The sequence below is a fragment of the Nycticebus coucang genome, chromosome 4 (genome assembly GCF_027406575.1).
Source record: "Nycticebus coucang isolate mNycCou1 chromosome 4, mNycCou1.pri, whole genome shotgun sequence".
In the NCBI taxonomy this organism is placed as follows: Eukaryota; Metazoa; Chordata; class Mammalia; order Primates; family Lorisidae; genus Nycticebus; species Nycticebus coucang.
The window spans coordinates 96957742-97092965 of NC_069783.1; the positions used below are offsets into that span (position 1 = coordinate 96957742).

A 135224-nucleotide genomic window follows, 5' to 3' on the forward strand; every position below is an offset into this window, starting at 1 on the left:
GTTTTCAATTTCATTTAGTTCTGCTCTGATTTTGGTTATTTCTTTTCTTCTACTGGATTTGGGGTTGGAGTGTTCTTTCATTTCCAGTCTCTTGGGATGTCCCATTAAGTTGCTTACTTCCTCTCTTTCTGTTCTCTTGAGGAAGGCCTGCAGTGCTATAAATTTCCCTCTTAGAACTGCCTTTGCAGTGTCCCAGAGGTTCTGATAGTTCGTGTCTTCATTGTCGTTTTGTTCCAGAAATTTGGCAATTTCCTTCTCGATCTCATCTCTGACCCAGCTATCATTCAGCATAAGGTTATTTAACTTCCATGCCTTTGTATGAGTATGCAGATTCCTGTTGTTACTCATCTCAAGTTTTATTCCATGATGGTCCAAGAAGATGCATGGAATAATTTCTATTCCTTTAAATTTACTGAGGTTATACTTGTGACCTAAGATATGATTGATTTTGGAGTAAGTTCCGTGGGCTGATGAGAAGTATGTGTATTCAGTTTTGTTGGGATGAAATGTTCTGTAGATGTCTGCTAAATCTAAATGCTGGATTGTTAGATTTAAATCTAGAATTTCTTTACTCAGCTTTTTGTTGGAGGATCGGTCCATCACTGCCAAAGGAGTGTTAAAATCTCCGACTATTATAGAGTTGGAGGAAATCAAGTTGCTCATGTCTGTTAGAGTTTCTCTTATAAATTGAGGTGCATTCTGGTTGGGTGCATAGATCTTAATAATTGAAATATCATCATATTGAGTCTTACCCTTAACAAATATGAAGTGACCATTCTTGTCCTTCCTTACTTTTATTGGTTTAAAGCCTATTGCATCCGCAAATAAAATTGCAACACCTGCTTTTTTTCTGGTTACCATTTGCCTGAAATATGGATGACCATCCTTTCACTCTGAGTCTGTATTTGCCTTTTAAGTTAAGATGTGACTCTTGTATGCAACAAATGTCTGGCCTGAGTTTTTGTATCCAGTCAGCTAACCTATGTCTCTTTAGAGGACAGTTTAAGCCATTCACATTAATGGAGAGTATTGATAAGTTTGGTGAAATTTTGGGTATTGAGTTTTTCAAAAGTCCAGTGGGCATTTTTAATCCTTTTGCCATTGTGGAAGTTGGAGTTTGATCAGAACTTTCTGAGTGAGTTTACTTTTGTAGTAGAGGATTGGGTTGGTTATTATGGAGGATAGGTCTGAGAATATACTGAAGAGCTGGGTTGATTATGACAAATTTCTTTAGCATATGAATGTCATTAAAGTATATAATTTCTCCATCATAAATGAAACTCAGTTTAGCTGGGTACAAGATCCGGGGTTGAAAGTTATTTTGTTTGAGGAGATTAAATGTTGATGACCACCCTCTTCTGGCTTGAAAAGTTTCAGCAGAGAGATCTGCAGTCATCACCATGTAGACACAGCAAGGTAAATTTGGTTCTAATTAAACTGTGAGGGTCCAACTGTAATATTAGCTCCCTCTAATCAACTGTGTTGAACCAATTACTTGGTTCTAGTCAGAGAAACCTACACAACACAGAATATTGTGTCACACCCTCTTCCTGAGATACCTTTTCCTTTCTGCTATGCCCAAGATATATGACACCAATCTGCATGCTTTTGAATGAATGGAGGCTCTCCTCATCCCTATTCAATCCTTTCTCCATTTAAAAAAAAAAAAAAAATTAGAACTCAGTGCTCCCAGTTGCCAGATGCTGTTCTAAGCACTCAATGAATTGAAATGCATTCAGTTAATTTAATTAATTCAATTAATTTAATTTTCATTCATTTGACAGTGGACATCAGGTTTTCCAGCACCATTTGTTCAAAAGGTTATTTTTGATATATTAAATTATCTTGGCACACTTCTCAGACATCATTTGATCTTAAATGTAAAGGTGTATTTCTGGACTCTCAATTTTATTCTATTAATCTCTATTTTTATGCCAGTATTTCATTGTTTTTGATCTTTCTAGCTTTGTAGTGAGTTTTGAAATTGGTAAGTGTGAGTCTTCCGAATTTGTTTTCTCCTTTTATAAGATGTGTTGGTTCATCTGGGCATATTCCATAAGAATTTCAGGACCAGATAATCAATTTCTAAAAAAGAAAAAAAAAAAAGACTTCTAGGATTTTTGTAGATAAATTTTGATAGTATGGACATCATAACAATTTTAAATATTCTGATCCATGAACAGGCGCACTTTTCCCTTTATTTAGGTACCCTTTAACTGCTTTCAACAATGTTTTATTTTTCAGAATACAAGTTTGAAAGTTATTTTGTTAAATTTATTCCTAAGAATTTTACTTTTTGATGCTATTGCAAATGGCATTGTTTTCTTAATTTTATTTTGTTTTGTTCATTGCTACTATATGACACAATTTGTTTTTGATATTGATCTCAGATTCTGTTAGTTTACCGAACTCACTTTTTCAGATACAATAGATTTTAGTCAATTATTCAGAATTTTCTATATAAAATATCATGTTATCTGCAAATAAAAATAGTATTGCTCTTTCTTTTTCAAATCTGAATGCTTTATACTTATTTTTATTGCCTAATTGCCCTGACTAAAATCTCCAGTGGAATGTTGAATAGAACTGTGTACCTTCTTGCGTTATTCTTAAAGGATTAGGAATTTTTTCACCATTCAGTGTGATGTTAGCTGGGGATTATCATGTTAAGGAAGTTCCCTCCTGTGGATTATTTTTAAACTAAAAGGGTGTTAATTTTGTTATATGTCTTTTTCTTAGCTTATTGAAATGATCATGTGATTTTCACCTTTAGTCTGTTGGTATAATGTATTACATCGAATGGCTTTTAGATATTAAACCAACCTTGCCTTCCTGCGATAAATGTCACTTGATATATATACATCTATAATTGTTATATCTTCTTGATAGATTAATGCTTTTATTTTTCTGAAATGTCCCTCTTTATCTCTAGTAATATTTGTCATTTTGAATGTCATTTTATCTGTCATTCATAAAGTTATGCCAGCTCTCTTATCATACTGTTTGGATGGTATATCTTTTTCCATTCTTTTGCTGTCAAACTACTTTTATTTTTGAATCTAAAAGTGTGTATTTTATAGGAAGTATATAAATCTCAATTCTTTTTCGATGAAACTGATATTTTGGATTATATCTTCCAGTAATTCCTGATGCTGATTACTTCTCCTTCCTCCCCACCTCAAAATCCAGGGCTTATTGATTATCTGTTTAGTGACTTGGCTGCACTATTTCAGTAAGGTCTATTTCTCTGTGTAGCCTTTGATATTGTTCCTCAGCTTGTGTAGACTTGGATATACTCATAATCCTCCTAATGCCCTTTTTTCTCTCCCAGGATGATAGTGGTTTTATCAGGCTTCTCTTTGACTTTTGCCTTCATTGATCTCACTGTTAAGCTTCTCTCTGGGCTGCTGTCTCTATGGATATGACACTCAGCTGTTAACCTCTAGTAATTGCTAGCTGAATGGCCCATTGTTTTCAACAATGGTTTGGGCCATAAATTGTTCCACAGTCTGATCCAATTAGTCAGTCCGTTTGCAGGGTAATCTTTGAAGTCAATCTTTGAGACTTGCTTTGACCTCAGCAGAGTTCTTCTACTAACCTTCTAGTTGGTCTACTCTTTCATTTGTTGCTATGATAGAGCTGCTGCCTCTTTTTATTTTTTTCACAACCTAAATCTCCATTGATTTTAACAGTGCCCTTAGGCTTAAACTTCTCTTTACTTTGTTCAAATGTATTCTATTTACAGATAGCTATAGATTTCTCTCTTCTATGATATGTCTCCCCTGTCTGGCAGAAACTCTGCTCCACCACTCTGGAGATGGGAACAGGGACAGCAACCTGATTTTCTTAGGGCTATACTCCTACTTTATGAGGAGGTCACTGAACAGAAACAGTAGCCATCGGTCTTCCTGGCATATTCCTCCTGGTGTGAAAACTCAAGTCATATGAGCAAGCTGGGGTCAGAGTGACTGCAACCAGGTACACCTGGCCTTCTGTGCTTGTGGTAGAGCTTCAGTCCTATGAATGGAGCTGCATGGAAAAAAAAGATTTCTCAGTCACACTTTGCCTGCAGCACAGTTTGTGCAACACATTACTGGCGATGGGGTGGAGTGGGGAAAGATTTGGTAACATATACTGACAGCCTCACTTTTCTGGGTGGTTAGAAACTGCATCCCCAACCTGGGATCTAAGGTTAAAGGGAGGTCCATTAACTTTGGTTACCTTCAAGGGTCTTTGAGACCCTTGAGCTGTTCAGTAGACCTGGTTTGGTCACTGAGCTGAACTAGCAAGTTTAGCTGAGTTACAGAGATAGAGGCGAGCATGGAAATGAAGTATCCAGGACTCCAATACAGCATAAAAAGAAGTACAGTTTTTATTTACAGCAAAGCATAAGTAAGCATGAACTTTTCTAGGAGAGTGGAAATAAGTTCCCCTTGGGAGTGAGAGAAAATGCCACACAAAGTCAGTACACATGTATAAGCAACTTACCTTAGTTCCCCTTATAATTATCTATAAAGTTTTTCGTTGGTCCCCCTAGGTCTTTAGGTGTTCTTGTCTACTCATTGCCACATGTGCCCATTTTCTTTCCTTTTTCACTATAATGGTTACTGCAACTTTCCTGGTATTTGTAGGGTGATATCTACTAGTTGGATGATGTTTGTGAAATTTGTTGTGTGCACTGTTCTATCACTATGACCCTTACTCCCCTTTGTGTCACAAACTAGAAACTGCATTTTGTGGAGAACAGGACATAGTCAATTGAGTCACGAGGTTCCTGAAACTCATTGTTTGCTAAAGGGCCCTTTTTAACTTTTTTTTGATCTATGAGGCCAAACTTTTCTCCTACTTCCCTGTAGACCTTTTCTATCCCTAATCAGTTACACCCACCCCCACTAGAGTGTTTCTCACATTGAACTGAAGGGTGGGAAGGGGGAGCAGGTCATGCCACAGAGTCTTGAAGGTCTTACAGATATTTAGATTTGCCAATTGCTGTGTGACCTCAGGACAATTTCCAGAGACAGAATGGTTGCTTTTTATTTTTAACAACTCTCAGCAGCTATGGTTGTTCCACTAGGGCGTCTGTGAAGCTCCTTGTGCCACCACGGTGGAAGTGCTGCTTCCTTGATTTTACTTTTCCCCTTGCTTTTGCTGCCTTTGGTTTGCACCACTCCTGAATTTTTTTTTTTTTTTTACATTCCATTTACTGGGGAACTTAGATTAAGAAAGAATTTTAGGAAAAAAAGCATTTTAGAAAGAATGTTTAGATATCTGGGTGAAAGTATTGCATGTGTGGAATTAATGCAAAGGGTTGACTAGGTTGGGTATTAAATCTTTTTAATTTTAATTTAATTTTATTTTAACATGTTTTGAAGACAGGGTTGGATTGTAGCTGACTGAAGCCTTAAACTGAAGGGTGCACTCAGTCCTCTAGCCTCAGCCTCCTGAGTAGCTGGGACTACAGGTGCATACCACCATGCCTGGTTAAATCTTTATCTGGACCAGGAGTAGTAGGTTGCTGCCAAAATTAAGCTATTCTACCTCTTTTCCCTAGATTGGCATTCCTTCTCTAAGGGTGATTATACTCTCAGCCATCGGTTGATGACAAAGCTAAACAGATTGTCATATATCTACACATATTTGGAATTTTAGAGCAGAAAAGGAATAGTTGGTATGGACAGCATTTTCATTTTATAGATAAGAAAAATGAGGCTCAAACAGGTAAAGTGCACTTTTCAATGTCAATTAGATAATTAATGCCTAAGAAAAGACATATTCTGATTTTAAGTTTTGGTCTTTCCACAAAACATCATGGGAGACTCTCATCTTTTTAGAAGAAAAATACAATAAAAATCTAACTAAAAGTAAAATTTCTATTATAAAGCAGCTTTTTCATAAAAGCTATTCCTAAACCCTTTTCTGAGAGAAAAATAATTGACCCAATATGGTCCCCTTATTCTAGGCAGCCTGGTGTTCTCATGTTAATGACTGGATCTATTTTGTAATCAAACTGAAGGAAAGAGGAAAAAAAAATCCCTGTGTGAACTTTTAATCCTATGTGTGAACTTTTAATCCTATGGTCTTGCATTCAGGTGTTGGCCCTCCTCACTCATTTCTTCCTCAATTTTCTAATGATCTTTGCTGAATATGTGTGAAGGGGCAGAAATGACCTCCACTCACTAATATGAACCAAGAATAAAACACAAAGCACCTAGCAGTTTGATGTAGAAGAGGTCTTGAGGTAGTAAGTTCTCATTTTCTACTGAGTACTATTACTGCAGCACTATTGTATTTTATAAGAATAAGAAATGTAATTTAAAATAACAAAAACTCTTATTTATTTGACTTACTTAAATACTGACTGTATGTCATAGTCTTTACTTGCTTTATTTCATTTAATGCTCCTAACCCCTCAATGAAATAGATATTATCCTCCCCTTTGCAGATAAAGAATCTTTGAAAGGTAAGTAACTTGGCCAAGGTCACCTGGCCAGCTGTAAAAGATATAGAGGCAGATTCATAGAAATGTCTCAAAAGTCTTCCATAAACACTCTGTGATACTGCTTTTTTTGAACAAACTGACCACAGTGACAAAATTCTTTAAAGTGGAAAATTTGCCATGGAGTTTTTCAAAACTGGGCTTTTATGGCTAAATAGTAGTCCATGATATACATATACCACAGTTTATCAACAAAAGAAGATAGAGACTTTACATCTTTTGTATTTACCTGGATGGAGCTGAAGAACATTCTCCTTAGTAATGTATCTCAAGAATGGAAAAACCAGCATCCCTTGTACTCAATACTAATCTGAAATTAGATGAACAAGTACAAACCCATCTGAGTGGAAAAAAAAAAAACCAAACAGATTCAAGAATCAGGGAAGTAAGGGGCTCAGTAATCTCCTACCTAATGGGCACAATATATGGGTATATAGCCACCTCCTGGGTGAAGGACTCAAGTACAACTTGGACTTTTCCTAACAAATGCAGACAATGTCACCTAATCGTGTATATACTTTTAACAACCTTAAATTTTAAAAAACTAGGCTTTTAGATGTGTTTATGAATCTTGTTCTTTGGCTTCTTTAAATGAACACTGTGTAAAATTTACAGAGAGCTGAAACTTGATTATTGCTATGAATTATTGCTCATGGGGTCTAGTAATGTGCAAAAGTTTCAGTATTTGTTATTGACATTGTTGTTGCCACTGCCTCCTTTGGCTTCATTTATAGAAAACATATAATGCAGTTTTCCAGATAATTCTGGTTTATACATATAATCTGTTTTAATTATTCATAGCTCTTTTTTATTCTCAAAGATGCCGTGGCTTGGATGATGGTTTCTTGATCGCCTTACTAGCGCATGACCAAACATGCCAGAGGTGTTGTATGGCAGGTGACCACTAGGTGTCAGCAGTGCAACCTCTGGCGAGCACCCAGAGAAGGCATTTCTTTACAAAAGTCCAATCAGAGCAAATAATTAAGTGTAGTTCAAGAGTTACCTGCAGCCTTGGTTATTCAAAACAAGTGAGAGAGCTGGGGGAGGAGAGAAGGAACAGGTGCTGGGCAGGTCGCTCCTTGCTGGGATCTGACAGAGAGGGAAGGATTCCCTTCTTCAATAGCAGGACTCCAATGATACATAAAGTGACTAGAGTGACTGTAGTGTCCTTTTAAATTTTCACCCACAAGACAAAACCAGTATGCAATGAAGCGAGGAAATGGCTTTAAATGAAGAGATATCATTTTCCCTTCATAAATTTCTCTTCAATTCCTGATCGGATGCAAGTGCTACTTTCTGGAGTCCTGGACTTTTAACAAGTCTGTTGAATGACTGCAATTGAGCCAGAAGCCAGGTTGCCAGAACACAAAAGATTTAAAGAAGATTAGACAACATCTACATGCAAAACTCAATGACAGGCTCCGAGTCTTCTTGGAACAACCCAGGGACTATACATGCATTACCTTTGACCCAGGTGGCTGCAGCTGCTCATCACTTCAAATGTGTGGCAGACATCGGTACACAGCTAGGTAAGAGAAGCGGACAAGTATGGATTTGCAAATGTTTGTGACTTTCAGTCCTGGCAATTGGTTGTTATTGCTGGTGGCCCTTGAGTGCTCTGAAGCATCTTCTGACTCGAACAAGCCTGCAAATCCCACTGCCCAGCATGCACCTAATGCTCGCTTCGCTGCAGCCAGCTCAGAGCCAGATGAGAGGATATCTGTTTTTGAACTGGACTATGATTATGTGCAAATTCCTTATGAGGTCACCCTCTGGATACTTTTAGCATCTCTTGCAAAAATAGGTAAGTCCCCAGACACCTGGTTTGAAGAGTTGTTTTTCACAAGATAATCAATGTGAAAATGCCTTGCAGATGATGGGCTAAGAGGATTTTAATTGTTACTGCTATTAAATAAAAAATTATCCTCCCTGAAGTCAAGGGAAAGTCATAACTGCTTTCCTTTAACAAGCTATTTAATGCTTCAGGATTGTGCTTTGAAATTTAAGAGTATTCTTCTGGGTCCTGGGCTTTGGTTCCTTCTCATTTCAAGGTGACAACAGTGTGACATTATTAGGCATGTAAAAGTCTCAATGCATAAATGTATTCATGATCTATATGTAGACATAGGAGTGAGGCAGGTTGGAAATCTCAGAAACATCATAATGTTTCTTCTGTAAAAGATTCTTTCTTCTCTCTTGGCTGTGTAACTGTGGGCTTCATCAACAGCCCTCACTGTGAAGTCTTTAAAAGTGGCATATGCTCCTTGAAAATTTACAGAAAGCAAGGGGAAAGACAACCACAGGTAACTCTTATCACTCAGTGATGGTGTGGGGGGGCATATAGGATAATATCTGCCTGTAAAATATAAGTTTACACCTAAGCCAATCAGAGCCAGTGGGGCACCTCTTTTTTTCTTTGTGAAATAAAGTGAATTCAATTAATGGATTAAATTCCAATCAAGGGTTCTTTGTGCTCAAAACCAAAGTGATACTGTGTGACTATTTAATCCCTAACCACATCACCTTGTCCCTTTAAAACTAACTTATCTCAAAGTGGAAAATTGATACAATTATCTCCATTACTAAGCATAATGTCTCCTTTGCCTCATTTAAAAACTTCATGTTGTTTGGATACAAGGTTTCCTTACTGAGATAGAATCTGTGAAACATTTTGATGCACATATATACATTTTTTTCCTATGGGATAGGTGTAAAATATAGGTTGAGCCTTGAGGTCTAGCAGTTAACTTCTGCGGGCTCCATCTATTCGTCTTAACTCCATACCATGGGTGTTGGGGACAGTGATGTATTTATTAGATGGTCCTTTATAACTGCTATTTTTGAGCTAGTGAAGTGTGAAGATTGAATGGGAATTGTTCTTTGGAAAACTCTTGTGCCATTTGTTAAATTATTAAGTTATACAAAGTCTGACATCTTTAAATGTTCAAATAAAAATGAATTTCCAAATAAATAACACTCCCAGTTCAGAATGGGAGTGTTAAAAGGTCTAAAAACTTTCTCAAAACCACATGAACGCTGATTATGATTTGAGGTGATTTCACCTGGTACTGGAGTTTTCCTTTGTGAACAATTCTAGAAATTCTGTCCCCCCACCACTTCCCTGCACAACCCAATTCCTCTGCACAAGAGGATATTGATTTGGGAATCAGGAAACTAGATCGGTCACTGACTAGCTAGTTATTCTATCAGTAAACACCTAAATGTGGAAAGGGTACATTTTATCTTAGTTTTAGTTTTATATTAGTGTAAAACATGGCTTGTTCTTTAGAGGTGTTGCAAGTACCCAGACTCAGTACAGGGTGAAAAACACATAACAACACTATTGTTCATAGAAGTGTTGGTTTTTATGTTGATTTAATCCCCAGCATACTTCAGAAAAAGAAAATGACTTAGCTGGAATATGTTGATTCAAATATAATTTCATATTTACTAGTCTTCAAGAATTCAGATTATTTTTGTATTCCATGTGGAAATGAGGAGTGAGGGGGAGACAAAGCCATATTTAATTGAATATATACTACGTGTCAAGTGCTGGGCTGAGAGTTTGATCTATGATGGCTTATTTACCAGGGGTAAAATGATAATAATAATGATGATGATGGAGATAATTTATAAAACTTTGAAACTGTGGAATTCTTAGGGTTCTTTTTTAAAGATTTTATTATACAACCTGAATCAGAATATAATTACAATCATTGTCATTATTAGGATCCATTCTTTGATTTCTCATTCTGTCCAGACATATTTACTGAGCACCACGTAAGACATGGAAATGGCCCTGACCTCAAGGGAGTAGTCTAATGGGAAGACAGGTTAACTTGCTACTGTCTGTAGGCAGTCTGGCAGAAAAACATCCAAACTCCCCCCAGGCCTTTTTAAAATACCCAACTATGCATGTATATGATAAAAATATTATAGGACAAAAATAATGCAAAGTCATCTCCGACTTCGTGGTTTACATTTTATTTCAGTTTCATCTCTTGGAGCATCATCATAAAAGAATGCTCCCTGAATCATCAGGAGGAATGGAATTGTGGGGTCATGTTTGACTTTCAGGCCTTTCTTTTACTGTTTGTGTCTGTTCCAAGCACTGAAACTATAGAACCTCAAAGTGATTGACTCTATTGTCTATCATGCAAGAGAGAAGAGTTTTAAAATGTGAAATACACACAGCATTTCCTTTTGCAGTGCCCTACTTACGGGTATGTAGCCTCTTCCTGCTAAAGCCGGGCAGGGTGCAACTTGACTTAAGGCAGTTGAATGTCTGATCCATTTCAGGAAACTGGATTCCTGGAAGTGGGGCCAAACGAGGGGAGCCATACAATATGGGCTGTTCCACCTCCTTAACATATTAAGAAAAGTTACCTTTGGTTAAAATAAACACTAATGGGCCAGGTACGATGGCTCACCCCTATAATTCTAGCACTCTGGGATACCTAGAGTATCAGGAGTTGGAGATCAGCTTAAGCAAAAGCGAAACACTTTCTCAACTAAAAATAGAAAAACTGAGGCAAGAGGATTGCTTGAGCCCAAGATTTTGAGATTGCTGTGAGCTATGATGATGTTATGGCACTCTACCCAGGATGACAGATGACTCTGTCTTTAAAAAAAAATTAAAAATGAAAATAAAAGCTAATGGAAGGAGAAGAGGAAGGAGAGGGGAAGGAGGAAGATGAATAGGAGGAGGAGAAAATGAAGGAAAAGGAGGAAGAAAAGCGGAAAGGGAAGAAGGTGGGGTAGGAAAAGGAAGAACAGGGAAGAAGTCATTTTTAGAGAATGAAGAGCCAGCACTCTAGAAGGATCCTTTCCCTGGCCTTGAAGCCCATGAAATAGAAGTAGGGGTGGGGATCATACCCCATGATAATGAAACCTCATTATATTAACCTGCCTGCTTACAGTGAACGAGAAGTTCAAAGCTGTGGTCAGGGGAGCCTCATGACCTCTTTTGATGACCAAACCTAATAATTCCTAGGCAGACATTCACTGCTTCCTCATCGTGTATGGGAAGAAGGCCATCCACCACCTTCTTTAGTTTTAAATTCAAATTCCTCTGTTATTTGGCTCAAAATCATCTTCCAGCTCCTCTCCTGATACTTTTCCTGATTGAAAATTTGCTCCAGCCAAGTGGACCTGCTCAGTGCATGTCAGAAATCTCTGGCTGGGAGATTTCTGTCTCTCTTCTTTTGCTTTCAAAGTTTTGCTCTTCTAAAACATCCCCCATTCTGGTATCCAAATATGAGAGTGGCCAGCATTCTCCAATGACATGTTCAGCTTCTTCCCATGCAAAAGCTTCTCTGATGAATATACATATATATTTACTTTGTATTTTTATTTTTTTGAGATACTATGTCGCCCTCGGTAGAGTGCCATGGTGTCACAGCTCACAGCAACCTCAAACTCTTGGGCTCAAGCAATTCTCTTGCCTCAGCCTCCCAAGAATCTGGGACTACAGGTGCCCACTACAACACCCGGCTATTTTTTGCTGCAGTTGTCATTATTGTTTTAGCTGGCCTGGGCCGGGTTCAAACCCACCACCCGTGGTGTATGTGACTGGTACTGTATCCACTGTGGTACAGGTACCAAGCCTCTGATGAATATTTAACCTTTTTATTCATTCGTTTATACACATAAATCTGATTTCAGCAAATAAATCAGTGGTTTTGCACAAGATACTTTGCTAAGCCCTTGGGGAGATATGGGGATATAAACTCCTCTGAGTTTGGGGAGTTCACAGATTCGTAGGTCATACTTAAAAGTGGTAAGCAAGGATCATTGTTATTAGATAGGTACAGATAAAATGCTTTGATAATTCAGAGGGAAATATATTATGAAATCAGGAGGATGCTGGGAAAAGTTTATCCTCAAAGTTTGAGCAGGACCTAAAGGGACCAAAGAAAAGTACAAGCCAAGCCATGGTAACAGAGCAAGGAGACCAGACAGGGGACCTCCAGAGGGACAAGGCCCTTGGCTGGCTATAGTATAAGATGTGTATAAAGGTAGTGCAGGGTTTCCGGGAGCCAAATGGGGAGAGAACAGCATGGTGTGTGACCTGCTGAGCTCTAACCTCTTAACACATTTGTTGGGATGTTCAATGCGCACTTCATTATATACTTACATGCCATATTGTTTTCATCTTATTTGTTCAGTTCTTGTTTCTAAAACTCCATCCACAGTGGGAATCGCAGTACCTACTTCTCACAGTCCTTAACAGTGTGTGGGTCTTTGCACAGGGACACTCAACCAATGTCCTTGGTTCACAATCTATGAAGTGTTCTGTGTGCCTTCTGAGTCTTAGGAGAGGGGAAGAGAGAGTCAGAGACTTGAGTTGTAAAAATCCCCTGATAGTGGAGGATGGGATAGCCCTGGGGCTTAGGGTGACATTGGAGATCAGAAGGACAATGTGATAATTAGGACAGAAAATGGGAAGACCCTACACAAAGGTGATGGCTGAAGAAGTGGAGAGGTGGGGATGGCCTTTAGTCACTGCCAGTGCTGAGTGAGGAAACAGAGCTGATTGCCTGATGGTGTGAAGGTGGTGGAGGAAAGTTTCTGAGAATGGACCTGGTGTCCCTCATCAGTGGCTGACCCAGTTGGCAGTGCCATGGGTTAATTAAGGGAGACGAAATAAAGGACTATCATTTTTGTGTGTTTGCTTGGTGAAGTGAGGAAAGGGACGAGGGAGGTTTGGAACAAGCTGAGGTTTGGATGCCTGGGACAGACCCCCGGGGGCGTCACGGCAGCGTGTGCAGTGCCCACGTGCAGAATTGCAGCCTCTGCTCTCCTTTTCCCTCAGGTGTCCTCTCAGTCCCCAGTACGCTGGGAAGGCAGGAAGGAAGGGGGGGATGGGGACAGCTGGCTGAGGATGGTGCTGTCACCTGCGCCGAGCCTGGCATGTTAAGTACTCGATCGCATGGACGGCCCCAGAGTCCAGCTCCTGCTGCATGTGGCTGCTGAGGCTCAGGGAAGCCAGCCAGTGTGCCCAGGTCCCTCCCGCGTGGCTTTTCAAGACCTCGAATACAGTCTGTCACTTGCAAACCTCTAATTGCGGCTCTCTGCTCCTCCCCAGGCTTCCACCTCTACCACAGGCTGCCGCACCTCATGCCTGAAAGCTGCCTGCTCATCCTGGTGGGGGTGCTGGTGGGCGCCATCATCTTCGGCACCGACCACAAGTCGCCTCCGGTCATGGACTCCAGCATCTACTTCCTGTACCTCCTGCCCCCCATCGTGCTGGAGGGCGGGTACTTCATGCCCACACGGCCCTTCTTCGAGAACCTGGGCTCCATCCTGTGGTGGGCCGGCCTGGGCGCCCTGGTCAATGCCTTCGGCATCGGCCTGTCCCTCTACCTCATCTGCCAGGTCAAGGCCTTCGGGCTGGGCGACGTCAACCTGCTGCAGAACCTGCTGTTCGGCAGCCTCATCTCGGCCGTGGACCCCGCGGCCGTGCTGGCCGTGTTCGAGAAAGCGCGAGTGAATGAGCAGCTCTACATGATCATCTTCGGGGAGGCCTTGCTCAACGACGGCATCAGTGTGGTGAGAGGCCGAGGGCGGCGGGCGGGCACCGGAGGCTGACCCCGGGGCCACTGCGGGGCAGGGAGAGGCTTCCGTCCTGGCGGGGTGTCCGGGGATGCGGGTCTTCCTGAAGATCGGCTCACTAGCGCCTCCTGCCTATCCCAAGCCTGCTAAATTCTTTTTTTGGTTTTTATGATTTTGTTTTTGGGAGAGAGTCTCACTTTGTTGCCCAGGGGTCAGCCTAGCTCGTAGCAATCTCAAGCTCCTGGGCTCAAGCCATCCTTCTACCTCAGCCTCCCAAGCAGCTGAGTTTATGGTGCCCACCACGACACCCAGCTAATTTTTCTGTTGTTAGTAGAGACGGGACTGGGGGTAGGGGGGCTGCGCCGGGTGGGAGAGGTCTCACTTTTGCTCAGGCGGGTCTGGAACTCCTGAGCTAGGAGGATCCTTCTGCCTCCTGTCCCAGCCTCCCAGAATGCCAGGATTACAGGCCGGAGCCACCGCCCCTGGCCTCAGAGGGCACATATAACTCTTGAGTTAAATTTAGCTTTTTACTTAGGGAGCAGAAACCATAGTGAATGGCTATTCTGAGTTTTCACATTAGCAAAGGTAGTAACTTGTGTTTTTATTTTCTTATATTCTTCAGACCTTACTCCATTCCTTTCATAAGCTTTTAAAAAAGTTGCATTAAATGACGTTAAAAAAAGTTAGGGTTCAGGGGAGAGAGGAAGGAAGATTTGCAAAAACGTGTTAGCTTATGTGTCTCTCAACTGCAGGACTCCTATGAAAAAGGTGAATGAGGGGTTCTTGCTTAGGCCTCCTTCTGAGAGGAGGCTGAGAAGGACCTAGGTTTGACCTTCTTAGGTTTTAAATACTTTTCTTAATTTAAAATTTATATCAGAGCACATTAATATTAGAATGCATTTTCAGTGTGAGTCAAACAGCACAAAACCATACAGGACTAAACACAAAATCTTCTATTTTCTCTCTTCTCCCCTCTGTGCAAGAGACAACTTTTACCAGTTCATCACCTCCCATCTTCATGGTTTGTGCTTAAAAATATATACACATAGATGTAGTTTTTTTTTTTTTTTTTTCATAAAGTGGGTGTATTACATGTATGGCTTAGATGTAACAAGTCTTGGAATTCTTTCTCTACCTTTTCAGCTGTCCCATGGTGTTTCATAGGTTGATAATCATTTATTTAACTATCTCCTGATGGGTTGTTTGTGATTTTTCACTCTTATAAACAATGTTACTGTGAATATCGGATATTCTTCTGCATGCCTCTCTTTTTGCATTTGTGAATATTTTTATAGGATATTATCTTTGAAGTGAAACGTCCGGGTTAAATTTTAAATATGTGGAGAGACTCTGACTCCAGAGTTACGGAGATGGCCAAACACATAACATCAGACACCAATAGATGAGATCAACAGCAGTTTATTATTCACATGTACTCGCAGCCCCGGGGAGGCAGGTTTAGTAGTAACAAGAGGGTGAGGTGTTCCCTGGTTCTCCCAGGAGGGTGTGATTGGCTTGTTTGAATAATGTTGTGGGTTGGCAGGAAATTGAAGTCTGCTACTCAGTGATAAGCAGAACTGTGGCTGGTCCCCTTGACAAGGAGATTTGTTTGGCTGGGGACCTTACCCACCGGCCTTTTTAGGGAGGAGAACTTATGGCTAGGCCATTTGAAGTCTTCCTAATTTTCCCAATGTCGAGGCAGCACATAACACTGAGCCTTAATTTGGGGCATTACACCACAGTTTCCTAAGATTTTCTGCAATGTCTTTATTAGCTTACACTTCCATAGACAGTACATTAAATGTGTATTTTCTTTTATCTTTGACAAGAAAGGGCATTGTTTTCTTAATGTTTTCCACACTAATGAGCAAAAATATATTACTAATGTTTGTCTTAATTTGCCTGATAATATTCAGTAACTTTTCAACCATTGTGGATCATTCCTGTTTCTCATGCTGTAAATTGAAAGTCTATATCCTTTCAAGGTTGACAGGCTTAAAAAAATACAGGACAGGGACGGTGCCTGTGGCTGAAGGAGTAGGCTGCTGACCCCATATGCTGGGGGTGTGGGTTCAAACCCAGCCCCGGCCAAAAGCTGCAAATAAAATAATAAATAATAAATAAATACAGGACAGTGAATTAAATTCAGATTTCAGATAAACAATAAATACTTTATTTATTTATTTTTTTTGCAGTTTTGGCCGAGGCTGGGTTTGAACTAGCTAACTCCGGCATATGGGGCCAGTGCCCTACTCCTTTGAGTCACAGGTGCTGCCCAACAATAAATACTTTTTTAGAATATGTATGTTCTGATTATTGTACGTAAATATTGTATCTTGCCTATTTTTCTTTGGGGCTACTGGCTTTTAAAAACTGATTTGTAGGAACTCAATAAATTATCTTAATGTTAAACTTTTTAATGTTACATTAAAGCCAACTGTTTTTTTCTGTTTTATCACTTAATTTCTTTTAGATGATGGTATCTTTTATCCTATAGAAGTTTTGGACTTTCATGTTGTGAAATCTACTAATGTACTCTTTTATCGTTCTTGGGATTAATATTTTACTTCCAGAGATTTTGTCTAACCAAAGGATATGCAAATACTCTGGTTTTTTTTTTTTTTATATATTTTTCTCCCTTTACAATTAACTGTTTAATTCACATGGCATGCAGTATTTTTATTGTGAAAACTTTATGGAAAAATAGTCCAGAGAGGAAAAGTCTCTTTTGGAAAATAATCCAAGTTATCTAAGCAGATTTATCAAGTGAAGGAGACCTATACATGAAGCTAGAAGTCAATTTATGTATTCATAATTAGAATCTCGAACTGTTGAGTCAAGAGACTGGAGTCATCAGGCCTGTATAGGCTATGCTGGTCAAACCTCACAAACAGCCATGTAGTCAGAGAGCTGCCAGCGGAGCTTGGGCTGCAGACTGCCCGTAGGATTCAGACACTTCACTTCTTAAAGGGTAGACCTCAGGCCATATGCCCCATATTCACACTAAGGGTTTGGTGAGTCTTCGGGGTGTTTAAATCCACCCTATACCCACCGACTCAGACTGTCTTGGGGAAGAACCTGGAATTTTGTATTTTTAACACTTGAGGTGATTGTTGAAGTTTGAGGACTGCTTATCTGTTGTCTTGAGTTTGAGAGAAGCTGAGGTGTCTTGCTCTAAACTAATGCTGAGCCTAGAACATCTCTTCCCACACTGGGCTCCATTAGCCCCTGAGGGTCCCTTTTCCCCACGCATTCTTTCTTTTGACACTTTTATATTTCCTGCTTCATTACAATTGAGTAAGTTTTACAAAGGTATAAGTTTGTTACAATGGAGGCCTTGTCTGGGAATCCATTTGGAGCCACTACATGTTCACTTCCTTGTTTACCTCCCAGAGATAACCTTATTTCGTTCATATCCAAGTTTTTTTAGGCTTTTGTGCTTACTCTTACCCCTGCTACTGAGAATGCCCTTGACAGCCTTCATCTGTGATAACATCAGGGCCACCTCTTGACCATCCATTTTGAGGCAATTATTTGATTTCTGCTTCATAAATTATTAGAGAGGTTATGAAATACATTTCTAAATACCACCTGTTTAATTTTCCTAGTACACACTATTTCTTCATCAGGAACTCTATGATACGATCTACAAAAAAAAAAAAAAAAAAATCACGTCAAGAAAAAAACTCCATTAATTACCAATGAAAGCATTTGACTTTGCTGCCGCTGTGGCACTGCTGGGCAGCCTGACTTCACCCTGAGTTATCTAAATTTCACATCTTACCCACTCTTGGCTTCGTTTCTGGTTGGGGTTCATTTGCTAGCAACATATGTTTGACTTCCCAAAAAACTGATTGCTTCTAGGGTGACATTTTAAAGAATGAGCATTTCAGAATAAAATTATAATTTTCAAGTGACCAGAGTATCTGCTGAGGGCGCTGCCATGACCTCTGCTGGGCAGAACTACTGTGACGTTGGCTCCGGTGGTGTTGCCCACACGTCACTCCCGGGTCACCCTGTGGTTACCCACAGCACAGTGAGTATTAAGTGTGTGCTGGGTCCCTAAGTGAAACCAGAGCAGCTCCAGGGCTGGATTTAGAAGGTGGCTTGAAAGCAACGGGTAGTTCCTGCCCTCCAGTTGTATTTTGAGCTAAGGGCCTTGACTTTACCCTTTCATTGAGGAAGGAGCCATCTCAAGGGCAGCAGTCACAAGCATACCCTTTCTGCAGAAAGTCTGAGTCATCCAGAAGGTGGCCTGTGATTGCGGCTTATGTGTGACAACTCTACAGATCTTCATCTGCCAAAGAGCTGCCTTCTTATCAAAGAGAAGGAGCTGCCCCAGAACAGCTGAAATGAATCTTAGCCTCCAGGTCTCTTGTCTCACATAAGTGGAAAATCATGTTCCTTCCCATTAAATATTTTAGGTTAGGACTCTAGTCACTGAAATCTAACCTTAACAGGAAGCAAAGAGAGCAGAGACGAAATCCAAACAACTTCAAAATTATAACAAATACTGCATTGTGTCCTGGAATTTGCAAAACATGAGAGTAGATTTCTTAGCCCCTACACAGACACAAATGGAAAAATGGTCACAATGTGAGGAGATGGACATGTTAATTTGCTTGACCTCTGTATCACTTCACTCCATATCATATATGTATATAAAAATATCACCTTGTACAACTGAAATATATACAATTTTTTAACAATAAAGAATATTTGTAAGATTGAATAACCAGTATTTACACTCAGTTAGATCTCATGACCAAAATCACAGCAGAAAGACACGTGTGGCAGCTTTTCCAAGCCCATGTGGGTCACTTTTTATTTGGTAGTATTTTACTAAATCCTTTAATTTTACTAAGAGGCATGAATGAATACCCTTATTTCACAAATGAGTAAAATAAAGCAAAAGAGGACGCCCGACGTATGACAGAGGAGACAAGGAGGTTCACTTCAGCTTCCTTCCAACTGGTTTCTCTTTTTTTCTTACCTTTTGAATTTCCAACTCAAAGAGCTGGGAGGACAGGGCAGAGCCCAGGTGTTATAATGAGGAGCTGGGCTCAGGCCCAGGGAGGAAAGCCCGTGCTCTTTCTCCAAAATAGACCAGCGGGGGTGGCGCCTGTGGCTCAGTGAGTAGCGCGCTGGCCCCATATGCTGAGGGTGGCAGGTTCAAACCTGGCCCTGGCCAAACTGCAACAAAATAGAACAGCTGCTAGGTTGGTTGTAGCATGTGGCTCTGGGCAAGATTCATGCCTCCTTTGCTATAAAATGAGGATGCTGCCACCATCCTCAGCTTGCAGGGTGACTAGGACATTTATATCGAATGCTGGCTGAGATTTTTTTGTCAAAGCAGCTTGTGGACACTGTGCGGTGGGCAGCTCATTCTGCATAGGCAACTGATTTAGACTACGACCCTGCCTAACTGAAGGTAGGGAAGATTTTTCTGTATTCATGACCCTCCCTGGTTTTCCTGGATGGATCTACTTGCTGAACAAGCAACAAAGTGAGGCCACCAAGGTTTCTATCTCCCATTCTGTACCATCTCCCAGCTTCCTCTACCTCATCTGAGAGACTAAAGGGCTCAACGGACAGGAGCTGAGGAAAGGAACCCAGGCAGCCTGGTTCCAGGGCGCCTCTGCCCTCCACGGGCCATCCTCCACGCTGCCCCTTCCTACCTCTCCCTCTCTGCCCTGGAGTGGTTTTCCTCTTGCTTTCCTTCCCTCCCCCAGTGTTATCTTCAGATGGCATCTTGCTGCCTCGGAGTCCCATCCTGCAGGAGCACAGTGCTGGAGGTGGGGGCAGAAGTTCTGTAGCCAGTCGGCTCCAGCTAGTGGGCTCGATGGGTGGTGCTTATGCAGTTTTCCTCAGTCAAGCCTCATGACAGCTTCATGAGGTGGGGGCAGTGCATGGTAATTAAGGGCAGAGACCCCCGGATGCAGACCCTCTGGGTTCTCATCTCTGCACTGGCCCTTCTTGGTCCTTTGGGGCTCTCAGGTGAGTTGCCAGATCACCATGTGCCCAAGTTTCTTCATTATAAACACACAGACTCTCAGAGAAGCCATTTATCTACTTATCGAACAGGAGTTAGTCTATGACGGTCAGAGTGAAAGGTCACCTCCGTGTTGCTGGGCCCAGCCAGCAATTCCCTTCAGCTGAAGCGATCCCCAGCGCCAGTTCTGGCAGAGACCCTTCACTCAGCTGTCCTGCCCTTCTGCCCTCTTGTCATCCCTTCTCATCCGACCCTCCCTGCATCAGCCTGTCCTCACTGACTGGCCGCCTGCTGTGTGTCCTGACTTCCCTCCCAGCCGTTCCCTCCTGGCACCTGCATCCTAGGACCCTGCATCTGGCCCTGAGCATCTGGTCCCTGAGTAAATGACTAATGCAGGAAGGGTGAACGCACGCGTGAGGAAGGGAGCGGTGGAGACCGGAAGAGTGCACAGGCGGGGGCTGGCCTGGGGCTGGCCTGCCTCTCTGGACAGCTGGTCTCTAATGGCCACAGCTTCCTTCGCTGCCCCCAAGAGTGAGCTCAGTAGGTTGTTTTCCCTCAGAAAAACTGTCAACGCCGAGCCTCAGAATTGCATTCTGAGCCTAAGCCCAGGAGTGTGATGAAACCAGGGGCAGGCTTGGGTGCAGAGGAGCGTCCCAGAGCCCCTGTCCCACCTCATGCTGCACCTGTCCTGTGCCCACACTGTCCTGGACTGAGGGTATGTGAAGGTGAACTGTGCATCTGGCCTGTTCGTTCCAGGGCAAATGTTCTTTCATGCTTTTTTCTGGCTTATATTTCCCTGCCTCGAAGAGCCCCTCACTCAAGTATGTCCTGTTTAAGAGTATCAAGAGATTGCAATAAATAACAAAGGATACGATCCAGGGGTCACTTTGAAAAAATAAAAGATACATCTAGATTCTAAAAACAAATAAAGTATCCTAAAAAAAAAAAAAAAAGAGTATGGACAGGAGGTCATATACTTCACTTGGGTCCTGCCCCCACTCCCTGTAAGCTGTGTGACTTCATGTCAGGCACATAATCCTTTTGTGTCTCAGTTTCCTGTCTGTTGCACAAAGGCCGGTTGTGGAAGGGTTGAAATGAATACACACACAAGGCATTCCTCCGAACAGCACTGCACAGAGTGCGCCCATCAGTGTTTGGTGTCATTCATGGAAGCCCTCTGCACAAGCGCTTCTGAGCACAGGGCTCTCCCCACCCCCTGGGTGAGGCCACCCTGTCCTGTCTGTCAGTCTGGACTTCACAGTCTCGAGTCTTCTGAGAGAAGAACACAAACATGAAGAGAATCTGGCGGTAGCTTTACTGTGCCATCTTTTTCTTTCCTTTCATTCTATCCAGATTCCAAGGACAAGAAGCCAGAGGAAGAAAGTGTACAAGCAGACAGTGTCCTCTGGCCAAGGGTGTACGGAGCTCAGAGTAGAGAGCAGATGTGGGTTTACAGGCTGGGTGGTCTTGAGTAAGGGACAAGGTGGTCTTGAGTAAGGGGCAAGTCCTTCAGTTTCCACAAATGGGAATGATCAATCCAACCTCAGAGGATGGCTGGGTGGAGGACATGAAATAGGACTCCTACATGCCTGGTTTGTGGCAGGTGATGAGCAAATGTCCCCTTGCCCTTCCCATGTGCCAGAGGCAGAGCCACACGAGAAAGGCCATCTGCTTGTTGTCTGTGGGCATGGACATGGGGACTCACCTATACCTCAGACAAACAGGGCCATGTCTTCTAGTTTGGTTGGTGTCAGGCACCAAGAGAGAGGATGTCCCCATATGCAAAGTCTTTGTAAGTGCCCTAATTTGTGAGGCATCTCCCCTTCCCCTGATGATGCCCACCTAGCCTAGGACCCAGGCATTTGTCTTCAGTCATGTGCTCTCAGCCAAATGTTCAGAGGTTGGAGGTTGGCCTGGTGATCTCCTCAGCCTGCAGCTGCCACTTGGGATGAAGCTTGGACCAGTGTGAGGAGGTAGAAGGAGCTGAGAAAATAAGGAGCAGCTCAGTGCAGGTCCCAGCAGACCAAAGTGTGTGTTGGCTGGGGCAGGGGTTCACCAAATCTGCCTCTTAACTTTCCACGCTGAATGATACCTTTACCTCCTGCACATTGGGGGGTCTAAGCCACAGACTCTCCCTTTAACCAGCAGCCTGAAAGTCCTGTCCCTTAGGCATAGGCTAGTCATTCAGCAGTACAGGCCCAGAGGGGCACTCAACTACTATTTCATTGACATTCTTCAAGTTTGATTCATAAACACTTGTTTGGTTCATTTTCTTCTGGCCAAAGAAACAAAATGTTTGAAGTTTAAATGGTACAAATGGGTTTTCAATCAGCCTACACTGTGAGCCACTTACGGGTGGTTAGAATTCTTTCCAGCTCACAGGTGAAAGGAAAAAGGACAAAGCACCCCTGGTTATCAAGTTGCCCTTTCTTTGCCAGGAGGTAGGGTTGAACAGCTATAAAAATGGATTTGGAAAAGAAACACTTAGGGAGAAAAGCAATCTCTCTTTTACTCTTCAAGGAATAATCGGAGTACAGAAAAGCAGGTGGGAGCAGTTTTTTCAACACCAGTGGTGTGAGGTTGAGTGCTAAGGATGCAAAAACAAACAAGTTTTGTTCTCTGCCTTTGATGAGCCACAAGCTGTGAACGTGTGATTTATTTCTTGTCATTTGTAAATTTTTCTTCTTAACCTACAACCACCACGGACCTGCCTATTCTTCCAGATTTTATTATAATACTTTCCAGCCACAGAGATTTCCTAGGAGGTTACTTAAAAAGCTAATGGAAATCCTTGGCCAGGGATGAACACATGGCCTAGAGCAGTGGTTCTCAACCTTTCTAATGCTGCAGCCCTTTAATACAGTTCCTGTGAGTCGCAACCCATAGTTTGAGAACCGCTGGCCTAGAGGGTTTCCTCGTCTTGCGGTTTTCAACAGATGCCCCACACCGGCGCCACCTGTCATGCATTCTCCAGGGTCTGTTGAACTGCTGTATGAAAACTGCTCCCTGTCACGTGAAAAACCATGAGTTGGTTCTTTGGGAGGTGATGGTTGATGGTCTTAATTTCCTCAAGGGTTGCATAAATGGATGACCAGTAAAACCTGTTGGGCTTGCTTAGAAGGATCAGAGTAGGGGAGGGCGCCACTGAGGCTGCCTCCAAGCAGTGTTAATCCACATGTTCTGCCCCTGCCCCCCAAACAGCTTCGGCTGTTATTGAGTGATAGACTGACACCTCTGGAGACAGCTGAGACATAAACTCCAACTCCTTTATTTTAAAGGTGAAGTTCAATCATGTTGTGTGGAGCCAAAGGTTCCCTGAGTCCTAATCATCATCCATCCATCCGTTCATTCTTTTATGTTTCAAAAAAATACTACTGAGCAACTATTTTCTGTTAGCCACTGCTCTATCTACCATGCCAGAGCAAGCTTCTTCTCATGAAGACAAAGCACAGAGCTAGTCTTTGACAGGGCCGAGTGCGGGAAGCCCCCAAATAGAACCAAGCACAGGGATTCACAAAATAGAGCCAAGTGCAAAAGCCCACAGAACAGAACTAAGTGCACAAGTCCCATCTAGAAAGGAATGAGTGCACCAACCCTCGAGCCCCAGACCCATATATTCCCACCCTGCCTTAACTCCCATGCTGACTTAGTCTATGGTCACATCTGATGCTTGCTTTTATGGTTAAAGGAGTTTTGAGGTTAAACAGGCTTCAAATTATCAGTCACATCACACAGGTGCACAGATACCAGATAATAAAAGATAGTCCTAAGGTCTTTGTTCCCAGTTGGTGCAGGGAGTGATGGAGGAATAAGATTTGCGTAGACTAAGGGGTGTCGGGCTTGGCAGGTCTCTGGAGGGCATGATGGGTGGGGAACAGGTGTTGCTGGAGGGTGGATGGTTACTCTTGGGGTCATTTTGAACTGCCGAGTCTGAGGTACTACAGGCCATTCAGAGGATTATTCAATCATTTTAGAAATAGGAGGCTAGAACCTGGGCAAAGATCCATGAAGATGCAGATTTGGGAGCCTTTGGCAAGTAAGTGGGAACTGCAGCTGCGAACTGTGGCAATGGTTTATCTTTCTTCAAGCTCAGGATTGTCAAAAGTGGAAAGAAATTTCTTTAAGGGACTTCATTGCTGCACCCTAAGTCAATAAAAAGGATTTATTGTCTCACACTCATACTTTTGTCTCCTCCTCATTAAATTTTTCTGACAACCATTCAGTTCACCACCTTGACCCCTGTTCCCTGAGGTTGTAAGCAGTGAACGTTCAGGGATATGGACCCCGGGAGTGTTGCTAAAAAAACCATGTTTAACTCTCCCAACCTGGGCTGCTGTGGGTCTTCTGTTTAGTTTTGTTTTTTTTCATTAGGAGTGAGGTCTAAGGACAAAGAGCTTCCTCCCTTCTGTCTTTTACATCATTCTGAAGGACTTCCTGGGTATTGCTGGTCATCGTAGTTGGGTTCCTGTAAGAGACAGTCAAAGCAAGTGGTTGCAAAGAACTGCCCATGATAGAGTTTACTGTGCCAGTGACCATTAATACAAGCTAGGAAATTAACCGTTTTCATTTTTTTATTTAAGATTGGTGAGTACAGGTCTTTATGACATTCTTTGTCATATCTGTATCTGTCACACAGTAAAGAAAAGGTCACTTTTCTGTATGGTGCTATGGCTCTGAACTTTCAGTACTTTTCACAGGGGTACAAGGTCAGTAGTTAGTTAGGCCTTTTGTTTGTAAGAAACAGAGTTTATGGTAAGCCCAAGCAATGGGGATTAATTACACAGATACCGGAGGCAATAAGCAAGACATAGAGTCTGCACTTGTCTATAGGGCTGCCATAATAAAATAGCAGAGATGATGAAGATTACACAACAGACATTTATTGCCTCACAGTTGTGTAGTCTAGAAATTCAAGATCCTGGTGCCAGCAGGGATGGTTTCTGGTGAGGCTTCTCTCTTGGGCTTGCAGGTGTCCAGCCATCTTGCTGTATCCTCACATGGCCTTTTCTCTGTGTACCCTCTCTGGTGTCCCTTCTTCTTCTTACAAGGACATCAGTCATATTGGATTAGGGTCCCACTCTTATGGCCTCACTGTAACTTAATTACATCTTTAAAGACCCCATATCCAATATGGCCACATTCTGTAGCACTGAAGGTTAAGACTTCACTATAGAAATTTGGGGAAACACATCTCAGCCCATAGCTGACCACTCAGGAGCCCAGGAATAGTAAGCGCTTTGTTATGAGGCCCTACAAAGGCTGAGAATAGAACCAAACTTGTTTTAGAAATTTCAGAAGCTAGAGATCATGGATCTCTTACCATCAGGATGAAGTAGCTTATGCTATGGAATATCTCTCCAAACCTACGTGTAAGAAATTGAGGTCTCATAGGTGGTGGAGCAAGATGGCAGCCGAGTAACAGCTTCCTTGCATCTGGGCACCGTGAGTCTGGAGAGATAGGACTCCAGGCATCTCTGGCTGGTGGGATCTGCCTATCATCACCCCTGAGAGGATACAGGGAGTCAGCGAGAGACTTCTGGACCCCAAGAGGAGGACTAAAACAGTGGAAAACCGGCAAGTGGTCGCGTGTGTTCAATCAGTCTAAACCCGCCCGCAACTGTAAGTTCAGTAGCAGCCAGACTGCAAACCAGAAAGGCCTTACCTGTGAACTGTTTTGGTGTCTTTGGACTTGGCACTCAGTTGAACTGCCTTGGGGAGAGCCTGAGCGGGAGTGCAGAGAACTTTGGCCATTGTCTAGGGCCCAGTCTGAGCCGCTGAGCCAGACGGAGCTAATAGTGTTTGGCTCTGGGTCACAGGCAGCCATTGTGAGTGATCTGCCCCGGCAAGCTCCGCCCTCAGGGTCGCAGAGCTAGAATTCGGTGGGAACAGGTAACCCAGCGACCAAGTAGCCTAAGGGCGGGGTCTGAGCCGCCTTGCAGTCCTAACCCTCGGGGGCAGAGGGAGACCAGTTTTGGCACACAGGGTAAGTGGATAGCCACTTCAGCAGTTATTCCAGCGACAAGCACTTCCCTGGGAAAGCTTCTGCTCATCCAGTGAACAAGTTCAAAGAGCCTTTTAAGTGGGCTGAAGAGAGATTTAGGGTGTCTACCTGCTGGGGTTTGAGAAACTAGCAGCCTCCAGTCGTATCAGAACTGTGATTAACATCTCATACCCCAGAAGACCACGTGTTGCCCAGACAATATTCAATAACATATATATACTGCTTTGTTTTTGGTTGTGGTTTTTTTTTTCTTTTTTTTTTTTTTGGTTTGGTTGTTTTTCTTGTTTATTTTGATGTTGTAGATTGTTGTTTTGTTTTTTAAGTTAAACCTTTTCCATACAGATCCTTTTTCTTTCTCAATTTTGCTAGTTTAATTATAATTTCCCATTGCTGCCTATTTCAATAATTAGAACTTCATTTTTCTTAGTGTTTCTACCGCTATTATTTGGTTTTCCACCCAATTTTATCCCGTAAAGTTTTCTGTTTGCTTGTTTTGGTTTGATTTATACCATTTTTGTCTTTCCTCTCTACTTGGTGGAGGTGTGGTACTGTGTCTGATCAGGTTAGCAAAGAGCTGCTGACCTAAAGGGAACCACCCAACTGGGCACCCCCAGAAGGTGGGTTTTTTTTTAAGGTTGTACCAAAGTACCCTATTGTACACCTATATTGCTCTGTCTCCCTCTTTCTGTGCCTCTCTTCTTTTTGTCAATATTCCTTTTACCCACCCCCTCTCCTTTCTCTATTTTTCTTATCACTCGGTCCTCCTTTTTTTCATCCCTTTTTTGCTCTTCAACCTTCTCACCCTTCTGGTCCTGTAACCCTTAGTCCACAGGCACAAGAACTTAAAGAGCAAGAGGAAGTGAAAGGAAAATTAGGGCAAGGAAACAGAGAAAAGAAATCACTCATGAGGAAGAATCAGCAGAAAACTCCAGGCAACATGAAGAACCAGTCCAGAACAACCCCGCCAAGGGACCATGAGGTAGCTACTGCAGAGGATTCCAACTATAAAGAAATGTTAGGAATGACAGAAAGGGAATTTAGAATACACATGTTGCAAATAATGAAAGAAATCATGGAAACAATGAAGGAAACTGCTAATAAAGTGGAAAATAACCAAAAGGAAATTCAAAAACTGAATCAAATGAGAGATGAACGATATGAAGAATATAAAAAGGATATAGAAGAGCTGAAGGAACTGAAACAGTCAATTAGGGAACTTAAAGATGCAATGGAAAGTATCAGCAACAGGTTAGACCATGCAGAAGAAAGAATTTCAGAGGTAGAAGACAAAGTTTTTGAGATAACTCAGATAGTAAAAGAGGCAGAAAAGAGGAGAGAGAAAGCAGAATGTTCACTGTCAGAATTATGGGACTTTATGAAGCGTTCCAACATACGAGTTATAGGAATTCCAGAAGGGGAAGAAGAATGCCCCAGAGGAATGGAAGCCATACTAGAGAATATTATAAAAGAAAATTTCCCGAATATCACCAAAGATTCTGACACACTGCTTTCAGAGGGCTATCGGACCCCAGGTCGCCTCAACTCTAACCAAGCCTCTCCAAGACACATTGTGATGAACCTGTCCAAAGTCAAGACAAAAGAAAAGATTCTGCAAGCTGCCAGGACTAAGCGCCAGTTGACCTACAGGGGCAAATCCATCAGAGTGACTGCAGACTTCTCTAATGAAACTTTCCAAGCAAGAAGACAATGGTCATCTACCTTTAATCTACTTAAACAGAACAATTTTCAGCCCAGAATTCTGTACCCTGCTAAGCTAAGCTTCAGAATTGACGGAGAAATCAAATCATTTACGGATATACAAACATTGAGGAAATTCGCCACAACAAGACCAGCTCTACACGAAATACTTCAACCTGTTCTGCACACTGACCACCACAATGGATCAGCAGCAAAGTAAAAACTCAGAAATTAAAGGACAGAACCTAACCTCCACACTGATGCAAAAGATAAAACTAAGCAATGGACTCTCACAAAATAAGACGAATAGAATACTACCACGCTTATCAATTATTTCAATAAATGTTAATGGCTTGAATTCCCCACTGAAGAGACATAGATTGGTTGACTGGATTAAAAAACACAAGCCATCCATTTGCTGTCTGCAAGAAACACACCTGGCTTCAAAAGACAAATTAAAGCTCTGAGTCAAGAGTTGGAAGACAATTTTTCAGGCAAATGGAATTCAGAAGAAAAGAGGAGTTGCAATCTTATTTTCAGACTCATGTGGATTTAAAGCAACTAAAGTCAAAAAAGACAAAGATGGTCACTTTATATTGGTCAAGGGAAAAATACAACAAGAAGACATTTCAATTCTAAATATTTATGCACCCAATTTAAATGCTCCCAGATTCTTGAAACAGATCTTACTCAGTCTGAGCAATATGATATCTGATAATACCATAATAACAAGGGACCTTAACACTCCTGTTACAGAGCTGGACAGATCCTCTAAACAGAAATTAAACAAGGATATAAGAGATTTAAATGAGACCCTAGAACAACTGTGCTTGATAGACGCATATAGAATACTCCACCCCAAAGATAAAGAATATACATTGTTCTCATCACCCCATGGAACATTCTCCAAAATTGATCCTATCCTGGGACACAAAACAAATATCAACAGAATCAAAAGAATTGAAATTTTACCTTGTATCTTCTTAGACCATAAGGCACTAAAGGTGGAACTCAACTCTAACGAAAACGCTCGACCCCACCCAAAGGCATGGAAATTAAACAATCTTCTGTTGAATAACAGATGGGTGCAGGAAGAAATAAAACAGGAAATCATTAACTTCCTTGAGCATAACAACAATGAAGACACAAGCTACCAAAACCTGTGGGATACTGCAAAAGCAGTTTTGAGAGGAAAATTCATCGCTTAAGATGCCTACATTTGAAAAACAGAAAGAGAGCACATCAACAATCTCACAAGAGATCTTATGGAATTGGAAAAAGAAGAACAATCTAAGCCTAAACTCAGTAGAAGAAAAGAAATATCCAAAATCAAATCAGAGATCAATGAAATTGAAAACAAAAGAATCATTCAGAAAATTAATGAAACAAGGAGTTGGTTTTTTGAAAAAATAAATAAAATAGATAAACCATTGGCCAGACTAACGAGGAATAGAAAAGTAAAATCTCTAGTAACCTCAATCAGAAATGATAAAGGGGAAATAACAACTGATCCCACAGAGATACAAGAGATCATCTCTGAATACTACCAGAAACTCTATGCCCAGAAATTTGACAATGTGAAAGTAATGGATCAATATTTGGAATCACACCCTCTCCCTAGACTCAGCCAGGAAGAAATAGAGCTCCTGAACAGACCAATTTCAAGCACTGAGATCAAAGAAACAATAAAAAATCTTCCAACCAAAAAATGCCCTGGTCCAGATGGCTTCACACCAGAATTCTATCAAACCTTTAAGGAAGAGCTTATTCCTGTACTGCAGAAATTATTCCAAAAAATTGAGGAAGAAGGAATCTTCCCCAACACATTCTATGAAGCAAACATCACCCTGATACCAAAACCAGGAAAAGACCCAAACAAAAAGGAGAATTTCAGACCAATCTCACTCATGAATATAGATGGAAAAATTCTCAACAAAATCCTAGCCAATAGATTACAGCTTATCATCAAAAAAGTCATTCATCATGATCAAGTAGGCTTCATCCCAGGTATGCAAGGCTGGTTTAATATAAGCAAGTCCATAAACGTTATCCACCATATTAACAGAGGCAAAAATAAAGATCACATGATCCTCTCAATAGATGCAGAAAAAGCATTTGATAAAATCCAGCATCCTTTTCTAATTAGAACACTGAAGAGTATAGGCATAGGTGGCACATTTCTTAAACTGATTGAAGCTATCTATGACAAACCCACAGCCAATATTTTACTGAATGGAGTAAAACTGAAAGCTTTTCCCCTTAGAACTGGAACCAGACAAGGTTGTCCTCTGTCACCTTTACTATTCAACATAGTGCTGGAAGTTCTAGCCAATACAATTAGGCAAGACAAGGAAATAAAGGGAATCCAAATGGGAGCAGAGGAGGTCAAACTCTCTCTCTTTGCTGACGACATGATCTTATACTTAGAGAACCCCAAAGACTCAGCCACAAGACTCCTAGAAGTCATCAAAAAATACAGTAATGTTTCAGGATTTAAAATCAATGTCCACAAGTCAGTAGCCTTTGTGTACACCAATAACAGTCAAGATGAGAAGCTATTTAAGGACACAACTCCCTTCACCATAGTTTCAAAGAAAATGAAATACCTAGGAATATACCTAACGAAGGAGGTGAAGGACCTTTATAAAGAAAACTATGAGGAAATCCTCAGAAAGGAAATAGCAGAGGATATTAACAAATGGAAGAACATACCATGCTCATGGATGGGAAGAATCAACATTGCTAAAATGTCTATACTTCCCAAAGCAATCTACCTATTCAATGCCATTCCTATCAAAATACCAACATCGTACTTTCAAGATTTGGAAAAAATGATTCTGCGTTTTGTTTGGAACCAGAAAAAACCCCGTATAGGTAAGGCAGTTCTCTGTAACAAAAATAAAGCTGGGGGCATCAGCATACCAGATTTTAGTCTGTACTACAAAGCCATAGTTCTCAAGACAGCATGGTACTGGCACAAAAACAGAGACATAGACACTTGGAATCGAATTGAAAACCAAGAAATGAAACTAACATTTTACAACCACCTAATATTTGATAAACCAAACAAGAACATACCTTGGGGGAAAGACTCCCTATTCAATAAATGGTGTTGGGAGAACTGGATGTCTACATGTAAAAGACTGAAACTGGACCCACACCCTTCCCCACTCACAAAAATTGATTCAAGATGGATAAAGGACTTAAATTTAAGGCATGAAACAATAAAAATCCTCCAAGAAAGCATAGGAAAAACACTGGAAGATATTGGCCTGGGGAAAGACTTCATGAAGAAGACTGCCATGGCAATTGAAACAACAACAAAAATAAATAAATGGGACTTCATTAAACTGAAAAGCTTCTGTACAGCTAAGGAGACAATAACCAAAGCAAAGAGACAACCTACACAATGGGAAAGGATATTTGCATATTTTCAATCAGACAAAAGCTTGATAACTAGGATCTATAGAGAACTCAAATTAATCCACATGAAAAAAGCCAACAATCCCTTATATCAATGGGCAAGAGACATGAATAGAACTTTCTCTAAAGACGACAGAATGGCTGACAAACACATGAATGGCTAACAAACACATGAAAAAATGTTCATCATCTCTATATATTAGAGAAATGTAAATCAAAACAACCCTGAGGTATCATCTAACCCCAGTGAGAATGGCCCACATCACAAAATCTCAAAACTGCAGATGCTGGCGTGGATGTGGAGAGAAGGGAACACTTTTACACTGCTGGTGGGACTGCAAACTAGTACAAACTTTCTGGAAGGAAGTATGGAGAAACCTCAAAGCACTCAACCTAGACCTCCCATTTGATCCTGCAATCCCATTACTGGGCATCTACCCAGAAGGAAAGAAATCCTTTTATCATAAGGACACTTGTACTAGACTGTTTATTGCAGCTCAATTTACAATCGCCAAAATGTGGAAACAGCCTAAATGCCCACCAACCCAGGAATGGATTAACAAGCTGTGGTATATGTATACCATGGAATACTATTCAGCCATTAAAAGAAATGGAGATTTTACATCCTTCGTATTAACCTGGATGGACGTGGAAGACATTATTCTTAGTAAAGCATCACAAGAATGGAGAAGCATGAATCCTATGTACTCAATTTTGATATGAGGACAATTAATGACAATTATGGTTATGGGGGGAAAACAGAAAGAGGGAAGGAGGAAGGGTGGTAGGGCCTTGGTGTGTGTCACACATTATGGGGGCAAGACATGATTGCAAGAGGGACTTTACCTAACAATTGCAATCAGTGTAAACTGGCTTATTGTACCCTCAATGAATCCCCAACAATAAAAAAGAAAAAAAAAAAGAAGCAATTGAGGTCTCTTTTTTGCTTGCACTACTCCTCTTTTGCTAGCCATAGCTCTCTCTCTCTCTCTGTAATGGATACTCAAGGTCCTGGGCTGATAGAGCAGCTACTGTATTGATCACTGCCAGTCACTGTGCCAGAGAGGAGAGAGATTTCTGGAGAGTCTCCTCAGCAAGCAAATGCCCATCCCAGAAGTGACATATTATCCCTTCTATTCAAAACTCTTTTAAACTCAAAACACAGCCAGGCACAGTCACACAGTGACAACCATCCTCAAAGAAGCTAAAAGTACAATTGCACAAGGTGCCTAGGAGGGAAGGAAGTGTTGGGTAAATAGTTCCCCAGTATCACATTGTCATTCCAGAGCCTCATTCCGGATGTTTGGTCATTTGCTCAGATTCTGCTGCTTTTTCAAATAGATGCTTTTATTTCTCTTTCTGCTCCATGTCATTTACTCAGTCATCTTCTCCCTTCTCTTTGTTTTTATTATTCATAGTTTTGTGTCCTCATAACTCACAGTTCTTCATGGTGCCTCCTGGTTTCGTAATCTATCTCATTGTGTTTAGTCATCCACACCTGGTAATTCTCTTCATGTTTGTGTGAAAAGACAGTTACTATAGTTCTTAATGAGGTAGAAGGTTTCTCTCCAGGCTAGTTCATAGTACCCAAACTATAGACAAGCTTCTTAAGAATCTGTCTACTGTTGCCCTTGAGTGGAGGTCTCAGATGTTGTGTCATAGAGGTCACCCTTACAAAGATCCATGAGCATTGTGGGGACCATGACTATCATGACTAGGAGGGTTGGTGGTCATAAAAAAAATGCAATACATTATCATTAGGACTTTAGCTATCATTGTCAAAGGAATTCATGATACTTAATGTTGCAACAAAAAGGGACTTCTCACTTTGTTTCTTAAGGATGGTTTAAAGTTAGTATGTTTAATAGACCTATGTGTTATAAAGTTTCTTTGTTTTATGTGAAGTGGTAGAATGTTAATCCAAAGGATATTATAAACAGTTAAGGATGTTATTGTAGAGCAGCACTAAACATAATACAAAGAGGTAGGATCAATAGATAAAATATAATTCTAAAAAGTACTTAATAAATAAAAATCAATGTAGGAAGCAGCATTAAATGGGGTAAGGTAGAGACAAAATGAACAATCATATGGTAGATCTAAATGCAACTATAATATTAAGTACATTAAATATTAATGGATTAAATACTCTGATTAAAAGCCAGATATTACCACAACCGATTATAAAGCAAGATCCAAATATATTCTATTTGTAAGAAATACAATTTAATTACAAAAACTTAAATAAGTTAAATGTAAATGGATACAAAAATGTATACTAGGAAAACAGTAAGCATAAGAAAGGTTACATTAATATCAGACAAAATAGATATAAAGATAGAAAGTATTATAAAAGTAAATAGGGATATATCATAATGATAAAAAGCCAGTGCATCAAGAATACCTAAAATCATGTGTGTATGCATCTGATAATAATAGTGCACCTAAATAGATGAAGTAAAAATTGGTATATTGGAAGGCAGGAAATGAGTGTTCCACAATAATAGTAGAAAATTCTAAAACCCTTCATGTAGAAAATGATGGAAAAAATAAGCAAAATATTGGCAAAACATGAGGGATCTGGATGTTATCAACCACCTTGTCCTGGTTGCTATTTATAGGACACTATTCCCAATACTGCAAGCCAAATATTCTTGTCAAGGGCATTTAATATGCTCACCAAAAATATTTGTCCATAAAAGAAGCCTTAATAACTTTGGAAGCTCTGATATCATACAGAGTATATTCTTTGTCTACAACAAAATTGAACTAAAAATAAATTACTTTAAAATGTCTAGGAAAATATTAATACTTGGAAATTAAACAACACAATTCTAATGCTTCACGGTTCAAGAAAAAAGTTACAAAAAGATGATAATTTACATTAAGTGAGAATGGAAATTCAGCATTTCAAAATGTGTGGGGTGCAGTTAAAGATATGTTCTAAGAAAAACATATAGTTTTTAATGCTTATATTAAATACTTGAAAGACCTAAAATCAATAATGTAAGGCTTCACCTGAAGAATGTAGAAAGTAGAGCAAAGTAAACCTCAGGTTACCAAAAGTAAGGCAATGGTAAAGACAGTAGTAAATAATGCTAATAAAAAATAACAAATTTTAAAATATGACATCTTATCTGTACCTTAAGGAAGAAATAATAACTATTTCTTCATAAACTCTTTCAAAAATAGAAGAGGAGGGATCACTTTCCAACTATACTATGAAGTCTTGTTTATCCTGATGCCAAAACCAGGCAAAGACCAGGCAAGGAAAGAAACTATAAACCAATATGTATCATAAGTATAGGACAAAAAAAATTCTTAAAGAAAATATTTGCAAATCAAATTCAACGCCTTATAAAATGGATAACAAATCATGACTATGTAAGTTATCCCAGAAATATAAATTTCTTAAATATCAGGAAAAACCTATTAATGTCATTTATCATGTAAGCAAAATGAAAGTTTGTATTAATAGATGCAGAAAAACATTTGACAAAATTCATCACCCATTTACAATAAAAAAAAAAACTGGCAAAATAAGAGTAAGTAACTTCTTCAACCTGATAAGAGATATTCACACTCAAAAATTCTATTAATTAGGCCAGGGGAAAAAACCATAAAGATAAGGTCACTAGGAAAATAGTGTATATGTCTATTTGTGGACGGCATGATGGTTTATGTAGAAAATCCTCAGGAATCTATAAAACTACTAGAGTTAACAAGTGAATTTCTCAAGGCCACAGGATATAAGGTTAATGTACAAAAATCAATAGGACTTTAATATATTATTAGTGGCAAACAATTTTACCAGTGGCAAAAGAAAATACTAAAGTTCTACTTAAAACACTGCCAAAGCAAAAATACTTAGAAATAAGTTCGACAAAGATGTGCAAGACCTTTTTACTGAATATTATAGAACATTGTTGACAAAAATTAGAATACTAAATAATATCACATTCATTGGCAGAAGACTCAACAGTGTTAAGATGTCAGTTTTCTCTTAATTGATCAAATGCTTTAGTAGAATCCCAATTAAAAACTCCCTCCCCCCTGGTGGGGGATGGGAAGTGCTGAGAAAGGGAAGGAGGGAGGGGGTGAGGGGGTCAAGGAAAGCGGTATACCTTTTGGGGGCAGGAAACAAATATAAGAGTGTCCTTATCTAACAAAAGCAATTAATGTAACCTGCTTCTATGTACCCTCAATGAATCCCCAACAAGAAAAAAAAAAAACTCCCCCCAAATTTTAACGTAAATTGACAAAGCTGATTCTAAAATCCATTTGGAAACTCAAATGATCCATATACACAAAATAATTTTTTAAAAAGAAGCTAGAAGACTCGTTAGAAGACTTACTATGATGCCTCAGTAATTATAAAGATGCTACAGAAATTAAAATATTCATTACTGAATATGCATAGATACCTAGGCCATGAGGAGACCAAAGAATTCAGAAACAAACTTACATATTCATGCTCAATTGATTTTTGGCAAAGGAACCAATGCATTTTAATGGGGGAAGAAGAGTCTTTTCAACATATGGTACTGAAATAACCTGGTATTGATATAGGAAAACATGAAAATCATCCCTTACATTAAATCATATTTAAAAATCTAACCTGTGGCAGCACACATAGCTCAGTGGGTAGGGTGCCAGCCACATACACCAAGGCTGGCAGGTTTAAACCCGAACCCAGCCCTGGCCTGCAACAATGACAATTGCAACAACACAACAACAATAAAATAGCCGAGTGTTCTGGCGGGAGCCTATAGTCCTGGCTACTAGGGAGGCTGAGGCAGGAGAATTGCTTAAGCCCAAGAGTTTGAGTTTGCTGTGAGCTGTGACGCCACAGCGCTCTAACCAAGGCGATAGCTTGAGACTCTGCCTCAAAAAAAAAAAAAAAAAAAAATCTTTGTTCTTCATAGGTCATAGGGCCATGGAGATGTTTGAGATTTAGCATTGGTTGAACTTTTTCCTTCAATATATAAAAGATACACACACATTATTGTGATTTGAAATGAATCCAAAGAAAATCTTATGCAACTGTAATAACAACCCAGAGCCTGGTAATTTGAAAGGTAAGAACTGTTTTTCATGTAGTCACACGGACTGCAACTGTAAATGTCGTCTCCTTAATTACATGTACTACTTCAGCTTTGGAAACTGCCTGGCAGGGCAGGAAGATGTCCAGAGACAGCGCTGGCCTGATAGACTTTCCCAGGCCATGGGAACAGTCTGAGGTAGCTACTTAACAATTTGACAAGCCATATAAAGAGTTTTAGTTTGTGTCAACAATATTCAAATCTTTGGGTCTCAGTCATATTCACTGAGTTCCCTCTGGATTTGAGAGTCAAATAAACTCTCAGATTCCACTTACTCTCATTTAAACCTGCTTTTCTGGGTTTGTGAAGCTTCTCACCTTGGCTTCAGTCCTTTGAACGTGAGCTGAACCCCAGAGGTACAATTCCCAGGGCTTCCAAGACCCCGTTGTGGACTGCCTCAAGTCAGGCGGAGAGTGAAATTGAACTAAACAAACTCACCAAGTCAAGATATCTCTCAGATGCTTTTGGATCCATTTTGAAACCATAAGTCACAAATCTTCCAATCATCAACCAGGGTTTCCTTGAAACACAGCTTCAGTGTGCTTAAATCAAATAGGCCACGAATATAACAGTTTTGTAAAATATGATTGATATGCAGACAGATATTGTACAGGTTGTCCATGGGTCAGACACTCAGAGGGCATTAAATGTGCAAAGGGTTCATCAGGGGAAATTGCTGTGAGGGAAAACAGGGAGGGAGTCTCAGGAGTAGAGAGAGGCCTGAGGCCATAGTGCGGAGTGATCCCAGGCAAAGGAGAGAGGGAAGGAGGAACACAGAAAACTGGATTGGCACATCTCAGACAGAAGGGAGCCCTCAGGCTGAAGATACCATCAGAGGAGTCCTGTACCTTCTAGGAAGGGGCCCACCGCAGTGATCCCATCACATGCAATTCAGCTGAGAACAGCCAATGGGAATCCCTGAGTTTAGAGATCTGAGCATCTCTGACTTTCCCAGATAGCTGGATAGATGGTAAATGCCAGTGGTGGTAAATAGACAGACAACAAGGTTTAGAAAAGACGTACTTATAATATTTTTCAGGGAGGGACTATGGGGAATTTGTGGGTATTTCCTTTGCATTTTTGCTTCTGAAAACTTTGGCACTTTAATATGCATATTCTTAAGCAAAAAGAAATTTCTATAAGCTTTTCTTTTCTGAAAGCAATTCCTTTCCCAATTTCAGAAATTCGCAATGCTCATCGTGTGTGTGTAAGTGTGTGTGTGTCTCCTTGCTTGGGCCAATTTTCACCAAGCTTTCTGATTCTTCTTCTCCTTCCTCAGCTTCTCCTTCCAGAAAAGACATCTCTTTGAAGGAAAAAGGCAGTCTGTTCAGCAACTTCTATACACATTCTCTTACCGAACCAAGCTTATTGACTACTGATCATTTATTTTTAATACATTAAAAAGGGGGCACTAACCCATGCGCTCAAAGCTTGTGTCCTAGGGTCTCTTAAGAGACGTGATGGAACCATTTGGGGGACAAGCCATAGTTTAGGTGGGACCTTCTAAAATCAAAATGGAATTTACTTGTGCTCTAAGAGATTTATAACCAAAATCTGCTAGTCTATAAATTAATCTCATAGTATGGACATTTTGGTTATAAAAGCTGTTCTGGGTAGATTAGCATCCTTAAATATTCATGTCCACTTGGAACCTCAGGAAGTAACCTTATTTAGAATAAGTGTCTTTGCAGAAATAGTTCGTTAAATTAAGATGAGTCACACTGGCCCTAATCAATGACTGTAGCTGGTATAAGAAGGCCACGTGACACAGAAGAGCTATGTAGAAAAGGCCATGTGAAGACAGAGACTGGAGCAGTATGTCCACAAGGCAAGGTACACTGAGGGGTGTCAACACTGAGAAGAGGAAAGGAAGACCTCTTCCCTGGCACCTGCATAGAGAGCATGGACCTACCAACATCTCCTTTCCAGACGTCTGGTCTCCAGAACAAGGAAAGAAGAACTTTATGTTAATATAAGCCACCCAAGATTGTGGCACTTTGTCACAGCATTCCTAGGAGAGTAACACAGGAGTCAAGGTGACAAAGCCGCATCGTGGAGGTATTTGTGGACCAAGAACCACCTGTGAACAGAGGACCCTGTGCACCCTCCTTACACCCTTCTCTCAGCAAAGTGCATTGGCAAAGAAAGCACCTAGGGGAGGATTCCTGACACCTGAGCTCCCTTGGGGACTGCCCTGCACTGCCAGCTTACTGCCCCAAGCTTTGTATGATTCTGTACATACATGGGGAGTAGCAAAAAGCATACACATAGGTACCTGGTGACTCCAGCACATTCCCATAACCAAATGCCTAGCAGCAGAGGACAACCTCCCTCAAGCAAACACAAGGTGCCCCTTAGAAGATAGGGCACGTGAGATGCAAGGGCCCTTGTTTCCAAAGCAGTGTTCACGATTAGGAACAGAGGAAACCAGCCTCAGGACAACCTTTGTACCTGGTTGACTATTTATCACCAACCTCTCTTGGGGAAAACAACCATCTTTTCTCACACAGGTCATGTCAGAGGGAGTCAGCAGGGGCTAGGACTGGGTGAGGGATGGAGGAGCACAGCCAAGGGCTCGGGGTGTGCACATAGCAGCATGCAGGCCTGGTAAGCCCTGAGGGTAAAGCCAGAGACGGACCCCAAAGGGAATCAGGCTACAACAGTGAAGCGCGGAGGTGGCACAGCATGTATCTGTAAGGGAGTTGGGACTGGAGAGATCAGAGTGGAGCAGGAGATCACAGGGAGACTGGAGGGTACAGAGGGGTCCCCGTGGCCCGAGGGGAGGTGAGAGCAGCCGGCAGAAGTGAGGGGGTGAGCCAGGTTTGGACTCGGTCAGTTCTAGAGGGTCTGTGCTTCTGTAGCCCACATGATGTGATCACAGCCATGATTTTCCTGAATTTTAGCTTTTACTCTCTGTTCTGATTTTTTTTTTTTTTTCATTTTTCCTGGCATCGACAAACAGAGGCTGACAGGGTGGGCAGCATCCTTGCCAGCTGGTTTTCTGCCAGGGCTTCAATTTCTGCAGAAATCTGAATTCATCTGTTCTCCAGGTCTCAGTACCCGTGTGCCTGCTGCCACTTCTCAGAAGCCAGATCTTAGTTCTTTGGAGCAACACGAAAGAGTGATCCATACATTCCTGCAACTTCAAAATAAATATTGAAATCAGAAGAGAAATAGTAGGAAAATTAAGAGTGTGTTACATGGGCTAGCATCGTTTGCAGGATTCAGTAAGATGAGGTTCAGTGTATGGAGAGTGTAGCAGGGTGCGAATTCAAACAGGAAAGAGAAACCGCACAGTAGGTCAAACAGGAAAATTTTCATGTAAAATGTGTTAACTGTAAGATATAATGGAAATCTATCATACCCCAGGGCTGAGGGAGGGCACGCAAGGAGAGACAAGCACAGAAGGGGCTCAGCTGTCACTGGAGAAGACAGCAGGTTCATCCAGACCACAGCTGGTCAGGAGTTGCTGGGCACACAATAGACCATCTTCTAGAAGGCAGCAGGGGCAGCGTCTGTCAGCAATCCCTGGCACAGGGCTGCTGGGGAGCCAGTGCTCTGGAGAGGATAGACAACCTTCTGATGAGCAGGCTGCCTGAGGAGGGGGTGCAAGAGAAGGTTCCCGAAAGCAGACCCCTAAGATCACAGACATTCAGTACGTGGCCCAGGTCAGGGCTTTTTGCAGACAAGTTTTCCACAGGCTGAAGTTGCAAGGTCACAGTGGGATCACTTTCAGGGACTGTGGCTCAGGCTGGCTTCCCGGGTGTCCTCATACTCACGTGGCTGACTCTCTTCTCTGCCCCCAAAGAAATTGCTGGAAGCCCTTCCTTTCTGTGGTAGCCCTTCTGCACCTTTTACTGACAGAACTTAACCTGGTGCTCACTTTAAAGCAGAAAAGCCTAAAAGAATCTCGTTGATTATTACAGAGCCCTAACAGAAGGGTGTGTTAAGGAGCTTAGAGGCAAGAAAATTAAATCACACAGAAAGCTTAGCAAAGACGTTGGCACAGAGAAACTGCTCAGGGATTAGGAGTTCTAACTATTATAATTTTTATTCAGTAATATTGACTGAATACATCTCAATTACTTGGAATGCATTTAAAAGTTTGGTAACCATGTTAATATTTGCTGTCATATAATTTATTACATATATTATTTAACTTGACACTATGCTGAGAATCTGTGTGTAAATTATTTCTAATTCCTAATTGATGTATTTTTTTCTCTCTCTCTTTTTTTTTTTTGTCTAGGTCTTATACAATATATTAATTGCCTTCACAAGGATGCATAAATTTGAAGACATAGAGGCTGTGGACATTTTGGCTGGATGTGCCCGTTTCGTCATTGTGGGGGTTGGGGGAGTGCTGTTCGGCATCGTGTTTGGATTTATCTCGGCGTTTATCACACGCTTCACTCAGAATATCTCTGCCATCGAGCCGCTCATCGTCTTCATGTTCAGCTACCTGTCATACCTGGCTGCTGAGACACTCTACCTGTCCGGAATCTTGGCGTGAGTACAAACTGAGGGTCAAGTCTCATAGCAATACAAAGACAGTTTAGGGCCGCGGCACGTGAGCCAGGCATCTGGCTTCTGATGCTAACTCTCAAAGGTGCTCCAGGATTTAGGAGTGTTTACACCTTTGTAAAATCTGATTCAGGTTCTTTGCCAAACAAATATCGTCTCCCACATTTGCCTTTGCTCCTTTCTCATGATTTGCCTGGGGGAGGGGGTATAAGTGCCAATGTCACTCGAGGACACTTGGGGAAGCTGGTGCAGAGACTATCTGGGGAAAGTTCAGAACCCAAATCTTATCTGAGTAGTTTTCTTTTTTAACTTGAAACATAAATTTTATGTGTTTGACTGATGGTCCAAAAAGTTGAATGAAAAATAAAAACAAAATAAAAGAAAATTTCATTTCATAGTGGAGGGAAGCTTGTGTGAAGCACCAGCGTGCCTGGCTCGGCCTCCTGCTGATCCCCTCAGACCACACCACAGCGCCAGGGCTCTACAGTGGAATGAGACTGGTGAGATGGGTTAAGATTCTAGAGATCTAGATGTCATTGTCCTAATGAAAACATTTTTGACATGCTTACCCTTGTGTCCTTGTGTCCTTACGTCCTTCAAATGTTTATCTTGGACGGAGGCTTCTCAGTTGGGTTTATTATTTCCGGTTGAGTTGTTTTCTCTATGACATCACCCTCCTACCCACCTATTCAGGGACAAACATTTAATTTTTTTGTATAGAAATGCCTCTTTCAGTTAAATAAAAGAAGGTAAACTCTAGGCATCCAATCATTTTCCCACCTTAAAAGAATGATCAAAACTGCTAAGGCGAGGTAAGTTTCTTTCTTTCCCCATGCTTGTTAAATGGTTCTCGGTCAGAAACATCTGAAATGAAGAATTCCTTATACAGTTATTATAAGATATATTGTTTGGTTGGAGGAAATGAAGGCCTTGTGACATTATTCTCCTAGGTAACTGAAGTGGTTTTATTTTGGTTTAGGGCAGAGTGAAGTAGAGAGTAAGAAATGAGACTGACAAGTCCTTGGTGAGGAAGGGGAGACAGAGGAAGGCTACTGGTGTGCCTGTGAGGAGTATGTGCCGTTTTATTGTGGGAAGGCCATGCCATATCTGTCTTCCCCACCACGCTCAAATTTACCTTGTGGACTCCCCTGGGGGAGGGGAAAGAGGAAGAAAGAAAATCTGTGGAAAACCCACAGCCAGAGAAAGGAAATGTAGGAGGTGCTCTTTCTAGATATATACAGGCTTCCTGCATCTGTGGCATCCCCGAATTCCTTGGAGGGACAAAGCTTTGTCTGTTCTCTCTGAGACTCTGCTCCTTTTGTAGAATCACGGCCTGCGCGGTGACAATGAAAAAGTATGTGGAAGAAAACGTGTCCCAGAAATCCTACACAACCATCAAGTACTTCATGAAGATGCTGAGCAGTGTCAGCGAGACCTTGATCTTCATCTTCATGGGCGTGTCCACTGTTGGGAAGAACCACGAGTGGAACTGGGCCTTCATCTGCTTCACGCTGGTCTTCTGCCAGATCTGGAGGGCTATCAGTAAGGGACAGCAAGGCTCCAAAGAGCCTGTGTTTTGTTGCATTTTTAGTTCTCCTGTCCCCTTCTATAAAAACGTGAGTAGTGAGGCTCGACACCTGTAGCTCAGCAGCTAGGGCTCCAGCCACATATACCAGAGCTGGCCGGTTTGAACCCAGCCTGGGCCTGCCAAACAACAATGATAACTTCAACCACAACAACAAAATAGCCGGGTGTTGTGGTGGGCGCCTGTAGTCTCACCTACTTGGGAAGCTGAGGCAAAAAAATTGCTTAAGCCCAAGCGTTTGAGGTTGCTGTGAGCCGTGACACAAGGGACTCTACGCGGGGCGCCATAGTGAGACTCTGTCTCAAACAACAACAACAACAACAACGATGACCATGAGGAGTGAGTGGATGCCAACTGGCTTTACTGGTTAGGGGCGTCTAGGCATCTTGCAGCCACCAGAAATGTTTTTTTCTTTGCTCCTTCTATCAGCTCAAAGTAATTAGTGACTAATAAGATTCTGCACTAAAGTGAAGCTGGAGCAAGGAGTAGTTTCTTCTTCTTCTTTTTTCTAATTAAAAAGAGAACTTTCACATCCACACATTTAAATATAACTCAGTAAATGTATCATTTGCTCTTCACTTCTTTGCCATCTTGCACCTTAAATCAGATATAGATTATGAACTGTGGGCATTTTATTTATGCTTTTGCTACAGGGCAAGTGAGATCTCATGAATTATATTCTACCTATGACAAGAACTGTTAAAAAATGTTTCCTTAAATAGTACAGGTGGTTTTAATGGAGAGTTGAGTGCATGAGCCTGTGCTATAATATACCAAACAAAAGATAAAAACAGGAAATGAATCTTTATTTTAGTATTAATTAGTAAAGGCAACCCTATCGTGTAACAGGAATCAGAAATTTAAAATGAGATCTCGTGGCTGCACATTTATCTTGTACATTTATTTTTCAAGAGCTAGAAAAGAACATTAAGTGTTGAGCTACAATATCTATGTTGCCTTTTGATTAGAAGCTATTCTATTTTTAAATGACTTTGACCCATATTTTCAAGCCAATTACTCAAAGAGAAATTAGAAGAAATGACTGAGAAATTATCTTGGAAATTTCAATTCCAAATTAATTAAGGTGAGTTTTAGAATCTAGGATGAGTTTTAGAATAACAAGAATACAGAAATACTAAAATATGCATAACAGTAACTCAAAATATACAACTCAGGGTCTCTTGGGGCTCTGGGAGGAAAAGAATTGAGGAAACCGTAATGTAAATTTATCATTTCAAATAAAAGCCTGGTATTATTACTAATTAGCTATTTGATCTTAGACGGACATTTAATTACCCAAAATCTTCTTCCTCAACTGCAAATGATGGATATGGACAAATTTCTTAGTTCCCTTTTAGTTCTAATGTCCCCCCACCCCACCCCCTGAACCTGTAGGGGAATAGAGCTAGTAACGAGAGAAGTAACACCATTAGAGCTTTAGCCCAACCAGCAAGAAAAGAAACCATCCAGGAGACAATTGAGATTACAGACCCCTCAACATGCTGACTCTTAGTAACCATCCAGCCCAACCCCATTAGCTTATAGTTGAGGGAACTGATGGAATAGTCCCCAAGACAGGGACAGACTTGGCCAAGTCGCAGTGATTGATGGAGCCATGTTCAGAATCCAGTTCTCCTCATGGCCTGTTCTGTTTCTAACCTGGCTCATTGTAGCTAATACACAAAGTGGTTCACACTCAGGAAGACTTATAACACATAAGGCCCTGTTCTGTTATTGATTGATTGCTGCCCAGGCCAGAGTGCTGTGTCCTCAGTTTAGGTCACAGCAACCTCAAACTCTCGTGCTTAAGTGATCCTCTTGCCTTAGCTCCCTGAGTAGCTGGTACTATGGGCATGTGCCACCACACCCAGCTCATTTTTCTGTTTTTATTTATTTTTTAAATTTTTTATTATGGGTTAATACGAGGATACATATGATTAGGTTACATTATTTGTGTTTATGAGAGTCCAAAATCTGGGAGTTCAGAGGAGCACTCATTTTAAAAAGACAATTTTTCTGTTTTTAGTAGAAGCAGGGGTCTCAGTTTGCTCAGGCTGTTCTCAGATTCCTGAGTTTAAGCGAGCCTGCCACCTCAGCCTCCCAGAATGCTAGTAGTGCAATGCAAGCCACCATGCCTGGCCTTTTCTTGATAATAAGTCTTCATGTCTACCTTCTAAGGTAAATACTACTGTTATCTCCATTAAGCCGATGAACAGACGGAGGACATGAAACAATTAGGAACCTCGCCTGAGGTCACATGACTGGTAGGTAGAGAAACCAGGACAAACAGAATAAAATGACACATTTTATATTTTGTTGTCTTTTACACTATTGATGTGCCTATTGTTAATGGGAGAAAAAACCCAAACCTGTAAAATAATTTAAAGAGGTTTGCTCAGATCTGAATGTATATGACTGGCCTCAAGAGGTGCTTAGAGCATGCCCTTCAGTAGCTGGGTTCCAGTTTGGTTTTGTATAATACGTTTCATGGAGTCAGGAACTACACATAAGATCCCAAGTCAGCGTGTGGAGGGCATACTGTAGCTTGGCCCAAAAAGGATTGACATCACACAAGGGGAGGAGAACTTGGCAGTTATAGGTAGGTTTAAAGATTCTTTGATTTGTTATTGGTTAAAGAAATGAAGCCTTGTCCAAAGCAGCAGTTTTCAACCTTCCTAACAGTTCCTCATGTAAATAAAAAAAAAACACAAAGGTGTTTTCTTTCACATGAATTTTCTATCCCTAAGTAGCCCACAGGACTTAGCTACTCTCCATGCAGAGGTTACTATTGGCAAGTGTCTATTCATCACATCTATGAGTAATTAAAGAAGAGGTTTAATTACCGGCAAGTGTCTACTTGCCAGATAAAATTATTTTAACCCCAACCATAAAATTATTTTCGTTGTGACTTCATAACTGTAATTTTGGTACTGTTATGAATTGTAATGTAAATATCTGGTAGGCAGGATGGTCTTAGGCGACCCCTGTGAAAGGGTCGTTCGATGCCCAAAGGGGTCACGACCCACAGGTTGAGAACCGCTGGAAAGGCTTAGAAAGTTTTAATTTCAGATAAGTATGTCTGTTAATCAGAGACAAGCCATTGATGGGACATTTATGGAAACTCAAGTGATCTATTAAGGAAATCAATGTCCTGCAGGTGTGGTTTAAGCGCTGCCTTGCATAGCTATAGGCCTGATAAGGATTTAATATCTTATTGTTACAAATATCACCAAGATGGAGGGTCATGAATATGACCTCATTTCTCATAGCCAACTCAGGTTTAGGAACCCCTATTGAACCAGCTTGGGGGGGCTCAAGATTTTATTTAGTTTACGCTATTATCTGTGTGATTAGAAGTACCTGAGGATGTGTACAGCTGTATTATACTAAGATGAAACCTCTTCTTTAATTACTCATAGATGTGGTGAATAGACACTTGCCAATAGTAACCTCTGCATGGGTAGTAGCTAAGTCCTGTGGGCTACTTAGGGATAGAAAATTCATGTGAAAGAAAACACCTCTGTGTTTTTTTTTGTTTGTTTGTTTTGTTTTGTTTGTTTCGAGACAGAATTTCAAGCTGTCATCCTGGGTAGAGTGCTGCGGTGTCACAGCTCACAGCAACATCAAACTCTTGGGCTCAGGCGATCCCTTTGCCTCAACCTCCAGAGTAGCTGGGACTACAGGCACTCACCACAATGCCTGGCTATTTTTTGGTTGCAGTTGTCTCTGTTGTTTGGCAGGCCCAGGCCGGATTTGAACCAGCCAACTCTGGTGTATGTGGCTGGCGCCCTAGCTGCTGAGCTACAGGCACCGAGCCCACCTTTGTTTTAATCAAGCTCTCCTGCCCTTCACTCCCCATCTAAGAGTCCCCCTGGCAATAAGAAACACTTATCTACCCCACCTTTGCCACCTTCCTTCCTTGTTTGCATTGAACCTCAAAAAGGAGCCGACCATATAGGGTTTGCTCACCTTGCACTGAGAGGGACCCTCTCATTTTTAAATTACTTCTGTGGTGCAGCCAATGAAAATATGAGATGATAAGAATGCATTATCCCCCAACAACATTCTTGCTTTGACTAGTTTTAAAAAGCAGAGCAAAAATTATGAATACAGATACAAAAATATTTACCTTATATTTAAAAAAAAAAATCAAGATTTGTATTGCTTTAAATGAGAAGGGACAAAGAAAGGACCTTCAAGCGGGGATAGGAGGAAAGCCTGGCCCACTGAATAAGAAAGTCAGGAGGGGCCATAGAAACATTATGGGAACACTGTGACTCGATTGCCCAAGCATGTCCTGCACAAAATGCAGTTTCTGTATTTGGACATAGGGTGAACACTGCATATCACAAATGCCACAAGCATTGGTAAAATCAATAGTAGATTGACACTCAGCCATTCTTACCCCCAAAGGAAGAGAATGTAGGTATCAATGGCCAACAGAAAAGGATAAAGGGGCTGGGAGACGCAGACAGGCCAATGAAAGAGTTACACAAACAATTTCAAAGGGAGAGAAAGAGGATATTTGTACCATTACACTGCCTTTGTGGTGGGGTCTCTCTCCCCTCTCTCTCTCTAGAGAGATCCACTTCCATCTCTGTGGAAGTGCACTAAACTTTCTCTTTAAAAATAAACCTTCTCTTTGTTAAGCTAAAGCCTGTATGATTTACTTTTGCTTTCTATTTAGCTGCTCACCCTGCTCCTGTTTTGCTTTTGATTTCCACTCACTTTCACTTTCTAATCGTGCTGTGCTGAGTAATTAAACCAGGTCATCTGGGTTTGGGGAACTGGACCCTAATAGTAAGCACACAGACACACCCAGACACACATCACTATATACATGCTAGGAAGGTACCAGAAAAGATTCCAGTTTGAAGCAGGGTTGTCTTACAACTAGCCCCAAAGTAAAAATACATGAAGGACAGTCTACTGGGGATAGGCAACCATGGGTGCTGCAGTTAGGAGTTTTGTTTGCAAGGGACGTGCGTGCAACCCCCATTCACTGGCACTGTATCTCTGCTCATCTGTGAACCCTCTGCTCTAACACGCATTTTCCCCTTTCTAGGCGTGTTTGCTCTCTTCTATGTCAGTAACCAGTTTCGGACTTTCCCCTTCTCCATCAAGGACCAGTGCATAATCTTCTACAGTGGTGTTCGAGGAGCTGGAAGTTTTTCACTTGCATTTTTGCTTCCTCTGTCTCTCTTTCCTAGGAAGAAAATGTTTGTCACTGCTACTCTAGTAGTTATATATTTTACTACATTTATTCAGGTAAGTAAATTGTTTTTCATATTTAAAGTAAATTCCTGCCACAGGGTTAGAACTATTAAGTTAGAAAAATAGAAATAAAAGCACTTTATGTGATTTTCAGATCTGTGCTCAATATTCAGACAAAATTCTTAGATATTTCTAAATCACCTTTGTGGTCATCCTTTATCTTCTAAAATATATTGCCTTTTAGTCAATTCAATGTATTAATCAAAATATTTCTGGTAATAGGTGAATGAATGAATACACTCTACTGTGTATCTCTGAAAAAGTGTTGGATAGCACAAGTTTTTAGTGTCAGTGAAATTAGCTCTTAATGAACTAATGAAAAGTTATTTTAAGGGATAAGACCTAATTCCTATATTCAAATATAGGCTATAATAACTATTTTACTGTAGCATTTAAAAGAATTAACTTTTAGAAAGAAAGAAAAGTAAATATGGGAGCATTTATGGAGTAGACACTAGTATAAAACAAATGCATACAAATTGAATGTTCTAATAGTTTTGCTAATAGATTTGCTCTCTCGCCACACAAAAGACTTCATTTTATTGTTTCTGATCTAGGGGATCACAATCGGCCCCCTGGTCAGGTACCTGGATGTTAAAAAGACCAATAAAAAAGAATCCATCAACGAAGAACTTCACATTCGTGTATGTTACCACTTTGTCATACTAATATATTAATAAGACGTTTTGCATTTGTTACCTTTGATAACACGTGTGTATCAGTCACCTGATTTAAAGCCCCTTTCCTCTTCAGCTCAACCAAGAGTGACTATGTTACTTCCTATGGCTGCTGTTGGAACTTCCCACAAATTTAGTGGTTTAAGACAGACCATTTACCTTAACAGTTCTGGAGGGCTGAAGTTTGAAATGGGCCTCATGGGACTAAAATTAAGATGTTGTAGGACTACATTCTCTTCTGCACTTCTAGAAGCTCTAAGCGAGAATCTGTTTTATTACCTCTCCCAACTTCTAGAGGCTGCCCACATGCCTTGGCACATGGCCCCTTCCATCCTCAGAGCCAGCAATGGCTGCTCAGGTCTTTCTCATGCTGTATCACTCTGATGGTGGTCCTCTGACTTCCTCTTCTACATTGAAATGTCTTTATGATTACATGGGGTGCACATGGATAATTCCAACTATTCTCTCTATCTTAAGCTCAACTGATTGAGCAAATTTAAGTCAATCTGCTATCTGTATTAAACCCGAGTGAATCTCTGGGTGTAATATTCGGAGACACGATTCTTCATCTGTGAACTTGTAGAGCTCAAGAAACAAGTTATCTGCTCTCAGAATGTATGGTAGGACAGTTGTAGGACAGCAGTTATAGATATTTCCTTTCAGAAATGGTAGAGGGGAGGAAAGAAAAGAGAAGTTGTTGATTTTGAGTAAATTTTCATCATTTCCTGGGGCAAGCTCTATTTAATTTCAAGGTCTGGGAATAATTCCCTGTAATTCTTTGTTCTACTTCATGGATTCCACCTTCTAAATCATACTTCCCTTTTCATAAAGGTAGTGCAGGCTTCCAGCTGAATGGTTTCATCAGCCAGCTCCTTGCTTTCTTTCATTTTGTCCTCTCTCCTTTTTGGTCCAAGCTAGTGGTGTTTCCATCAGGGTTCAACAGTGAAGCCGAACTGGTAGGACACACACACACACACACACACCACACACACACAGACACACACACAGAGACATAGAGAGAGGAGGAGAGATTTTAATAATATCTACAAAATACAACATCTAGTGTTTGATTGAATAACTGAGAACTTACCCAGCTAAGTTGGTACGTCAAAAGACTACCACAGTGACTAACATTCAGCATTACCCTACTTGCTTCTAAAACCATTGTTTCAGTGGAATATGGGGTTCTCTGCTCTTCCCTCTTAATAGGGAAGGGGTAAAGGCTGCTACCACTTCTGCAAAGGTGGTCTGGTGGCAGGTTTTGGTGAAAACATCCCACTCTGGCAAAGATACATATGAAGTTGAATATGGTTTCTACCCATTTGTTTAAGCTCAGCACGATGAAGAGATGCTATTCTGTATGGATTTAAGGAATAAAAATGAGGATGAATGTATGAAAGGAGAGAGACTTCAGCTCAGTTAATACGAGAGCATGCTGACAATTGTGTTTTGATTGGCACACCCAAAGATGAAGTGGCTCTGTCCTACCAGTGATTGGGAACACTTGGCATAGTTGCTTTAAAGGAGATTCAAGCTTTGAGGTGATGATTGAAAAATTTTGCGTTGATTGTGCTCCTGAGAGTTCACAATCTAATATACTGAAGAAACTGATAAAGTCTTACAAAGTCTGTCCTGAATTTTATGCTCAAGGTCACCTGAGGAAATTATGTAAATTTCATAAAACTAAAATAAAAAATTTTCAAGGCCATGTATACATATTTAACAGATAAGAACAGGGAGTAACTGTTTTAAAAAATATAATGCCTTTTTTTTTTAAATATAATGCCTTAACCTGATTATATATTTTGTCTCTATATTTATCTCTTTTAATTCATTATTTTGAACTTGGATATTTCACTCCTTTCTTTTTCATTTTTCTTTTTTTTTTAATTATAATTATTGGTAGAACACAGTGAGTTAATTATTTAAGAATGAATTTAGTATTTGAATATACTTTTCCAAAAAAAAAAAAAATTTAGAATCCAGTATAAACTTTGATGATTCCAAATTTAAATTTTTAGAGGCTAATACATATAATTATTTTGAACATTATTTTTCCCCTAAATTTCTATAAATAATTTTGGATTCAAAAAATGGAATATAATTGACTTGTATGATGAAATATAAATACTTAGACTAAATGATCGGATAAAATAACAAGAAATGTAGGTATTTTGTTATATGTTATTATTATAATAGAATATCTATATAATTATATTTTCAGAAACTGTATGATTGGATACTGGTGTGTTCTTTTCTTTTGCAATGAAATTAAAAGTAACAGTTGGTCATGAGGCTTTGCCTTCATATGATTTCAGTAATGAGACATTTCCTAGGTCATTCTGGAAAAGTACTATTCAAAGGAAATGCCACATGCCCTGCTTTATTGCAAATTTTATGTGAATTATCAAGAAAGTTATCTACAGAGTCTTTAAATCATGAAACTCAGTTGAATTACTATGAAAGGCATGACATATTTATTACATAAGCAGAGTGATGGAAAAGAGGATATGCTTCAGTCCATTAAAGCCTCCTTTGTTTTCCAAAGAATCTTAGCTTTCCTACTGTGTCCTTCAATATTAGCGTTTGACTCATTATCCTTTATTGTGTTTGGTTTGGCAGCTGATAGATCACTTAAAGGCTGGAATCGAAGATGTGTGTGGGCACTGGAGCCACTACCAAGTGAGAGACAAGTAAGGAGGCCTAGGGTTTCAGTCCCTAACAAAGGATGTTTGTGGGGTGGGGAACTGCCAAAGGTTCCATTGGAAGCTGGGCATAAGTGAGAAAGAAGCCAGAGAAAGGAGACCCCTGCGATAAAGACGTGGGCCATGCAGCACAAGAAGCAGCTAGGAGCCTTGGAACATGGAGAGCAGAAGCTGTGGCCATGGTTAGGTTGTTTCAGAAAGAACTAGTACAACTCATGGGTTGACATTCCCAGTGATAAGAGCAGCTCAACCATGGAATGATCAGCTCCATGAGGCTGAAAAGGGAATTTGAGGACTCATTAGGGACCTGGGGAAGGAATTCCTCCATTGCGGGGGAGGCCACAGTGGAAGATCTTTAAGGCTTCTTCCCACATAATAATTCTTTAAACATGACAGCCAGACTCCCTTTCCTCCTGCCTCCATCACACATTTCAGAGCAGAGTCTCTTTCTGGATTTAGTCTCAGGCACAGGAGGAAGGATGTGGCTGCAGATGGACGGTGTAAGTTGTCAGTGAATGGCTGGGAGCTGGCTGAGGACTGGACTCTGAGATGCTCTACCTCTCAGAGGTCAAGTTGAGAAAAGAAAGTGTGGGAGGAGGCTGAGAGGAAGTGGTCAGGAGGGCTGGCAGAGAAGCAGGGTTGAGTCAGGATGTGGAGGGCACTGAGCTGCAACACTATGCATTCGGAGACGTGGAGCCATCAGGAAGCTACGGGCAGTGGTAGCCTTCAGAGCAGAACAGGACACGGTCCAGGTGAGCCTGGTGAGAAGGCCAGAAAAGGCTTGAAGGTGGGCTGAGAAATAAATAGACAGGAACTGTGGCCTCTCATGCAGAAGGGCAGAAAGCCAAAAGGCTGAGGGTGACCCCATCAGAGCAGGGGTAGGTCGAGTCTGAACCAAACAGACTCGACCCCAAACCCAGTCAGGTAGCCCACTAACCCTGGAGGGGACTAGCTGGTGCAGAGTCCTGACCTCCCAGACTGGGAAATCAGTCTCCAGACATCGTGCCAGCAACCCAGGAAGTTATGTTCCCCTCCAGAAAACAAAACTACTTTCTGAATGTGAAATGATTGGAAGCGTTGAAAATTCCAACTGCAAACAAATGGCTGACTCGGAAGGTGCCACGTGCACATGCGGAGCTCAGCCCACCGGGTCGCCCAAAGGTTCCTTACAATAGTCGGAGGCCATCAGTGTCTCGCCTATTCAGAGTCTCCATCATTCATGCTGTTGGGACATATGTGGGTTTTTTTTTTTTTATTTTTCTCCCCCTTAATTGGCAGGATTCAAAACGATCTGCAGCATAATGGGGCAAAACTACTGTAACTACCAGGCCATTTAAACTTATTGGGTTCTGGTTGAATAGGCCAGTATTACTGTAAGTGCAGCTGCCGCTGTTATGAGCTATTAGAATGGAACACTTGTTCAAAAGCCTCAGCCCCCTCCTTTCTTCCCTTACAATTGGAGCTGAGCTGGGCTGGGCCTCCCCCACGCCTCACTTATGCACACTTTTTGCCCTGATTGCAGCTTGTCCCTTCCTTTTGTTTAGTTGATTTTCAATGTATGCAGGCCAGTGGGCCATTCTTTATTTTTTTTTAATGCATAAATACTATGAATTTTTTTAAAGTGTTCAAGTGCTATGAATTCCAGGCACTGTCCTGACGTATTTTTTTTTTTTAAGTGAAATAGTGAGTGGTTTAAGAAAAATGCATACTTCCATAACACATACAGAAATTAAAGATTTCCAAAATGTCGGTTTTCATTTTTAGGTTTAGGAAGTTTGATCACAGATACCTGAGGAAAATCCTAATCCGAAAGAATCTTCCAAAATCAAGCATTGTTTCTTTGTACAAGAAGCTGGAAATGAAGCAGGCTATCGAAATGGTGGAGACTGGGATCCTAAGCTCTACAGCTTTCTCTGTGCCCCATCAGTAAGTCCCGTGCGCTCTGTGACCTAGTCATTCACTGTCAGCATTCCAGCAGGCATTAACGCGTTGTTCCATTTAAAACTAATACAGTCACATACACCTGAGCTGGCGGGTTCGAATCCAGCCCAGGCCTGCCAAACAACAATGACAGCTGCAACCAAAAAATAGCCGGGTGTTGTGGCGGGCGCCTGTAGTCCCAGCTACCTGGGAGGCGGAGGCAGGAGAATCGCTTGAGCCCAGGAGTTGGAGGTTGCTGTGAGCTGTGATGCAACAGCACTCTATCTAGGGCGACAGCTTGAGGCTCTGTCTCAAAAAAATAAAACTAATACCAGGAATGAAGAGGCAGAAATAGGAGGAAGCAATCATGAAAAAAACAATTTCAATCTTGGCATTTTATGGTTTGACCCAGGTTCCACATGTTTCACCTTGTTTCTGAAAATTACCTTCTAGTAAAAGTTGCCTGCTTGGAGTCTATGGTGCCTTTCTTTGGGAGGGAGGGGCAAGGCAATGTGTAGCATTGCAACCTGTTCCGCAAGACTTTCTCCTTTTCTTCCTGCCTAGAAATCTCTGCCCTTTAACCCCCGTTTGTGTCTTCCACCCTTCTTACCCTTGTTTCTTCCCATAAGTCACTCCTTGTCCTCTTTTATGTGAGAGATGAGTTTGCCTTGACAGATGCTAACTTGGATTTGGGCATAAGTGATGGTCGCAAGAGGTGTGATAGTTGGTGGGCTCTTTAAAGAGAAAGCTGTGTCTGTAATTGCACTTACGGCAAATGTTTGATTGTGAGAGTTGATGTGAGAACAGCTTAGAATAAGGGCAAGGAGTTGCAGGGCTTCCCAGGGAACAGAGGATCCCAGGGAGTTGGCATGGAGGTGGGGCCTAGGGAGGGTTTATACCAGTCTATAAATCCATCACTACAAGAAGACTTTCTGTGAGACATGTGTGTTCATTGGAGCATCTGGTAAGCAATTGTCCCAACAGCTGACCAAATAGTATTTTTTCTGTTTCATTTCTTTCTTTTTTTCTCCTTTTGAGTTTTTTTAATTGACAAGTAATATTTGTACATATTCATAGAGTACATAGTGATGTTTTAATATATATAAAATATACAGTGATTAGATCAGGGCAGTTGGCATATCCATCCTCTCAAACGTTTATTACTTATTTGTATTGGGAAGATTCAATATCCTCCTTTTAGCTATTTGAAACTTTGTGATAATTATTGTTAACGCAGGTCATCCTACAGTGGTACCTCACATTAAGCTTTTTTTTAACTTTTTATATTTTATTAATTTTTACTTTTTTATTCTTTTTTAATTAAAATCATACCTGCATAATATCTTTATGAGGTACAATGTGATGATTTGATATACAATGTGGAATGCTTAAATCAAACTGATAAACACAGCCGTCACCTCACTTATTTTTTTTATGGTAAGGCATTTAAAATTTACTCTTAGTTATTTTGAAATACACCCTCACGTTGTGCACATTAGGTGAGATCTCACCAAATGCCCCCCTCCTCCCACCAATCGCCCTCCCCTCAGTCACCTCACCCCTTCCCCTTGCTAGATATATTTGTGTTTTATCATTCATATGAGTGTGTTTATATATTAGTTTCATATTAGTACCGAGTATACTGGATACTTTTCTTTTTCCATTCTTGAGGTACTATAGTAAGAAGAATGTGTTCCAACTCTATCCAGGGAAACAAAAGATGTAAAGTCTCCATCTTTTTTATGGCTGAATAGTGTTCTATGGTATACATATACCATGATTTGTTAATCCATTCACCAGTTGATGGGTGTTTCTACACCAAAACTATTTAACTCTGACATTTAACAAGATCTCCTTTAATGTCAAAGGAATTAATTCAGGTCCTGCACGGTAGTTTACACCTGTAATCCTAGCACTTTGGGAGGCTGAGGCAGGTGGATTGCCTGAGCTCATGAGTTCAAGACCAGACTGAGTAAGAGCAAGACCTTGTCTCAAAAATATAGCCAGACGCTGTGGTAGGCACCTGTAGTCCCAGCTACTCAGGAGGCTGAGGCAAGAGGATCACTTGAGCCCAAGAGTTTGAGGTTGCAGTGAGCTATGACGCCATGGCACTTAACCCCAGGGCAACTGAGTGAGACTTGGACTCAAAGATGCCAATTTTCTTCCAAGAGTGTCTTATAAATTGGGAAAATTAATCACAACTTATATTTAAAATGACGAACACAGTTTCCCTCCATCCTGTTGTCTTCAGCAGGTAAAGACACTTGATCATGAGCTTCAATTATGTCCTCACATTTGAAAAGCAAGTTGAGAGAAGAGCTAAGAATAGGTAGCAATGAAATTGTCGCTATGGCCTGAGTGTTATTTCTCAGATAACACCATCCTCCTTTATCTGCGAATGAATCAGAAACACCCTGGCCTTTCTTACATGGCTTCCTCCACTAGCATCCTTGAGGACAGCTCAGTCTAAATAACAAGCTTTCTGCCTTATTTCCCAGTGAGATTGTTTTTGTGATTTGTTTGATTGTTTGGGGGCTGCCCATTACATGGCTTTCAGGAAGCTTCTGATACTAAAATGGGAAAATGTGAACAAATATATTAATATATTGGCAATGCCCTGCTGAGCCATGGTGGAGCCCATGGCAGAGGAGGCCTCAAAGGAGACATCACAAGTACTGATCCCATTTTTATTGAAGATGCTGATATTTTATTCACTGATTTTTTTTATATTGCCATTTATTTTCCTTAAAAAAATGCATTAAAATCTTACTTAGCTTAGTTACTGAGCTTTTTGGGACCCACCAACTTGCATTTTACACTATAAATCCAGTCCCATTTAGTAGACATCTAGTATGTGCTTATATGCCAAGCACTGTGAAGTGACACGGGCCTTGACCTCGTGGCCACCATACTCTAGTAGGGTCATGACATTCATATACAGGCTCACGCAAACAAATGACCATCAAGCATAGAAAGCTATGCGGTCTTCTCCCATCTGCCCTTCCCACGGAAGGGTGAATTTCAGTTAATGTAGTGGAGGGGCCTGGACAGATTCAGGCAGTTTAGACCATTAGAAACTTCCTCAATTTCTTTGCTTACTATTTATGTGAGTACTTGGTCTAGGAATGTAGGGGCACTTATCTCAAATGAGAATCAGTCTGTCAAGCAGTAAAGCATATTTCGAATTTCTGTATTCCATTATCCCAGCTATAAGCAGTTGCTCTGACTGCTGACCTAACTTCAAGGCAATATTTAAACCAACTTTATTTGAAGGGGACTCACCAGTTGAGTCAATCATTTCTTTAAACTTTGATTCATGATTACTAAGACAGCTTTCTTAGGTAAGAGATAAATATTTTCTTCCTATACCCCAAATCAATTAGTTAACAGATGTGGGAAAAGAGATTTTTAAAAAAAAAAAAAATACATTTTGAATCTCTGCAGGTTAGAATGAATAACAAAAAAACATTCTAATCAAAAGCTCAGTGATAGAATATTTAAGCTCACAACTGGCTGCTCTCATGCTTAGAAATAAAAAGCCTAATGGAATAGGTGGCACTATATAATCCTAGAAGAGATTTTTTTTTTTTTTTTTTTTTTGGGCAGGGCCGGGTATATGGGGCAGGCACCCTACACCTTGAGCCACAGGTGTCGCCCAGAAGAGATTTTTTTTTTTATAGCTGTTATTTAATACAAGTTTAGCATTTAAATTGCACTTGTTTGATCTCATCAGAAATCTGGAGGATGTCAAGCAAAAAAGAATTCCTCTCCTAAGATCAAAGCAGCTAATTTCTTAAAAAACAAACCTTCATACAATAATAGGAAGAAGTGTGTACTCAGCTCACTTTTTATTATTCTGCATGAGATAACAACAAAATACACATCTATTTTTTTCTTTAGAAGTTTAAACAGTTGTTCTACAAAAGGTTTAGGTTTCCAAATTCTGTGACCTTCAAGATAGAGCCACCACCAGCGTTGTCTACAGCACAGTACATCATGTTGATTCTAATTCCTTTGCTTTTACATACAGATGAACCTTTAATTCAAATACCATTAGATTCATGTTTTCCCAGTTTGATTTTAGTAAACATGAATTACCATAGAACTTGTATTTTTTTAATTTTATTTGAAAAATTTGCCAATCTTCTCTGTTTCATTCAAATTTTAGTATTTGTTCTGCCGAAGCAAGCACAGCAGAACTTTCATAGAAGGTGACAGAGATTTCATTTATGGATAATGAATGAGTGTTCCAGCGGACAAGAGTCTTTCAGTTAATAATTTGACTCCGTTGACATAGGAATTATTACCCATTCAGTTTTCTTTCTTTCGTCTTCTTTTTTTTTTTTTATTTTGTTTTTTTGTTGTTGTTGTTTTTGGCTCAGGCCCGGATTGAACCCGTCACCTCCGGTATATGGGGCTGGCACCCTACCCCTTTGAGCCACAGGCGCCGCCCCCATTCAGTTTTCTAAGGATTTTATCTTTCCCAGGCTTGCAATATAAGAATTTCAGGGATGATTTTGCTAATTAAGTGGCATGAAGAAAACTCCAGGTGTCATCTTGCACAAGTTAGTCCTGACTCTATGTCATTGGATAGCTGTGGCTGCTCGGTATATGACTCAGTGGGAGACATGTAGCATTCACTCCAGCCCACAGCCTGGATAGATCTTAATGAAGTTTGGTCTCTCCCAAAGCTGTCAATTATAAATGGAGAAGAAGGCCCAGTTAGATCTCCTGCTGTATTGAGTTTAACTTCTTTTTATCAATGTTTTTTCCTATTTTGTTGTTTTATTAATTTATTTCTTCTTAGCAATATGTCATAACCATCATATTAAAAAAAATGTGTTCAGATTGTAGGGGACTATGAAGATATCTAAATCAGAGGAAATTTTATTTAAAGGACATTTAAAGAGTTAGGTGGAAATGCTCTGATAATAAATAGTATTTAGATTACCAACAGTGGTAACTAAATGGTAGTAACAGATTTCGATAGGTTTATAGAAAAGATATGTGTTACTCAACAGATAGCATTGCTCAATAAAATTCTGGCATACGTGGTAGCCAATGAACAAGTTCTTTAAAATCTTTCACCAATTGTATAATACTTTCAAAGTGTCCTTGGCATTTATAGCTGTATTGCTACTAATGTCTGGAAAAAAATACTTAAAAGTTAGCCTGAGTAATTATTAAAACTAATAATTACCTATTTTGTGATCAATTATCTTAAGAATAAATGCAAGCAGATATCAGAGGCTTCAGTGCCCTTAGCATTCAAAAGGCCTCCAGCCAGAAAAAACAAGCAAACAAAAAAGAACCCGCAAGGTTTGTATGTGATACCAAGATATTAAGGAAGGTGACCACATTAAATTAACTTTAATTCTCTCTCTCTTCTTTTTTGTTTTTATGTTCTACAGGGAAGATATATTATTCATGTAATAAAAAGGTATTAAAAATTACTGCCACTAGATTGTAATCAAATACATTTGTCACATGAGAATTCTTCCCATAGCAATGTCATAGCTTTGAAATCCCAGAGGACAATTGTGTATTGACTGCTAACCTGGGCATGCATAACCTGGGTTTTTATCTCATCTGGGGGCAGGAGGGTTCATGGTGTCCAGTGTCTCAGGGCTGGGCTGACTCTGTAGTGTAAATGGTCTAATTCCCTTTGCAGAATGTGATTCTAGTTTCTTAAATTATTCCTTGCTAAAGATAAAATCTCTAAAGGTACCATTCCAAGATAAATGTACTCATGAAATTCAATGCCCTGTCAGATCAGTGCAGCTCACAATGCGGTCTGCAGATGGTATTGGTCTGTGAACTGTTTATCACCTGTCCTCCACTGAGTAACTTTATTTCTGTTTCATTTAATGGAAAAATATTTGGATTGTATCATATGGTATTATTTTCTAATAATTGATTTTATTGTATTTTACAAACATCAATTCATAACAGATTTTAAAAAACAAACTAATTTGTTTGTCACCACCTTACAAAAAAAAAAACATAGGCAAAGGGACAGTATTTTTAAGACTCGAAGCCAAGACACATATTCTGACATTTCAAATCAACTTACTAAAACAATAGGAAAAATTATGTAAAATAGGTGTCTGGAACTTAGGGTTTCTACTTGTACGACATAAGGCTCATTGATATTTTTGTGGCAACTCTTGCCAAGATGTAGAATAATGCTTGGTTTTATTTATTGAATGATATTTCCAGGGCACAGAGGATCCAAGGAATCAAAAGGCTCTCCCCTGAAGATGTGGAGTCCATGAGGGACATTCTGACACGCAACATGTACCAAGTTCGACAAAGGGTGTGTATAATAAGTCTGCTTTGTCGCTATTGCCTGTCTTGGAAACACCCCTACAGGAATCTGCTCTTGTTCCCATTGTCTTCTCTAAAGCAGCCTCTTACTGAACAGTGAAAGTTAATAGTCCTGATTCTGAGCCAAATTGACACCTGTGCCATAAAAAGAAATGCAAATCCAGCAACCATCCCTAGGGGGCAGGCTGCCCTAGCCCTGCAGCCTGGTGCTTTCCAGAGCTGCCCGTCTCGGCATACAGCTGGTCCACTACCCAACAAACATGGCAGGCACCTGCACACTGATCACAGTGGAGCTGACTATAACAAATGTTAAAAAAATTGAGATGGCTTAGATTAGAATATCACAACTATAGTGCTGAAAGCCTGAATAAAAAGAGACACCCTATTTCTCAATTTTGAAAATAAAATAGAGTCGGTACTGTCCTGGGGAACTGAACCGAAGTGCATACCAAGAACATTTTTCAGGGCAATTGATGAATCCATCTGAAACTTTCATTTAGCCAAATTATATTTATATTACTTGTGTTATCTAATTAGTTTTTTCAGGTTTGATGATTTGATTGTCCATCCTAATTCTTGGGTATATAATTATAAGTGAACTTATTAGGAGGGTCTTTGTTTTGTGACTGTGTCACAGATCGTAGTCTTAATGGGACTAAAGAAATATCATGTACTTCAAGCTTCTCATTTTAAAATGTGACACTCCTTGGTGTTCTCGTCATTAGAATTTGGGGTTCTCTCTCTCTCATTTTCAAATAGAAGATACTTAGATTAGTGGCATTGGTTATGTGACTTGTTCAAGGTCATGAAACAAATTCACGTTAGCGACATAGGTCTTCGGACCACCTACCCAGCTCTTTCCTTGATTCAAGACATACCATCCAGTGAAAGTGAATGGTTTGGCTTACTGCTGCAGAAAGGTCAATGATTAAGGGACAGATGTCATTGAAAGGCTTAGCCCCAGATGAAGGACTATATAGGTCAGCATCAATCATAGCGTGGCTTCCAGTAAAATTCCATGGCTTTCAAATCATTCCAAGTGAAACTGTTTCAGTAAGACTATCACATCCTGCCTGAGATAAATAGATAAGAACTTCCTGGTTTGAAGAATGTGGCTAGATTAATGAGGGCCAGGGCCCCAGTGGTACCACGTACCTGGTATTCAGCTGTCTCCCCACGTTGATGAAGGTCAAATTTAGGGAAAGGTCTAGAAATTGAGACAGAGATCCTAGAACTCCGATCTAGTCTAAAATAAGGTCAACTGCTCATCTTTTTTTTTTTTTTATTCTTTTTTAGAGTCAGGTTTCTCCAATAGCCTCCTTTTTTCTTTGTTCCATATGTCCTATTTAGTCTGCCCTCCAGAGTTCTCTTTTCCAAACTTTATGGTCTCTTTGTCCTGGTTGCCCTCACTGTATGAACCAAACGGGGGAGAACATAATTAATGAACAGAAGGTTCATGAACCTGTGATGTTGGCTACTTTGAGGGCCCTGTCCTTTCTGTCCTTGCTTCCTGACCACGCTTTACAAAGGACCACGCTCTCTCCTACCATGGTCCTCTTGCTCTCTTGAAAGAAAAGTCACCCGAAAATGCAACTCAGGACAAATATACATCCTGTTTCTAGTGGACAATCTACATTTTTGAGGAATGTCAAAAGGGGTGTATGTTAGCCATCTAGGGTGTTCTAGCTTGGGTGGCAGGTGCAGGCCTGGGATTTGGGGGCATATCTCACTGTCCATGTCTAGGAGGAAGCCACCTTGAGCATCAGGAGTCACTTCAGGGCAGGGCAGGATGAGTGTAGGGCTTGACTCTAGTGATTTTATTTTATTTTTATTTATTTATTTTGAGACGGAGTCTCACTATGTTGCCCTCAGTAGAGTGCTGTGACTTCACAGCTCACAGCAACCTCAAGCTCTTGGCCTTAAGTGAGTCTCTGCCTCAGTCTCCGAAGTAGCTACAACTACAGGCGCCCGCCACAATGCCTGGCTATTTTTGTCATTCTTGTTGTTGTCATGGTTGTTTAGCAGGTCCAGGCTGATTTTGAACCCACCAGCCCTGGTGCATGTGGCCAGCACCCTAACCACTAAGTGATGGCCGCCAAGCCATAGTGATTTTAATGTAAAGTTGATCCAAAACTAAACTGGGACCCCAGGGTCTACTGCTCCTGGGGTGACTCCAGCCTCTCTAGTTTGAAGTCCTGCCCCACCACACACCCAGGACAGAATCTTCACAGTTGGGGAGATTGAAGGACTGACCTCTGGAGGTTCCCAACGGGACAGCCACAGAGGAAGCTTTCTAGAACATAGTGGGGATAGGGACTGAGAAACACTCTTTCTAAACTTAGAAGAAACTGCCCCAGTCCAGACTCCCAGAATAGGTCACAGGTTGATGGGCGGTTGCTGGGATGGCCTAAGTGATCAAATCACTCTAGGAATTTCTACATAATTTCAAAGGAAGAAAGTTATTTATTCAATTTCAATTTCTTTCAGCAAGCAGGTAATGAAAATCTAGACTGTGCTGTGCGTCAGGAACACGGCACTGAGTGGGGCAAAGTTCCTACTCCCGTAGCACTCAAGGTGCAGTAGGAAATGCAAACTTTAAGCAGTAACCACCTCTTCACTAAAAGGGCAGAAATGTAAGGAGAAAAGAGAAAAGATTTGCATATATATCACAGGCTTAGAATCTTCTCTGCTCCCTGCAAGCAGGCAAAAATAGAGAAGCACTTAGGTTACGAAATGTGAGGTGAAACAGAAGACTAATGTCCAACAGTTCCTTGAAGTACAGCCCCAAACCCCAAGTCTGGGTGTAGGAAATTCTTACCGGTAACATACTGTGTGTATGCACACACACGTACGTACACATAGATATAAACACACAAACATACACACATGCTGGATTTAGTTTTCCTTAACATCAACATTGATAGAAAACTGTAAAAGTTTATCTCTGTGTTCTTGATTCTTACCTGTCTAATCTTTTCTTGTGGTAGTGTTGTACTATCATCTTGAATATTGTAGTACATAAAATGCACTTAGTTTGAGGTCTGTCAACCATGATGATAGACAAGAATCCATATTTCAAACTGTCATCAAAATTCAATTTAGGGGGCCAAATTCTTGTGAGATCAGTTAGTTTGTCAGAAGTGGATTGATAAAGAGCCCTTCTTTGGGAAGGTGAAAGTCAGCTTTGCTGCTTCCTCAATGCTCCCGTGGCCTTCAGCTATGGTTTCTCTCTGGAACTGCTCTCAGGCGACTGTGTATTTCATGAGGATTCATTTAGTTAATAGAGCATGAAAATCAGGAACCTATACACTAAGACATAAACAGTAAGCTGGAAGCCACTGAAACCAATGGAGACTATTCGTTGTCAACTATTCCTTGACCACATATGGACCAAGTGAGGGCCCATTCTAAATCCATAGATTAAGGATTAATAAAGCTTGAACACTTGTATTTCTCAGATGAAAATCAACAGAAATAGAAGCAGCAGTATTTTTCTTTTCTTTGTGTGGCTCGTCTCATGATACCCTTTGGCATCTCTGCACCCCACCTAAGAGATATGGGACCTGGAGAATGGAGTCTCTGCTCCTTGCAGGTTGCTCATGGCCTGGTCCCAGCCCCTCCCTGCTCCTCCACGGTCACCTCTTACTACACTGTAAATAAAATACATAGTTGGTCTTCCTGTGGTCCCACACATTCCTGGCTCATTTGCAGTGGTTCCTCGTATAGCCCCATGTTGGCCAACAGATCATGTCTTAGCTCTTGTGTTCCCTCTTACTGGAATTTACTCCCAAGACCTACTCTCTTCTAAGACTCTGCTCAGCGCCACAAGCCTTTCCCATCCAAGACAGGAAGAAGTGCCCTTTGTCTGTGCTGTGCTGTTCTCTGATGATCCCAACCTCCAACCACTTGCCTGAGCTAATAACCTGACATCCTTATTTGATTGACTCCCCCAGGAGACTGCAAGCCAATTGAAGACCAGAATTCTAGTTTATTCCTTTTTCAGTCTTGTGCCTGCCACAGCACCTGGCACACAAAGTATTTGCTCTGTCGCATTTGAGTTTAGCTGCACTGACTGTCCCTGTCAGAGCATCCATCAGTGGGGAGAGGCAGCACCTGCAACTCCTCTGCCATCCCCCAGCAGGATTTTGTGGTTTATTAGAGTACACAGTGTGCCACCTGCTGACCCTGGGGAAGTAGGGCACTCACTGCCAAACCTCAGAGTGAGCAGCAAGGGGAAAAAGAAATTCCAGTAAAGCCCTTTGCCTTCTGTCTGAGGGCTGACCCATGTCTGCCTACCATCCATGACAAGTTTTCACTGGCCTGGGATAAGGACAAGGAAGACATTTTTCCTAAAGCTAAATCGATTCAATTTGAAGAGCTGTCTTATTAAATCCAAATGCTAGGAACCACTGGCTTGGTACGAAAACCACAACCTGGGAAAGAAGTGTGTGTGCATGGGATGGGCCAAGTCTGTGGGTCCCTTGGGGGGATGGCTGCAAGGATAACAGAGGAGAAGGTGCAGTCTCCAGCCACAGTGCTGCCCCGAGAGTGGTGAACTCCAGGGGGCCGCCCGCTTCAGCAGTCTTAGCTTGGGATGTTTCCACAGCTGGGGAAGCCCTTCTGTATGTGACATTCCATTCTCTCCGCAGACCCTGTCCTACAACAAATACAACCTCAAGCCCCAAACAAGTGAGAAGCAGGCTAAAGAGATCCTGATCCGCCGCCAGAACACGTTCCGGGAGAGCAGGAAAGGCCACAGCCTGCCCTGGGGAAAACCGGTATGCTGGGGACCTTCCTTCAGTGTGTCACCTGGGATTTGAGCCCATCCATGTAAGATAGGGTCTTCTCAGGAGAATGACCATCAATATTTAAACAAAAACGTTTCCTTATTGCCAGAGAGGTTATAAAAGCGTGAGAGTGTGGGATACCAAGACTACCTCCCTCCATGGGCCCAGGGGAGTAGTAGGTCCTCCCAGGCATTGGTTCCTGGGGCACTGCTCTTAGGGTGAGTCAGAGATGGCTGGCCACTGGCATGTTAGCCTCACCCTAGCCTCAGGGGGACTACCGGAGTAGCTCTGAGAGGTTGACAATGGTGCATTTTCTGGCTGGGCCTGATAGCTCACACCTGCAATCCTAGCACTCTGGGAGGCTGAAACAGATGGATCGCTTGAGCTCACGAGGTCAAGACCAGTCTGAGCAAGAGCCTGTCTCTAAAGATAGAGGATCATTTGAGCCCAGGAGTTTGAGGTTGCTGTGAGCTATGACGTAACAGCACTCTACTGAGGGCAACAACGTGAGACTCTGTCTCAACAACAACAACAACAAAAGTAACGGTTCATCTTTTGATGAGAGAGAAAGGAAATACATGTTGAAGACAGACGTGTTCTGCTTTCCTTAAACAAAAGTACCTGAAAGCCAGTAACCCAGACAAGATGCTGCTGTGTAGATCTGCTCACTTACTTTATTTGCCAAATGAAGCTTTTAATTGCAGTAGCTCATTCTGCTTTTTATTTCTGCTTGCTACTTATAGGCTGGCACCAAAAATATCCGTTACCTCTCCTTTCCCTACGGCCATCCTCAGTCTGCCGGAGGAGACTCTGGGGCTGCTGAATTCACAGGTACTGGCATTCTCTTCCTGCAAAGAGGCAGATTACCATCTACAAATGCTTGGGGGTTTGTGGGCCGAGAGGGAAAATCAGGAACATTATGTAGGTTACTCACATGAGGAGGAAAAGAAGAAAACAACTTCTTTCATGAATGAAATTCAGAACTTTATTTGTGGACAGTGAAATTTGAATTTTGTAAAATTTTTGCTTATCATAAAATATTATCTTCCTTTAATTTGTCTCAGCCTGTAATCCTAGCTCTCTGGGAAGCTGAGACAGGTGGATTAATTTAAAAATGTACTGGACATTTGTAGCTCACAGGCCATATGGAGGCAGCAGGCCAGATAGGGCCCACAGGTTATGATTTGCCAACCCCTGTCTTGAAGAAATGTAATAAAAGGGGCTCTTCACTGAAGTTGTGGTAATTACCCACAGTTTAAATATGAGCAGAATGCTCTAAAGTTGATTAGATTTTACCAAAGTGATGCCATCAAATTTACTGATTTCTGAGAAGAAAAAGTAATGATGTGGCACTTGTATTTCCACTTATCCTTAAAAAGTTTTAAAGAATTGTAATCATGATCAAAGTGACACTGAGATGGTCCTCAGTATGTATCAAGGCACCATTGATTATGGGAATCCATTCTGTCTTCAAACCTGAAGTCTTTCGGCACCAGGAGAAGGTCAGACAATAACCAGAGGGGCTCCATGGGGGTACTAAGGAGGGTCTCGTCCTGCAGGCGGTCCACAGCTGTCCAGCCTGAGACTGGGAGAACACGTCCCTTCCTTGCTCTCCCCTGGCCCTCCTGGGGCAGGACTTCTCTTGCTCTGAATGTCTGGGGGCTCCAACCTGTTTTGAGGGCCTTCACATGCTTTTCTCTGGCTTTGGAGCTCATGTGGTATTATAATTAAGAGGTCTCTCTTCAAAACCCCGTCTATGCCCTGAGCTGCTTAATATACATGTGGCTTGGGGAAGATGAGGAGGCTCTGGGGTTGAATGGTGGTGAAGACGACGCAGCTGAGTACACTTCACCACTGAACTGCAGTTCCGTAAACAGAGTTACAAGGGCAAACTTCATGTTGTGTATATATTTACTATAATTAAACAAAAATGTGGAGGGTTGTGGGGAGAAGAGTTGTATGCTGGGTCTGGGTCTCTAAGCAGTGTGTCAGGCTCTGCCCTGCCCGCAGAAGCACTTTCCATATTTCTCCTTTCTCCCCAGGGTGCCTAGGTCCAGAAGTTAAGCCTGTCAGGTGGGAGGTAGGAGAACAGATAATGAGACTTTGCTGTGCACCATCCCTGGAACCACACTGCCTGGGTGTTCACATGGGGAAGGGTTGTACAAAGGACAAAACACATCCCGACCCTTCCTCCTGCGTTCCCTCTTTCTGGGTAACTTCTTCCTCACAGCTTGGGCAGATCTGGTCGTGTAATTGAGTAAAATCTTGAAAGTCACATGCCCAAGCCTCTCCCTAGTGCTCGGATCCCACCTTACCATTATCCAGAAAGTGGTCAGGAAACTGGCTAGAGCGCACACTCCAAAGGAATGGCCCAACTGAGACAAGGGACAGGGCGTGGAGCAGAAGCCCTCAGCCATTGTTTTCTTAGGTTGAGCTTAGAGCACTAGAGGATCTAGAGGGACTCTGGTCCCAGCCCCACCATAGGGCAGAGAGTCATGGGAAAAAAGGACAAGTATACTAAATAATATTTTCTTTATTGAAAGTAGTTAATCCCCACCCCCTAGTCCCACTGTATCTTTCAAGCTTCTCAGGATAATTTGGTCACATTCTGGAAAAACATTCTTCGACAAGATATTTTAAGATTTTTTGATATCCCACATTCTGAACACTTTTTGTCATATGTAAGCCTTTGGGTGCATTAGTTTTACTGTGGGGCTTTTGTTTTTGTTTTTTTTAGGAAGGAGTAGAGGGTGAAAGAAAGATCATGGATTTCAGATGTAAATATAAATGTCTGAAAATTCCTAAACTCTCAGGACACGAATTAAAGGGGAAACAAATTTATTAATACTTGAAGGAAATTAGAATCAATGAGATGTGGAATATATTCCTTTGATGATGTCTGAACATTGAGGTAGGGAAAAGGCAAGGCCTTAGTCATGGGTTAGGAAGATGCTTGGGAGTGAGTGTCGCATAGACACCTGACGGCTCCTCCTCTCAAGATGTGCCCCTGTCCCACCTGTGCATGGTGGGTGTAAAGGGGAAGGATTCTCAGCAGGACAGGCTCTGCTATAACTCCAGTCCTGTCTCCATGGGCTGTGCGATGACATTGAATGTCACTTAACCTTGTGAAACCTCAGCCACTTTACTTATGAAATGAGGGTCATAATTTTAGTCATTTAAAAGGGCCATTACAAGGATTCAATGGGACAATAAACAAAATGATGAGCATGATGACTGCCACATGGTAAGTTCTCAATGAAGGGACATTCGTTCCCATCATGATCATTGGCATCAGGGCCAGCTACCGTTCACTGGCTCACCCCTTTGAAAGGAAAGCACCCGGTCATTCTCTGGCCTCTGCTGTGGCTCCTTTGTGTCCCCATTTCTCCAAGACGGGCTTTTTCAAAGTCAAAGAAATGAAACTCAGATGTAATGCTTTCTGGCAACCACTGATTTAAAAACAAAGCAAGATACAACCAGCCCCGTGTGTATTTATTTGGCTGTACCGTGCCACTTTCCATTTACCATTTAGCTTTGGACAAGGCAATGCACATTGGTTCCCTACAGTCTACGTCCATGGCCAACTGATCTGATTTTATAAAAAGATACTACCTTACCTACCTAGGAAAAACTGGCTGGATACAGTTTTCCATGCATTTCTATTTATTTATAGCATTGCACTTATAGCTTCTGTGCTCCCATCTGCTCGGGGTGGTAACTTTGAAAAGGGAAATTTATGCTGATAAGCAAGTTGAGTGTAAGCCCTCAGAGGGAGGGCTTTGCTTCACTCTCAGTTATTGTCAGCTAGAGATTAAGTCTCAACTCTGATTTTAAGTCTTGTTTTTTGCCCTTCTTACCATGATGTTTTCCTAGATGATGAAAACAGTGATCCCGGACTCCCGTTCATCAAGCTTAGCACAGGATCTCAGACAGAATCACTTCAGAAAAGGCAGATGCAAGAGGCTATCCCAATGAAGAGCCTACATGGAGAAGGGAAGGCATTCAGCTCCCGTTATCAAAGAGATGCGAACCAAGAAGGGGCTGTGGGAGGAGGCAGGAGGGCCGCCTCAAGGCCCAAACCACTGTTTCACGTGGTGGATGAGGAGTATGAATCTGGAGTGGAGAGTGAGCAAGAGTCCCCAGCAGCTGCGTCCAGATGGACAGCGGACCACAGAGAAGACAGCAGGGAACACCACAAGTCCCACACTCCTTTGCTCCAAAGAAAATAGTGTTACTGTTTCTATGTGTTTTCAAGAGTCTATCTCCCTGTGACAGCGAAAGGAGGGTTTTTGAAGTTCAGAAGAGAGCTGCTGAGTTTGCTTTTCTGGATCTATTAGCTATGTATCTACAGAGGCAGGACATTTTTTCAGAAGTCTGGGAGCAGACTCCCAGGCGGTACCATGTTCTTAGCGGATGTAACTTTGCAGATGAATAATTCTCTGTGAGTGAAAGAAGCCATTCACCCCAGGAATTAGTCACTAAGAATTCCTAAGAACTTTCTATCTAGAATGATCCATGTCACATATTTCAACAGGTGTGGATGGTCAGTAATTTACATGGATTATGTGCATGTGCAACTTGCAATCCAAGTAGAACCAGAAGGGGCCTTTGAAGCCCCCTGGCTCAGCCCCTTGAGTTTACTGACAAGGACACCTCATCAGAGGCCGTGTGGTGAGATCACCTTCTGCCCTTCCTCCCATGTCAATGCATTCAATTTCGATTTTGATATTTGATATGCAATAACTGTATTTCAACAGAGGGATAAAATTTATTGTAGCATTGATGTATTTAATCAGCAGCAATGATGGACATGATGTGCATTGTAGGATTAATGTGAACAATGGGCTTACAATCTATTTTATAATCAGAATATTTATTTTAAGAATATTATAAACAAAACAGCCACAACAGTTTAATAGCAGTGACATGAACAGCAGGCATTCATTAGGTGTGTGTGTGCACTAGGGTTTGAAACTATTTCCCAAATTAATTTTCCATCCTAATTATCCCCCATATTTGACCTTGACTCTTATACTCCAGTTTTCCAGTTATATTTATCTTTCCTCCCTCCTTCTCTTCTCTTCTCTATGGCCTCCTGTGAGTTAATATACATTCTCAAGTGTTATTTTATTATGCCAAATAACTAACCTGTAATACTCAATTAGCCAAATACCATTTTAATATCAATGTTTTGGGAATCTCTATCATCCCTGACTGATTTAATCTTCTACATCTTTAAAGGCCATGATCGAATGCAGCCTGTCCCCTAGAACAGGGTTCTCTACCTTGAACCCCTGACTTACTCTTCGGTGTCCCCAAAGCCCTTTGGATATACTACGGAATTTACCTGTGAATTATGTTTATACATCTACATGTGGGTCTGTTCTGCTGGTCTATGGCCTGAAGGACAGGGAGAATAGTTTGTTCATTTTACTTTTTGTTTTTTTATTTTTATTTTTGCAGTTTTTGGCCGGGACTGGGTTTGAACCTGCCACCTCCGGCATATGGGGCCGGCGCCCTACCCCTTTGAGCCACAGGCACCACCTAGTTTGTTCATTTTAAGTTTCATCCATTTATCTGTTGTGTTTTTTATGTCATTGATTTATCTTTTTGGTATTTTTTAGATTTTATCAATTTTTTCTTTTTTTTTGGTTATTATAGTGCCTTGTACAAGGTCGATTTTCTATAAATGTTGAACTGGCAATAAGGAAAGGACTTTGGAAAAGGCATCAGTGGACATTCTTATTTTCCAGGTGACAGGTCTTGAGATACTATCTGATGCTGGCTCAGGGTTTGCTTTTCCTTGAAGGATGTGGGCTTGTCCTCTAGCATAGCCTATGGATATCTAGTTACTGACTAAGGACATGCACTCTCCCTTGGATTTATATTTTATAAATGAACTTCACTCAGGTTCCTACTGCAATGGTAGACAAGGCCACCAAAGAAGCTCACTTGTCTGTCTTCTGAATCTGAAATATAATGCTACTTCTGGATTGTCCAAATATCTTGATTTTAATGAAAATTAAACAAAACTAAACAATAGCATATAAAACTCAGGGATATCTGTGGTTTTTTTTTTTTTCCTTTTGTTTAAACAAGCAATCCAAAGCAACACAAAAATCTTAAACCACAGATGGAGATACAGACACAGAAGAGTCATCAGAATTCACCTTTCCTTCCCGTGTCAGAAGTAAGAGAGATTCTTGAGAGCCAAAGAGTGTCTATGTCCCTTAGGGGGACTCTCACCACATAACAGAAATCCAAATTGTGAAGGCCCATTCCCAGAGCAGCCAGCAAGGTGTACGGCTTAGTGGAATCCATCTAAGTCTCCTGTTTTCTCTGAGATGCTGGTGCCATTAAGATGAGGGGTGGTAGGATTTAGAACAACTGGAATAAATCACAATGGAGTTGTTTTCTCTAACAACACTGGCTGGCCATGGCTGCCCAAGCTTGGAAAGTGGCCCTGAGCTTCTGCCTGAAATGTGTAGCAGGTGGAAGGCCCCTGTGATCCTGGTGGCTCTGTTGGACTCAGAGAGCTCACAGCCAAAATGGTGCCTTTATTTGATCATCCAGTGAAATTTCAAAATGCAGTGTGATCTGGTCTCCCCTCCACACTCTCCTGAGTGACAGCCTCTTTGAAGATTGGTTCAATGTATAATAGGTACAAAGTACTATAGGTACAAAAACACAATGAGTTTTTCCAACAAGCACGCAACAGTGCAGCTAACGGAGTTTCTTCTGAAGTGCTGAAGGTCTGGCTCTTGTTCCCTACTCACCTCTGGAAGGAAATAAAATTGCATAAAGATTCCTATCCTGGGTCTGCCTGCTGGTGCCTAAGTAGTCACCATCTCTGCTAATGGTGCCCAAGAGTTTGTCCTTTCATCTTTAGCCTCAAAAAATCAGATGCACAACACAAAAAAATCCTCATTTTTGTGGATTTCCTTCTCTGAGTTTTTGTATTGTTTTGTGTTTAACTTTCCTTTTTTTTTTTTGTTTTTGAGACAGAGTCTCATTTTGTCACCCTTAGTAGAGGGTAGAGAGCCATGGCATTATAGGTCATATCAACCTGTAACTCTTGGGCTCAAGTGATCCACCTGTCTCAGCCTCCAGAGTAGCTGAGACTACAGGCTCTGCCACAATGCTGGGCTAGTTTTTCTATTTTTAGTAGAGACAGGGTCTCCCTATTGCTCAAGCTGGTCTTGGACTCCTGAGCTCGGGCCGTCCACCAGCTTTGGCTTTCCAGAGTGCTGGGATTCCACGCATGAGCCATCTCACACAGCCTATTTGTGTTTAACTTTCTGAAACCTGTTTACATTGTTAGCCTAAAGCGTCTTGAGTCTCAATGAATCCTGAAGTTGAATAAAGGAACATTTTATTTTTCCCATACAGCAGTCTTCCACCTTAAAGGTTTTCCCCATGTTTTCTGGTGTTTGAGACAGGGGGACATTCTTCTTCATCCTCCTCAAGTCTGACATGACGCTGCGGGCATCTCCCCTGTCTTTAGTCCACCTGATTTTATTGGCCCTAAGAGGGAATCTGCAATGACAAATGGAGAATGAGATTCTGCTCACTGTTAGGCTGCCTTCATTCTTTTCTTTCTCTCATGCAGGCTGTATACTTCTGTGCTTCTTTTGTCAGAAAAAGTTAAGAGGGTCATCAGTGGTGGACCTGGAATACCACCTGAATTCCATGATAGAATTACCCTTCTGTAGAAGATGTGACTATCAAGGCTGGTGTGTAGGCAGAATTCAAGTCTTCTGTCTGAAATGTTGATTTCCCCTTGTAGAGAAACACCCTGAACGCTTCCTCACTTGACAGATGCCTGCCCCTCTGATCATTTAGATATTATTATTATTATTATTTGGAGACAGAGTCTCACTTTGTCACCCTTGGTAGAGTGGGTAGAGTATCCTTGCATCATAGCTCACCACAACCTCAAACTCATGGGCTCAAGCAATTCTCTTGCCTCAGCCTCCCAAGTAGCTGGGACTACAGGTGCCTACAACAACATCTGGCTATTTTTTTAAAGATGGGGTCTCACTCCATCTCAGGCTGGTCTCCAACCTGTTAGCTCAGATAATCCACCTGCTTCAGCCTCCCAGAGTTCTAGGATTAGAGGTGTGAGCCACTGCTTTGGGCCTTGGTCGTTTAGATTTTTAATCAATATAGCCAATTCAGAGCTCAGGCTCTGAAATCAGACCACTTTTAGCTGTGAGACAAGTTAATTATCTACCTGTAATTATGACTGTAGGATGACTATAAGAATTAAAGGAGATAATACAGCAGAACCTCTATACTTGACCATCTCCCTGCATTGACCATCTCCTTGAGTTGACTTAGTTTTCATAGACCAGACATGCACTACATGTACGTATCAGTATAGTAGGCCTAGTTCCTTATGTTGACCATGTCTGCATGTTGACCTGTTTGTTACAGTCCCTTGGGTGGTTGGTCAACGTACAGAGGTTCGACCATATATGTAAAATTCTTAGCTTAGTGTCTGTTTAGAGTAAGATCTTGATCGCTATTAGCTATCTGTTTTGTGTCCTTACCTTATGTGGAAAGAATATTGCTTCATTTTTCTTTTCTCCTCTCCCTTTTTGGAATTACTACCAAGGTGGGCAATTCTAATCTTCTAATCTTGATTTGTGCTCGAAGAGATCATGAATGTATAGGCACAGCCAGACAGTGGGGAAAGGAGAAACTTATCTTTATTGAGAAAAAATCTAATGGAGTTTAATTTCTCAGCTTAGAATTTTCTCTAAGAGATTTTTCTCTCCAAAAAAGTGATTCTCTTAACTTCTGAATATTAACTAAAGAGATGTGTTTAAGCATTTTCAGTCTAAAAGGAAATAGTTTCTAATATGTTTTATAATGCACCGAAATTAGGCAGAGTAAATTTTTTATATAAATAAAGTCAGTGAGTTTGTTGGTGTTTGAGATTTTTGCAAGTATATTTTATCCACAAATAAAATGGCTTTTTGTAGTTTTTGATTTTTTCCCCCTGACTAGATTCTGTCAAGTATCTTCTTTCTAACTCTTCCTGAGAAAACCCAGCAGTGCAGACAGAAGGCTTCCTTTCAGGACATCAGTCACTGTTAATTGTTAATGGGGCCATGAGCCAAGGAGAAATAAAAGGGGTGCCCACATCACAGCTAGCAGCTCCTATAATCAGAAAGTGATGTGCCCTTTCATCCGTGCACACTAATTGATTTAATAGATTCTTTTTTTTTTCCTGAGACTCTAATGAGCCTCCAAACCAGGAATATTCAAGTAAGTGTGGTAGGTTAGAAATCAAAGTTTCCATTGCCTCGCCTTCTTCAAGTTAAGGTTTAGTTAACAAAGTAACTCAAAACATGCTGGGAACTAAACCAAGATGGCTACTATGGCCAGTTTTCAGCCATATTAATACAGATCTCAAATCAAAATACGTGGTCCTAAAATCGAAATATCTACTCTGGTTCTGAGAAGTCAATCTTGAATAAAATCGTGACGGTAAAGCATGCTTACTATGTGTCAGGCACTATTTAAAAATGCTATACTTAGGTAAATGTTCGTTTCAGTCCATCTTCAATGAAGAGAAGCAAGTTAAGAAAGGTTAAATAACAGGTCCAAGTTCTTTCTACTTCCAGGGAAGGCCTTGGCCACTCGGTCTGTGTTGGTTCATAATCACCAACCTAAATCTCCTTTTTGAGTAAAATTGGGAATTTAATGAATGAATCAGATCTACACAAAGTTCTTTCTCTTCTGGGAAAGATTCAATAGGAAGAAGCAGAGAAGCTCCACCTGGCTAAAAAAAAAAAAAAAAATGTTTGCTTTTAAATGAACAAATAAATACAGCTGCAGCTGTTGTTCTTTTGCAAATCTGTTTTTACAAACTTCATGGATGATTCAGGGGTCCTCAAACTTTTTAAACAGGGGGCCAGTTCACTCTCCCTCAGACCGTTGGAGGGCCGGACTACAGTTTAAAAAAAAAACCTATGAACAAATTCCTGTGCACACTGCACATATCTTATTTTGAAGTAAAAGAAAAGAAAAAGGGGAACAAATACAATCACACCGCCTCATGTGGCCTGCAGGCCATAGTTTGAGGACTCCTGAGTGAGAAACAAGACTGATAATTTGAGTGATTATGGTTTTTTTTCTTTTAAGGATCCATAGACTGTTTTGTGTCTGATTTCAGATGGAGTTTCTTTCTAATTCAATTATACATTGTTTCCAAAGAATGCCTTTCTTGGTTCCCAAATGAGTCCTTGTCTAGACAATCTGCATAGTCCTCAGCAGCATTGAAACACTGACCTGTGTTATTTACTTATGATGGAATTGTAAATCAACAGTTCCATGGGAGGAGAAATGAAAGAGGATAGGGAGAATGATTTTGAAGCATTCACATATTTTAATATTCTTATATTATATTCTTGGAAAGCACTATTGAAATATTTTGTCTGTGTGCTCAGCATGTTACTAAGAACTGTATATAAACATTTAAAAAATTTAATTCCCATAGCAATCTTATGAAGTAGTTATTATGATTATTGTCCCTATTTTTGAGGTAAAGAAACTGAGTCTTTTTTTTTTTTTTTTGAAGACAGTCTTACTCTGTCACCCTGGCTAGAGTGCCATTGTGTCATAGCTCACAGCAACCTCAAACTTTTGGGCTGAATTGAACCTCTTGCCTCAGTTTCCTGAGGAGCTGGGGCTGCAGATGCCTGCCACAACACTTGGCTATTTTTTATTTTTATAGTAGAGAAAGGCTGTCACTCTTGCTCAGGCTGGTCTTGAACTCCTTGAGCTCAAGCAATCTACCTGCCTCAGCCTCTCCGAGACCTAGGATTATGTGTGTGAGCCACTGTTCCCCACCAGAAACTGAGTCTTATGGAAGTTTTCCCCAAGGACACACAGCTACTAAGTGGGGATATCATTTAAAGCTGTCAAACTGCAAAACCACTATCTCTATTCACCCAGCTGTCGTAATACGCTCGTATTGGTTGTAGGGAATGAACAGAATAACCTACAAATATATACACACTCTTTGCCTGGATCCTTTAAATTCTAAAGATTACTTTTACCAAACTGGGTAAAATTTAGGTCTTGTTTATCCAGTCCTACCACTACTCCAAGATTTCCTTCCCATTTTACTTGATTACTAATTCACAGAACAGTGGTTGTAGCTAAAATCATTCAGGAGTTCACATCTTGGGTTAAGGATAATGAATTGAGAGTATAAGTTATGCTTCAATTAAATGTTTAGTTCGATATTTTATTTCCATTGGATTTTATTTTTCACCTAGTAAAAATACTAGAAATAGAGCCAGTTAGAAAAATAAGGTGTCACTTAGCACCCTGGCCTCAGACCAGTTGAAAAGGAAGGAAGGCCCTGTAGTGTTTCATTTATTTTAATTCCTTGCAGGAATTTTTCTAGGTAACTAGGAGCAAGTGAAACTCTGACTCTGGGTTTCACTGGTGTATGATTTCATCTGTGAAGGCCCTTGTTGTGAGTTTGTGCTCATCCTGGACCTGGCTCAGAAGCAGCTCTATTATCTAACTGTGCCATCTTTAAAAGGGGCTGTGTATGTGGGAGGAGGAGCAGATGTCACTAAAGTTCTAAATGGATAAGTTAAAAAAAAAAAAGTCAGACAGAGGAAAGGAGGATAAATATTGTGCCCCCCAAAGGGGAATATTCTTAAAAAGAGAGGACAAAAGGACAGGTCCTCGCCCAAGGACACACCCACGGAAAGTCACATGGAGCAGGGCAGTACAAACCAGCAGTCTTCGGGAAAACAATGCTTGCCCTACCCCACCCACACCCCTGGAGCTGAATTTCAAGTTCTGAATTTAGACAAGACAGCTGGAATTTCTGCAGTTTCACTCCCCAACAAGCAGAGTTTCAGGCAGCTCTCTGGTTTAAAAAAAAAAAAAAAAAAATGTTTGGACAAATATCACAAGAGGGAAAGTAAGAATTGAAAGGTAAATTACATTGATGGTGAATCTGAGTAATTACGTTTTCCCAGACAGAAGGAGCAAAAATAAGGTATTACTTTCTCACAAGAGGGTTAGTTTCATAATGACTTGAGGAGGTAGAATTAATTTGTTGGAAGAGAAAGGTACTATTGTGACAAAATCACAGAACTAAATCCTTCCTGGTATTTTGGGTGAGCTCAGGAAATGTTCACATATAAGAGAGAATTTTACATTTGAGAAATTATTTGCAAGGCTTAGCATACTGCCCAGTGTTCTCCATAAGACCATAAATGCTTTGAATTCCAGACATGACATAAAGAACATCCTGGAAAAATGTTGTTGCATTAATTTGTCCTTAGAACAGTGGTTAAATCTTGGCTTAGCTCTGCAAGCTCAGTTCTTGCAGATTCCTGAACTGTCTCCAGCATTACGGGGAGTGTCCTCTGCCTGGCAGTAGACGCCTTTTCAATGGGCATTAGCCACCAGGCCCCACAGCCCCCTCCGCTGACCTAGCAGCATGGGCAGCAGAATCGGCAAGGAGTACTAACTCCATCACCTAGTAGGTGTGTGATATTGCCCAGGCCCTTTAACCTCTAAAGTCCCTTCCATTTCACTAAGCTGGGAATAACGACATCTACTCCACCTGCCTCGTGAAGTGGTTGTGAGACTTGAATGAGGTCAAGAGCTTAGTAAAGTCTTGAGTATAGAGCCCTGTACCTATTTTGAATAAGAAGTTCATATGAAAGAACTTAGGGAAGACATACGAGTGGTTGAAAGCTGGTGTACAAGAGTAAGACAGGCCTGAATTTGAATCCTGTTTTGTGGTTTTGTAGAACTTTAGTTGGGTAATTTGCTTAACTCTTTGAGCGTTAGTGGGGTGTTTGGCATATACTTAATGCACAATACACTTTAACGATCACCCTGGTGACAGTTTTAGATAGTTTTGTAGTTAAAGAAAAAATTATCCAATGACATCTATTGATGCACAGTAAGGAAGAATTTACTCAGGACTGTGGTGATAGATACAGAGGCCATTGCAGTGGGATGTGGCCGTGGGGAACAAAGATTAGGCTCAACTCTGAAGGCAGTACGGGAAAGTGGGAGTTAACAGTCAAGGAGCCGGATGGAAGTAATTGGATGGAAAACTACTAAGAGAAAACATTAGGGGTAAGGGAGGAAACTAGTACAATTGATCTAATAGGATTCTTGCTGAAGGCAGGCCAGCGTGACTAGACATCACCTCAGGGGTGGTGGAGGAAGAGAAACCTGATGAGATATTGATCAGATATGAAGAGGGAGATAGTTCTCTGCCACACTGACCCAGCAGGATTCTTTGCTAAATCATATTTTACAAGGAAGTGCAATATGTGCCTACGAGAAAGTTCAGTCAGACTAACATTTGCTCAAGAATCTTGTCAGGTGTAGGCTATGGAGTCAGACTGCCCATCCTGTAAAAAGAATTTCTTAACAAGATAGAATCATGGCTCTCAAATAAATATAAAATGAATACTTGTCAAAGATTATAGTAAACTCATTCATTAATAAGGGAACCAATATAACGTGTTAACCAGTTTGAAGAAAAATTCAAAATATCATGTGTTTATGTCAGAAATGCTACAATGGAGTTATAAACAGATGCAAAATAATCTTTCTGCATGTTAGGAAGGGAAATCAAAGTTGTCCCTTCACCTAACAGAAGCCATTTTCATGTCTATGAACAAAAATTATTTGCAATGCTAATAGCTGTCTACAATTTTTAGAGTTGTAATTAGCTGAAAGACAACAAAATGATTCAAAGGCAATGAAAGCCTGAAAGAACAGTTGATGCAGCAGATTAAAGTTAATCCAGAAATTAGAGAAAGTGAGATTATTTTGCACTCTAATATTATGAATTTAAATTTTACTTTTTGTTAAAACTGATGGGAGGCCAGGTGCCATGGCTCACGCCTGTAATCCTAGCACTTTGGGAGGCAGAGGCAGGTGAATTGCCTGAGCTCAGGAATTCAAGACCAGCCTGAGCAAGAGTGAGACTTTGACTCTACTAAAAAAAAAAATAAATAAATAAAACTAATGGAAATTACTACCACCCTGGAAAATTCCATGTCCTCTGGCAAGTGGAATAAACTTCATCCAGATTGTTGCCTTGTGTTCAATTTTGCATCTCATTCAAATTTGACTTTTTTATCTAGTGCTTTCAGTAGATTTGGCATTAAAGAATCCACACAGTATCCTGATCCATGCCATTCTTATGAATTTACGATCAGCAGTAATCTTCATTTAATTGTTACAAAAACCTCTGGATACAGTTCCTTTTAGTTGTCTGTTTAAATACCCTTCTAACCCCAAGAATTGTCTTTATGTTTATTTTTAAGCTACTCCCAATTTTTCCAAAGCTGTCTTAAAACCAACAAAAAGTTTTTCTTTCCATTATTCAGGCTGTTCATTTTGATGTATTGGCAATAGGTTTAATTTGGGTGTGTAATTCACATCATATCAAATTGCAACTCTGTAGCATACAAACTAGGGGACCTTAGGCAAGATATCATAACTCTCTAAATTTTATTGATCTATAAAATGGAGACAATAATATTATCCGTAATGTTAAAAATAAAATAACTCACGTCAAACCCAGGTGTGGCATGTATCGAACACTAATGAAAAAATTTGGCTACCCTACCATCTATTTCTCTAAAATGTCTGTGCATATATGTGTGTGTGTATGTGTGTGAGAGAGAGAGGGAAAGAGAGAGCTGGAAACACAGGCATTAACAATATTTTCTTTCTGTAACTGGTTCACAGAATTCTGTGCTGTTCCGTGAATGAGAGTTCTGTGTGTGCCTCTTTGCTGTGTTGGGATTGGATGTGGAATAGGAAAGGAAGGCAGACATTTACACTTTCCCCCACATTGCCTAATAAGCAAGTGCTATTTAATTGTCAACAGTACTGAAAAACTGAATCAGTACTGCTGTGATTAACTTTAATATCTTTCAAGACAAAACTCAAATAAAAGCTCTTTAGTATATGGCAACATGTGATGACTCTTAAGAGCAGTCATCACCACTGGCCTGGTGTTCTACCTGAGTACACATGGATGGGTGATCTGCCTGACTGCACAAGGATCTAGTGGTCTTCCCGAGTACACATGAAGCCGGTGGTCTACCTAAGTGCACATGGATCTTGTGATCCACCTGAGTAGACATGGATCTGGTGGTCCACCTGAGTGCACATGGATCTAGTGGTCTGCTTGAGTACACATGGAGCTGGTGGTCTACCTGAGTGCACATGGATCTTGTGATCTGCTTGAGTACACATGGAGCTGGTGGTCTACCTGAGTGCACATGGATCTTGTGATCTGCTTGAGTACACATGGAGCTGGTGGTCTACCTGAATGCACATGGATCTAGTGGTCTGCTTGAGTACACATGAAGCTGGAGTCTACCTAAGTGCACATGGATCTTGTGATCTGCTTGAGTACACATGGAGCTGGTGGTCCACCTGAGTGCACCTGGATCTAGTGGTCTACTTGAGTACACATGGAGCTGGTGGTCTACCTGAGTGCACATGGATCTTGTGATCCTCCTGAGTGTATATGGATCTGGTGATCCACCTGAGCACACACGAATCTGGTGGTCTGCCTGAGTGCACATGGATCTGGTGATCCACCTGAGTGCACATGGATCTGGTGATCCACCTAAGTGCAAATGGATCTGCTGATCTACCTGAGTGCACATGGATCTGGTGGTCTGCCTGAGTGCATGTGGATCTAGTGGTCTGTTTAACCACACATGGATCTGGTGATCTGCCTGAGTACACATGAATCTGGTGGTCCACCTGAGTGCACATGGATCTGCTGATCTGCCTGAGTGCCCATGGATCTGGTGGTCTGCCTGAGTGCACATGGATCTGGTGGTCTGCCTGAGTGCACATGGATCTGCTGATCTGCCTGAGCTCACATGGATCTGGTGGCTGCCTGAGTACGCATGGTCTAGTGGTCTGCCTAAGCGCGTGTGAATCTAGCAATCTGCCCGCCTGTGTATGTTTGTCCTTCCAGGGTCACACAGATCTCAACTCTGAATTTCTTAGCTTCAGCTGATCTATATGTTTTTTATGGTTGGTTATAATCACTTTGTATGGTTGCCACGATTAAAAGAAGAACTTTCTAATATGGAAACTTATTACATGTACACAAATAACAAGAAGATTTTAATTAACACTCATATACCCATCCCTAGTTTCAAGAAATACTGATGGCCAATCTTAAATCATCTATACTCACACTTGCCAGTACAGCTGCTAGACTATTTTGATATAAATTGTCACACAGCACATCAATTTGCCTGTAAATATTTTGATATTTGTCATTAAATATAGTAATAATGATATATATTTTGAAGATTAAGTTAAAGAAAAAATCTGTTAGCACTTTATGTCAAGAAGATTGACACATTTGACCAGAGAATTAACAAAAGTTTGAAGTTTGAAATTACAGAAAATTAAATGTTTATTCTTTTTTAGTACATATTATTTGATACATAAAATATATAGGTAACTGTGTAAATTATTAAGTAAGAAAGTAAAATAAACATATATGAACCTACAATCTATTTGTTTTATTTTATTTATTTATTTATTTTGAGACCGAGTCTCACTTTGTTGTCCTTAGTAGGGTGCCATGGCATCACAACTCACAGCCACCTCAAACTCTTGGGCTTAAGCGATTCTCTTGCCTCGGGTCCTCCCAAGTGTCTGAGACTATAGGCACCCACCACAATGCCCGGCTATTTTTAGAGCGATGTGGTCTCACTCTGGCTCAGGTTGGTTGGGAACTCATGAACTCATGGGCAAGTCACCTGCCTCAGCCTCCCAGAGTGCTAGGTTTACAGGCTGGAGCCACTGCACCCAGGCCCCTATAATCTATTTGAAGAACCAGAACAATCATTTTATCAATGAATGTGTTCCTTCCTTGTGCCAACTTTCTGCCTTTCCTCTCTTCTCTGTGGTGACCAATACCTTAAATTTTACATTTATTATTCTATGTTTATGGTTTTATCCTGCATATGTTTATTTCCATATTACCTATTACTTCATTTTGTTTATTTTCAGACTTTTAAAACATGGTATTATGTCATACATATTCTTTTGAAACTGACGTTTCTTTCAGTACATATTACATTTCCAAGGTTCATCTATATTATTCCATTGGTCTATAGTTCCTTCATTTTTTACTGCTGCATAATATTCTTCTGTGAGTATATACTGCAGTTTATTCTGTAAAACTTCTTTAATATCCTCTAAGAAATGTTTCTAAAAACATAATTGCTGAATCACAGACTATGTGAACATTAATATTTAAATGAAAATACCAAATAACATACCAGTTTACATTACCACCAGAAGTATGTTTATGTTTTTATTATTTTACATTTATATTATTACTTGATGTTAATGGACTTTTTCCCCCTTAAATAGTATCAAGCCATTTTGGATATAATGATAACACATATTTATAGATAAATTAATGTGATTTTTAGTAAAGATATTAATCCTCCAAATGGATCTATGTAATTAATAAAATTTAAATGGAAATTTTCACAGGTCTGATAATAATTAACACTCATATTATTTGTGATGATGATTTGTGATGATGATTTTTAAATTTATATTAAAGCACGGAATTTGTGATGATAATTTCTTTTTTATTTTGCACTTTTTGGCTGGGGCTGGGTTTGAACCCGCCACCTCCGGCATATGGGGCCAGCGCCCTACTCCTTTGAGCCACAGGTGCTGCCCCTGTGATGGTAATTTTTAAATTTATATTAAAGCACAAAGGCTCAAAAATAAAGAAGACACTCTTCAAGGAGAAGGGAGAAGGAGGGGAAGGAAAAGGAGGAGGAGAAGGAAAAGGGAGAGAAGAGGGGAAGAGAGGAGGGAGAGGGGAAGAAGGGAGGAAGGGGGAGGAGGACTTTGGGGGAGACTAGTCATTTCATATCTCAAGTCTTATTATAAATCCATAGTAATTAAAAGAGTGTAGTGTTGGGAAGCGAGAGATACAGTGACCAGTAGAATAATAACAACAAAGACTGCAGAAATGCCCTCAAATGTATATGGAAATGTACTCTTTAGGCTTGGCATGGTGGCTCACTCTAGGAGGCTGAGGCTGGTAGATTGTTTGAGCTCAGGAGTGTGAGACCAGCCTGAGCAAGAGCAAGACCCCGTCTCTAAAAATAGCCAGGCATCCCAACTACTCTGGAGGCTGAGGCAAGAGGATCACTTGAGCCCAAGAGTCTGAGGTTGCTGTTGAGCTATGACACCATGGCACTTTACCAAGGGTGACAAAGTGACACTCTATAAAAACAAAAAAGGAAATACACTTTTTAAAACTTGAATAGACATTGAACATTTCTGGGAATTAGCCAAGAAATGATGAGACACCTGGCCAACCATTAGGAAAAAGCTGGATTGGCCCTTTTCATCACACATGAAAATCAATTCCTGATGCATTTAATACTTAAATATGATAATATGGCAGACTTCAGGTTATTCTCCCATAGAAAATCACTACTGGAAGATATACCTTTTAAGTTTCTAAAAAAGCATTGTTTTAAAATAAAAAACACTTGGACCATGAATTAAACAAAAGTGAGAATTAAGAGAACAATGAAGACTGCTGTCATCTGAAAGGTATTTGACAAATCAGGTGAAATTAACTTATTTGTGATGGGCTCACTTAAGTATGAGTCAATCGAAGATCTTTTCCTCTGTGAAACTGGAGGCCACAGCTCACTGTTAGGATTTCAGATAATCTGATGTGGCCACAGCAAACTGTCCATGAGGCCATATCCACAGAAATGACAAGAAATGAAAGTGTGAGTCACATGCCATACATTTCAGTTTTTAAATAAAGATCTTGTTCAAGCCCAACGCTGTACGTGGTAGGGAGAATTCTAAGGTAGTTCCTGGGGTAGGTAGGCTGAATTATGACACCCCCCCAAATATTTCCACATGCTAATCCAGGCAGCTGTGAATATGTTTGGCAAAAGGGGCCTTGCAGTTATAATTAGCTTAAAGACTATGGGTATGGAGAGTATTCTGAATTACTCAAGTGGACCCAGTGTAATCATGAGCACTTTTATGAGGGGAAATAGCAGGGTCAGAAGGCATAGCAGGGGGTGAGATGAAGGGAGAGACTGGAGTGATGTGGCCATGAGCTAAGGAATGCCAGAGACCTCTAGACTCTGCGAAGATAAGGAAGCTCAGAAGGCCTGGGGACTTCCAGAAGGAACCAGCCCTGATGACACCTAGATTTTACTTTCATAAGATTTATTTCAGACTTCTCATCTCAAGAACTTTAAGAGAATCAATTTGTGTTAGCCACGATTTGGTCATTTGTTATTGCAGCAATAGAAAATTAAAATTTCCTATTGATATACACACCCTGCATGATCCCTGAGCATGACCGATTTACTGCACTGTAATTTGGATTATGTTTTAAGGCATAGTTGACTCCAAGAAAGGAAGATTATCTATCTGGGTTGGATTTATGCCATCATATGATCCCTTTTTAAGCAGAGGGGGTTTTTTTGTTTTTGTTTTTGAGACAGAGTCTCACTATGTTGCCCTTGGTGGAGTGTTGCGGCATCACAGCTCACAGCGACCTCAAAGTCTTGGGCTTATGTGATTCTCTTGCTTCAGCCACGCTAGTAGCTGGGACTACAGGTACCTGCCACAACGCCCAGCTATTTTTTGGTTGCAGTTGTCATTATTGTTTAGCAGGCCCGGGCTGGGCTCAAACCTGCCAGCTTTGGTGTATGTGGCCAGTGCCCTACTCACTAAGCTATGGGCGCCAAGCCAGGCAGAGTTTTCTCAGGCTGGTCACAAAAGGGAAGCAGAAGATATTCAAAGCATTAGAGGCATTCAACTAGGGAGAAGTTCTCCAGTGTTGCCTTGAAGGAGAGGGTCATGTAGCAAGGAAGGTGATGGTGTACAAAAGTTGAAAATGGCCTTTAGCTGACAGCAGACACAGACCTCCACTCTATAACTGCAAGGAACCCAATTCTGCCAAAATGAATCTGCTTGGAAGCAAATTTTCCCTTAAGGCCTTTAGACAAGAATGCAACCCACCCTGGCTACCACATTGATATTGGCCTGTGACACTCTGAGCAGAGAACTTAGGTATATCCTGCTGGACTTCTGATCTTGGAAACTATAAGTTAATAGATTTGTGTGGTGTTAAGGTGCAATATTTGTGGTGATTTGTCCGGTATCAATTGGGAACCTGTACACTACACACACTGCTGGTCTTTGACAATTGGATGCTGTTCGTCTTGGTGGTTAAATAACACCCAGTTTAGGACGGGCAACTCAGATAGCATGGTATCCCATAGTCAGGTACTTCAAACCTAATGCAGTTATATGCCAAAAGAAGACTTAGAAGAAAAAGTCACTTACATAATTGAATTCCCAAACCCTGAGAGATTTCTTCTGTGATTTCTCTACTGGGCCTTACCATAAGCTTTAGGTCTTTCACATTATTCTAAGCTTCATTGAATCTGTGGTATTAAAAGGGCCTGGGAGAAACTTGTCATGTAATGTTAATTATTTGGAGTATTCTATTTCTCTGTATTTCACTCAAATTTATCAGCCTTGTGAAAAATCAGGTAAAAAAATATCAGGGAAGCACCTCTGAATTCAGTATATATGGACTCCAACCTCCAGGGCAAATATGATGATCAGGCCCGTGTCCTGACTGTGATGGGAGCAGGGTTGTGTCTCCGATGAAATACTCAACCCTACCAGGTTACTGTGCTCAGAACAGCACAAAACCTGAGACGGAGGATGGTGGTGATACCTGGGTAGACAAAAATGACTCTGAGATTTTGACACTGCAAAGCCTCCTTTAACTATTCCTTGCCAGCAATAGAAGGAACAAGCTTTGCTTTGAATAAAAATATTTCAACAACTTTTCTGTAATAGCTGCTTCTTAAGAAGGATGTAAGTCTTTGCCAGATCTACTCCATCTCCCCTCAATGCCTCTAGGACCATAATGAGAATTAGAGGCCGGCATCCCCTGGAGTAGGGAGTTTAAGTCTTGCCAGGTGTGGTGGCTCATGCCTGTAATCCTAGCACTCTGGGAGGTTGAGGCAGGTGGGTTTCTTAAGCAAGAACAAGACCCTAGCTCAGGCGTCCTCAAACTTTTTAAACAGGGGGCCGGTTCACTGTTCCTCAGACCGTTGGAGGGCCGGACTATAGTTTAAAACAAAAAACTATGAACAAATTCCTATGCACACTGCACATATTTTATTTTGAAGTAAAAAACAAAATGGGAACAAATATAATTCACACCTCTTCATGTGGCCCATGGGCCGCAGTTTGAGGATGCCTGCTAGCTCTACTGAAAAAATAAAAAACTAGCCGGCGTACTGGCGCGTGCCTATAGTCCCAGCTACTCAGGAGGCTGAGGCAAGAAGATTGCTCAAGCCCAGGAGTTTGAGGTTGCTGTGAGCAATGACACCATGGCACTCTACTCAAGGTGACAGGGTGAGACTCTGTCTCAAAAAAAAAAAGAAAGAAATTACCCCCAAAAGAGCTTTAGAGCTTTGCTAACTGGCATTAAGGGGAGTCTGGAGACTGTATAGGAATGGTCTCCAATAACATTCTCTCCAGAAGGATAAAGCATGATTCAATGTGGCCAAATTTCACATATGAACATATTCGCTTGGGACTCTGGGAGCTGGAGGAGAGCTGTTCCTAGGGATATGGGCCTTTTGGTGCTTGTATTTCTCTGCCCAGCCCCGTCCAGCCGTCAGGCAGCTGCTCACGCCTTTGCTTCTGGCTACTTCCTACTGGATGAACACAGTCAGGAGCGAGGGGGAAGACGCCCTTCAATACTGTCCATCCTGGTCATTTGTCCAGGCCGTGAGAAAGGTAGAAAAGGGTGGGGAGTGTATTGAGAACCTGGTGAGCAGCAGATAAGAAGAGGAACCACAGTCCAGGCAGGGGCAACTCATGATTAAGATGGTCTTACACAAGGGACGGAAGTATGTTGTCCTCCATGTGATCCAGTGGGACTTTTCTTGGCACTTCCCTGACCAATGTTTGTAACAAATGGACAGGTGTAGCATCCACAGCCTCAGAAGGGAGGCTGATTCAAAGCCACCAGGGACATAAGTCTATATCACTCTATCAGAAAAGCCACCTAGGTGACCAGGAGTGATAGATGATGATGATAAAAATCTGGAATGAATAATAGAGAAGGAAGATGAGAAGAGGTTATTCATTTTAGCCTTTAAGACCAGCTACAGAGGTCAGGGCCGTAGTCTATTAATCTTTATCCTGGACGTTTCCCTCAGAATCCTAGAGGAGCTATTCCCGGATGCGATCAGCTTTAACTCCCACATGGATTCAAGTGGTACACAGAGTGGCTCCTGCAGAGAACCATCTAGATTCTCCTTGAGGGTTTTGATACTCTTTCTCCCAGCTTCCAGAAGTGTTGTCTGTTGACAGCTGAGGCCTCTCCTAGAAATAGCCCTCAGATGAAGAGATCTGCTTTGCCAAATTGTCTTCCCCTTCATGGGGACAAACTGGATTTAGTACCCTCCATAAGGAGATAGACCAAAACAAAAAAACAAACAAACATGCTATCTGCCTCAATTTAGGATATTTCTCTGAATTGTTCTGATTGGGGACATTCCATGAAATGTACTGAGTATCTGTTGCAATTGTGTTACAGTATAACTTCTTTCTGGGCCCAAAATCGCTTCCCTTAGAGCCTCACAAGTATTCCTTTTAACATCATTCTCAAACTTTCTGCACACAAATTTCTGTATTAAAGATTGTTTCCTGGAGAACTCGAGCAGATTTTTCCAGGAACAAATTAACATAATCCCTGCTATTTAGTATGCATCTATTGAATGAAAAAGTACTTGTCTCCACATCACAAAAAGCAAGGAACATGAACAGTAGCTTTCTTTTACCTGGAAGGGATAACACTATACAGTTGATCCTTGAACAACATGAGGGCTGGGGGAACCAGGCGCGTCACACAGTCAAAAATCTGTGTATAACTTTTAACTCCCCCAAAGCTTAACTACTAACAGTCTACTGTTACCAGAAACCTTACTTATAACACATCAAATAACTAAATTTTGTATATCTGTATACATATATATAACACCATATTCCTACGATAGAGTAAGCTAAATGTTATTAAAAATCATAAGGAAGAGAAAATACATTTATACTATAGCACTGTACTATTTACATCATCTGTGTACAAAATAAATGAACCATCTGTCTGAAAGGGCAGCACCTGCAGCTTCAGACCTCAATCAATGGTGCGTATCAAGCTATTCAACTTTTTATTGTAATGTCACGACTGTTGTCTGCTTGTTGGCAGGACTTCCAGCATCACTAGTGGCACTTTATATGGCTCTTGCGGTGTCATTCAGGATCGACAGTATTGCACTAAACATGATGAAAGCTACACAGAACCACAAGAGATCACTTTTTACTGTGATACACAATTTACTGAAGAGACACACTGCTCCCACAGAGATGACAAGTGTCATGTGACATTTTAAGCTGATCTCCCAACACTTGAGCTCACCACAATAGCAATAGGAGGTAACAATGAAATTATCACAGCAATGAAGGGTATACTGCAGTTAATTTTATGCAGTTATGATTTAATACTGCTTTGTTATGTGCGTTTACATGTCTCTCAACTGTGAACAACACCATGTACAGTCTGTGTTTGTGTGCCGAAGTTTTGAAAAATTTTAACCATTTATAATAGGTTTGTGTTTATTTTATTGTAGCAAATGATAAAATAGACTAATACCTACATACATTTTATGCATTCATGACATAATTAATTTTTTCTTTTTTTTTTTGAGACAAAGTCTCACTTTGTCACCCTGGGTACAGTGCTGTGGCATCACAGCTCACAGCGACCTCAAACTCTGGAGCTCAAGTGATTCTCTTGCTTCAGTCTCCTGAGTAGCTTAGAATAGAGGTGCCCACCACAATGCCTGGCTATTTTAGCAAAGGGCTTTGCTCTTGTTCAGGCTGGTCTTAAATTCCCGAGCTCAGGCAATCCACCTATCTCAACCTCCCAGAGTGCTAGGATATAGGCGTAAGCCACTGTGCCTGGCCTCCTAACTTTGTCTTAATTTTTAAATATTTCTGGACAACAGTTGATCCATGAGGTTTTTTTTTAATTGTTGCAAATCTCCAAAAAATCTTCCAGTATACTTCCTGGAAAATATTTGTGTATAAGTAGACCTACATAGTTCAAACCTACACTGTTTAAGGATCAACTGTATTTTTGCCATTTTGTTTTAGGCTATATCAATTTCAATTCTGTTCCATAAATTAGACTACAAGGACTTTCATTACTTTACCATCCCATAGGAAATATGGGTCCATTACATTGGCAATATGTTAATAGGGTAGGTGACAAGGAAACAGCAAGAAACATTTATGCCTTAGTAAGACACACAGGTGTAAGAGAGTGGGTGATCCATGCCATAAAAATATAAGGCTCGTCCTTGTCAATGAAGTTTCTGAAGTTCATAGATCTGAAGTGGCTCATTCTTTCCTGTGTTTCTCAGGAAATCATCAAGCCCCCAATATTGATAACTAAGAATTATTTAATTAAGGTGAAGACAAAGTCTTCAAAGAATATCAACAAAGAATGGTGAAATACCCTTGGCTAGCAAAGGTGGCAAGTCTTTTCCAACTCTAGACTGAGGGAAGCTAGTGGGAGTGGGGTCCAGGCCCCCTCCTTGTACAGTTTGTTTCTGCTTCTTTATGCCAATTTTATATTATTGATTATTGCTTGGCTCATAAAAACTTATGGTGCAATGTGAAATCTAACAGGCTCAGCTCATCACAGGCAGTTTGGAAGCATGGTCATATTCCATCCCATGCTCATATGCTATGGAATCCCAGTAGCATGCCAATAGCTGTTTTTAAAACATGTAATTTCCTGCTATAGTTAGCAGGGCCTTGCTTCAGAATTCTAGGCATTTATTTTGGGATTCTTCTACACAATCATACCATAAGTTCCCTATACCATCATTTTTTTTTTTTCACCAGTGCCACAGGGTTTGCTGCATCCTGTGAGTCGAGTACCAGGTCTACTTGTAACACTGCCTGAGGAAGTTCAGAGCCCTTTTCTCATGAGTCCCATTCAAAAATGGCAGCCTTTTTTGTTACTTGACAACAGAATCAGAGAAACATCCCCAAGTATGGAATATGCTGCCTCTAGAACCCAAAGAATTCTGCCAGACCTTGTGCTTTCTTCTAAGACAAGTAGTAAAAGTGTAACATACAACATTTTGACATTTATTTTGGAAGGGGTGGCTTCAGTATGCCCCAAATCTGTGGGCACAACAACTTCACTAATGTGGCAGGTTCTTGAACCTTCTTAATGTTTACCTTCAAACTTCTTCAGTGCAGGTGTTTTAACATGGCCTCCAAAATACTTGACCCTCCTTTCCCATTCAGGCCAGTGAGCATAGTGTCATTACGGTCTTATATGTAAGTTCATAAAGAACAAGTATCTTCAGAATGTATTAATATTATGACAGAGAGACGGAGAATTAGCATAACCCTGTTGTCTCATTCCATGAGAATGTGAACTTTTCTGTTTCTCCTTCTTGGTAGGAATGAAAATAAATATACATTCAGTAGATAAATGGCTACATACAATGTACCTGAGTCCATGTTATCATGTCTAGCAAAGATAATACCACATCTATATGGCAGCTGCAACTGGGACAACTTACATGCTTGAATTTGCAATAGTCTACTATCAAGCTGCAAAATCTATCTTCTTTATGTAGGGTACATATGGTGAATTAAATGAGAAATTACTGGTAATACTGTCATTAAATTATTTAAATTTTAAGGGTAAAACTATTCTCTGCCACTTAATTTAATATCTTAGCTGGTCACAAAAGATATTTTAGAGGCTTCAACTTGACTTTCCTAACTGTACTGTTTCTTACCCCATGGGGCAAGGGAAAAATGTGAGGCTCTGTCAATCTCCAACCAAGTCCATTTCAAGTATTCATTTAAGGACCACAGAAATGACCACTGGGTGGTCATTGTGGCTGGTGTATCCACAGTCAGCTGGACTTCAATTAGGAATAAATTTATTATCTTGTTCTTATATATACCCACTTAAATCAGGTAAGTCATCATGATCCCTCAGATCTGTTACTAGCATCAAATCAGACCCTGTGTCCTTGAAATATCTGGGTACTCCCCTCTTCCTAATAGATGGTTCTCTGAGTGAAATTCTTTCTAGGAAAGGACTAGGAGATCATACCATATATACTTGATTTTTTGTCATAGGATCCTTACTTTAGGGGACCTGGCCTCTCCTTTAGTCAATGGGTCTTGGTTCTGAAATTCAGCTCAGTTCTGAAAACTGTCAAGGGATTGTGATGTTTATTCTGGTAGTGTAGTAGAAGAGCTGCAGTGCGCATGTGTGGAATGTGCACCAACTCTCTGACTCACTCCTTCTCTCTGTCTCTCCCTGCCTCTCCTTCTCTCTGTCTCTCCCCACTGGGTGTTTCTGCCGTCCTGCTTAGCAGCCCACTAGTCCAGGCCCGCAGTGCACATGTGTGGAATGTGAGCCAACTCTCCAACTCCACTCTTTCTCTAGGTCTCTCCCCACCCCTCATTCTCTCTGTCTCTTGACTCTTCCTCTCAGTCTCTGGTGTAATTGGAGGAGTCACCAGGTTGCCTGTGCAGAGCCTGCTGCTGTCTAAGGACCAAGGTAAGAATCCTAATTTTTTAGGATTTTTTTTTTTCGAAGTTAGGAGATCTGTTTTTTATTTTGCAGTTAGTAGGGCCTTTTTTTGCACTTAAGGGGGGCCTTTTTTTCTGAAGTTAGGAGGTCTTTTTTTTTTTTGCAGATGGGGGCACCTTTTTTTGAATTTAGAAGAGCCTTTTCTTGAAGTTAGGAGAGCCTTTTTTTTAAGTTGGTTAGTTGGTTGGGGGTGGTTTCTAGGGGGGTTGCATCACAGTGATAACGCAAATAGTCAGCACTCAGTACTAATGCAAATTGTCAGTGCTCAGAGGTAATGCAAATAGTCAGTACTCAGTGGTAATGATAATTGTAAATGCTCAGTGTTAATGCAAATTCTTAGCACTCAGTATTAATGCAAATTGTCAGCAGTCAGTGTTATTGCAAATGGTCAGCAGTCAGTGTTAATGCAAATTGTCAGTGCTCAGTGTTATAGCATGGGGGCCCCAAACCGGTAATCTGCCTAGGCCCCATCGGAACTTAATCCAGCTCTGCAGACAGCCGAGTAGGAAACCCAATTTAACTGACAGTAAGTGCATTTATATTCTGATTGCTATTCAGTTGTGTATGATGTTGTATGTTGTGTGCTGTGTAATCCCTGGTTCACACTGTTGTGATCTCTGAGCAGTGCGAGTTTAGCCATATGCTTTTATGACTGAACTCGCATTAGATTTGGAAGAAAAAAGGCATACATACCTTCTTTTTTTCTGCAGTGGAATCTGATCGCATGGGTGAGAAGACCCATATGATCAGATTCCAGTGTGAGTTCATAGATCACAGTGCGGTTCACACAGGGTCGTGTGAACCGGAAAGGTGGTGGAGGAAGTGGCTCTGTAATCGTGCCTGTTCCCACACCACACCAGTGTGAGCCTGAGGTAAAAGCGGAGTTCCACCATATGGGCACTAGCAAGGCTGCATTGATGGGCACTGATCAGACTGCATTGATGGGCAGTGCAGTCTATATATGTCTCTGTGTGGGCAAAGTTATTGCTGGTATATTGTTTTTGGAGTGCTGCATATATATATTGGTATTTTACTAATAGCAATTTGGAATCCCTAGGAAACAATAATATCAAGAAAGAGAAAAATTGACTCAGAGTGAAAGATATTCAAAGAACAGTGGACTTATGATTACTTTTTCGTGCAGTACAAGGAAAGAACTGTGTGTTTCATATGCCAGAATATAGTCTGTGTTCAAAGAATACAATTTGCATCGACACTATCAAACTCAACATAAAGATAAATATGATTGTTTGGTTGGAGAAGTGAGAAAAGATAAAATATTAAAACTGAAATATACATTGACAACTCAGCAAAATACATTTGTGAAGCAGAAACAGCTAAATACTTCATCACTGTGAGCAAGTTTTCAAGTTGCCAAGCTAATAGCATGCACTGGCAGACCATTCGTGGAGGGAGAATTTGTTAAAGAATGCCTTCATTCTGTTGCCAAATATATGTGTCCAGAGAAGGCCGATTTATTTATTACAGTGAGTCTTTCAGGACCCTCAATAACACGAAGGATTGAAGAAATGGGAGACAATTTGCCTTAGCGTTCTCAAAACTCTGCAAAAAACTTTCCTATATTTCCTTGGCACTCGACGAAAGTAATGATGTTCATGATGCTGCACAACTTCTAATTTTATTCGTGGGATGAATGACTATTTCGAAGTCACAGAAGAGCTTGCTGCATTGCAAAGCATCAAAGGAACAACTACAGGAGAGGATATCTATGAAAATGTTTGCCAAACTGTGAATAGTTTGGAGCTGGACTGGGCAAAACTAGCCAGTGTGACAACTGATGGTGCTCCTAGCATGGTGGAGCATGGTGAGAAAGGAGTAATTGCTCGCATTAACCAAGAGATGGACAAACATAACCATTCTCATCCAATAGCCATACACTGCCTCATCCACCAACAAGCACTGTGTAGTAAATCACTGAAGTGGGACTCTGTTATAAAAACTGTGGTATCTTGTGTTAACTTCATTAGAGGTAATGCACTAAACCACAAACAATTTCAGGAATTTCTGTCTGAGCTAAATGTTGCCTGTGAAGATATTCCATACCACACCGAAGTCCATTGGCTGAGTCAAGGGAGAGTTTTGAAACATTTCTATGACTTACTTCCACAGATTACAGCTTTTCTGCTTTCAAAAAAGAAAGAAGTTCCAGAGCTCAATGATGCAGAATGGAAATGGCACCTTGCCTTTCTGACAGATGTAACAGAGCTACTCAACAGTTTCAGTGTGCAACTTCAAGGAAAGGGGAAGTTCATCTGTGATATGCAATCATATGTGAAAGCATTTGAAGTAAAATTAGGCCTCCTCATCAAACAAGTGAGGAGGAAAATTTATGCCATCTCCCCACAACTCAAAATCTGTTAGTGGAAAATCCATTGGTTGCATTCCCAAATAAAACATGTGTGGATTCACTGTAAAAGTTGCAAAAGGAATTCCAGTTTAGATTTAAAGAGCTTCATCTCCATGAACAGGACATACAGTTTTTCCGTAACCCATTTTCTATTGACACTGAAAATGTGGATACGATTTACCAAATGGAACTGGCTGAACTGCAGAATTGTGACTCTCTGAAAGATGCACTTAAGTCAAGCATCCTTCCTAATTTATATGCTTCTCTCCCCTCTGAGACATATCCTAATCTCAGGAACAATGCACTTAAAAAGGCAACCATCTTTGGCAGCACTTATGTCTGTGAACAGACTTTTTCCAGAATGAAACATCTGAAATCTCCAACCAGATCTAGACTAACTGATGAACACTTGCATCACTTGTTACAACTAGCAGTGACAAATATGGAACCGGACATTGACCATCTCATTAGCCAAAAGCAGGCCCATAGTTCCCATTGAAATACTGGTAAGTTTGTTGATTTAACTTTACTTGTTATTAATTTTAAACATTGTATTTGTTCCCATTTTGTTTTTTTTACTTCAAAATAAGATATGTGCAGTGTGCATAGGAATTTGTTAATAGTTTTTTTTTTAAAACTATAGTCCAGCCCTCCAACAGTGAACTGCCCCCTGTTTAAAAAGTTTGAGGACCCCTGGTCTAGTTTAAAGGGAAGGTATTGTAGAAACCAAGAAGAAAATTATCTTTGGACCGCCAACGGTTTTCTGAAAAATTGACTAGAAAAAGGCAGACTGTAGAAAAGTCATAAATATGTTTTTCACATGTACACCTGGTAGCCTTTGGAATGAAGATCCAAAGGTATAGGAGAAATTGTCCATTTTTATGCTTAGATTCAACTAAATATGAATGTCAGGTTTCAAGGAAGCTGCTGCGACCTAAAATGTCGGCATTTTAGGCACCTATGTTCTTGGTTCTTGAAGTGCTCTTGGTTGAAGAATGACGGGATACCCCAAAGGTAAGCATGACACAAAGTTTACTGAGAAAGACAAAGATAAGATAGTTTTATAGAGTAAGGAAGTTTATAAAGCAAGACATGTTCACTACAGACAATGAAGGGGCCTCCATTGCCATGGTAAGTAGGCAAAGATGCAAAGAGTCATGGGTTATGTCACAGGGGTCTATCTTATACTGCCTTGGTTGGGCCTACCTGATGGTTCAGAGGTCACCTTGGAACCAGAGTCTAACTGTTCAATGCAGACCTCCCATGAGCCTCTCTGAGAGCCCACTGGGGGTGTGGCCTGCAATATGGATTTAAACTAATGACATAATAATGAACAACTGTAAGGCTGTTCTAGGTCACCTTCAAGACTCTGTTGCACCTGTGGATAAGCTACAGTGTGCTCTGCATCCTTCTGTGATTGGCACACTAAGTTTTGATCAGTGGATTGGTAGGGTGGGCCCCCGCTCCCCAGGTGTGAGCAATTACTTGGGACAGAATTAAGGTGAGAGGCACCAAGATGGGCACCTGAGGGCCCAGCCCTTGTACTCCTTCCCAGGAAAGCCAGATTTCTAGCTAACTACCTAACATAGACAGTTATGTAGAAAGGTGACTGGGCACAAAGGGCATGATCTCATGTTAATAGACTGAGCAAGGAAACCCAGCAAGGCCTGTTTAGATTCTTCTTGGCCTCTCTGAGGATCTAAAGAGATCTTCAAATATATATGCATGTATACCCATTAAAATAAATATGTATAACTTTATTGTGAATTGATTTTTCAGTAAACTTTCCAAGGCCAAAGTTTTCCCTTAGCCCCCCACCCCCCATATAAGTATGCTTAACGTATTTCCTTATTTACGCATTTATTGCTTTTTTAATATTAAAAAATTAACTTCACGAAAACTGGGAGTTATCATGTTCACAATAACTATCTGCCCTTCTTAGGTCAGTGTCTAAAACATATAAAGTGTTTAGTAAATATATGTTGAATGGATTAAGAAAGAAATTAATAAATACCATCTAGTTAGCATCTTGATACATTGCCTGCCATGTTGCTTGCCAACGAGTGATAGGGCCTAATTTAGGGACCTGCCCAAACAGAACTTGTAGGGACCTGTTCAAATAGAACCCCTCTGGCCGAGGAAAGAACTTCCTGCCTAGGAAGGAATGAATGCACCTGCCAGCTTCCACCAGACTGGAATAAAGGCCGTGTTGCCCACACAGAACCTAGACACCCATTCCTTTTGTTCACATCTTGGAATAATCTCTCATTTTCGGTCCTTAACCTTTCAACAAGTACAATGCTTACTTGTTTTTCTAGGATCTAAAATAGTGCTTAAAATGTGGCAGCCATTGTCAGGAGCAAAGTCTCTCCCTCCCCTAAGGTTCACTGAAAAATTCTGACATAAGGCAGATGAGTAAAGGGAGGAAGAAGATACAATTTTATTTAATATGTATACAGAGGAACCCCCAGAGTGAAGATTCAACTCCTAAATGAGGTACAGAGGTTTTTAAAGAATGGGGGGTTGAAAGCAGAAAAGTGGATTTGGTAGGGGGCAGGTAGAGGTTTTAGTAGTTAGCAAAGGTGGTCTTGTTAAGTAAATGAAGCCTTCTAGGTAGCAGCCCTCAGAAAGAACAGATGTGTAAATGTTTCTTTTCAGAACTAAAAGATATCACACTCTTTTTTTTTTTTATTGTTGGGGATTCATTGAGGGTACAATAAGCCAGGTTACACTGATTGCAATTGTTAGTAAAGTCCCTCTTGCAATCATGTCTTGCCCCCATAGGTATCACACTCTTAGTTAGTTTTTCTAGATCAGGAAAGGCTAGACTTCCCCCACACAGAGAAGTGTCACTTCTCTCTGTGACATTCTTCGCAGCCATCTGGAAATTGGTCAAAGAAATATATTTTAGGGTGAAATATTTCTAATTTATGTCACTATTCAATTAATTGTAGTTATTTTGAAATAGAAAAAGTACTACTGCTTTACTTTTGATAATTTGTCTGGGACTATCCTGTTAGTGGAGACACATATGATTTGGGTATTAAAAATGCAGATCCTATAGCCAGAATATTGTATTTAAAGCACATGTACATTTCTGACCAGCTACGTGATGTTAGCAGGTTACTCTACTGCTGGGTGCCTCAGTTTCCCTATTTACATGATGAGAGATTAATAGGTATTTCATAACATAACAGAAGTAAGGGTCTATAAAAGGGCAAAATGAATTACAAGTTGTCTCCTTAAAACATCTCTCTTAGGGTAAGAAGCTCAGTAAGTGCTCTGTGGTCAAGAAAAGATTTTCTCCAGACCAAGATTAGGATATAGAAGTATACAATTTATTTTTTCTTCTTAGAAGGAGATAGAGAGTGAGAGAGTGGAGAAAGAGACAGAGAAAAGAGAGCAGGGAGATAGTATAGTGTCCCAAAGAAAGAAAGAAAAAATGCCTGCACTGAGGTCAAGGGGAGGTGGCTAGGTTTAAGGTAGGGGAAACAAAGAGGAAAAAACAGTAATGGTAATTCGCTGGGTATCCTGAGTCTGGCCCATCAGCTCCTTCTATCTTCTTTGCAGCTGGATAATAAGCAACTGCTTTGCCTTTGAAGATCTTTTCACAGGTGTTTTTGATGCTGTTGTTGATTCTGCCCAAGAGAGATGATTTTGGGCCAGGTCTGAGGCCAGATGCTCACACCCTATTATTCATCCATGGACACTCAGGAACTCTTGAGGCTATAAAACAAATTCTGAAAGACAAGGAGCTGGTGAATGTAAAGACAAAGATTTACTTTCCTATTTGTCAGTTGGGCTCCTTTTAGAAGTTGTGAAAACAGAGCTCTCAGCAGGGAGCCGGCTTGTCAGCAAGTCAGCCTGGGAGAGAAAGAAAAAAGAGAGAGAAAGAGACTGATGTTAGCCCTAACTGAAAACTGGGAGTTATTAGTATTTCTGTTATTTCATTATCAAGACTGACCAGCCTAGAAGTCCGGTACGGTGGCTCATGCCTATAATCCTAGCACTCTGGGAGGCCAAGGCGGTGGATTGCTTGAGCTCAGGAGTTCGAGACCAGCCTGAGCCAGAGAAAAACCCCGTCCCCCCAAAATAGGCAGGGATTGTGGCTGGCACCGTAGTCCCAGCCACTCAGGAGACTGAGGCAAGAGGATCGCTTGGGCCCAAGAGTTTGACGTTGCTGTGAGCAATGCCAGGGCACTCTACTCACAGTGATAAAATTGAGACTCTGTCTCACAAAAGAAAAAGAAAAAAGGTTGCCCATCCTTTCACTCAACCACTCTTTTGAGGGAATTAAAAAGAGCATTTCTGCCCAGGGCTAGTAATCTGAGGGGCAGAGGAGTGTCCTTCGTTTTAAAGCCTAGGAGATGGCTCAGTGGAACTGTCCAAGCAAAGGGCATGAGGTCATCTTCACCAGGGCATAAGGCTCACCAGGACCACCAACCATAGTTGAACAGCAATAGCCCAGCTAAACCCCCTTTAAAAGCTCTGTATTTTTGCTTAAAAACAAGACTATGGTTCTTTCAGATGGGAGACTTTCATTCTCCTTGTTTGCCAGCAAATTAAAAAATTTCTCTTTCTTTTTCTTCCTTTTCCTCAAATGTCTTGTCTTTGTTCTTTATTCTGTGGCAAGGACAAGTACCAAACTTTTGAAAATGAGACAATTTGATTATTAAAAATCACATTAATAATATGATTTTTAAAAGAATTATACGCAGTGGTTCACAACCTTCCTAATGCCATGGCCCTTTAATACAGTTCCTGTGGGTTGTGACCCACAGGTTGAGAACCGCTGCCCTAAAGCAATGTTACATAATAGACATTCAACTGTTTTTTATTTTATTTTATTGTTTTTACACAAGGGCCCATTAATAAGTCTGCCACCACATCATTAGCTGCTTAAGAGTAATTGCAAAGTTTTATTCATCTTTGCTTCTCTGAAACCTAGAATAGTAATACTTTACACATAATGGGCTCTCACCATTACATAGTAGTTAGGAAAATGATTTTCAGCTTTATCACAAATATACTTACATAAAGGAGTCACACATATCAAGTTCTCGCTCCCTCAATGTTGTTTAAATATAAGAATTTTTTTTTTTTTAAGTTTTCTGAGAGAGTGTTTGGTTTGGTATGAGATAGGGATATGAGCAGGAGTTTCCCTGAAACTTCAATAGCTCATAAAAAGGAAGATAAGGAAATGGAAAAATAATATTGATAAATATGATTCAGAAATCATACTCAGAAAATGTAGCAATCTATTTCTGCACAGACTGTGGGACACAGACTGTGGGACATACAGGTTAAGTATGGGGGAACATGTTTGTTAAAGGAGGATGAAAAAAATGAGAATGGTGTTTTAGTATTAATTTGATATTTGGAGGGATCGTACCTCACTATATTGCCGATAATCCAATCACACATGTCCTCTGCAGGGTATAAGTTAATAGAGTAGATCCGAACAGAATTGTGTGAGTTTTCTCAGATATTTATATACCTTGTGAGTACTGGTGCTTTATCTTAAGGAAATGTAACCAGAATTGCAAAACTAAAAATATGTATGTTGCCAAGAAAAGACACCGTCGAAGTGTTTGCTTTTAGGAAGGCAGGTACAGACTAGTTGTTAAAAGTGTGGGCTGTGGAGGCCAACTACTGAGTTTTTATGCTTCTACATTAATCAATTTTTATGACTCTGAGCAAGTGACCTTCATTTTCTCATCTCTAAAATGGTGATGGTGGTCATGTAAGTTGTTGGGAAATTAAAAGATACAGTGCTTAAAAAGCATTTATGAAACTGCTTGTCAACAGTAACTGCTTAACAAATGCTATTTGCTATGATTATTTCCAAAAAATCATGAACCTTTTTGAATTTCCTTTGAGGTTTTCATGTTGCTGATAACTACTAGATTACCATTTTATAAAATATTTTTCAATCTGAACTGGAGTGTAATTGATTATTTCAGTCCAGGGATATTATAGAACCACTTCCAGTGAAAGGTGTTGTTCACTTAGGCAGGGAAAGAGTCTTATATTTAGCCAACCTTGTAAACCTTGGCCCCTTACCAAGGTTTGGTAAATCCTTGGCCCCTTACCACTCATCCCTACCATATAAAGACATTATTTCTTCCTACTAAAACATATTTTTACACCTCCAATTATCCAGTGCTCTCAGTTTGAATGGACTACTATTGTTCTGTAGTTTTGAACTTTTAATCGGACTTTGAAGAGTCCACATTGAGCAACTTGATGTAGAACAGGTAGTTCTTGGTGTCTGTGTCAAAAGTCATTAACTCTATATATATGAGTTATAAAGAAAAATAAAAACTCAAAGCCCCCCACCCCCAACTCTTATGGAACAGGGAAGGTTAAGTCTGGAGGGTGAGTCAGGTAACATCCCCTTCCAAAGGGACAGCTATTCCTAACATTATGCATCAGCCAGATCTCTACAGTAAGGTGAAAAGCCTCAAGCATCTACTGCCCCCACAGATCATGCATAAGGAAATACCCTGCTGGCCTCCTATAAGGAAAACATGCAAATTATAACTTTGGATCAGCAGGCTAAGTCTAGCTCCTAAAACTAAAAAGTCTGTTCGATTGCACACTAATGAAGCTGATTTCAAGTTTATCTTCCCAGGAGCAGAACAGAGAGAAGATAAGACCAAACATTTGTCTACATGTCCAGGGACAGCTACATGATTGATGCTTCTTGCACTTCCTTTTACTCTTCTAACATTTGCTTTGTCTAAAGTAAAACATACATATCCTGGGCCTCACAAAATGTAAGGATTTTTCATTGCCCTTCTCCATCTTCCATTTTTCTTTCTGTATGCCCTCGCCCCTTTAAAACTGAGTTCACAAATCCAACTTCAGAAAAACAGTCACAGATCCATCTGTGGTTTGTGTTTGTCCCAGATGTATCCTCAAATTTTTCATTATTAAGCCTCCATTGATTGAGCTCTTTGCTTCAGTCACTTATTTGGGGTTGTCAGAAGCTATACCAAGGACCTCTCTTCTTTTCCATTGTATTATTGTATATCCTAATGGTCAGTATTACTCTCTTGATCTGTGTCTTTACAGTAAATCTTTCTTTACCTCCAATAATGTAAGACCTCAAAATTTTGTTTTTAAAGATACTTACGGCTATCTCTGGCCTTTTGCATTTCCCTGTAAATTTCAAAGTAAACTTGTCATTTCTTTTTTTTTTTTTTTTGTAGAGACAGAGTCTCACTGTACCGCCCTTGGGTAGAGTGCCATGGCGTCACACGGCTCACAGCAACCTCTAACTCTCGGGCTTACGCGATTCTCTTGCCTCAGCCTCCCAAGCAGCTGGGACTACAGGCGCCCACCACAACACCCGGCTATTTTTTGTTGCAGTTTGGCCGGGGCTGGGTTTGAACCCGCCACCCTCGGCATATGGGGCCGGCGCCCTACTCACTGAGCCACAGGCGCCGCCCAACTTGTCATTTCTTTTAAAAAAAAATACACACTGGATGCCCAGGTACAGTGGCTCACACTTGTGTGGCTCAGTTGGTAGGGCGCGGGCCCCATATACCGAGGGTGACGGGTTCAAGCCTGGCCCTGGCCAAACTGCAACCAAAAAATAGCCGGGCATTGTGGCGGGCGCCTGTGGTCCCAGCTACTCGGGAGGCTGAGGCAAGAGAATCACTTAAGCCCAGGAGTTGGAGGTTGCTGTGAGCTGTGTGAGGCCATGGCACTCTACCAAGGGCCATAAAGTGAGACTCTGTCTCTACAAAACAAACAAACAACAACAAAAAAAAACTTGTCATTTCTTTTAAAAAATACCCACTGGATGCCCAGGTACAGTGGCTCACACTTGTAATCCTAGCACTCTGGGAGGAGGAGACGGGTGGATAGCCTAATCTCAGGAGTTTAAGACCAGCCTGAGCAAGAGTGAGACCCTGTCTCTACTAAAAATAGAAAAACTAGCTGGTGGGTACCTATGGTCCTAGCTACTTTGGAGGTTGAGGCAAGAGAATCACTTGAACCCAAGAATTGGAAGTTGCTGTGAGCTATGACACCATGACATTCTACTAAGGGTGACAAAGTAAGACTCTCTCACTCAAAAAAAAAAAAAAAAATACCCACTAGATTATTGACTAGTATTGTGGTTAATCTACAATTAATTTTGGAGGGAAAATTTCATCTTACAAATAATGACTCTTTCAATTAATAAACATGGTGTATTTCTCTATTATTAATGTGTTCTTTAATTTAACTTGGTATTATCTTCCATAATGTTTTGTACATATTTCATTAACTTTACCACTCAGTATTTTAATATTTTGATGCTATGCTATGTACTTTTAAATTACTACATTTTGATTTTATTTTTTAATTATTTTTTGCTAGAATATACAGATACAATTGTACTTTAAATTAATCTCATATACAATAGCCTTGCTAAAATTAATTTATTAGATCTACTATTTTTTTGTGTGGATCTATCACTATTTTCTACGTATATAATCACGTCATCTTCAAATAAACTTAAGTTTGCATCTTTCCAATCTTTATAGTTGTTATTCCTTTTGCTTGCTTTATTATATTAACTAGCATCTTCAACACAATGTTGAAACTATGTATGGGGGGTTGGTCATTAATTAACTAGTAAGTATTAAGTTAGGTGTTTGAGTTGTTAATAGACACTTGTTACTTGAGTATGTTTTAATTCATTTCTAGCTTACGAATTTTTACAATAAATAGGTATTGAGTTATATCAAATGCTTTATCAACACCTAATGAAATAATCATAACATTTTCTTTTTTATTTTGTTAGTGTGATAAATAAATTGTTAAATTTAAATTTTTTGATTAAATTTAAAATAAACTATCCTTGAATTTTTGAGATTAAACACAACTCGCTGCTGATTTGGCAATTTTTTATATATTGATGGATCCTATTACTAATATTTTTTGGAGACTGATATGTCTCTGTTTTGGGGAGATATTGGTCTGTCATTTTCTTTATTTGTGATGACCTTAACATGTATTGGTATCAGGCATTTACTAGCGTCTTAAAAAGAGATGAGATGTATTTCCTCATTTATTTTCTGAAAGAGTTTATGTAGGTTTGGTGTTATTTCTTCATGAAATGTTTGATAGGACTCACCTGTAAAACCATCTGAGCCTACAGCTTATTTGTGGTAAGGTTTTAAAAATGAATTTAAACTCTATGGGGGCAAGACATGATTGCAAGAGGGACCTTACCTAACAATTGCAATCAGTGTAACCTGGCTTATTGTACCCTCAATGAATCCCCAACAATAAAAAAAAAAAAAAAAGAATTTAAAAATGAATTCAATTTGTTTAATAGATAATTAGTCATTGAAATATCCTATTCCTTCTGAAATCACTTTAGTGATTTGTATATTTCAATACATTTTTTCATTTCATCTTGATTGTCAAATTTACTGGTATGAGGCTGCTCATTCTATTAACTTTTTGTGCTTTTATGGCTATAATTTTGTACCCATTGACTGATCTCTCTCTATTCCTTTCTCCTTCCTATTCATTCTGTAAGGACCAAGTTAACTCCATTTTATTAAAACTAACTTCATTTTGTCCCTTAGCCTTCATTTTGCAGCTGCATATCAAAGGCGTTAGGCAACCTGCTTCCTCCTCCACCTCCCATCCTTGCCCCATGATCTGCACCTTGCACAACGTCTGCTCCGAGCCATAGCAACAGTCTCCCAGACAGCCAAGGACAAGTACTGCTAAGTCCCCTATATCCCCCATCAGCCTGCCCCAGCGGCTCACCTGACAACCCCTCCCTTTTTTTTCCTTTCTGTACCCTTAAAAACCTCCCTCCTTTTCGAGATCGGGGCTTCTCTGCTCTCCTGCTGTGCCAGGACCAGGAAGCCCAGGCTCGAGCTTGTAAATAAACAACCTCTTGCTTTTGCATTGGACTTGGTCTCCAGGTGATTTATGTGGGTGACCCTGTGACTTGGGCACAACATTTGGGGGCTTGTCCGGGAGAACCCCCCCAAAATCACTGAGTACCTGCTCTGGAGGTGAGTGTGTGTGTGCCGGCATTTGTCTTGTCCTGTTCCATGTTGGTTCCATTTGTTGAATCTATAGTCGGGAAGTGGAATCCCTGGCAGAGTAGAAGAGGGGACGCCCTGTGGATGGGACTGGGACATGGAATCTCCAGTCCCTGGTCAAGAAGACCATGGAGAGGCGATCCTTCTGGTTGAGAGACAAGGCGGGTTGCGACTGCCAGACAGGGTTACACCATAGTCTCATTTTCAGTTTTGCCCAAAAACCCACAAGGGCAGGTTTCTGTCTTCTGGAGGAATCTTAGGTGTTATTTGTTTGGTCTGTGTTCTATTATATTTGGAGGGCGACGTGGGACAGACGCAGATGACCCCCCTCTCCCTAACTTTGACTCATTTCCAGGACTTCAAAGACAAAGCCCGAGAGTATGGCTTTAATGTGCCAGAGGTAAACTTGTGGTTTTCTGCAGGAATGAATGGCCGTTGTACCACGTCAGATGGCCACCAGAGGGCACTTTTCATCTCCCCATTATCTTTCAGGTCAAAGATATAGTCTATCGATCTGGGACTGGGCACCCGGACGGGATCCCATATATAACTGCTTGGCAGGACCTCATCGTGAACCCGCCATCGTGGTTAAAACCCCTCCTTCCTCCTTCAGGCAAGGAAGTAGCTAAACTCCTAGCCTTGAAGGAGAAAAAGGAGAATTCCCCTGAACCCACTGCCCCTCCCCCATCCTTCAAGGAGGAACTGATCCAGAAGTACTCTTCCCCCCTCCCTATCGACCCTCATCTCGGGAGGCACCTGTTCCTCAGAGTCCTCCAGGCAGCGAGAGGCCACTCCAGCCCCAGGTCCAGAGGGTAGTCACTGGAGCCCACCTCACACCCACCATAGAGCCCTGCACAATCTGACAGCAGCCTCCACAGTGTTTCCTTTCTATGCGGCAGGCCCTCCTGATGGAGCGAATCCCCTGAATCAGCTGTACCACTACTGGCCCTTTGCCACAAGTGATCTCTATAACTGGAAAATGCAAAACCCTAAGTTCTCCAAAAAACCTACTGCCTTGATTGACCTCTTAGACTCAATTCTTTGTACCCACCAGCCTACCTGGGATGATTGTCACCAACTGTTACAGGTTCTTTTCAACACTGAGGAATGGAACCGCATCTTGGCTGAGGCCAGGAAGGCTGTTGAGGGCGCAGACGGAAGCCCCACCACCAACCAGGCTCTCATCGATGCCGCTTGTCCTCTTACTCGCCCTGATTGGGACTTTAATACGGGAACAGGTCAGGTAAGACACCAAGTCTACCGCCAGACTCTAATGAGGGGGTCTCCGTAAAGCGGCTAGAAAGCCGACTAATTTGGCCAAGGTAGGTAATGTACAGCAGGAAAAGGCAGAATCCCCAGCAGCTTTCTTAGAAAGAATTATGGAGGCATTCCGCATGCACACGCCCCTAGACCCTGAAGCTGAGGAGAATAGAGCAGCAGTTGTCATGTTCTTTGTTAATCAGTCAGCTCCAGACATTAAGTGCAAGCTGCAGAGAATAGACAGACTGGGCAAAAAGGCTTTGCAGGACCTCCTAGAAGTTGCTGAAAGAGTCTACAACAACCGTGAGACCCCCAAAGAAAAGCAAATGAAAGCAGCTAAAAGACAGACCAAAGAATTAGCCAGGATTCTCCTGGCCTCCACAGCCGCGACCTCGGACAAAAGAAAGAGGCAGCTGCGCCAACTGGCGGCAGGAGGTAAGGAGGGCTCCCCAGGTGAGGAAAGGTTCCACCTCCAGAAAGACTAGTGCACCTATTGTAAGGAACATGGACACTGGGCCTGGGAGTGCCCCAAGAACCACCTCCCAGACCTTCATGCCCCCCCTCAATGCCAGTCTTGGAACTGAGCAGGCTTGAAGGGTAGTGGAGTCAGGGCTCGCCACCCCTCCCCGAGCCCCAGGTAACTGTCAGAGTGGAGGGGAACCCAATTAATTTTCTGGTAGATACCAGAGCCCAGCATTCAGTCTTGACACAGGACCATGGCCCTATGGATGCCAGGAAATCATGGGTCCAGGGGCCACGGGCATCAAACAATATTCATGGACTACCCAAAGAATCGTGGACTTAGGCATGGGCCGGGTATCCCACGCGTTCATGGTCATCCCAGACTGCCCCTACCCCCTCCTTGAGCGAGACCTCCTAACCAAGGTAGGGGCTCATATCATCTTCAAAGATGAAGGATGCCTTGTCACAGATCAGTATGGGAGTCCCATACAAATACCCTACAACTTGAAGATGAGCACAGACTGCACCAGCAGCAGCCTGAGGGCCATCAGCCGACAGATGTCACTGTATGGCTGAAAACCTACCCGCTTGCCTGGGCTGAGACTGGAGGAGTGGGGCTAGCTGCCCACTGACCACCAGTCATCGTAGAGCTCAAGCCAATGGCTGAACCTGTAGGAGTACGGCAGTATCCCATGTCTCTAGAGGCCCGGCGGGGCATCACGCCTCACATCCAGAGACTTTTTAAGAGTGGGATACTAGTGCCCTGTCAATCTGCATGGAACACTCCCCTGTTGCCTATAAAAAAGCCACTGACTAATGACTATAGATCAGTCCAGGACCTAAGAGAGGTCAACAAGCAGGTACTAGACATCCACCCCACCATCTCAAACCCTTATACACTATTAAGTGGTCTCACCCCTGATCGAGTACGGTACACAGTTCTCTACTTAAAAGATGCCTTCTTCAGCCTCCCGCCGGCCCCCAGAGCCAGGCAATGTTCGCCTTTGAGTGGAAAGATGAAGAGCAAGGGATCCATGGTCAACTTACCTGGACCCGGCTGCCACAAGGGTTGAAGAACTCCCTCACCATCTTCAATGAAGCCCTACACGAGGACCTGAGTGAGTACCGGCAGCAGCACCCTCACCTGACTCTTTTACAGTATGTAGATGACATTCTGATTGCAGCCAAGACAGAAACAGAATACCACCAAGGCACCCAGGACTTGCTGACTGCACTAGGAGCTCTGGGGTACTGGGCCTCTTCCAAGAAGGCTCAGATTTGTCAACAAACTGTGAGTTATCTGGGGTACATCCTTAAAGATGGGCAGCGGTGGCTGTCCTAGGCAAGAAAAGAAACAGTTCTGAAAATCTCCCAGCCCCCCGACCACACAGCAAGGGGTGTGGGAGTTCCTTGGGTCAGCCGGGTTCTGCCATCTGTGGATTCCGGGGTTCGCGGAGATAGCAAAGCCCCTCTATGAGGCCACCCAGGACAGCCTGCCTTTCCAGTGGAGCACAGAACAAGAAAGAGCCTTCCAGGCCCTGAAACAAGCCTTGCTCTCAGCCCCGGCCCTAGGACTCCCAGATATTACCAAGCCCTTTCATCTGTGTGTAGATGAGCACAAAGGCATAGCAAAAGGAGTGCTTGCTCAGTCATTTGGTCCCTGGACCCGGCCGGTCACCTACCTGTCAAAAAAACTAGACCCTGTAGCGTCAGGCTGGCCCCCATGCCTACGCATCATTGCAGCTACTGTATTGCTGCCTAAAGACGCAGGTAAATTAACTTTAGGGCAAGAACTGTTGATCATGACCCCTCACGCCATTGAGGGAGTCCTCAAACAGCCACCAGATCGGTAGGTTAGCAATGCCCGACTCACCCACTACCAGGGCAGTCTGCTGAACCCTCCACAAATCCAATTCCTACCAAAGACCTCTCTCAATCCAGCAACTCTACTGCTGAATTTGGACCTAGATGCCCCTCTTCATGACTGTGTTGACATCCTAGCCTAGGTTCACAGGGTACGCCAGGACCTTATGGACCAGCCCCTCCCTGACGCGGAGGCTACCTGGTACACAGATGGGAGCAGCTTCATACAAGATGGATGCAGGTACGTGGGAGTGGCAGTGGTGTCTGAGACCGAGACTGTATGGGCAGAGCCCCTCCCAGCTGGGATGTCAGATCAAAAGGTTGAGCTCATAGCTCTAACACAAGCCATGACCCTGGGGAAAGGCCTAAGAACTAACATCTATACCGATAGCTAATATGCCTTCACCACTGCCCACATACATGGGGCAATTTACCAGGAGTGAGGACTCCTTACAGCGGAGGGAAAGACTATCAAAAATAAAGATGAAATACTTGACCTCCTAAAGGCCTTATGGCTTCCCCAGAAACTAGGCATCATTCATTGCCCTGGCCATCGGTGGGGCGACTCCCCTGTAGCCAGTCCGGGGGACCTAAAATGGATAAAGCAGATCCCACAAGCCCACTCCCCTGAAAAGTACAACGGATGGTACGTCACCTGTGATGGCAAAGGGCTTGTGCCAGCAAAACTAGGACAAGAAATCCTCCATAGGATCCATTCATCCACCTACCTAGGGTCATGCAAGATGAAAGACTTGCTGTGCCACGCCAAAATCAAAATACAAAACCAGAATACTAAAATTGACGAAGTCGTAGCTTCATGCAAAGTATGTATTGTGACTAACAGTGTCACAATACATAGCTCCCACAATCCAGGGTCCAGAGAGCATGGGATGGAGCCAGGTACGTACTGGGAAGTGGACTTTACTGAAGTTAAGCCAGGTAAATATGGGTACAAATATCTCCTTGTTTTCGTAGATACATTCTCAGGATGTATCCGACCCAAAATGAGACTGCACAGGTAGTAGCAAAGAAAATACTAGAAGATATAATGCCTAGGTTTGGGATTTCTAATCAGATAGGATCAGATAATGGCCCAGCCTTTGCTTCTCAGGTAGTGCAGAGTCTAGCTGAAGCCTTGGGGACTAATTGGAAATTGCATTGTGCCTATCGACCCCAAAGTTCAGGGCAGGTAGAGCTGATGAACTGCACCCTAAAACAGACCCTGACTAAATTAATCATGGAGACCGGCGGTGACTGGGTGTCTCTCCTCCCCTTTGCTCTGTACAGGGTGCGAAACTCACCCTACTTTATAGGGAAAATCTCCCTATGAAATTCTCTTTGGAAGGCAACCCCCTATAGTCCCTAAGTTGCATTACAATGCCCTCACTTCAAAGGGCTCAGATCTTAAAGCTTGGAAAGATTATGCAGTAACTACATTTTTATCAAAAGGCACAACGAGCTGATTGGGAGAGGCTTATCGCCCTCTACAGCTCAGGACCTGTCCCTGTACCACACGCTTTCTGGCCTGGAGACTGGGTGTACGTGAAATGTCACTGATAAGAAATGGTGGAGCCCCGGTGGAAGGGCCCATACACCGTGGTCCTCGTTACTCCCACTGCACTCAAGGTTGACGGCATCACCTCCTGGATACATCACACGCATGTTCACCTAGCCAACCCGTTCGCCATCAAAGAAGACTCCACCCCACAGTGGAAACTCCGACGGGACCCTGATAACCCACTGAGACTCAAACTGCAGAAATGCCAGGATCCCTGATGCCACCGTATGTGTACCACTTACTGACTTATTCTGCCTTGCTGATTATACCCCTCACCGCTAACCCTCATTGCCCTGTTAAGATAACATGGCTAGTTACTGATGCTAGCACAGGGACGGTGCTCAACCAGACCTCTGGAGTTCACCCTAAGGGTACTTGGTTCTCGGAGCTCTTATTTGACCTATATGATCTGGTAGGGATTAGACCCTGCCCCTCAGGGTGGCAGTCATATTGGTCCAGAAATACTCTAAGTACTTTTATGTCTGCCCCGGTCACCTTCCTAATAAGTGTGGAGGAGCAAGTTCATATTTCTGTAACTCATGGAACTGTGTTTCCACCGGACAATTATGGTGGAACCCCCCGAGACAAGGAGACGTGATCCAAGTAAAGAGGAAGGGTGTTTGGAGAGGGCACACCTGTGCAGGAGGCCCCAAACCTGACATAGTTAGTATCACCTTTACAGAGAAAGGAAAGCAAATGCTGGATTGGGAACTTGGCAGATGGTGGGGCGTGAGACTGTATGACATGCATGGCGCAGACCCGGGTAATGTTTTCCAACTCAAAATCTTATACACCCCTATTAATAATAATCCTGCTGCAGTGGGCCCCAATTTAGTGCTTAAACCTCCCCCTGTAGTCACCCCTAAGCTCCATGACTCCCCTGACTCCCTGGACCAAGCATTTAGTACCCAAAGTCTGATTCTAAACCCCACACCTGTGCCTACCACAGATCCCGATCCACTTTGGAAATTGGTCATTGCTACATACCAAGTCTTAAATACTTTCAGACGAGACCTTACTAAGTCCTGTTGGTTATATGTAGAAGTCAGAGGGAATTATGAGGGAATACTATGAGGGAATTGCCCTAATAAGCAAACCTAAAATCAGCTCCCAGGCTAACAAATGCCATTGGCAACAATCTAAGCCCCGAGTCACCCTACAGTCCATTATAGGACAAGGAACCTGTATTGGTCAGTCACCTCCCCAATACCAACATCTATGTAATCAAACTCTCACCTGGGATGGGACTGGATATATAATTCCCATCCAACAATTCCTGGTGGGTTTACTCAACAGGGCTCACTCCGTGTCTACATGGGGCAGTCCTTGATTTAACCCGGGGCTTTTGTGTCTTAGTGCAGCTCATCCCCAAGCTGATCTATCACTCAGAGGAGGACTTATATCAGGCATACGAGTCAGCTACAGGCACACTCACAAGAACCAAGAGAGAACCAGTCACAGCAACAACTCTAGCCATGCTCATGGGACTAAGTATAGCAGGAGCAGGCACAGGAATCTCCTCCTTAGTCCTTCAAGACAAGAACTACAGAGCTCTGCGCACTGCAATAGACTTAGACATAGAAAGAATAGCAAACTCCATTTCCCACCTTCAAGAGTCCCTAACTTCCCTCTCTGAAGTGGTACTCCAAAATAGGTGGGGGATAGACTTACTGTTCCTTCAGCAAGGTGGATTATGTGTAGCCCTAGGAGAAGAATGACGTTTTTATACTGACAACTCAGGAGTAATCAAACAGTCCATGGAGTTAGTGAAAGAAGGTCTCTGCAAAAGAAATCTTGAGCAAGAACAGTCTCCGAGCTGGTATGAATCTTTGTTCAGCAAGTCACCCTGGCTCACAACTTTAATTTCAACCATAGTGGACCCACTTATAATCCTATTACTGTTATTAACATTCGGCCCCTGCATAATTAATAAATTACTGGCTTTCATCCCAGCTAGAATTCATACTGTTCAATTAATGGTCTTACGGGCACAGTATACCCCCCTCAGCACTGAACGCATCATCAATGGCATAGAGCTAGAGCTCATAAAATGCACTGAAGACCCATGATTGGATCTTCTAGGCACAAGAAAAGGGGGCAATGTAAGGACCAAGTTAACTCCCTTTTGTTAAAACTAACTTCATCTTGTCCCTCAGCCTTCATTTTGCAGCTGCATACCAAAGGCATTAGGCAACCTGCTTCCTCCCCCGTCCCCCATCCTTGCCCCATGATCCATGCCCTTGCACAATGTCTGCTCCAAGCAATAGCAATACTCTCCCAGACAGCCAAGGATAAGTACTGCTCAGTCCCCTAGACCCCCTATCAGGTCGACCCAGCAGCTCACCTGACAACCCCTCCCTTTTTTTTCCCTTTCTTTAGCCTTAAAAACCTCCCTCCTTTTCAAGATCAGGGTTTCTCTGCTCTCCTGCTGTTCCAGGACCAGGAAGCCCAGGCTTGAGCTTGTAAATAAACAACCTCTTGCTTTTTCATCAGACTTGGTCTCCGGGTGATTTATGTGGGGGATTCCGCAACTTGGGCACAACAATTCCAGTCTCTGATAATCATTACTTTACTCTCTACTTCTCTGAAATCAACTTTTTTAGCTTCTACAGAGATGATATGCACAGCTGATATATTCCTTTTGATACAATCTAATTTGTCTATTTTTGCTTTTGTTGCCTGTGCTTTTGAAGTTTTGTACAAAAATTTTTGTTTTGTTATTGTCCCAAAGTCTTTTCCTTATGTTTTCTGCTAGTAATTTCATAATGTCTTACACTTAAGTCTTTAATCCATTTTGAGTTCATTTTTTATATGGTGAAAGATAGAGTTCTAGTTTCATTTTTATTCATATGGATATCCAGTTTTCTTTTTTTTTTTTTTGAGACAGAGTCTCACTATGTTGCCCTTTGTAGAGTGCCTTGGAGTCACAGCTCACAGCAACCTCCAACTTTGGGCTTAAGTTATTCTCTTGCTTCAGTCTCCCAAGCAGCTGGGACTACAGGCACCCGCCACAACGCCTGGCTATTTTTTTGTTTGTTTGTTTGTTTTGCTGTTGCTGCAGTTGTCATTGTTGTTTAGCAGGCCCAGGCCAGGTTCGAACCCATCAGCCTCAGTGTATGTGGCTGGGCTGTAACCACTGTACAACAGGTGCTGAGCCTTATTCTAGTTTTATTTAAGTTTCTAGCACTATTTATTGAAGAGATTGTACTTCCCCTATTTTTGTTCTTGGTGTCTTTGTCAAAAATCATTTGGCTGTAAATACATGAATTTATTTCCGGGTTTTCTACTCTGTTCTATTGGTATATGCATGTGTTTTTATGCTGGTAACATGTTTGATATCTTTGTATTATTATATATTTTGAAGTCGGGTAGTTTGATGCCTCCTGCACTGTTCTTTTTGCTCATGATACCTTTGGCTATTTGGAGTCTTTTGTGGTCTTAAATGAATTTAGGATAGTTTATTCTATTTCTGTAAGGAGTGTCATTGATATCTTGATAGGGATTGCATCAAATCTGTAGACCACTTTAGGTAGTCTGAAGATTTTAACAATATTAATTCTTCTAATCCATGAGTGTGGGATATCTTTTTATTTATTTATTTTTTGTCTTCTCTTCAATTTTTTCTATCAATATTTTAGTTTTCATTTTAGGGATCTTTCACATCTATGGTTTAATTTATTGTTAAGATTTTGTTATTTTTTTAAGTTGTTACAAATGGGATTGCTTTCTTGATTTCCAGATTGTTAGCTACTGGCATATAGAAGTGCTACTGATTTTTGTGTATTGATTTTGTATCTTGCAAATTTGCTGAATTTGTTTCATCTGTTCTAAAAGGTTTTTGGTGGAGACTTTAGATTTTTCTGCATATACGTTTATACAGCCTGCAAATGAACAATTTGACTTTCTTTTTTTTTTTTTCAATTTGGATGCTCTTAATTTCTTTTTCTTATCTAATTGCTCTGGCTCAGATTTCCAGTACATGTGAAATAAAGGTGTCAAAAATGGGCATTCTTGTTTTGTTTCAGATTTTGCTCCAAAGGCTTTCTATTTTTATATAGAAATATCCCATTCAAAATAATGTTAACTATGAGTTTTTCATAGGTGGCCTTCATTGTTTTGTAGTATGTTCCTTTGATATTTAATTTGTTGAGAATTTTTATCGTGAAGGGATGTCAAAATTTATGAAAATTTTTTTTTCATCTATTAAGATAATTCTGTGGTTTTTGTCCTTCATTCTGTTGATGTGATGTATCAGGTTTATTGGTTTGTGTATGTTAAACCAATATATATATCTTTTATCCTTGAATCCCTGGGATAAAAATTCCACTTGGTCATTGCATATAATTTCTCAGATGTGCTATTTATTGGATTCAGTTTCCTAGGTTTTTTTGCTTGATTATTTGTTCGAAGGAGTTTTGTATCTATGTTCATCAGGGATACTGGCCTTGTTTGATTTTAGAATCAGAGTAAGTTTGGCCACATAGAATAAATTTGAATGAACTCCCTCCTCTTCAATTTTCTAGAAGAGTTTGGGAAGAATTATTATTAGTGCTTCTTTAAAAAAATTCTTAGAATTCAGAAGCAGAGCCATTTAGTCCTGAAATTTTCTTAGTTGGGAGAAGTTTAATGACTGATTCAATCTTATTACACTTTATTGATCTGTTTAGATTTTATATTTCTTCATGATTCAATCTGTAGGTTGTATGTATTTAGGAACTTATCCATTTTTTTTCTTGTTTTTTTAATTTGTTGGCATAAATTTTCCATAATAGTCTTTAATGATTCTTTGTATTTTTGTGGTATCAATTGTAATGTTTTCTTTTTCTTCTCTGATTTTATTTATTTGGGTCTTCTCCCTTTTTTTCTTAATCTAGATAAAGATGTTTTGTTTTTGTTTATCTTTTTAGAAGAGCAGCTTATTATATTTTGTATTTTTTAGTCTCTATTTCATTTGTTTCTGATATAAACTTTATTATCTATTTCCTTCTGAAAATTTGGTGTTTGGTTTGTTCTTGCTTTTCTAGTGCTTTGAGGTACCTAATAAGGTTGTAACTTTTTTTTTATGTAAGCATGTATTGTTACAAATTTCCCTATTAGTACTGGCCATAGGTTTTTGTATGTTGTATTTCTATTTTTATTTATTTCAAGAAATTTCTTTTTTTATTGTATATAATTGTTTTTATTCATCTTTTTTTTATTAAATCATAACTGTATACATTGATATGATCATGGGGTGATCATATGATACACTTGCTTCGTAGACCATTTGACACATTTTTATCACAATGGTTAACATAGCCTTTCCGGCGTTATCTCAGTTACTGTGCCAAAATATTTACATTCTACATTTACCAAGTTTTGCAAATACCCCTGTAAGATGCACCACAGGTATGATCCCACCGATCCCCCTCCCTCTACCCACCACCCCCCTCCCTCCCCTCCCTTTCCCACTTCCCCCTATTGTTAGGTTGTAACTGGGTTATAGCTTTCATGTGAGAGCCCCAAATTAGTTTCATAGTAGGGCTGAGTACATTGGGTACTTTTTCTTCCATTCTTGAGATACTTTACTAAGAAGAATATGTTCTAGCTCCATCCATGTAAACATGAAAGAGGTAAAGTCTCTGAAGAAGACAGGTGCACCGCTTTCAGACATATGAAAAAATGCTCATCATCTTTAATCATCAGAGAAATGCAAATCAAAACTACTTTGAGATATCATCTAACTCCAGTGAGACTAGCCTATATCACAAAATCTCAAGACCAGAGATATTGGCGTGGATGTGGAGAAAAGGGAACACTTCTGCACTGCTGGTGGGAATGCAAATTAATACATTCCTTTTGGAAAGATATATGGAGAACACTCAGAGATCTAAAAATAGATCTGCCATTCAATCCTGTAATTCCTCTGCAGGGCATATACCCAGAAGACCAAAAATCACAACATAACAAAGATATTTGTACCAGAATGTTTATTGCAGCCCAATTCATAATTGCTAAGTCATGGAAAAAGCCCAAGTGCCCCTCGATCCACTAATGGATTAATAAATTGTGGTATATGTACACCATGGAATACTATGCAGCCTCAAGAAATTTCTAATTTTTTTCTTAATTTCCTTTATTGACCCATTAATCATTCAGAAGAAGGATGTTTAATTTCCATATATTTGTACAATTTCCGAAGTTCCTCTTGTTATTGATTTCTAATTTTACTCCATTATGACAATAAAAAATAAATGATACAAATTTGACTTTTTAATTTGTTGAGACTTGTTTTATAGCCTAATAAATGGGTTTATCCTGGAGAACATTCTCTGTGCAGATGAGAAGAATGTGTGTTTTGTAACTGTTGGATGAAATTTTCTGTATATGTCAGTTTGATTCATTTGGTTTCAAGTATACTTTAATACTGATATTTTAAAAATTTATTTTCTATCTGTATGGGGAAGAGTGGGATATTGAAATCCCCTACTATTATATTATTGTAGTCTATCTCTCCCTTTAAATCTATTAATATTTGTTTTATATATTTGGTTGCTCTGGTGTTGGGTGCATATATATTTATAATTGTTATATCTTTTTTAATTGACCCTTTGTTATTAAATAATGATCTATTTTTTCTAGAATGCTTTCATCTATTTTCTTGTGGTTTCCATTTGCATTACTTTTTTCCAGCCCTTCACATTCAGTGTTTATGTTTTCCAGCAGGTAAAGTATCTCCTGTAGGCAGCATATAGTGCAGTTTTGGAGAATATAATCCATTTAGAATCAAGACCATTAATGATAGGTATGGAGATACTTCTGCCATTTTTTAAATTTTTAAATTTTTTTCTTTTTTGAGACAAAGTCTTACTATATTACCCTCAGTAGAGAGTGCTGTGGTATCACAGTTCACAGCAACCTCAAACTCATGGGCTTAAGCAATTCTCTTGCCTCAGCCTCCCAAGTAACTGCAACTACAGGTGCCTGCCACAATGCCTGGCTATATTTTGGTTGCAGTTGTCATTGTTGTTTAGCTGGCTTGGGCCAGGCTCAAACCTGCCAGCCTTGGTGTTTGTGGTCGGTGCCCTATTCACTGAGCTATGGATGCTGAGCCCATTTTTTTTAATTTTGGGGCGGCTGTTTTATATATTCTTTGTTCCTCTCTTTCTTTCTTCCTCGTGGTTTTATGGCTTTCCATATTGACATGCTTTTTTCCTTTTCTATTTCTGTTCTGTGTGATTATTTCAGGCTTTTACTTTGTGGTTACCCTGAGGCTTACATAAATCATTTAATACTTACAACAGGTTAATTTAAGCTGATAATAGCTTAATTTTGATCACATACCAAACTCTCCACTTTTACTCCCTCTCTTCTGTTTTATGTTTTTGATGTCACACTTTATATCTTTTTATATGCCCCTTAGAAAATTATCATAGCTTTAATTGTTTTTAATAGTTTTGCCTTTTGATCTTTATACTAGATATATAATTTATTTCCCCATCACCATTATAGTTTTATAGTGTTTTGAATTTGACAGTGCCTTTACTTTTACCAGTGAGTTTTATATTTTCATATGCTTTTATGATACTACTTACTGTCTGTCCTCTTCTTTCAGCTTTATAGCATTTTTTTTAAAAGTAGGTATAGTGCTGATGAACGCTCTCAGCTTTTGTCTTTGAAAGTCTTTATTACCCTTTCATTTTTGAAAGGCACAGTCGATGATTATGGTATTTGCTTTTCTTTTTTCTTTCAGGAATTTTAGTATATCAATCTTACTCCCTTCTGTCTTGTAAGTTTTCCACTAACCAGTCTATTGATGGTCTCACTACTATTCACAACAATTCACTTTTCTTTTGCTCTTTCATTATTCTTTGTTTTTAAATTTTAATAATTTATGATGTGCTGTGGTGTGAGTTTCTTTGGATTTATCTTATTTTGTGTCTCCTCGGATACCTGGATCTAGTTTTCTAATTCTTTCCCCAGACTTGGGAAGTTTTCTGCTATTATTTTTTTGAATGTATTTTTTGTCCCTTTCTTTTTTTCCTTCTGGCATACTGACAATCATGCCATTCTGCTTGATGATGTCCCATAAGTCTCTTAAGCTATCTTTACTCTTATTTATTCTTTGTGCTCCTCAGACTGGATGATTTCCAGTCACTTCTCTTTAACTTTATTGATCCTTTTTACTGATCTAGTCTGTTTTGGGGCCCCTCTATTGACTTTTTTAGTTCAGTTCTAGAATTCTTTAGATATATGACTTTCATTTAGTACTTTTTAATACTTTCTCTTTGTTGAAGTTCTCAGCTGGTTCTTCCCTTACTGTCTTGAGTGTATTTGTAACTATTATTTTGAATTCTCTGTTTGGTAAATTACAAAAATCCACTTCATTTGGGTTTCTGAGGATTTTGTTCTGTTCTCTTTTTAACTGATACATAACATTTTACAAATTTTGTATTATATGTGATATTTTGTTACATGCATAGAATGTGTAATGATAAAGTCACGGTATTTGTTCTTCTGTTTGGAATATATTTCTGTTTCTTCATTTTTCCTTTATCATCTATATTGGTTTTTGCACATTAGATAACTACCTCTCTAATTCTTCCTTGATGTAACCATATGACAGAGAAGGTTTTCACCCATTTTTCTGGCCAAAGATTTGTAAGGTGCCTCTGAAATGTTTGTATTTATACAGACTGCTGGCTCTGTTTTAGTGACCCCTTGGAGCTTGGGGTGTGCCATGTCTTGTCAGTACCCTGACACTGGTATTATAGGAACCAGGCTCTTTAGATGTAGCTAGAAAGGTTGAGGTATTGGATATATGTTGTAGTACTTTATACCTATGTTTATGATAGAGCTGGGTGAGGGTATTTATCTTCCCCTCGCTCCTCGTTAAACAGAACAGAGGATTTGTGCCAGATTCCTGTATTCATATTCAAGTTGTAACTTCTGATCATGGAGAATTAGCTGTTGCTAGTAGGTCCATTATGTATCCATCTGGCTGCTTTCTTTGACCTTGGGTCACTCAAGATTGCAAAGTCCTTATTAAGTTCCAGAAGTAGCTTATTAAGAAAGCAGTACCTTAAGTAGGAACTTTGGAAGTTGTCCTCAGTTCATGGCCCATCTCATTCCAGAAAAAATGGATAGGCCTGAATTTATCTCTGATGCAAGACAGGGGATAGTTTCATAACATGCCAAGCTCTGGCTCTTATTAGCTCCCAGATGCAAGTTCATTAGAAACCAGGCCATTGTGTAGCCACTGACAGTGTGTATATTAAACCCCTTTTGGAGAAAATGTGAGACCTACACGCTCTTGCCTTTTTTCTGCACTGTTCCAAGGGGATACTTGAGTTTCACTAAGATTCTCAGATTTATATGTTAATGTTTTTACCCAAATTTAAGGAAATTTTAGCCATTACTTAAAATATTTTTCTGCCTTTTTTTCTTTCTCTTCTTCTGAAACTTCAATCACACAATATTAAGTTGCTTGATGTTGTCACTGAGGAAGCATTCATTTATAAATGTATTTAAAATTTTTATATGTAGCAGGAAGCACAACAGTGGGATGTATTTGTTATCACAAAAATGAAATTGTGACCTTTTCCCTTCCAGCAGTTATACCAGTCTAAATTTAATCTATACTTCAAGGATCACTAGAATTCTTCTATTTCCTTCATGAAGTTGGTTTCTAATCCTTTTAGTAAAAATGAATCATGTTATATAGAAGAAGTTCTATATAACATTAATTAGAGGAAGTTCTATAGAGAAGTCCTATAGAAGTTCTATATAACATTAATTTTGCTGTGATTTTTTTGTAATATAACACTTCCCATCTAGTATGTCCAGGATGTTTGAATATTTCCCCCACTAGACAGTGATCTTCTTGAAGGCAGAGATTTTGTTTATAAACACTATACAATCACAGTGCCTAGAATAAAACAAGCGCTCAGCACATTCTTAGCCTGGTTCATGCCTTGTTCTTAATTCTTTTAATTCCGATGGACTGTTCTTCATTGTGTGAACTCACTTTTTCTGTTGGCATGGATTCTGTGACACCCACCTGCTTTTCCCTACTTATTTGGAATTGAATAATGACAAAAGTGATAATCATAATAATGTAATCTGTACAAAGCCAACATGGCTTGTTCAGTCCTCAAATCTATCCTCACCACAGATGTGGAGTGAAAGATACAATACTCTGTCAGTACAACCAAAAACTGAGAAACTTTTTTTATTATTTTACTTTTCTATTATGAAAAGGCCAAAAATAAAGAAAATTCAAAGACAAATGCTTTCAAACACTTTGAAATCAATTTCTCATCTCTTTTACCCTTTGCAGTTGCCACAATCTGTAGGCACATGAAGTCACATTTTGGTCCAAACTCTCAAAATTATGTTCCAAACCCAGTCACCATGGCAGGTCTAGATTCTGCTTTTATCCTTTTTCTCTTTCTTTTTGGATCTAATCTTTCTTCTTTGCAACAAGTGATCTTTTTTCCTTACTAAGGACCTTTTCCTCTTTACACAGTCTGCATACTATGGTCCAGGAACCAGCTGGATAAGGCTACTATGGCTGAGGAAAACCTGAATGCCATTAGCCAAGAGCAAAATTTTCCCTAGCAGGTGGGGTGAGTGGATAAAGAAGCTGTGAAATTCTTGCTTTAAATTTTTTCCTCTTGCACTAAAAATTATCAACCATTCATTATATTTGCCAGACTTTATACTCACACAAACATAATTCATTTCTGGCAGTAGCAAGAATTGCAGAAAATAACAATAGCAAGATTTGAGGGGGTAAAACAGAACAGAGCTGAAATGACCAGTTAAGGTAGCATGAAGGTAACTCTTTGCAAAGGACCTTTTTAGTTTATTGCTACATGTATTGTAGGGAATCAGGTCTAAATAGCTCTTTGTGTGGCCTCTCAACACTATTCTCAATCTCAGTGTTTGTAGAATGATTGTGAAAATTGTGATCAAATACTCACACAAACCTGTGAAAGGAGAGTCAACATTCAAGCAGATATCATTTAATATCAATCAGTTAGAGAAAAGAAAATATTGGCAAAAGAATAGAGGTGACACCAGAACCTACGTTCTTTTGAGTTTAAAAAAAAAAAAGTATCTCAGAAGAGCCAAAGAACCACCCCCCCTCCCTTCCCATCCCTTAATGGTGGGACCATCCCTATGGAGCATATTGCAAGGGTACAAGCCAAATCTATCAAGTATAGAATATAAATGTCTTAACACTGTCATTAAGTAAATGCGGTGAAAGCTATGTTAATTAGTAGGATGTTAGCACTCCAGTTTGTACAAATAATCAACACGTTGAATCCCACAATGGCATAAATGTATTAGTGATCTATGCATACATGACTTAATAAAAAAAAAAAAAAGAAGAGTCAAAGAAATGCAAAAATCTAATTAACCGTCTGGGTTATTGTGCAACTTTTGGGGGTCTTTCCCAAGTAATTAGTCCTTGTGGAGGTTGCAACTACCTGATGACCTCCTCTGAGTATGAAGTCATTGATGCAGCTGCCACAAATAAGGTCAGATATGTCCCACTCGGGCCAGAAACAAGCATTAGTCATGTCTTGCCTGAAATCTCCTCGTTATTGAGAAACTCACCAAGTTGAGAAGTCACCTTCTAAAACCGCATGGAAAACTAACTCCCAAATTGTGTGAAATGCCATTACTGTTTTCTTAATGAGTAAATACTTTTTAATGGTGGGAAGACTTAAAACTAAATATGGTATTAATGTCTTTGAAATAAGGAATTTGTGCATGATTGATACTTTTTTGTTGTTTGAAATTTTAAACTGATAGAGACAACAGGTTAGCTTTATAATTTCGATTTAGATTATGTTTTCCGCAATTGAAATAGATTCACAATTTACAAGCAGTCTGTATAGTAAGGTTAAGAAGTTTAAGAGAACTTAAGTTTCTCAGTAATTATAAGTTTGATTCACCAAATTTTTAAGAGCTTTTTTTTAATTGGGAAGGTTTTAACTTAAAATATTGATATATTAAACTTAAAATATCAGTTTAATATGGTAAGAGAAAGTTTCCTCTTTAAAGCAGACAGAACATTTGCCAAAGTCCCTCTTAAAAGTGATTGTTAAAATCATACTTTTAAAGCTGAGCTTAAAAGTTTAGAGAAAGAACTGAGTGTTGAATTTGAAGTTTGTAACTTTAGTACATTTATTAGTAACTTTTAAAAACCAAAGTAAACCTCTGCATAGTTTTTTTCATGCATCATACAGCCCTAAAAAACATACATCGTAATCTCTTGCTACGCTTTCTGCGTGTTTAACTTTCCATTTGGCTCTTCTTCAATCCTTCTAGAAAATGCTTTCAGGCTTGAGGATGTCAGTGTGGGTGTTGAGGACAGAATTACTAGGTGACACCCAAAGACCATGAAAAAAGTCACCAAATGGGTATGCACTGTCAGCCTGTGGGAGAGTGCTGAGGGGAGAGTGCTGAGAGGCTTTGAGAATCATCAGAAGTCTTTCAAAACTAGAGATGACCCCAGCTACAATTTGGAAAACTCCAGGTTCTCTAAGTACACGCTGTTCCCTTCCACCTTTGGATCCAGTCCCTGAGATTTGGTCTTGTTATCACCAGAGATAAAGAATGAAGACTTGAGAGTATATTTCTCTCTGAAAGGCAGCATGACTAGTTGTTTCTGAGATTATCTTTTGTTAGTCTTTGCTTGTTGGGATTTTGTCTTTCCCTAAGGGTGAGTTCCCTGGCACAATGGGCCACTCCCTGCTCTGTGAGGGTGGTTTAGCTGGCAAAAGAACTGAGCTTGAAATAGGAGATTGGCTTTATGGGTGAGGTTCCTGTTTGTTCAAAGCCACCTCCTATCTTTCCCCTCTGGAGCCACCAAAGAAAACTGAAAATCCTGGAGTGACCCTTAATTAACTCAGCTCAGGGAGGAGGTACAGAGTAGCTAAAAAGGAACTCTTTCTTTTCTCCATAGCAAATGTAGTCTGGGCCTAAAGGCTTTTATGGACTAATCAGTTTTCACTGGTTTGATCAATTATCAGGGGAAATTGAAACGATCTTTCTTTCTTCTGTTTCTTTTAGACAAAAATCCAAGTTTTGTGCAAGTGATTCCTTTAGATCCAGTGGCTATGCTTCTGAGAGTGCCCCTCCATCATCTGCAAGTGGCTGCTCCCTTCCTTTGGCGGGAAAGAAGTGATGAAACTGCAGAGCTGATCCTGGGGAGATGAAGAAGTGGCCAAGGTCATCTGGAGCATACATCCCTTGTTCTTCCTCCAGGCCTCACGTTCTTACTATATCAAAATAGAGTGGAACTTCCATAGTTGACTACCTCCCTACACTGACCACCTCCTAATTTTCACAGATTGAACATGCACCATGTGTGCACATCAGTACAGTAGACCTAGTTCCTTATGGTGACCACCTCCAACTGTTGACCATTTGTCACAGTCCCTGGGTGATCAGCTGACAGGATCTCTTGCATTTGTAGGAACATGCAGGGTGAGAACCTTCCATTTTGCTATGCTAGACCTCTCAGAACATTAGGACCTGGGCCTTGTTTGAGAAAAATGAATTTCAAATGTCAAAGTCACTGAAAGGGGTTTGAGGGCAAGAAGGACTTCCCTCTCATACTAAGGGCGTGTGCACAGAGCAGCATACAAATCCAAACCAAACAAAAAGCGGTCTGAACCAGTAGTTTAGCTGAACTTGAACTTACTTGAAAGAACCACTTTAACAGCTCAGACTATTGAGATAAAAACTGCAAAGCACAGATTGCCAGCCCTGAGTGCATCTTAGTTTGGAAGGAATATGAGAATATGCCCTCTTGGTTTTGCCACAAAATATTAAAACAATTTTGAGGCCCTTCAAATGAAGCATTGTACAAGTTAGAAAGGTTTAAAAGGTTTTCTGGGCATTTGGATAAATATTTTCTCAGAAGTAAAGGTAATCACCTGTAAAATGGCCCTTCCATGCCATTTTATTGTAATAATTTCCCAAACTTCATTGTGCATAAGAATTCCCTGGGGAAATTGTGCAAAAGCTCAGATTTCTGTATACTCCTCCTTTCTCCTCTCGGATGATCTGATTGGTCTGTGCTGGGCTCCAGGAATCTGCATTCTGAGAACTACCTCAAGTGTCTAATCTTGGGTAAACCAGAGGGTTTCGATTAATCTGCAGGACTACCTGAACTTCTGGTGTGAAGACTTGGTCTGTCTGGGCCCCTCTGTGCTGCACCCCCAGCCCTTCCTTCTCCCCTTGCCTGCCTGCCTCCTCTCCGGAGGAGCTAAACCCTAGGGTATCATGTTTTCTTGGTACACTTGCCTAATTGAAGCTCTGGTTCTGATTTATGTCTCTGGGCAGGTGCTGGTCACTCACTTGCTACAGTTTCATATCTTCCTGGATGAGTTTTATACCCTTGAGAAAATGCGCTATCTAGTTATGTGACATTGGTTATCACACTTTATGAAAAATAAAGCAGATCTGAAAAAGAAACTGTAAAATTAACGTGATATAGAAGGTTACACCCAAGGAAGAATAAACAGGTTAGAATCTGTATATCTGCAAAGTCAAAAATGCCCTCTGCCTGCAGGTGCTCATTCTTCTGTTGGAAAGTTCCTGTCAGGAATTTTAGGTTGGATGTTGCTGTCACAGAGGTTACTTCTTCACCAAACTAATCTAAAGGGGCCTCACACAAAAGTTCCACTTCTTAAGGTTATTATGGTCTTCAAATTTAAAAACTATTTAGGAGCATTGCCATCCCATATTAATTCTGTGCACAGCCCTTATACCCATCTAACATTCACCTCTTTCCTGTCTCATGCTTGGGATCATGAACCCATGAATACAGACACAGAACCCTACCACTAAAACCACGTACCCAGGAGAGTATGGCCACAATAGCTTCTCAGATCCTGGAGGACTGAGTGAACAGATGAGTTACTGGGTAAGAGGGTATGAATATTTTTTTCTCAACAAAATGATTTATTTTTCACTTCCTCAACACACCTTCTGTCTACATGGATTTCTCCCTTTGATGCCTCTGCATTGTGTAGCTGGTTAACCTGCTACATATCTCAAATTTCATTTTAGATGCTCCCTCCTTCATACTAAAGGCTGCCAAATATTGCCTCTCCACCTAAGTCCCATAACAATCATCATCTTTGTTATAGCAAAGACTACGTTATATACTGCTTGACTCTTTTTCCCACCCTCACCCGATCTTCGGTAACACACCCTTGCATTCCTGAGTTGAGTCATTCTTGGTCACGTGGATGGTGAGAACTTTTTTGTGTTGCTTCAAAGATAATTTTCAAATTGTTAAAATAATGGTTTTAGAACATTTGACATCTCTGAATAATACTTTAGGTTATTTTCTAAATACCTATATTTTTATTTGTGGATAGCTAAATAAATACATATCCTTGTTCTGATTTCTAATTTTATTTTTTTTAGTCATTACTTTTTGTAGATTTCTTCTATACTTACAAATGGTTCTATAATTTTTGGAAATTTATTTTTCTCATAGTCTTCAATAATAATAGAACAGTGTGTTATATGAATATCATTAGGTTCCTATGACTTAGGGTTTGAATTTTTTAAAGCCCTTACAACTATTGTCAAGTTATTTTTCAAAGATTTTTCTGCCAATTCACGTGGCCCTCAATAATGGCTAGATATTTTAGTTTCTTTTAGCTCTTCACCAGCACTAGGAGCCATAAATTTTAAAATATTTTTTAAAATGGTTTAGTAGAGGAAATGAAATTCATTTTTATTTTCTTTTATTTTCACTATAAAAGAAGTTGAACAATTTCACTTTGCTTAGACACTTTTATTTCTTTCAGGTGAATTGTCTTTTATATACTTCGTTCTTAATGTAGTAAAATATTTTACCAACTTCTGCGCATTAAAATAACCCCACAGATTTCAATAAAATAAATATTTAAAAAATACAAATACAAATACAAAAATACAAATCTCAGCGTGCAGGTAGAGTTCATATAGATTAAAAGCTCATTTCAGTGAAAAGAATAGCCATTTCACTCAAGGAGGAAGTTGTAAAAGTCAAATCAGGTACCTATACTTGCCATGAGAACGGATGAATATGCTAGGCATTAATGTCCCTATAACAATCAGCACCTGTTATCAATTACAAACCAGCACCCGGACACTGTGGAGACAATTTCTATTCTAGACCAAACCTACCAGAAAGGGAGGCCACTTATCTCAGGTGAACGCAAGGCTAATCAAACTGCTCTTTTCCCTATTCCACCTTTGTTTGCTTATTTAGCCAGGCACAGTAGTTAGTCAGCTTCAACTTTATTGACATAAACCTCATTTCACATGACCCACGGATCAGGGGTGGCACCCTCAGAAGGGTACAAGCAGAACCTCACTGCTTCCTCCAAACCAGCTGCAGCAGCAGCCCCACTTTCAGAGCAGGCAAGGTTTGGTTTGTTTGCTTTTAGAACCAAATCACCCCTTATTTGCTCGGCAGTTTCCATGAAATAGATGTGAAAAAGTCATTTATAAAGATCTCCTTTTCAGTGTTGGAACCTGAGTTGAATAGCTGAAGGCAATCTGGGCAGTGGCTCTCGACCTTAGCTGTATATTGGACTCTGGTGGGAGTTTTAGAGGATTCTGATGGCTGCTTGTGCATCCATCAGAATCTTCTCCTTGAAGGGAGAGGGCTCCCTTCAAGGTTCACATGTAAGTGGTCTGGGGTGAGGCCACACATGAGCATTTTTAAAAGTCCTCCCAACCAAGGTTGAGAAACACTCACTGCTCTAAGGGAAGATGGTAAATATGGTGTGACTGCTACCTGCTGGAGGTATATTCATTCATAAAAGATGGATAATAACACCTATTAGTTTATTTCTCAAAGGAATAGATTTATAATGATTTTCTTATCTATTTGCTTTTTTAAAAAAAATCCCTGCAAGGTATTTAGAAATACAGAAAGGATTCTATTGATGCAAGTTAATTACATTTATGGAAAAAATAGTTCATGTTTGATACTTATATAAATGTTGTTAAATTCTATTTATGTATATCAGAATACCAAATCTATATAGCACATTAATGCTTTTGCCAATGATCTGGCCCATATTTATTATTTTAACATGTTTATCCTCTTTTTTTACTGCTATACTTTTCACTGATGTCCTCCTTTACATACCTCCTATTCCTGATGTATGGCAGTGATGTCTGGTACCATCCAATAAATGGTTGTTGACTAACGATTTCTACTCTTGCCTGAGTAGACTAGTTGTGGTGGTAGTAGTGGTAGTGGTGCCACAGTGACCTCTGTTGATGAAACCAAGAAGTGCAGCAAGAAACTTCAGAAAGAAAGGAGTTATTTTAATGATAGTCAAGTTGGAGTGGAAATATGAGCTGTGCCTGTATCAGAACTGAAGAGGAAATAATCCAAAACAATGAATAAGTTTATTGCATAACAAAAGGGCAAAAGCACTATTGGTCTATCTCTGTGAATATCCCAGTATTTTTCTTAACAGCTTGTCTGATTCTTTCTCTCTATGGTCGAATTCCAAGGGCCCAAATGTCAATTCTCTCTTTTCAATTACTTTACTATAGTAGTTTGTGTTCACTCAAGGAATTAAATATTTCATACTGTATATTGACTTTTCACAAAGATACCCATGGCATTCTGACTAAGGTAGTTAAGAAATCCCATTCTCCATTTTAGAAGACGTCATCACACTGCTGTAGATTTTAAAAATTGTTCTTTTCATTTTTATCTATTCTTATTGCTTGTATACCGATCACAGGGCCATTCTTCAGTACTCACATCTCCAGCCACCCTTATACTCCCTTATACTCCGTATAAGGGCCCTTATACGCCCTTTTTGGTGTAAAACTTAGAGGGGGGAGGAAATGAATGAGGCTGCCTGTGGCTCAAGGAGTAGGGTGCCAGCCCCATATACTGGAGGTGGCGGGTTCAAATCCAGCCCCAGCCAAAAACTGCAACCAAAGGAAAAAAAAGTGCAAGAACACTTCATCCTATAAAGAAATAAAAATAGGAGTATTTTCGCCAAATTATAAACACATGCTATCGGTGGATCAGTTAGCTAAGAGTTAACTTGGAGAATCTTGCGCTACATTAAGTGTTCCAGTTTCAACCTTTGCACCAATGGAATCAGTTAACTTTCTGCCTGATTAACTCGACTTTCAGAAGGGACAGCACATAAAACATCCCATATGGACTGTGGTCCTATTTCTCCATCTAATAAGGATGTGTAAAACTGCTTATCTGCACACTACTGATAACTTAGAGTTTAAAGGAAGGAAAACAGGAGGGGAGATAATTATTTGAATATAAATGTCATATTAATACAAATGTTATCTGAACAAAATGATGATTTTAGAAGTAGCAACAAAGACAAGTTTTGTTGGAAAGCCAGTTGAAGAATGACAACATTATCTTCTTCTCTGAAAAATAGAAACACATTGGATCCTCACTCTGTTTCCATCGTGGTGGCTTCAGCCATGGGCCCACCTTCACAGTGGGCCTGTGTCGTAGACCTCCAAATAGCAATAAATAAACCGTGAGTTGAAAAGCCGTTTTGGATGGAATTCAAAACAAAAAATTCCATATCGAATTACCAAACTATTTTTGTAAGACTGCAGGTTTAGTCTATTTATTTTTCTTTACACGCCCTGTCCCCAAAACTTTTGAAGAGTGCTAAAAATGATACAAAACCCAAGAAGATAACAAAAATAAAGTTGAAGCTACAGAAGAAAGGAAACCAAAGGTGAGGCCAGAAAATGGAGCCAGTAAAGAGGTTACAAGTACATATAATCAAAGTATCTATGTGTGTTCTTATATACACAGGGGCCCCAGATGTGCTCTAAGCCTTCTAGTATGGATGGTGCAAAGAGGAATCTGGTCATGTGCTCCCTCACAGACTCTATAAGATTAAAAAGAAATCACAGAAAACAACCAGCTCTTCCTGGTACTAAGACCAGAAAAAACATGCAAACAAACAAACAAAAACCCCAAATATACTTGGGTTCTTGAGAATAAACAATGTCCTTAAAAATAACTTCATGCAAAGTTTCATTAGGCTCTTCCTTAAATTATTCCTACTGATGGGTGTGCCCGTTTAAGTGTGAATCTCAGTTAAACAAAAGGTACAATACTTACACTAAGCAGTTACTCATTGCTTCTCTGTGATTCCAATTTAACTGGCACCTGTAATGATGTTTTTAAATCTGCAACTGTAGATGAAAGCCTCATCTCAAAATGCAAATCCCTACATCTGAGTCTGACTACTGCCCTGATCAAAATATGTGACATCATGCAGGGACCAGCTATAGCTTAGTGGTTGTACATACCTAGCGTAAAAAAAAATATTCACCTACTTACATTCAAATATTAAAACATGTGATGGGAAAGCATTTTGGAGGGAGCAGAGGACTGGAAGAGGTTTTATTTAAAAGTGCATGTAAATTGACTATATTGGCCCACCACTAATATAGTCATTACTGATCACCTACAAACTCTTTATGCAACATTTTGTTTTTGTTTGTTTGGTTTGCTTTTAGTGCTATATAAGTGATTTAGCACTGGCATAGTTCAATGTCTAGATATAAAGAAACATAAGCTTAATATCAAATCATATAGTTAATATTCTAAAGTGGAGTTTATAATTAATACAATGAAATGTGACAATTTAGTAAGACATTCCAAATGTATTTTAAAGCATTAATTATTGATTCAAAAAATTGACAAAAATGACATTGCACAAATTTTGGGTTTTTACTTTGGATGCTTTAGATCTGCTTACCCAATAGTCAATATTTTAAAATAAAGTTCACAAGTATTTCTAAACTATTTAACTATTTAAGAATTAGTTAATATTTGATATGAATGTTATTAATATCAATTATTAATAAATTATTATAATGATTATTAATATTATCTAATTATCTAATGTTAGGTATTAATTTTAGATAACTATATACCATTAAATTTTGTACACTATTCTGTTTTATTTTTAAGTTGTTTTATTATTAATATTATTATTATTATTAATTTTGAGATCTGTCCATGCTACAATGCCAAGGTGTCAGCTTAGCTCACAGCAACATCAAACTCCTGAGCTCAAGCAATCCCCCTGCTTCAGCCTCTGGAGTAGCTGGAACAGCAGATGCCTGCCGCTACATCTGGCTAATTTTTCTACTTTTTATAGAGATGAAGTCTTACCCTTGCTCAGGCTGGAAAAAAATCTGTCTTCCAACTTCTAAAATTTTACATCTGTAATAATAAAATTTACTTCCAATACATGAACATTCAGAATTAATCCCTCATTTGACATTCAAAAATTTGATCAGAATTCACAAAGCAAAAAATTTGAGCATAAAATTCCCCACAGACCACAAATCCTGACCATGGTTTGCTTGACAATGTGTCCACTGATGGACCCTTTGTTTCTCACTTTATGTTTCATGAACATTGATGCTCAGATCATCCTTGCAAATCCATTCTGTTCGTATGTGTTGATATAGATACAGGGACTGTCCTAGAAGGTCCATTGTGGGTCATTTAGATCTGTCACTTACATACAATCACTTACATAGATCTAAATCTAATTTCTTTAAATTTAATAGAAATGACTAAATTGTCCCTAAATAAATTAAATTTGTTTACATGTCAACACACCATCCAGCACCCTCAGTAACTGTGTGTACTATGGATATTTTAATCTTTGCCAATTTTATAGATAAAAGAAGTAATTTTTCATTCTTGTATCATTTTTAAATTCATTCATTATGAGTGAAGTTGAGGTTGACTTTTGTCCATTTTCAGCCCCCAGGATTCATGCCCCAGGCTACGTTCATTCCTTTTCACACTTCCAGCCACTCCTTTGGAAGGCTGTTTAATAGTATCATTGAGGTAGGAGGCAGAGTCCAAATCTCTCTATGGAAAATGTCTTAGAAATAGGAACATCCCGATTCCAGGAAAGCAGGCGATCCAATCCAGTGTGGCTTATCCATGGACAACATAACCCTCTCCTGGATACTGATGCTTGAGAGAGTGACCTAAGGGCCATGGCAAGAATGCAATGCATGGGTTCTATCCTCCTAATACTTTTCTAAGTATACAATATATTACTGTTAACTATAGGAGCAATGTTGTCCAGCAGATCTCTAGAACCTATTCATCTTGCCTAATTGAGACTTTAAGTCTTAGTGATTAGCAACTCCCTTTCCCTGTACCTTTTCCCCTAGCAGTGTCATTTTACTCTCTCAGAGTTTGATTATTTTAGAACTGTCATGCAACTGGAATCACGCTGTTCTCATTCTTCTGTGACAGACTTCACTTAGCATAATGTTCTCAGGGCTCATTCATATTGTTGCGTATTGTAGGATTTCATTCTTTTTTTAAAGCTGAATAATATTTCACTGTGGGTATATACCACATTTTCTTTATGTGTTCATTCATCGATGGACATTCATGTTGTTTCCACATCTTGACTATTGTTAATAGTGCTCTATAATAAATGTTGGAGTTCTAATATCTCTTCAGGATCCTGATGTTAATTCTTTTGGATAAATATCCAGAAGTAGCATTGCTGGATCATATGGTATCTCAATTTTTAATTCTTTGTTGATTCTCCATATCGTTTTTCACAGTGGCGGCATCACTTTGCCTTCTCACCAACAGTTTACAAAGATTCTAATTTCTCTACATTCTTGACAACACATTCTTGTCTTTTGGTTTTTTAAAGAATAGCCATCTTCTCATTGTGGTGCTGATTTGCATTACCCTGGTGATAAATGACCTTGAGAATGTTTTCATAAATCTCTTGGCCATTTGCATGTCTTCTTTGGGGCAATGTCTATTCACATCTCTAGATCACTTTTAAATCAGGTTATTATTTCTTTTGCTATTGAGTTGCAAGAGTTTCTCATACAGTATATTATGGAGATTAATCCCTTATCTGATATATGGTTTGCAAATATTTCCCCCCATTCCATAGGGAGTCTTTTCATTCTGTTGATTGTTTCTGTTTCTGTGAGGCTTTTTAGTTAGATGTAGTCTTGTCTATTTTTACTTTGGTTGCCTGTGTTTTTGGTCACCAATATCCTGAAGCCTTTTTTCTATGTTTTCTTCTAGGATTTTTATAGTTTGAGGTCTTAAGGCTTAGGTCTTTAAACCGTTTTGAATTGATTTGCATGTGTGATGTAAGATAAGTATCCATTTTACATGCTAAAAATATTGAGCTATTGTTCCATGATGTATCCAGGAGGGATTGTCTTGCAGTTAGCCATAAATATGAACTGAACTTGAAGTTCAGTAGAGAAATTAGGGTTACTGATAGATTTGCACATCACAAGCATTATCAGACTCCGACATTAGGAGAGAAGGTGAAGCTGCTCGTAGAGAATATAAGAAGTAAGAGGACAGATCAGTGAGGACCACCTATCAACAGTGCACCAGGCGGGGACCTTGCCATGGAGGCTGACCTTGCCATGGAGGTACAAAGCCCTAGTAGAAATGCTATGGAGGAAGTGTGGATGCCTTCAGGGAGTGAGACGCTGAACAGCACAAAGCAAGGGAATAATCATCACAGTGTGGTCATTGACACAAGTCAAGGGGAGGAGATCTGGAGTTCATATGGAAGAACAAATTTCCTGCCCCAGTTGGACTGCAGTTGAGGTCTGCCTTCTTTGTAGCAGTAGGGAAGAGAAAAAGATGGGTATGGAAGTAAGTAATAGCAGAGAGTTCTTGTTGACATTTTGTCTTTTTTTTTTTTTTAATGGAGGGTAGAGTAGTATTGAAGAGGAGATGAAATAAGATACTTCAAGTTGAAGGAAACTAGAAGAAATTTGAAAAACAACAAAGGCCATGAGAAGAAGCTAGGAAAACCTACTTGTTTTCTTGGTAGCGCTGGGGGCCAAGACGTGGTGGGATAGTCATGAATTTTGAATGTTTCAAATCTTTATGGCTGTGCTGTGTTCCAGTAGTTTGGGTACAGAGAAAGCAGACTTTTAGCTTGACCCAGGGAAGTGCTTTCCTAAGTGTGGCGCTGAAAGGGGCAATGGAACAAGGGATTTGAGGATGTTGGATTTATTTTACTCCAAACCAATTCCAATTTTTTTTTTTTTTTTTTTTTGAGACAGAGTCTCAAACTGTCACCCTGGGTAGAGTGCTGTGGCGTCACAGTTCACAGCAACCTCAACTCTTGGGCTTAAATGATTCTCTTGCCTCAGCCTCCCAAGTAGCTGGGACTGTAGGCACCCACCACAATGCCCGGCTATTTTTGTTGTTGTTGTTGCAGTTGTCATTGTTGTTTTAGCTGGCCTGGGCCAGGTTCAAACCTGCCAGCCTCGGTGTATGTGGCCAGCACCCTACCCACTGAGCTACGGGCACCACAACCAATTCTTTATAATTTTAAAACTTTCCTAGAATTGATTGAAAAATTTAGAATTTGGTTATTTTTTAATGCCTTTCAAAAATAATCAACTCCTTGGTCAGAAGAAATAACAATGAGTTTTCTCATAGCAATGCATGTTTAATTGCTTAATGACTTGTTGAAATTTTGTGCCTTCCAGTGATTTCAATGGAAATGGGCAAATACCTAAGGGCATTCCTATATAATGATATGCTAATTTGCTGTGATAGTTCCAAAATATTTTTGAAAATTTTGCATAGAATAACATTCCATATGTCACTACATCTAACAAGAAAGTATGCATCTTAGTGGGCATAATTCCCAGCATATCTTTTTGGATTGAGGTACAGCTGTGCCTGGGGCAGCAAGTTTCCCATTTTTCAGAGTGTAAATGCATGTTAGGACTGAAACACCAAGATATCGGTGAAAGACATGAGCGTGGTATTAGATTCATAAATTATGATGAAGCATCTTGTGAGCAGTAAGTCATGGGTTGTTAAAATGGGAACAATTCAGTTATAAAAGGTAGAGCCCAGGTGCTAATGGAAGAATGTAGGTCTACTTACAGAGACAATTACATAATCTAATAAAAGGATTTATAGAAGTAGGCTCTTGTCTTCTTGTTACAGCCTGATGGAGGAACTGGTTTTACAGCTTTGTTTAATGTCTGCAAATTATGCAACAGATCTTAAGAATGAGTTTGTAAGAACTGGTTCTTAAATGCTAAGAACAGGATTGCACTGTATCCAAACCCATACTTTGAGCTGGATATACACAAGGAAAGTGAATCAAAATATTTTGTATATTTTGATTGTCTTCATACTCAATCTAACTATGACTCAGTCAGGCAGTGAGCCTGTAAAATTGTTAAAAATTTTTAAATATAGACAAATGATTTGTTCTTGTGAACATGACCTAACTACTGTTTTTGGGTAAATGGATGTTTCCATTTTTCCCTTGAAGTCCAACTCCAAACTTCCCTTGTCATTGTTATAAGCCTATAAATCCTGTCGTGTCTTTTCTCTAGAACCAAAGCAAGTGGTGTTAATGATATGCAGAAGTTGAGAGTAATTAGGGAGAATTTTTAGGCCAGCTGAAAATCCAGCAAAACCCTAGAATTAGTTTTCAATTGGATTATAAAGGAAAGGAAGAGTGGCTTGTGTAGATGGAGAAAAGCAATGAGGATAGAAATATGAAAGACAGACAGATGGCTTCAAACTGAGGGTGTGTGTATGTACGTGTGCATGTGTGAAGTGAAAGAGAAGGGAGAGGAGAAGAAGAAGGAAGGAGGAAGAGAAGAAGGAAGGGGAGGAGGAGGGAGACGTAGTATAAGAGAAACCTTCCAAAACCACATAGCACACATTTCCTGCCATCTCTAAGGGATAATTTTAGTTTCCTTACCCTCTTTTGCAAGAATATAAAGGGAAGATAAAACACATATATTTACAGAATTGGTAAAGAAATAAGTAAATTTAAGGTTATGTATTACATCTTAAAAAGCAACTCATGATATAGACCTCACACAAAACCAGAGTCCTACAGGAATGGGGGAGTGACTGACTTTGCTGAGATTATATTAGAGGTGTTTTTTTTTCCCCATCCAGAGAAACCAGATGGAATAATGAGCTATTTTATAGATAATTTAGAACAGGCAGAAGAATGATTGACATAATCATGTTTCTTTTATTTCATTCATTCAGACAATATTTTTTTCTCTTATCAGTGGGCAGTGGGTACCTGAAGTTGGAGGTAAAGACATGATTAAGTGAGTGTACATAGAATAGGGACAAATCTGTTGGGATTTCTTTTCTAATTCTGTTTCTTCCTTATCAACAGCTCTATAGATTCTTGTCACAGATGACCTTTGCTGCAGGCTTGTCAGCCTGGGGACTGTACTTTATCAGCTTTTGTGCTTAGTCACTGGAGCCTTGTTTCTGCAGCTGTTTTCCTTGCGAGGGGCAGGCAGGGCTGTGGGTGTCTTTGAAAAATAGGGCAGGCAAGGCAGCAGGTGCTGGTGTCAGTAAAGGCCCTGGTTGGCTTCTGTGCTGAGAATCCAGGCCATGCCCGACCTAGGGGGTGTGTATGTGTCTTGGAAAATACAATTTCTTGTGTCAAGATAGATGTAATTTCAGCTTCTGAGAGAGCTGGTATTTTCATGGAAAAAGGACAATTCTTTCTTTTCTGTTGTTCTTGCATTCTTTGGGAGCAGAAAAATATTTGCGTTTCTCTTCTGTCCTTAGCCGACTCTTTCCTCCTAAATCTCATGTACCCTGATATAAATGTAAAAGTTCATAATGACAGTCCAAAAGTGTGGACTCTCTTTAGGTCTAACCACCATCTGCGATGATGTTTTATACATGTAGTATTTCTATTTAGGCTACATATTCATGTGGGAAAAGTCCCAGTTTGTCCCAGATAAGATACCTGGACATGATTAAGGTACATGAACCTGTTTGAACCACTAATGTAGATGAGCATGTGCATGCGTGTGCAAGAGTGCACGTGTGCCTGCGTCTGTGTATACACTGCCTTCTTCAGCCCTTTCTCCTTTTCCAGGTAGATGTCCCAGAGTTTAGTCAGTGGAGGAATTGAAGATACTGTTTTTTAGAACTGAGATATGCACATTGCCCTTCTTGGTTAGTACTGTGGAGGCTGTCACGCCCCCACCTAAATACCACTAAAAAAGCTTCTGAGCCCTTTCCATGTCATGATTCATTTGTCCCCAGTTCATAAGCCTGGATCACCTGGTTCACACCCGTGGGGAACTCCTAAGCATCTGGGAAAACAGTGTCCCAGGCCTGGTGTCACTTTTCACAGGCAGCCCCTTTGATGATTACAGTGTGTGTTTTTAATAGAGTGCCTTTAGAAGTCCTTTCTGCTAACCTTTAGCTTCAAGGACTGCAGAGACTTTCTGGCCAACTGAGCCACTAACTCCTGAGCTTAACAGCTGTGTCAAGGTTTTCAAGTAGCTGAAAATAAATTTGAATAGGCCTGAATTTAATCCAAAACAGAAGCCTAAATTGGCCTGAAATTAAACCTTGCCAGATCTGAACTTAAGTCAGGTAGAACTGAAATTAATCTCTTATTTATATATCTTTATGTTTAATGTACCTTTAGATCCAAAGGAAAATGTGGGGTTGAGTATACAATATAGCCTGGTATCCTGGAAAATTACCCCTTCCCCTATATTTTTAAAAAATATCCTGATTATTTCTGGAAGTAGTTCTTACATGATAAAAATGTAAGTAAAATCACAAGTTACTTCTTAATCATTGACAATTTAAGTCCCTCGACTCCATAAAGACAAAGAATTTCATTTCCTATCTATACTTGGGAAGGAGTGACATTTCTACCTGTCCCATCTGACACCCCTTGTGAGGTACCTGAGGTTTAATCTAAATATATA

At 40.5% G+C, this 135224-nt stretch overlaps 1 protein-coding gene across 1 annotated transcript; it reads left to right on the forward strand.

Annotated features, from left to right (window-relative positions):
- Positions 1 to 7786: 7786 nt before the first annotated feature.
- Positions 7787 to 70745, forward strand: SLC9A4 (solute carrier family 9 member A4). The gene is made up of 12 exons (XM_053588660.1): positions 7787 to 8300; positions 13584 to 14047; positions 40516 to 40775; positions 42115 to 42332; positions 47441 to 47643; positions 48207 to 48293; positions 50949 to 51019; positions 52796 to 52957; positions 59171 to 59267; positions 63928 to 64056; positions 64809 to 64896; positions 67939 to 70745. The coding sequence occupies exons 1-12, from the start codon at positions 8045 to 8047 to the stop codon at positions 68292 to 68294; spliced, it is 2391 nt and encodes a 796-aa protein (XP_053444635.1). The 5' UTR covers positions 7787 to 8044; the 3' UTR covers positions 68295 to 70745.
- The last annotated feature ends 64479 nt before the right edge of the window (positions 70746 to 135224 follow it).

What these genes read in the sequence shown, in the direction of transcription:
- SLC9A4 (XM_053588660.1), top strand. Translation starts at nt 8,045, where the DNA reads ATGGATTTGCAAATGTTTGTGACTTTCAGTCCTGGCAATTGGTTGTTA. An exon ending in CCAGATCTGGAGGGCTATCA is followed by an intron (nt 42,333 to 47,440) that starts GTAAGGGACAGC and finishes TCCCCTTTCTAG; the next exon opens with GCGTGTTTGCTCTCTTCTAT. An exon ending in TGGGGCTGCTGAATTCACAG is followed by an intron (nt 64,897 to 67,938) that starts GTACTGGCATTC and finishes ATGTTTTCCTAG; the next exon opens with ATGATGAAAACAGTGATCCC.